The 144,179-nt window shown below is 39.9% G+C and overlaps 3 protein-coding genes, 1 non-coding gene and 1 pseudogene across 9 annotated transcripts in view; 4 read left to right on the plus strand and 1 right to left on the minus strand.

Moving 5' to 3' along the window:
• The window catches only part of LOC132692369 (putative speedy protein E7), a 6,164-nt gene extending 5,900 nt beyond the window's left edge, over positions 1–264 (plus strand). For both annotated transcript variants that reach the window (XM_060654783.3, XM_078444734.2), the window contains exon 9: positions 79–264. The gene's annotated coding sequence lies outside the window, so the exon portion shown is untranslated. The remainder of the gene's footprint in view (positions 1–78) is intronic.
• Positions 265–7,316: 7,052 nt separating this feature from the next.
• On the minus strand, positions 7,317–102,308 carry ANAPC1 (anaphase promoting complex subunit 1). Of its 4 annotated transcripts, none has more exons than XM_078444731.2 (48): positions 102,047–102,308; positions 100,069–100,305; positions 98,380–98,541; positions 92,323–92,374; positions 91,997–92,097; positions 91,242–91,324; positions 89,837–89,910; positions 87,399–87,544; positions 86,955–87,175; positions 86,048–86,257; positions 83,404–83,499; positions 81,891–81,981; positions 81,718–81,783; positions 77,593–77,727; positions 73,331–73,471; positions 71,604–71,664; positions 69,300–69,487; positions 68,581–68,655; positions 65,412–65,680; positions 64,093–64,184; positions 62,863–63,011; positions 59,381–59,459; positions 58,531–58,567; positions 58,363–58,433; positions 55,451–55,629; positions 52,082–52,296; positions 49,687–49,805; positions 46,607–46,878; positions 44,020–44,254; positions 42,626–42,717; positions 40,920–41,054; positions 40,649–40,731; positions 39,676–39,754; positions 38,888–38,962; positions 36,373–36,449; positions 35,790–35,880; positions 35,641–35,694; positions 34,546–34,739; positions 30,905–30,991; positions 28,476–28,593; positions 27,453–27,530; positions 27,037–27,104; positions 25,888–26,026; positions 23,671–23,757; positions 21,858–21,953; positions 19,726–19,924; positions 13,837–13,971; positions 7,317–7,685 (listed from the first exon to the last, which is right to left on the minus strand). In XM_078444731.2, the coding sequence occupies exons 2-48, from the start codon at positions 100,279–100,281 to the stop codon at positions 7,570–7,572; spliced, it is 5,835 nt and encodes a 1,944-aa protein (XP_078300857.1). In that variant the 5' UTR covers positions 100,282–100,305; positions 102,047–102,308; the 3' UTR covers positions 7,317–7,569. The 4 variants fall into 4 exon arrangements, with proteins under 4 accessions (XP_078300857.1, XP_081651352.1, XP_081651353.1 ...); XM_081795226.1 differs by having other exon boundaries at positions 34,546–34,763; XM_081795227.1 differs by lacking the exon at positions 102,047–102,308 and adding an exon at positions 101,302–102,005 and having other exon boundaries at positions 34,546–34,763.
• On the plus strand, positions 7,904–8,009 carry LOC132672988 (U6 spliceosomal RNA). The gene has a single exon (XR_009607817.2). It is a non-coding gene; the product is annotated as a U6 spliceosomal RNA (small nuclear RNA).
• Positions 14,727–16,236, plus strand: LOC144615788 (protein S100-A10 pseudogene; annotated as a pseudogene).
• Positions 102,309–123,708: 21,400 nt separating the features above from the next.
• The window catches only part of MERTK (MER proto-oncogene, tyrosine kinase), a 127,822-nt gene continuing 107,351 nt past the window's right edge, over positions 123,709–144,179 (plus strand). Inside the window, exon 1 of one of the 2 annotated variants that reach the window (XM_078444730.2) lies at positions 123,709–123,954. In XM_078444730.2, coding sequence (XP_078300856.2) covers positions 123,894–123,954 — 61 coding nt within the window. In that variant the 5' untranslated portion in view covers positions 123,709–123,893. The remainder of the gene's footprint in view (positions 123,955–144,179) is intronic. The other variant, XM_078444729.2, reaches the window with a different exon arrangement.

The raw sequence follows: 144,179 nt of genomic DNA on the forward strand, positions 1-144,179 counted from the left end.
ATCAGGAATCCTTTGCCTGGGGACACGGCTATACTAGAATAATCTTGTGAACTGAGCTCCCCCCTCCCCTCTTTGCAGGATGTGATGGAGCCTATTCTCATCCTACGAGAAAGAAGGTCAAATGTGCTTTGTGATAAACCAAGTTTAGGATAAAGTTTAATTCATCCACAGGCTTTTTCCTTGAAGACAAACAACTATTATATATGTCAGAACCTCAATATGCCAAAGAATGACTGCCACAATAAAAAGGAGACAAATAATGTGTACTGGGGCTGCTCTTGGGTCTGGTCACTTGTAAGAGCAATGAGGGTGGCAGTTGATTTTGCCTGAGCCCCTTTCCAACATGCACCTTGTGGTGAGCTGATGAGAACTTCCTCACTCGAGAGTTTGCCTCTTCCACTCCGATCTCGCTTTCTTTTCTTGTAGCTCCCGCCCAACCCCTGCCTCCCCCTGCCCCGACACCAAGCTGCTGCCTCCTTCGCAGCCTCTGGGAGCTACACAGGGATAGCATCGGGCCTCCAGCTTTCCTCAGACTTGCAGGAAAGAGGGTGCAGGGAGAGCCAGGACCACCGCAGCCTGAATAGCACAGTGACCCCCCAACCTTCCAGTGGGTGTCAGCCAGCAAAGGCCCTGACCCCTGGATAACCTGGAAGGGTACAGTAGTAACATGGAGGGGAGACCAAAAGAGTCAACATGCCAGAAAAGGAGCCTCTGCAGAGACTGAGGCCAGGCAGAGGGAGAAGGGACAGAAAGTCCAGGAAGAGACCTGGACCACTGAGGAGGAAGTGAAGGAAGAGGCCAAAGAAACTGCTAGAAGATGGTGAGGAAAAGAGGAGGAGACAGGAAGGGGAGAAACACATTGGGAGAGAGGATGCAGCGAGGCCGTTGTAGACAATCAGCATCTTGGGGACAGTTGTCCTTGGAGCCCTTCCTGACAATCTGCTAGAAAACAGCCTTACCCAATGAAGAGACGGTAGGGAACTCCAGAGAGCAGACCAGCAGAGGCACGGAGGGCATTGATGTGTGGATCTAAGGCTGAAACAAGATTGGGAGTAAGAGGGGGGAGTCCTATGCCGTCATACACTCTGACATTATAGAAATAACCCAACTTTCAAAATGAGATAAGGGAGAGAAGGGAGTGGGCTCATGAACAGCTGCCTGGGGGAGAGGTGGGGAAGTCCCAGGGTGCCATTGAGGCCAGAAACAAGGCAGTGGAAGCCGAGGTAAAAAAAAAAAAGACGGAGTCCTATGAAGATATTAGCGTTAAATGTATTCACAAAACAGAAGCCATCCTGAATGCCACATTAATGAATATGACAAATTTTAAGAGAGCAAAGAAAACAGATCAAATAATGATACACGATAAATATAAGAAATGCAGTAGAAATATAAAAAATGAGGATCAACTGAGATCAAATTATTTGTATTAATAAATCTGAATAAACCTGAAGAAAAAGGTTTTCAGATTGATTCGCAAAGCAAAACCCAGCTCTCTGAGATTATCCTTAAATCATTCAGAGGTGCTAACAACAAGGTGAGGGGCAGGGGTATAGCATGCAAACGCCCTCAAATGAGAGTAGGGATTGTGATCTTGATACCACGGGAAGGAACACTCAGGTGCAAAACCCTTCAGACACTAAGAAGAATACTTGGGATGGGGATGAGGGACAGGAACTGGGGGGTCGGTGCCCAGCATTACAGGCACTCCACAGGCCTTGGCTGGTCCACTGCAGCTCGATTTGCTCAGTGATGTTCACAGATTTTACAGTCCTCTCGATGGGTGGGTAGGTAGGTAGGTAGGTAGGTAGGCAGGTAGGTAGATAAACAGACACATATATTGATACATATATATGTATAGCTACTTTAGATAGGAAATCTAATTATTAGATAGTAATTATAATTACCAGAAACCGTCTACCTCTTTACTGTCTTTTTCCCATGGAAATGACTGATTTTGCCACAAAATTTCTGATAACTACAAGGTTCCCAGGAACCTCACAGTCAAGCCATAAGAAGCTAACTCCTTTCAGGAAGTAATATGGTGGCTGTTCAACCCTCTCTACCCCACGAGGGCTTAGCATTTTCTTCTTGCTAAGAAAAGAAGCATTTGCTAAGAAAAGCATTTTCTTCTTTCTTCTTGAGTCGTCTGGAACTATCCAGTCGCAAATAATCACAGTACTTACTGTCTGTGACACCCAGTCCTTGCAGCTCCAGAAGGCCAAGGTAGAAATAGTTGGGCTAAGAGGTGGTTTCTCTCCCAACTCATGCATCTAAGTGACTCAGTCCCAGGAAGTTTGGCGCAAAACTTGGTCAACGCAAATCATCTCAGTTACTCAGCTGAAAGACCATACATTCTTCCGTTAGTCCCCTCAGTGTGTTAGGGAGAAACTCAAGGCCCCTCGGGGGGGGGGGGGGGGGGGGGTCACTGACACTGTGGCCCCAAATGGGTACCGTCCAGATGAGTTGGTGCATGGATCATAGGATTGCCACGAAATCTTGGGGTTTCAGAGCACACCTGAGGGTTTGGTAATGGAAAAGGAAAGTGAACACCACTGGGAGAGAGCCAAGGGGCTGGAAATTCCATGAGCAAAACCAGGGGAGACCAAGTGGTAGTGAGTGGTTTTTATGGGACTCAGGGATGGGGCTGAGTTCACACCTAGGTCACTGTGTCCCACATAGCAGCACAGGGTTTGCTCAGGAACTAAGAAGAAAAGGTGTTGATAAAGGGAAGCAGACAGATGGTTTGGGGAGCAGAGGACTGAGAAGCCCCTGCAAAACCCCAGAAACTCAGGGGTGGGGGCCCCTGTCACAGCTGGGAGTGGCTTCCTACAGCCAGATGTGCACCATCTGCCCTCATGTCTGCCTGTGACAAGTGCAGAAGACTAAGGGCTTTGCCGCCTCTTCCTCCTCCAGGCTTCATGTGGGCATCCTGGCTCCTCACGGTGGCACCCGCTTACCTGGCCCCACGTGGAAACAGCTGGAGGCTGAGCAAAGAGGAGGTGGTGAGATGCTGAACTGACATCAGTCCACACAGAGGGCACAGTGAGATGACCCACAAATTGGAGCAGAGAGGGAGTTTGGAGCAAGATGACGCAAGACAGCACCCATGCCCCCCTGCCCTCTGGGGATCTGCAGAAATTTCAAGTGGGGGTTGGTGCTCATCTCCTCTAGATCTCACCGCACAGGGAGTCTGCAGCTAGAGAGGCTAATTACAATGGGTTTGCTAATGATTCTTCCATTGTTGAAGAGTTGTGGACACTTACCCACATTTCCAGTTGATGAGACTATCTTCTTGGTCTCTGGAATGGCACACAGTGAACAAAATATTCTTGCTTAAATGAAAAATAGGGACAAATGTGAACGCAAGACAAATGACAAACCACGAGTAACCCTAACTAGATTCCAAAAGCCTATGATATCTCTCCCCAGTGATGGGATTCCCCAGATCATGATCTAGCACGTCTAGGTTCTGGAAGCCCATGGACTACAGCCCCACAACACAGCATACCTGAATGTAAGACTAGAGATGGATCCATCAACTACAGAGACAAGGCAACAGACTTCACACCTCAGTATTGGAGTAAACACAGGAGGAAATTATGAACGTGCAGTTATTTATAGGCATTCACTGATTTTATTGAACTGAATATAAATTGTTTCTAAATTTCCCATTTCATATTATAATGTGCCACAGAATAGGAAGAAATATTTTCAGCTGAAAGAGAAATTTCAAATTTAAATGGTTGTTATATGAGCAAGAAAGCAACACGTAGACTAACTCAATCTAATTCCAAGAAATTACAAAGGCCTCTGTTCTTTGAAAGATGCAGAGAGAAAAGAAGGGTCCACAAACTGCCTGGTGCAATGTCCTTCTAACTCATGTTTAGTCTGCCTCTTTCTCAGCATGTACTAGGCTATGAAAAAAGGCAGTAATGAACCAGGTTCAGGGGTTAGAAGCAGTGTGAGCTGAAAGCCCAGGCTTGTTAGGGTTGTGATAGGGAGCAGTGCAGCCTTGGGCCAGCCACCTCCCTCCCTGAGCCTCAGGGGTCTCAGCTCTAGAAAGAGGGGCAGGACCAGAGGCCACCCGAGAGATCTTCCAATGTTGACATTTTATGTAACTGCCTATAGATTGAAGGTCCTGCCCTCTGAACAACCCCTACTCCCCATCCCAACAGCCCTTTCATTCAAGGACATAAGATGGAGCAAAGCAAGAAGATGGCGAACAGGCAAGTCCGACCTTACCCACAGGCAAGAAGTAACAACACGGTTTTAGGGGCTTTTCTTTCACTTTAGCAAAAAAGACTTTCCCACAGCTTGTGACTAATGAGAAGCGAGCAATGTATTTCTGAGTGGGGGAAACCTGGCTGGCCCTTGGAAGCAGGAAAAGACAGTCACCTGGGAAGTTCTGTAAACCACATGGGTATCTGCAGGGTGCTGCTAAGTGCTAACAGAGGCCTCTAGCCTGGGTAAACCCTTTTAGTAGCCGCCCCTCCAACTTCCCCTCTGCTTCCTTTCACTGCTGGTTGAAAACTGCAGATAGCTCGGGATACAGAGGTGACCTAATCCTGTCCTGTCTTCCATAGCTCATTTGGAGAGAGCTTCAATACAGCTAATTTTCTATAAAATATGCTATGAAGACGGAGGAACCCAGAAGACAAGCTTCCAGCCCTGTATGCAGGAGGCAACAAAGTCTTCTGCATTGGATCTCAAGTTGACCCATGGCCTTCCAACTTCACCCAGCTCCCAGCATCCTCTCCTGACGTTGGGCTTCTCCTGTCCCTCAGATTGAGCTTTGACATGGCTTTCATCAGAATCAACACGTCCATTCCTCTGACAATTCCTGCCTTGGCTCCAGACACTCTGGCTTCTATTCAGAATCCCAGCTTCCAAGCTCTGGCCTATCTGCCCAGCAGGCACACTGGCCTCCCACCAAGTGGGTCTGTACGCTGATTATCAAGCTGAGAGATGAGGCCAGCTTCTTCTGGCTTCCTCTGGGATGTCAGAAGATCCTGTGAGCCAGGATCCCTGTAAGCTATGAAGTCAGCTGGTTTCTGGACAAAGGGTGAGAAAGTGGCCTTACTCCAGTTAAGATTAGGCTCTGGAGGGCTGAACCCAATGGACGCTCCTGCTAGGGCCTGGCATCCATGCCTCAGAGCTGCACACAAGTTCGTGCCTTCACTTCTTCACAAGACACTCAAGGGAGAAGCACAGATGTCAGCACCCATCAGGGAGATGATAATCGGTGTGTGTGCATGTGTGCGTGCACGCATGTCCGTAACTACTGTTTCTTTAATTATGTCTAATTATGGAAGCATTTACATTTGTGTGAATAGAAAAAAATGAATGTGGGGAATTATGAGTAAGTTAGGAACCATACCGTGACAGATATTAAGTAACTAGTACTCACCAGCATCTGGTTCTCGTCCCCTTCATGGACATCCAGAAGAGCAGTCACACGAGGCAGATGGATTGGACTACTTCCTACCAACAAGCCGTAATTGGAATTGACATGTGCCATTCCTGGGCCAAAACCCTTAGGAGCCCAATGCATTTCTCCAGCTCTTCCCTTGACTTAACTCGGAGGAGGCTGAAATATTCTGGATGGTGAGAGCTACTCTCCACATTTTTCGAGAACCCATATATACATAGAATTCATTTCTTAGATGATCCTAGCATGCCTGCTCAAGAGAAGACTGCCGAGAATACGCTCTCTGCTCCCTCCCACCTATTAGTCCCGAACTATCAAGACAATGCTGTTCCCAGGCGATCTACAATCTTTGATTCTGCTCTTTCTCTGAGAAAGCCCGGTTTTTGTTTTTGTTGACAACATTCTAATGTCTGTTCCCCTCATATAGGAGAATCCATAGTGTGCAAATAAATGTCTCTCAAGTAATTCTTCAATCAGAGAAAAGCATACAAATTATAAACAATTGAGAATAAAGGTGGCAACAGTCGCTCAGATACTGAGTTCTTTAAATGTTGATTCAAATGGAATTTCTGTAATCTACCATTTTAATTTTTTTGTCTTTTATCTTTAATTATAAGAAAAACCAGCTAAGGCTGGCTCACTTGGTGGAGCGTGTGACTCTTGATCTAGGGGTCTGTGGGGTATGCTCCCCACATGGAGCATAGAGGTTGCTTAAAAAAATAAAATCTTTAAGAAAAGAAAAAAGAAAAACTAGCTAAATGTGAAGGGGAAGCACATTCCGCCCTCCTAGTCAGTCACATCTCGTCTATATTGTACATGCAGGAGCAAGTCCTTGGGCAAGCGTTGCAGATGAAATATTGAGAGTCTATAGAGGGAATTAGTCTGCTTCTAGATACGTGCCTTGTAAATGCAGAAGCAAATGCCACATGGGTTTTTGCCAAAATCTCAATGAAAACATTTCTATTTACTTTAATCTTTACATTTAAAGCTGAAGAGCAAAATTCAGGATGTGGAAATGTGAAATCACTGAATGGATCTTGCCAGTGTGGTCCCAATGGCCATTCAGGAAGCAGAGGGCACATGTCAGAATCCGGACAGCAGGGAGTTTTCTTCTTCCTGTATTGGAAACCTGAAGCTGGAGGCAGCTTTATGTGAATATCTTTCATCATTACTTAGTCCAGCAACTCTTGATACAGATGTACATTCTCCAAATGCTGGGTGGAAATGGACTTTTATTTCTAAATATAATTTCTGAAGCCCTCTCAATAGTGGAAATTTCATATTTTCTCTATTCAGAGCAGGCTTCGTGTTGGGCAATTCTTCATTAGGGCAGAAATGTCCTCCTGTACAAGGTGACTGCTCATACTGTGAGGATGCCTGGCACTGTCACACCAAGTACAAACTAATTTTAGACAGGAAAACTGTGACATCTTAGGAGATGCTAAAAACTATTTCCTTGCTGCACAGAGTAAAACTTGATGACAGAGCTTCTTTTAAAACCTTGCATTTTTGAGCACAATCACATCACCTGAATTGCCACAGGTGAAAGACTTGAAAAACTAATAGCCACTCTAGGGGCGCCTGGGTGGCTCAGTCGGTTAAGCGTCCGACTTCAGCTCAGGTCATGATCTCACAGTCTGTCGGTTTGAGTCCCATGTCGGACTCTGTGCTGACAGCTCAGAGCCTGGAGCCTGCTTCAGATTCCTTGTCTCCCTCTCTCTCTGCCCCTCCCCTGCTCATGCTTGGTCTCTGTCTCAAAAATAAATAAAAACATTAAAAATTTTTTTGAAAAAAAAAAAAAAAAAAAAACTAAACTAAACTAATAGCCATTCCAGCCTCCACTGCTCTTTTATTCTCTGAAACCCCAAACTAAAGTAAGCATCAAGAGTTAGGAAAACCAAAAAACTTTATTTACAAAAGTAAACTTTAACTCACTTTTATATATCATATAATGTTAATGCCAACAGCAACAGAGCCTCTGGAACACTGAAAACACTTGGATTTTAAAATACACTGAGGTTTGTGCAGCTCAATTCCCCCTAGTTATATTATAAAACTTATAAACATTTCATCAACTACGTTGTTTGGTCGTGTTTCTGTGCAGAAGTCACGTTTCAGGGTAGGTTTACCACCAGACACAATCACATAACCATTGGCTGTGGATTTCCAAGAAGCAAAGGAGCCAATCTTAGCAAAGCTCGCACTGGCATTTTCAGATGTTGAAACTTGAAGAGGAGTTCAGCAAAGCTTGTGCTCCCTAAAGAAATGGAAATGGGGGGAAAGTCACATCTCTAAATAAATTCAGCTGTACACCCTTTTGAAGAAGCTTCAGACACAATCACATTTAAAGCTGACATTCTTCCCTTTGAAAATAATTCCCTAAAGACACTATTTAAGTTCTGAATTTCCCATATCAAAATATAATTTGATGTAAGTTTGAATTTATCCATCCTGTACTTCAGAAAGTGACCTGTAGTGCTCGCTTCAGCAGCACATATACTAAAATTGGAACGATACAGAGAAGATTAGCATGGCCCCTGCGCAAGGATGACACGCAGAAAGTGACCTGTAGCTACATCTGAAACTATTACTATTATTTAATTATATATCACTTAAATATAATTAATAAATGTGCTTATCTACTTTCAACTACCATAATCAATGTCTTCAATACATACCTGAAAAAAGAACACAGGCTTAAAAGGAGTCACAGAGAAGTTTAATTTAATGCCTCAACCTCCAAGAAGCAATGGTTCTCAACCTTGGCCCCACAGAGATTCCAACATCATTCAGAAGTGGAATACAGCCTGGACACCTGGAGGTTTGAAAGCTGCCCAGGTGATTCTGATGCACAGCCAAGGTTAAGAACCACTGTTCTAAAGGAATTAGGAAGTGTATTACCTTAAAATCCTATTAAGCATCCTCTTCCTTTCTGCCTCTACCCCACCAAATGCAACTGTCCAGTACTCTTCTTCTAGCCCCACAACATACATATATATGATCCCTATGCGTCTAGGCCACAGCAAGCATCCTAGAAGACATGCAGACAGCAGAGGGAACAGGATCACAAGATCTCATGAAGATGGACAGAGAAAAGTCTCATGATACGATCAAGAGGCATTCTGATTAAAGGCATGACTAACACAAGAAAGAGTTCTGCTACACAGGATATGAGAAAGGCAACTACTTCTCCTAAGTATTTCCTTTTATTGATTGGCCTCTGCAATCAGCTGAATTAAATGTGTTTAATAAACCTCAACAGTAATTAAGACAAATTTCCTATTTAATTGTTACTCTGTGGTGCTCCCCAGACCTTGCTAAAACCCATGCACAGAGAATAAAAACATACAGGAAGATATGAAACAACCCCAAAATACTGATACACTATGGAATCGAACAGACCTTTTACGTTTAATGTGATACTGAAATGGTTAGGTTTAAACATATCATCTTGCTATTTGTTTTCTATTTACTCCATCTGCTCTCTGTTCCCCATCGTCCTCTTCTGGATGGAGTATTTTCTATGTTTTTTTTATGATTCCATTATAGCTCCTTTGTTGCAGTAAGTTCTGACTGTTTTCTTACTTCAGTAATTGCTTTGTGACTTAACAACATACACCTTTAAATTATCAAAGATTACCTTCAAGTGAGATTATACCACTTCACCCATCAGCATATGGGTCTTCCAACAGTACGTCCATTTCTCCCTTCCCAGCCTTTGAGCTACTGTTGTCATATTTTTCATGCTTTATAAACCCCATAGTACATTGTTATTATTTTTATTCTGTTGTCTTTAAAAAAGTATTTTTAAAAGAAATAAATCTTGCCTATTTACCCAGGTGGTTACCATTTCCAAAGTTCTGCATTCCTTTGTGTAGACCCCTATTTCCATCTGATATTATTTTCCCTCAGCCCAAAGGACTTACTAGACAACATGTCCAGTAGCGTGGGTCTGCTGGATTCTTTCAGCCTTTGTATGTCTGAAAAAGGCTTTATTTCATGGTCATTTTTTTTGAAAGACATTTTTGCTGGGTATAAAATTCTAACAAGACTTTTTTTTTCCCCAAGTCCTTTACTCCACTAAGTTATCACTTACACTGCTTCCTACAAGAAATACACAGTCACTCTTATTTTTATCTGTGTGCAACATGTCTTTTTCCTCTAGCTGTTGTTAAGGCTTTTTATCACCAGTCTTGGGCAATCTGGTTACAATGTGCTTTAGTGTAATTTTATTCATATTTCTCATGCTTGGGATTCACTGAATTTCTTGAATCTGTGGATTTACAGGTTTCACCAAATTTGGAAAATTTCCAGCCATTATTTCTTCAAATATTTTTTCTGTCACCCCACCCCCTCAATTTCTCCCTTCTTCAGGGACTCCAATCACATGTAAATTAGGTGTTTTAAGTTCCACAGCTTACTTCATATTTAATGCTCTGTTCCTTTGTTTTCCTTTTTTTCTTCTTTTACTTTTACATTTAATTTGGGACAGTTTCTAGTGCTATGTCTTCAGGCTTGCTAATTTATTATTATGGAATGTCTGATCTGCCCATTAAACCCATTCAATGTACTCTTCATCTCAAAAAGTTCAGTTACAGTCTTTTATATCTTCTATGTCTCTCAAGGTTCTGAAATACAGAATAGACTTATAAGAACGGTTCTAATGTCCTTGTTTGCCAATTAGAACATCTGTGTCAATTCCAGGTCAGTTGTAATTGACTTTTCATCTGATTATAGGTTCTATTTTCCTGTTTCTTTGTGTATCAGATATTGTGAACTTACCTTGTTGGGTACTGGATATTTTTGTATTTCTATATTCTTGAGCTTTGCTTTAGAATTACATTTCTTGAAAAACAGTTTGATGCTTTTGTGTCACGCTTTTAAGATTTGTTAGGTGGGACCAGAATACAATCAGGTCTATTTAGTCTAGGGCTTCCCATTACTAGAGCAAAACCCTTCTGAGAATCTATTGCCCCTTAAATTATGAAGTTGTGAGAACAGGCACTGTTCCTGAACCTGTGTAAACAACTGGTAATCCATGTAGACAATTCTCCCTCCAGTCTCAAATAATTTCTTCACATGCATGTGCTGACCAGTAAGTACTCTTCTGATAGTTGAGGGCGACCCTCTGCAGGTATCTGGCACTCTCTCTTTGGCATTCCATCTGGTAAACTCTAGCTCCTTGGGTCTTCCTGTACTCTTGGATCTGTCACCTCAAATCAAGAAGTCTTCTAGGCTCGGGGCACCTGGGTGGCTCAGTTGGTTAAGGGTGCAACTCTTGGTGTCAGCCCAGGTCATGATCTCATGATTTGTGACATCAAACCGTGTTGGGACACTGCACTGACAGCATGAAGACTGCTTGCGATTCTCTCTCTCTCTCTCTCTCTCTCTCTCTCTCTCTGCCCCTCCCCTACTTGCTTGCTCTCTCTCCCTCTCTCAAAATAAACACTAAAAAAATTTTTTTTAAAAAGAAGGCTTCTAGGCTCCACCTGGGTTCTTGCTCCCTCCCCACAGTCTGAGACCTCTCAAGGCTGTAAGCTGGGACAATCATAGGGCTTATTTCATTGTTTCTCATCTCGCAGGGATCACTGTTCTTCATTGCCTCATGTACAATGTACCAAAAGCCATTGCTTCATATGCATTGTCCAGGTTTTTGGTTCTAGACAGGAGAGTAAATCAGATTCCTGTTATCCCATCCTGGCTGGGAATGAAAGTCTATGCTTTAAATTTTTTTCCTATTTTTAGTATTTTGACTATTCTGTGACTAGGTGTGGTCTTCTTCATATTTATCCTGCCACTGTAAGTTGATGTCCATTACCCATTTTTCAGAACCCTTTGCCTTAGTCTCTGCAAACACTGCATCTCTCTCACCTTCTCTTTCCATTTATTCTGGGGTCCCAACTACATGCATATTTGACTTTTTCACCATGTTCCACATGTCTCATACACTTTTCTGTATTTTCAATCCATTTTCTCTGTGTACTTTAATCTGCTTACTTTTTTAAAAATGTATTTACTTAATAAGAGGGAGAGAGAAGGAACAGGGAGGGGCACAGAAAGAAGAAGAGAGAGAATCCCAAACAGGCTCTGCACTGGCAGCACAGAGCCTGATGCAGGACTTGAACCCACAAACCATGAGATCATGACCTGAGCCAAAACCTAGAGTCAGAGGCTTAACCGACTGAGCCACCCGGGTGCCCCTAATCTGTTTACTTTCTACACACCTGCCTTCCGGTTCACTTATCTGCTGTGTCTGATACACTACTTAATCAATCCACTGAATTCTTAATTTGTTATACTTTTCAGTTCCAGAATTTCCATTTAACTCTTTCTTATTGATTCCAGATTTCTGGTGAAGTTCTCTATCTTTTCATTTATTTTCTTGGAAATAATATCATAGTTAAATTTTAAGTCCAAGTCTAATAACTACAATAATCTAGATCATATATAAGTCAGTTTCCCTTACCTTTTTTGTTATATCTTGTAATTTTTAATTCAACACTAGATACTGTGTATTAAAAATTTAAAGGTTCAAGACATATTTTGTTCTTCCTAAGATTAAGGTGATGCTTTCTTCCATAAGGCAGGTAGAATGCAAAGAGATCTCCATTCTGTTTGAGGCTAACATCAGGTCTTGTCTGTTTCAGTTTTCATCTTTATTCCTAGGGCTTGGCTCTGCTGCTGTTTCATCAGAATGGCTGGGATGCTTACGGAGCCACTTCACCTTGGCAGCCCAGGAGCTCTACCCTTTGTCTCCTCGGCACTACGCTGTTGCTGAAATCTCTGTTCACATTTTTAGCCTCCTGGCTTCTTCTAGATTTCTTAAAAGTCTTACCCTGTGCATGTGCAGGTTAAGATTTGGTTAAGTGTCTCAAGAGAAGAGTGTGTCCAGTTTTTGAATTATTGTTCCTATTGTTCCCTCCTACCTGGAATTTAGCTCCTCAAGTTCTAGGTTCTCATGCAATTGTTAACCCAACCTCTGTCCCCTGCCCAGCAGCACCACTGCCTTTTGCTGGGACTCTACTTCTTGTACCATGAAGTGGCAAATGCCTTTCAGAGAAAGCCAGAGTAAATATGGGGTTTCTTCATTATGCTTCCCTTCTCTCGCGTACTGTGGACCCTCAATCAAGTCTGGCCAGAATGGCTGCTACTAGTTCTTTTAAATAGCTATTTTAGGGGCACCTGGGTGGCTCAGTCCGTTAAGGATCAGGCCACAATCTCACAGTTCATGAGTTTGAGCCCTGCATCGGGCTCGTGCTGACAGCTCAGAGTCTGGAGCCTGCTTCAGATTCTGTGTCTCCTCTCTCTCTGCCCCTCCGCTGCTCACACTTTGTCTCTCTCTCTCTCTCAAAAATAAATAAACTTCAAAAAAAAATGTTTTTAATAAACAGCTATTTTATATAGTCTGTCAAAGTTTTATATTTGTTTTTGTGGGAAAATCAATCCAATATAAGCAATTCCCTCATGGCTTTAACTAATAGTCTCCAGATAGTACATTTCTATCTGAGGTTTTCAAAAACAGCAGTAAGCTAGTTATGCTATTAAATTTTAAATGATTAAATGGAGCACTCTTTGCTCTTCTTAAAAACAATTTTTGGGGTGCCTGGGTGGCTCAGTAGGTTAAGTGTCTAACTTCAGCTCAGGTCATGATCTCACAGTTGGTGAGTTCAGACCCCCCATCAGGCCCTGTGCTGACAGCTCAGAGCCTGAAGGCTACTTTGGATTCTGTGTCTCCCTCTCCCTCTCTGCCCCTCCCCTCCTCACACTCTGTCTCTCCCTTTCTCTCTCTCTTTCAAAAATAATAAATAAAACATTAAAAAAATGTTAACAATTTTGAATCCTCAATAAGCAAAATTTGAAAGTGATATAAATAAAGGTGCTTAGAATTAATTATATTTTATAATTCAGATTACTGGGCAAACTCTGTATCTGATTACATATTCTGAAAAATACAGTGAGATGCCAATATTTTAAAACTCTGTATTATAAAAACGTTCAAATTCATACAAAATCAGGTACCTGGTCATTTTAAAGCTTTATAATATTAGAAATTAAGATTATGTGATTAAAAAGAAACATCCAAACTAAAAACCCAACATATAAAGAAAAAGAAAAATAACTTTAATAAAAATTAAGAGAGAAAAATAATATATCCTTTTGATTCATTAGTATATAATGTGTTTGGGGCTCTCTGAAGAAGAATCCATCCTTCTCTAAATAGAAATAAAAGTTTATGCATGTGTAAAGTTCAGATGGTCTTTTTAGAAAAAGTTCTCAACACCTAAACATGAATGAAGACCAAAGCCTAACCAGAGAAAATAACTCATTAGAAATGCCTCCTACCAAGAAACTTAAAAACTAAGTGAGTCAATAATACAGGTACTGAAGGGATTTAGGTCTGCAATTACCTTCTAGTCCTACAGACGGCAGGTGCCATGGCGCTGGTACCGAGTGGTAGACGAGGAAACAGGCCAGCATGCTCAGCTGAGATTCCTCAAAGGGCTGCCCACTGAGGTAGGCGTGCACACACACATCACCCCCAGCTGTGAGAGAAACACAAATGGAACTGAAGCAACTGATGACAGAACTGAGAGGCAGAAGGAGTGCCTTCCTTCTATTATTTTGTCATCCAGAACTCATTAAGCACTTACCATACACTATGCTGGGCATTAAGGCTACAGTGGGAAAGCAGATAAGAGTGCATGCCAGCACGGAGTCTGGAGGGTTGTAAGGGACAGTGACGTTTACACAATGATACAAACAAATGTGTAATGAGAAATTGGGATGAGTGCTATAAAGATGTAGTGGTCACTGAAGTTGTCTCTCCAAACATCCATTTTACAACCTTTCCCTCCAGGATACAACATTTGAGGGGACTGACTTCAGCTCCAGAACCGGATCCTGATTAGTACTGGTCAGACTTTCTCAAACTCTAAGATGCATCAGAATCACGTGGAGGGCTGTTTAAAACACAGATAAGTGGGCCTCATCCCCAAAGTTTCTTGGATAGGGTCAGAAAAACCACATTTCTAAGAAGTTGTCAGGAGACGCTGCTGCTGCTCCAGAGACCACGCTTTGAGAACCACTGGCCTAGGTCAACCAAGGCAATCCTACTCTCGACACGCTGATTGGCTCAGGGACCAACAGACCTAGGCTTTCCAGCAAGACACATTCTTTTTCACAGTGACTGACTGAGGAATGTGCACGAGTTCCAATTCAAGCTGGAGACATGAGGAGATGCTTGACAACATTCTGCTAGAGGCTTTTGGGAAAGTAATTTCCTCATTGTTACAAGTAATTTCCTCATTGTTACGGCAAAGCTCCTAGAAGAACGCTATTCTTCCTCTGTGCAAAATGCTGACCTTGAGGCAAGGAGCAGCCATTTTATTACTCTAAGAAAAAGCACTCTGAGGATAAAGCCAAGGCACAGAGTGTAAATAATGGAACCTCAGAGAAATGGGGCTTAAGCACTAGCATTAGATGACCCTTAGCCCACCTTACCTGTAGACTTCCAATAATGTAAGCTTATGTGTGTCCTTATTGTTTAAGCCAGGTTGAGTTAGGCCCTCTGTTACTTGTAGACAAAGACATTTTGATATATAAAGAAAAGTCGAGGAGGAAGGGGGAGGGGAAGGGAGGAAGGAATAGGGTGTAGGAGGGAGGGAGGGAGGAAAGGAGAGAGAAAAAGAGAGAGAGAGAGAGAGAGAGAGATAAAGATGGCAGGAAGCTGCCTGAAGTAGTGTGATCTTAGAAGGCCTATGAGAAAGGGGCACTTATATTGAGGCTATAAGAATAAATATAAATTGAGTAGGCACAGAATAAAAGAAAAAGCAGCATATTTAACAGACCTATGCAAGATGGGAGAAAAGAAATTACAACTGCCACCAAAAAAAAAAAAAATCATAAGAGACTACTATGAACAACGACATGCCGACAAATTAGACAACCTAGAAGAAATGGATAAAGGGTAAAGTCATAGAAACATAGGTCTTCTAAGACTGAAACAGGAAGAAACAGAAAATCAGAATAGACTGATTACTAGTAAGGAGTATGAACAGGTAATCTAAAACCCCCCAACAAGCAAAAGTCCAGGACCAGATGGCTTCCCCGGTGAATTCTACCAAACATTGAAACAAAATTCAACACATATCGTACTCAAACTCTTCCAAAAAACTGGAGAAGGGAATGCTTCCAAACTCATTTTACAAGGCCAGAATTAAACTAACACCAAAACCAGACAAGGAAACCACAAAAAAAGAAATTTACAGACCAATTATTCCTGATGAATATAGATGCAAAAATCCTCAACAAAATATTAGTCAACTGAAGTCAACAATACATTAAAAGGGTTCCCACCACACCTATGGCCAAGGTTTCAACAGACCTCACCAAAATGCCATCTCAAATGGAACATGCCATGGAAACCATGATGTTCAGGTTTCACAGGTTTGCTGGGGACAAAGGCAAAGGAGGACCTGAAAGTACTCATGGAAAAGGAGTTCTGTGGATTTTTAGAAAATCAGAAAGACCCTATGGCCGTAGACAAAATAATGAAGGATGTGGACCAGTGGTGAGATGGCAAAGTAGGCTTCCAGGGCTTCTTTTCACTGACTGCTGGGCTCACCATTGCATGCAGTGAATATTTTGTGGTATACATGAAGCAGAAATGAAAGAAGCAGGCAGCACTGAGCAGCCTGATGAGAGTTCTCCTAAAGGATCTCTTAAGGAATCTGTCCCACAGCTTCCCCCTGTATAAAGGATTCCATGACCAGATCAGGACCCTCGGAAACTATACAAATAAAATCTAACCCCTATTTGACAAGCAGAGAAAGAAGTCAGTGAAAGCTAGATAAGCTTTTGATTTTTATATTTTTTGCATCCTTTTACCCTCAATAAACAAATTCCTTTTTTAGTTCCTCAAAAACACCACCACCACCAAAAACAAAATACAATACTTTTAGAAGGATCATATATACCACAATCAAGTGGGATTTATTCCAGGAATGCAAGGATGTCCAACATCTACAAATTAGAGTGATATACCACACTGACAAAATAAAGGATAAAAATCACGTGACCTCAATACAAAAAAAAGCATTTAACAAAATTCAGCATCCATTTATGATAAAAACACTAAACAAAGTGGATATAAAAGAAATGTACCCTCAACTTAATAAAGGCCACATATGACAAAACCATAGTTAACATCATATTCAACACAGAGAAAGTAACAGTTTTTCACTTAAAACAAGGAACAAGGCAAGGATGCCCACTCTTGCCACTTGTATTCAACACAGTAGTGGAAGTCCTAGCCATAGCAATTAAGCAAGAAGAAGAAATAAAAGGCATCCAAACTGGAAAGGAAGATTTCAAACTATACTACAAAACTATAGTAATCAAATATAGTTGGTATTAGATACATAAAAGCACATAGATCAACAGAACAGAGAGCCCAAAAATAAACACACACATATAAGGTTAATTAATTTACAACAAGGAGTCAAGAATATACAATGAGGAAAGGACAGTCTCTTCAATAAATGGTGATGGGGAAAATGGATAGCCACATGCAAAAGAATAAAAATGTACCATCTTACACTATAAACAAAAACTAACTCAAAATGGATTAAAGACCTGAATGTGAGGCCTGAAACTATAAAACTCCTAGAAGAAAACATGGTTAGTAAGATCCTTGACATCAGTCTTTGGTGTTGAATTTTTGGAAATGACTCCAAAAACAAAGGCAACAAAAGCAAAAATAAACAAGTGGGACTACCTCAGACTAAAAAACTTCTGCACAGCAAAGGCAACCATCAACAAAATGAAAAGGCAACTTACTAAATGGGAAAAAATATCTGCAAATCATATATCCAATAAGGGGCTAATACCCAAAATACACGAAAAAACTCAAAAAACTTAACAGCAAAAAAAAAAAAGAAAAGAAAAAAAATCCAATTAATGTGCAGGGGACATAAATAGACATTTTTTCCCAAGAACAATACAGATGGCTAACACACTCATGAAAGATGTTCAACCTCACTGTCAGAGATATGCAAATCAAAACCACAATGAGGTATCACCCCCCACCTGTTGGAATAGCTATTATCAAAAAGGCAGGAAATAATAAGTGTTGGAGAGAACGTGGAAAAAAGGAAACTCTCTTGTACTGTTGGTGGGAATGCAAACTGGCACAGCCACTATGGAAAACAGTATGGAGGTTCCTCAAAACATTAAAAATAGATCTATCATGTGATCCAGCAATCCCACTGCTGGGTATTTATCCAGAGAAAACAAGAACACTAAATCAAAAAGATATTCAGTTTGTTGCAGCATTATTTACCATAGCCAAGATATGGAAACAACCTAAGAGTCCATCAACAGATGAATGGGTACAGATGTGGTATATATACACAATAGAATACTACTCCACCATTCAAAAAAATGCAATCTTGCCATTTGCAACAACGTGGATGGACTATGATGGTATTACACTAAGTGAAATAAGTCGGTCAAAGAAGGACAAATGCATATGATTTCATGTATATGTGGAACCTAAAAAAAGAAAACAAAACTCATATATAAAGAGAACAGAGTGGTGGTTATCACAGGGGAAGGGGGTTGGGAGGTGGGTAAAAAGGATGAAGGGGGTCAACTAGTATGGTGATGGATGATAACTAGACTTACTATGGTGGTCACTTTGCTGTATATACATATATCAGATTATTATGCTGTACACCTGAAATTAATATAATGCATTCTATTGAAACCAATACAAAATTGGAATCAATTTTACCTCAATTTATAAAGTGATGGTTCTTCACTAAAAAATAAATGCACATTTTTGGCAATCATAGTGGCAAGTCAAATTTGGTAGAGAACAGTGTTGTAAACCACCAAATGCCCTAAAAGAGCAATAAGAAAAAAGCAATTCAGGGCACTATTATAGAAAGTGCTCTAGTCACTGCCAAAGTTTCATTACTGATACAAAATGTGCAAATCAGACAATCTGAAAAGGATTAAAGACATACTTCTTATCAAGAGCAAAGGTCTGCTATATATGATCAAATGCTGAACTGAATACAAAATATCAAAACCTATGTAATAATCTGTATTTTCCCCAAAAATGAGAACAAAAATGAGATTTTTAAAAAGTTTAAAACTACATGACCTTTTGAATTCAGAGAGAAAACGATAGAACAATGTAGGTATTAAACAAACACTTGGAGTTTGAAACAGTTGTTTTCCATGTATATCCTTCACAATCTGGTTGACAATTTTTTTTTTTCAGAAATGTATTTTCTAATATTACAGTAGATAATTTTTACTTTAATAATATTCAAGCACGGTCAATATAATAACTGTCAAGATAGTAATCTACTGCTTACCAACAGCTTTAACGCATCAAGAATTGTTACTACTTATGTTACCAGGGTCAGTATTTACCCAAAACTGGTTGCTGTCAGATATATATCAGAAGGTATTTGAATGAACTGAAAAGAGTAAAAAGACGAAGGAGTTGACTTAAAATCAATTTCAGACATATATCACACATCAGACAGATTTCCATAAATCAGAAGGCTCATCACTTGTCTCACATGAGGTATAATTACTTCCACACTATTAGGAGTAACTTTACAATTCCCCTGCAGTCACAAGTCTGTACTTCCAAACCACAGTCACCTGATGTCCCAGGTTCCCACTGACTGACTCACAAAGCTGGTAAAACAAACATTCACTCTAAGCACACATCAAGTTTTCAGTGTAAACAGAGTGGAGACACATGAAAGGGAAGAAAATAGCTACTGGCTTCACAAGTAGGTGGCAGGCTACACCCCTAAGAAATAGCCGATAAAGGTGCTAGAAAGGAAACAAGATCTGATGCTAGAAAAGCTAAAACAAGTTCCTAAGTGTCAAGTGGTATTTAAATACCATATATATATACGCGTATATATATACATTTAAAATGCCACATATATATATATATATACACACACACACACACACACACACACATACACGTGTGTGTGTACAATATATATGTGTGTGTGTATAACAGATATGCACATGCACGCACACGTGTGTGTGTGTATATATAGTTGTATTAAGCAGAGTTAAATATATTTTTAAAGAAGTTGAAGTAAATAATCAGAGTCCAATTCGTTACTGAAAACATTAAATCTATAGCCATTCTAGCTTATACTCAGATTTATCTTATTTACCAACAAAAGAAAATGTCACAACAGAAAAGCCTGAGTCCCAATGTATCTTAAAAGCACAGGGCACGATGCTATTATTACCTTGTAGCCACTGGTCCAGAGTATTATCAATAGTGCATTTGACAACAGGGAGGAACTCAGAGTTCATAAAGAGTCCCCGCTTAGGATGGTTTTGCAGCCGTTCCTGATGGCTCCTGGAGCTGAAAAACTCTAACACCAACTTTATCTGCCAAAGTTCAGATGTCTCAGACATTTCTCTTCTTCCTAGTCTTCTCATAGCCTTGAAGAAACAAAAGGAAAAGCAGTCCACTTCATGAAAGAGTGAAGGGGCCCTAACTGTCTCTTCCTCAGAGTTGTATTATCAATAGAGTATTTTTTAAATACGGCTCATAGGGGCGCCTGGGTGGCTCAGTCGGTTGAGCGTCCGACTTCAGCTCAGGTCTCGATCTCACGGTTCATGAGTTCGAGCCCCGCGTCAGGCTCTGGGCTGATGGCTCAGAGCCTGGAGCCTGCTTCCGATTCTGTGTCTCCCTCTCTCTCTGCCCCTCCCCCATTCATGCTCTGTCTCTCTCTGTTTCAAAAATAAATACACATTAAAAAAAAAATTTTTTTTTAAATAAATAAATAAATACGGCTCATAGATCAATAAAGGGCAGAGGAGAATCCATTCCATGTTTTGATGCCATCTGCCCCACAGAGGAGCTCTCCACTGGGTACAGATACACATCTACTCTTCAATACTCTCTTCAATACGATCCCCACATAAATAGCTTCCGGTAAAAGCAACAGTGGCAAATGAGCTCATTCTTGCCTCAATGGCTCTGAAAAATGAAAACCCACCAGGTCTCCTGCCAGTCAGTCACTTCTGGGAAACCCAAGTGGGGCACAACGATTTGGCTGGGATCAGGCCAGGGATCCCAGGGCTCAGAAGGCAAACACAATACTACTGATAATACTGCTCTTGGGGCCCATCTGCAAAGTCACCATGGCTACAACCAGCAGGAATGTTCTTCTGCAGACACCTGCCCACAACTGTGAAGGGATAATGGTTCAGAGCATAAAAAGGGAATACTTCCAGCTAACAAATGAAAAACACAACTCATTACTTGGCTGCTATATAGAGAGGTGTTGTGAGAAAGCAGTCTCAGAGTGGATATCATATAATCATACTTTCCAATTAAAAAACGTGGATGGATACCAGACAATAATGCCATTCTGGGCCATCTGGTTATATTAGAAGGTGCCTTTTAAGTAAGAATGCTACTTAACAGAATGTGATTTGCAGGTTTTTGGGAATTATGCCCTGCCTAAACATCATTTTCCCACTTTTCAAGAGAGATTATTTTGCCATTACAGATTATTTCCTTTGGCTTTAAACAATGAGTCCCAAATACTTATCTGTGAGCTCATCATATCATATTCACTTAAAGAATTGTTTAAAACCACAGACCTGGACCTCATCCCAGAAATTCTGATTCAGTAGATGATATAGAATAGGATTTGAAGATCTGTATTTTTAAGATTCCAAATATAAATTAAAGCCAAGTTAAAAACCTACTGGCTTAGCTTAATTTTGGGTCTGAAAGTCACATGACATAAGTCATATGTACTACTAATAACCAAAACTGAATAAATTGGTCTGATCCTTTAGAGAAGCTATTAAACATTATTTTCTACATTACAACTTTCAGGCTCTTTTAAAACAGCAACAACACAAAAATTTTAAAGTGATTTAGTTTCCTAAATCACTACATACTGATACCATAACCTCTTGCAAGCTTAATCACGCAGACATAATTTCACATTACTGCCATCACTAGGGCACTGTTTATTCATTTACTGCTCATTGGCAAAGCCTATCCCTGAAGAGGCTTTGTCAGGAAGGAGACAAGAGACCACCCAACGATGCTGGGGGAGAAAAGGGAGGGAATGTTCTTTTCCTCTGCTAATCAGGGGAAGAGAAAAAAAGGGAAGAATGGGGACCATAGAGTAAGACAATCCACTAAGAGGCATTCCTGTTATCATAAATTCTAAGCTTTTTTTGTCATATACAGAGTTTTCAAGTTTTATAGGGTTTCCTTTTTGTGAATTTCTAAAAGCAAATGAGAGACCAAAAAGATGGGACACAGAGGGAACCTTACCTCATGGTTCAGTATGTTACTTAAAACACAGTATAAATCTCATCAGAATTAGAATATGTTTTTTGACCATACCTGATCCATTGCTATGTATGCAGGCAACATCTCTGGGGTCTCCTGAGTGACACATTCATAGAGTACTGAAGAAAACAGATCCAGAATTTCCTGTTTCTGTGAAAAATCAGAAACATTTTGTAGCACATCAATGTATACTCCAAAATCAATTCAAGATTGTATAGCAACTACTATGGCCAATTCTTAAGCTCTGCAGTCAATGACATAATAGGGTAAAACAGCTATCTCTTTATAAATCATAGTGAATGCAACACTAAACATCAATAAAATATAACAAAGTCCCAAAGGACAGTTATGGATGTAAGTGCTGTGAGGAGAGGAAGGATCAGCAGGGGTAAATGAGCAAACAGGACACATAGAGATATGCCCTGGGTTAGGCTGGCAAGAGCAAGATCCAGAAAGATAACCCAGCATCCAGAAAGATGCAGCAGAAAACACTGAGCAGAAGAGGCATGGAGGAGGCAGCACAGCCAAATCCAGCTAGGCTTAAGGAAGGGCACGGACCTTCATCAGAGACCCGTGGCCCTGAGTGCATGCCCAGCCCTTACTAGCTGTGTGATCTTGGGCATGTGAGATCTCTGAGTAGGATTTCCTCATCTGTAAACCTGGAATGATAAAGTACCTACCCCCAGAGTCAGAAAAATGAGAAAATTACATAAAGTACTGAGCAAAGTATCTAGTAAATAGTAAAGATTCAATACGTTAAAGGGGTTAAAATTATTTCATTTAACCCTCAAATCAACAGTATAAGGTAGGTTCTACCATAATCCCACTTTTAGAAATGAGGAAACTGCATCGTGGAGGGTTAAAAATTTTCCCAAAGCTACATGCACTTATAGGCAACAGGTGACCAATCCCAGATAGCAAATTCCTACATCCAAGCTTTGCGATCTGCAATGATGGATTAAATAACATATCCACTGGGCACCCTTTGAATCCTGAAGAGAACAACAGTTTTACAACCAACAGAAAAAAGTGTTATAAAATACAGAGGAATAAGACTACGTAAAAGTAAGAGAAAGGTAAGAAACACTGAAAATAGCAATCAGTACAACAATGCACATTAATACCACCTATCGAAATTAATGTCTTAGAAGTTTTTTTGTTTTATACACACACACACACACACACACACACACACACACACACACACACACAGAGAGGAATATTACTCAGTCATCAAAAAGAATGAAATCTTCCCATTTGCAATGACATGGATGGAGCTACACTGCATTATGCTAAGCGATAGAAGTCCATCTGAGAAAGACAAATACCATAGGATTTCACTCATATGTGGACTTTAAGAAAGAAAACAGATGAACATATGGGAAGAGGGAGAAAAAAGAAGAAAGAGGAAACAAATCACAAGACACTCTTAACGATAGAGAATAAACTGATGGTTGACGGAGAGAGGTGGAAGATGGGCTGGGTGGGAGATGGATACTAAGGAGGGCACTTGTGATGAGCACTGGGTATTGTATGTAAGTGACGAATCACTGAATTCTACTCCTGAAACCAGTACTGCAGTGCATGTTAACTAAAAGTTAAATAAAAATTTTTTTAAATAAAAGAAAATTAAAAAAAAAAAACAACTTTAAGTCGTTTCTTGTATCAAGGTAGGGAGTTATCGAATTTAACAGTTTTTAGTCTATGAAATACGTGTATTTGCCAAGCAAAAATCATCCAACATACCTGAGGTGTATCGGCAATCTCAAAGACAGGTCCAGATGTTATAGAGGTTTATGGTGGTGTCCGCAGGTAGAAATAATAGCAAATTGTAGTCTAACAGCTAAGCAAAACATATGACACATACCTGACCCATGTTCACGGTCGGTTTGCAGAAATATTCAGCAAATGACAGAAGTGCTGGATCAGAAGTGAATGCTGAAATTGTTTCTGGCTGAAAAAAATAAAAAGAAGCAACAAATAGAAGTGAGATATTAGAGGTTATTTTCCTTACTACTCAAATTGTAATATATGCAGTTGTAGGAAATCAACCTCACTGTTTTCACACAATGTTCCCATAAAGCCCAAGGTTGTACAAACTTGCTAGCGCTTCACCAACCTGTTCTGCTAAGAAGTTACAAGAAGCTTTTCTGCACAAGCCAAATATGAGCAACTGATTTATTAGAGGCCAATAATAAATAAGTCTTTCTTATACAGCTTGCCCCCAAAAGGCTCTCCCCTCTTCTTCATGAACTAACTGAAAAACAAGTAAGAAAGCAGAACTGGGGCGCCTGGGTGGCTCAGTCGGTTGAGCGTCCAACTTCGGCTCAGGTCATGATCTCACGGTTTGTGGGTTTGAGCCCCGCATCGGGCTCTGTGCTGACAGCTCAGAGCCTGGAGCGTGCTTCGGATTCTGTGTCTCCCTCTCTCTGTGCCCCGTCCCTGCTCATGCTCTCTCTCTCCCTCAAGAATAAATAAAACATTAAAAAATAAATAAAAAAATAAAAATAAAAAAGAAAGTAGAACTGTTACTGAAAAGATAAGGACAAAAGCCTATGTACCACTCAAGCCACTCACAAATAGGTAAAGACCGGATGATTCCACTTATATGAGGATCCTAGAGTAATCAAATTCAGAAACAGAAAGCAGAATGGCAGGTGCCTGGGGCTGGGAGGAAGAAGGAACAGGGAGCTGCTGTTCAATGGGTACGTAGGTTCAGTTCTACACGATCAAAGAGTCCTGCAGATGGATGGTGGTGGAGACTGCACAACAGAGTGAATGGACCGAATACTACTGAACTGTACACTTAAAAAAAGGGCTATGATAGCAAATTTTATGTATTTAGCCACAAAAAAAAAAAAATCACTCACAGTTCAAGACCGAAAATGGAATATAAAAGTATTAAAAAGTATTACCATTTTCCACTGAGGTTTATATTTTACTTCTGAATTCTCAACAAGCAGGAAATTGAGATGTCTTTCAATCTTTATGTAATTTTCCAATTCAAAATCAAGTGTAAACTTACCTATTTTCTTTACAAATTAGATTAGGGTGTTTAAGATGGGCTCTAACTTATATAAACAATAGTGTTTAAGTTAAGCAGTATCCAAAAGTCCTTCAAGACTATTTCATAGACAACCTATCAAATACTGCCGAACCAATACGCTGATGCCAACTACGTCTATTTAAACCCTGGGAACTATCATAAAGGCTCGGTCATAAGTAACTGACTCAAAATGAAATGTGTGTTCAATTAAAATAAACACTATCTCCTTATGAGGGAACACAAAGAATGCTAATCCAGTCCTCGGGCCACCACTCAGCCAGTCCGCCAGCCACATTTCTGCCTCCACAACTACCCTCCAGGGGTCCTGACTGCTTTAAACAGCCACTCAATATATCTTCTGCAGAACACATTTGCTCGGGGAATTCCTGAAAACTGCAGTTAAGCTGAGACTTTTCACTGTTAGACTGAGGAACACATTTCTAGCATGGGGAACTTATTTGAGTTCTGGAATGTAGAGTAAAATACATACTGACCACAGTGGGCACCACTGCGTCTCACACACTCTTACTTCCAACTACTTTTTCATTCTAAATACTCTCGCATTAGCAGTCAAGTACTATGAGAATCATAAAGCAAACTGATAAAGCTGTCCTCACTTTATCCTCACCAAGATTAGAGCAACAAACAGGGAATGGGGGTTAAGAATGAAACTAATTAGTGCTACCTTACAAAAAATTTTCTCTATTTCTGCCATGAATTAGGCAAATCTTAACGTGAAGATTAATAAGTAAAACTATTAAACTATACATTTTTATAGTGTTAAAATACATTGTCCCTGCTGCTAAATGTAAAGCATCCTTAGACGCCGGGTAGGTGGCCCACACTGTATTGTGGTTGCTACATGAAACAACAAACAGACCCACGGCCATTCAGCCTTTACAGTTTGCAGCAACGGGACAGAGCGGATTCGCCTAAACGGTACCGTACCTGTCAACACACAAGTACATGCTTTGGGTGGGACAGTGGGATTTGTAATCATTCCCTCTCATCCTTGAGTTTTTAGCCAATCAATACTACCTTGAAAGCCCGAGCTTCAGAGTTCCTGTTAGCAACAGTCTGGGCCAACAAACTTTGCCACCCCATCGGATCTTCCTTGTAGGAGAGCTGACCCGCTCTGAGCTTCACATATAGAACCCCATCCTTAGAAAGGATTGATCTGAAAGAAAACAAGAATGATTTTATAGGAGGTATTATTTGCAGTTCTCAGCTGGAAACAGAGTGTCTCTGCACACCATGTTCACGTGAAATGACGTCTTTATTATTTTCCAGTAAGGCATATGATTATTTACTGAGTCTAAAATTAAATCAGTCCCTATGAGAAAGCCAAAATGAAGTTCTACTTTTCGTTGGTGTCTGGGTTCATGGAACTTGTTCAGTAAGAAGGGGCTCTGCTCAAGTGTGAGCTTCAAAGGCAGTATCTCATCTGACACTTCTTCATATTCCCTTTATCCTCTAGCACTATGAGTGGGACACTGGAAATACTAAATACCTGCTGATTGGTTTGCAGCAGAAAAAAAAATGCTGCAAATCTAAAAAGAACAATACAGAAAATAGCTAACATATACTTTAAGGGAAAAATAAATTGGGACCAAACCATAACAATTCTTATGGGCTTGTTAAACCTTTTGGAAATTTAAACACTTACACACTACTTGATGCATAAAATTAACACTCTGTTCATTAAAGCAACTACTTGCATATGACTATTTCCACCCAAAAGCAATCTATCATGATTTTAATTTTATGACAACAATCCAACAAAAGAATGACAAAAAGATGCAAAAGATGCGGTCTGACAAACATCAATGGTTATAAAGTTCCTTTTGTAGACGGACACATATGCTAGCCTTACTTTTTTTTTTTTTCCAGCCTTACTTTCTTACACTGATTACCTCTCATTACTGCTACAACGGACAATTCCATTATTGTACCAACTTATGTCACTTCAAGTTTCTCATTGAATAAATGTAACTGTTTTCTAAACTGAATCTCATAATTCAAACTGTGTTTCAGTTATAAACCACTTTATTCAAAATACACTCTACATATTGTCCTGAATGAGATCAAAGGGTGACAAGGACCATTCCAGTGAAGAATCTGCAATTTCTACCTTCCCATATACTTTATTCACTTCACAGATACATCTAAGAAATTCAATATACTTACTTCAAGTGTTGTGTTCCCTTGCTTAAATCTATGAGCAGTTCCCAGTATCGTGGCCCTTTTACTTTAATCTGCCAAGATAAATGTGAACACAGTCAATCCAATGCTAAAAAGCGCCGGTTTGAAAAATGAAACCCACGTTTCTCAGAGGAAATAAAAACAACGGGGCTAGAAAGAGACACTGAAAAGTTAACAAGCCCCATTTCCAGACACATATGTCTGTGAATCAAGTTCTGAGGCCATCTAACCTATCAGTAAAGACTTTCTCTGTTCCTCCTGACAACTCCTCCTGGGGCTGCTTTCTGATTTCCTACAGAACACCGAGAAAGCAGAGGCTTTTACTTACCTATCTCTGATGCTATACTGTTCTAGTTGAACTGATCCCTTGTGTACATCTCCCTAAATCACATCCCACTTACCTGCTTTAAAAGGTGGAGTTCTGGAAGAAGGGTAGGGGCCATCAATTCTTCTTTGGTTTGTTCATACCATTGAGTACCCTTCACAAATGTAAAAGAACAGCCACAATTCACTATGTAGTTAGGGGAAGCTACGAAGAAGAAACAGCATTCTGTACTTCTTCCCCACACTTTCTACACAGATTGTCAAATGGCATAAAATGCTCTCTGACATCAAGTCTTAAAGGGCTAAGTCTACAATCCTTTGCTGGACCTGTATCATCTTACACCAACCACTTCGAGCCTTGCACTTCACATGCTAGCAGTGCACTTCTGAGGCCTCTGGGTTTTTGTACACGTTGTCTTCGCTACTGGAAACGTGCCCCTGCTCAGCTGGCAAATCTCAGCCCCAACACTGTGTCCACCGCGACAACCTCCCCGATCCTCAACAGCTAGATGGAGCATTTCCCCTCTACGTCCCCTGCATTCTACACATACTCCCAATTACCACTCTATTCTTACTGCACCCATGCCTGACCACCCAGTGGACAGAAGTCCCTTAAGGAATACAACAGTTTAATTTTTGTACCCCAGAGCCTAGCATAGTTTTGATACACAGAAAGTACTTAATAATATTCTGAATGAAGGAAGGATAGACACATGACTTTATATAATCTGCACATCTAAATCAAAGATCTCTCATCAAATACATGATCTTGGGCTTTAAAGCAACCTGCAAACAAATCTAAGAATAGTTCTAATTTAACTCTTCTTTAGAACACGGGCATTTTCAAACATGGATATTTTCAAACTATAGGCTCCACGGACAAAAGAGCAGCTGATGACCTCTAAAATATTGCTCTCATAGACTATAAACGAGCCCAAATGGCCTGGCAGGATGTACACAAATTTTAGAAGCTTCAATTTTTATAAGAGGTTAATTCACCACTGCCATCTTTTAAAGGACAACATTTCTTAAATATTTGAGCTGCAAACAGGTATGAGTGGTAACAAAATTACAAATAAATGGAAGGAGGAAAGAATTACCTTATAGGTAACTTCTAAAAGGGCATAGCAGGGCATGTTTGTATCCACATCCACAGGCACCAGGAGCCTCGGTTCTGCAGCCAGCACATATAGGTGCCGCAGAGCCTGGAGATGATACCTATCCACAGAAAACACAGGGAGGAGGTAACAAACAGGGGACAACAGTGTGAGCTCTACAACCTGCTGCTGCTGACACCCTGAACCACAACAGAAGCGGGGGTTGCTATCTTCCCATGACAGCAATCCTAACGGAGGACGACAAGATTCAGTTAAAAAGCAATGGACAGATTCTCTTTAAAAAATTACAGGGACGCCTCAGTGGCTCAGTTGGTTAAGACACTGACTTCGGCTCAGGTCATGATCTCACAGTTCGTGAGTTCGAGCCCTGCGTCAGGCTCTGTGCTGACAGCTTGGAGCCTGGAGCCTGCTTCAGATTCTGTGTCTCCCTCTCTCTCTCTACCCCTCCCCTGCTCACACTCTGTGTCTCTCTCTCAATAATAAATAAACATTAAAAAATAATAAAATAAATAAAATAAAACAAAATACAGACACACGATCCTCGACCCAAGAATTCCTTACATGCATTTCACAGTTAAGAGGTTTTAAAGGAGGTAAAAATTATCTTAACGTGAAAATAATTCATCCCTTATAAAATTTCTCAAATAATCCTTTTCTGCCCCACACACGCATTTTTTACCTTCCTAGGGACTTATTTCTAGTTATTTGGTTTTTGGCTTCAGGGTTGATAGTAGAGGGAGAAGGAAAGCTCTTCTACATACACACACTTCTCTACACAAATGCATACACACACCTGGAATCTAGGACACCAAAAACTAATGGGTAAGATTACAGTAATATTTTTCTTTCTGTGTGCTTTTCTGAGTTTTCCAAAAAAATTTTTAAACTTTAAAATTTGTATTTCAGCATTTCGACACAAAAAAATTTTTAAGATGGCATTTTAAGATGTCATAAAAGGATAAAAATGAGACTTAAAATTTTTCTTTTTAAACTTTAGTTACAGCAATAGCCTCCCTCTTCTCACCCAAACCTACCCTTTCCTATAAATTGATTAGAACTGAAAGCAACTCAAAGCCAGAAAAAAAATGATATTTATCAGTTACATAAAAGTTCCTGGTGCTAACTTGCTTTGTTCAAAATAGCTACACCAAATGATTCTCTGACCAGCAATATAGGAGTGTGGCTCTTTGTTGTACCCTAACCAATAATTGGCTTTAACAGTTCAAAAAGTCTTTCCTAAGTTGACCAGACACCACTTGTCAGAGTTGTATTATTTTAACAAGAATATTCTTGTGCTCCACCTATCATCAGAGTTTGGACATCAGATTAGGCAGCTTTTACAAAACAGCTTACTTTCATTTATCACTTTAAACTACATTATGCTATAGTTTGACAGCTTAGTTACTACAATTAATGCTCCATCTCTTGAGGCTTTTCTTAGCAGATGAGCTGAATGCACTGGTCACTGCAGATGTCTCTGGAATATAAGGAGCTATTTTCTTCCCTTCCTCTGGATCCAGTGGAAACCAGCGATGCCTGAAACTTCTTGGGAAAACTGAAGAGCTGCTGATGGTTCTTTGTGCTCTAAAATGCAGAACTTCTGTATTATCAGACCTTTTCTACATGTGTGAGGTCTTATGGCTCAATGCCACTTCTAATTTGTCTCTGATTCTTTGCTGCATTTTGCTTTTCATGTCCCTTCCATTTCATTTATACAAAACTTCTCAGCATGCAGGATGCCTAGACAGACCAGTCAGTTAAGTGTCTGACCCCTGATTTCAGCTCAGGCCATGATCTCACATTTCATGAGAATGAGCCCTGAGTCAGGCTCTGCACTGACAGCACAGAGCTTGCTTGGGATTCTCATTCTCTCTCTCTCTCTCTCTCTCTCTCTCTCTCTCTCTATCTCTCTCTCTGCCCTTCCCCTGTTCCCACTCTTTCTCTCTCTCTCAAAACAAATAAACTTTAAAAAAAAAGTTCTTGGCATTCATGTAAAAGACGGAAAAAAGGAATTCATATAGACAGTGGATAGTGCCACTAAATCAGACCAATTTCTCTCTTGGAATTAAACAATTATAGTACAAAACATATCATCTGCAGCTTCTGTTGGCTACTATCTTTTGCTTAATGAATTTTTCCCTAAAGTTAACTTTGTTTGGCCCACATCTGGGGTTTACAGCAGTTCTAACGACTGAAGAATGGTGGAAGACTGATGGATCAGTCCAACAGCTATCCGAAGTTATCTTTAGGTCTAATATTTAGAGAAACTTTTTAAAAGATTTAGCCAGGAAGGTAACTAAGTTCAAGAAGAGAATAAACTAGTTTGGAAATGAGTCCATGGAACCAAAGCACAAATCATCCCTTGGAGAACTTAGGAAAGATCACATTGAGGACAGAATCACTAGACTCACCGGTTGTCAGTGCTGTGAGCTGGGAAGTGTGGGTAAAGGGCACAGAGGAGAGCAGCAATGGAAGAGTTTGATGTACTCAAAGAGTACCTGCAAAACAAAGGCCGGAGTGAAAGAGGTTATTAATTATACTGTGCAAACTCCCAAGGCCTTCTTGAGAATCAGTTCAGTGGAGTACCATGGCAAGGCATACTGACAACATGCCTCGATGAATGCAAGTGTGTCAATGCTGTGAATGTCACACTTTTCAGTTAGTCTTTAAGCCATTTCTTTTTTTTTTTTTTTAACGTTTATTTTACTTTTGAGACAGAAACAGAGCATGAATGGGGGAGGGTCAGATAGAGAGGGAGACAGAGAATTGGAAGCAGGCTCCAGGCTCTGAGCATCAGCCCAGAGCCCGACGCGGGGCTCGAACCCACAGACCGTGAGATCGTGACCTGGGCCGAAGTCGGACGCTCAACCGACTGAGCCACCCAGGCGCCCCTCTTTAAGCCATTTCAAGACCATCTACTATTGAAAGCAAAAGCAACAACTCACAAATATTAAATCCAAATCCTGGATTAATAAGCATGGTTTTTGAACCTAAAATATCACCATACTGAGGACCATTAATGCAATCCAAGAGATTATAGACACTGAAAAAGACACGGATGAAGGACACCACTTCTTCTCTGGTTCTACATACACCTACTTACAGAATAATAAACTTGACTTCTAAGAATACAGGGTTTTTAACTGGGTATTCTCAAACTATTTTTTCTGTTTCTGTAAAGTCTGAGCATCTCCTTAGAATGAAAGACAAAATGAAAAAGGCAAAAGTTATCAGGAGAAGTTACGATGAATGTATAAACAACAATTCCTCTACAAACAGCTTTTTTTCTTATCAATACTATAAACTTACTTTTATCAGGGCCACATAGTCTTCATAAAATCTTCTGAAATTTTCCTTATATTATTTTACTCTTGCTCAAACTCCGCATGGCAATCAGGCAGATCAGTCTAAAGTTCTAGAGTTTTTCTTACAAATATTTTGAAATAAAGATGGTTCACTGGGCATCATATAAAACCACTGCTGAGGCACCTGCATGGCTCAGTTGGCTGAGCATCAGACTTCAGCTCAGGTCATGATCTCGCAGTCCAAGAGTTCAAGCCCCACGTGAGGCTCCGTGATAACAGCTCAGAGCCTGAAGCCCACTTCAGATTTGTGTCTCCCTCTCTCTCTGCTCCTCCCCCAATCATGCTATGTCTCTCTCTCTCAAAAATAAACTTTAAAAAATAAAAACACTGTTGCAGATAATATACATATATATTTTATTATGTGGCTCAGTCGGTTAAGCATCCAACTTCAGCTCAGATCATGATCTCACAGTTTGCGAGTCTGAGTCCCGCACTGGGCTCTGCACTGTCGGCACAGAGTCTGCTTAGAGCTTACGTAAGATGCTCTGTCTCCCTCTCTCTCTGCCCCTCCCCTGGTAGTACACGCACGTGTGTGTGCGCGTGCGCGCTACCTCTCACACTCTCTCTCTCAAAAATAAACGTTAAAAAAAAAGAACAAGAGAGATGCAGGGGTTTACTTTGGAAGAAAAAGAAGTTTACAAAAATCATAAAATAAAAAGAATTTTCATAGTAATATGGGGGAAGGAGGAAACAAGGAGCTGTTGTTTAAAGGGGACAGAGCTTCAGTTCTGCAAGGTGAAAAAGTTCTGGAGATTGGCTATACAACAATGTGAATACGCTGACTACTACTAAACTGCCCATTCAGAAATGGTTAAGAAGATAAATTTTATGTTATGTGTATTTTACCACAAATAAAAATTTTTAAATAAATATATAACCCAATATGAAAATGGGTAGAGGAGACTTGGACATCACAAAAGATTTCCAGTTAGGCCATTAAAGATATAAAGGGGGCTAAATATCATTATTCAGAGAAACAGAAATTAAAACCACAACTACTACCAGATGGCTAAAATTAAAAAGACTAACATTACCCAAGTGTTGGAAAGGATGGGGAGCTGGAACATCACACAACACTGATGGGTATATAAAATGGTACAACCACTTTGGAGCACTGATGGCATTACCTACCAAAGTTAAGCACACACATACACTCGTAGATCTACTCATAGATCTATATACAACAAAATCAAAGACATGTAAAACAATATTCATAACAGCCCCAAGCCAGAAACAACACATCCATCAAGAGCAGAGTAGATCAATAACCATGGAATAATCATACAATGGAATTCAACAGCACAGAAACAGGAATAAACCATTGCTACATACAACATGGATTAATCTCACAATGTTGAGCTAAAGAAATACAGTTGATCCTTGAACGATGTGAGGATTAGGGGTACCAACCCCCCCACATAGTCAAAAATCCGTGAATAACTTATAACTTCCCCAAAGCTTAACTAACTGCCTACTGTTGACTAGAAACCTTACGGATAACATAAACAGGTGATTAACACATTTTATATGTTACGTGTACTGTATGCTGTAATCTTATAATAAAATAAGCTACAGAAAAGAAAACATTAGGAAAACCATAAGAGAAAATACATCTATAGTACTGTACTATATTTATCCAATAAATTTTGAATTTAAAAATTTTGCATTTCAAAAACAGGCAAAGCCAGTCTAAGGTGTTATAAGACTAAATAGTGATTATCTTTGGATAGAAGTAAAGTAATAATTAACATAAAAGGGGGATGCCTGGGTGGCTCAGTCGGTTAAGCGTTCAACTTCGGCTCAGGTCATGATCTCGCTGTCTAGCCCCGCATCGGGCTCTGTGCTGACAGCTCAGAGCCTGGAGCCTGTTTCAGATTCTGTGTCTCCCTCTCTCTGACCCTCCCCCGTTCATGCTCTGTCTCTCTCTGTCTCAAAAATAAAAAATAAGTGTTAAAAAAAAAATAAACAGAAAAGGGATAGCAGGATAGAAACAGGTATTCTGAGTTATATCTTGATCTACATGGTAGTCTACAGGGAGAAGTCTTATAAAAAGATGAGGAGGTCAGGAATGACAGATGCTGGAAAGAGAGCAAGGAAGGTAGAAACTAAGAAAAAGAAACTCTCATAGGACTTGGTGACTGAAGTGTTCCTGAACTTTCAGTTCAGTAGAAGGGTAAAGTCATTAAACAGTGGGGAACGGGAGGTGGCGCACTGAAGAACTGAGTACCAACTCCTCTGAGAATGTAGAGTGACCATGGTCACTACTAAGTAGGGCATAAATTGATGGTTAAACTACAGAAGGGCCCTTTTAAAGTGTAATTATACCCCAGGATAAGCTAACAGCTACTCAGGATCAAAACTTTCATGGATCTTCAAATCCAAAATAAGTCACTCCAATAGATCTTGCTCAAGAGATCTTTTCATTACGGGGCGCCTGGGTGGCTCAGTCAGTTAAGCGTCCAACTCTTGGTTTCAGCTCAGGTCATGATCTCACAGTTTCATGAGTTCGAGCCCCACATCGGGCTCCAAGCTGACAGTGCGGAGCCTGCTTAGGATTCTCTGTCTCCCTCTCTCTGCCCCTCCCCCGCTCGTGCTATATCTCTGTCAAAATAAACAAACTTTAAAAAAAGTTAAAAAAAAAAAAAAGAGAGATCTTCTCACTGAGGAAAAAATACATATTCATTTACCTTCCTCCTCCCAGAAAGAGAAGTCCAAGGGCCATGTGATGGGCTAAGTGGAAGCCATAGTTCATTTCACCACCTGTTTTCATGTGCAAGAAGCGACAGAGCTGCAAAACCTTTAGGTTCCCCGAGCCAGCCATCACCATGGCGAGAGACAGAAGCACCACACTCAGGCAGGTCTCCAGGTTGTACGGCCCTGTCTGGAAATGCAAAAAGACAGCATACTACAATTGTTGTGTTACAGTTCTTTATTATCAAACTAAATTGGCCATCGTTAGACTACAGATATTTATTAGTTTAAAAAATCTGCAAAAAAACAAATATTTTCTCTACAAAATTCAAGTTCGGTGTAGAAAATTCAAAAAATAAAGTATCAAAAAGGAAATAATAATCCCTTGGAATACTAATACCCAATGACAACAGCCATAAATATTTTGGCCTTTTCCCCAAATCTTTTTCTATACCCGTGGTTTTTTTCTTTTTTTCAAATGATACTGAGGTACTATACATGGTATTTTTATCTCTTTAAATCTATGACATATGAGCAATCTTCACTCATAAAAAATTCTTAGAGAACATGAGTTTGATAGCTCCACGGTACAACAATGTACAGATACACTACAGTGAAATTTACCTAATTACTTTTAGACTATTTGACTTTCAAGTTTTCTCATATTATACATAAGGTTGTATAAATCTGTGTGGTGTTTATCAGAATAAAATCTTACTCTCTCCTGTCACTAGAGGGGCAATGTCTCAAAACTGAATTTTTACTAAGTGCTAATTTTTTTAAAAACCAGTTAACAATATTCAGTCCCAAGACAGGATGGCGTTAAGGTACAATAATCCACGAAGGATACGGTTTTTGCTCTCACAAGAATTCAATGCCATGTACATCCTTCAAGGATCATACTTGCCCTTAATTAATATCCCAAAACACAAATATAAAGATGGGCCAAAACTTCAAATCCTCCATTCTAAACTCAAACAAATTGCAGAGATACTTGACAACACACAGGTAACTGAATTATCAGTGAATTTTCTTCAAATTCAATTTAATTCCCAAGAAGAATAATCATTTATGATAAAAAAAAGACTTACTACAGAAGCATTAGGTGCAGACAAATATGTCATAAAATCTTTTGCAAATTTATGCTGGAAAACAAAAGAAAAAATCTAAAGTTAAAAGAAGTGTATCAACGCGTTGTTAAAAAAGAAAACAGAACAAAGTAAACTAAGTTATTTCTTACCAAACAGTTAAACGCTGATAAGTTTTCTGAGCCCGCAAATCGAAAACCCAGAGACAAGCAGGCTCCTGCAATTATGTAGACATGTGCCTGCCTGAAAACACATTACAAGAAATTTAATACTACCTTTATTTTGCTTTAAAATTCATTATAAGTATTATCTTGGGGTAAAAACAATAAATATTCCTGCTCTCTAAACTAGTTTTTATACTCCTGGGAATGCTCAATTGTGCCTCTACTCAATCAGCATGATTGATAAAGTGTGCCTCTTGCCTACGTGCTTCACACACAGCAAAGAAGATCATTTTTGAGAACTGCCAATTTTTTTTTAATGGAAAGGATAAAAGGAATACGTACAAGTTAAATCTCTGATATTGTTTTTTGAGGGCAAGAGCTCTATACTTGAGAGAGCTAAACAAATAACTAAGAAAAAATCAGCTCTGAACATCTGATAAGTGATGGTTGGAAACACGGGGGATTCGGAATTACTCAAGTCAAGGAGAGCACTTCTCCTACACAGTGTATTTCTATTTATTTATGAGAGATGCTAGGGCAGCTCGTTTGATTTACACATTTCATGACTTACGATAAAGTTTCCAAATTCAAATCCTCTGAGCAAGGCAATTCAATTTCACTGAGAGAGATGCTATTTTCTCTTATAATCTGTCAAAATAAAAAGCAAGAATACCTGGACATTAATATTCAAGTTACAAATATTAAATGATTTGAAAAATAACATACTGGCACCTAGGTGGCTTAGTCGGTTAAGCGTCCAACTTCGGCTTAGGTCATGATCTCACAATTTGTGAGTTCAAGCCCCACATCAGGCTCTGTGGTGACAGCTCAGAGCCTGAAGCCTGCTTCAGATTGTATGTCTCCCTCTATCTCTGCCCCTCCCCTGCTGACACTGTGTGTCTCTCTCTCAAAAATGAACATTAAAAAAATTTTTTTAATCTTCTGCTTATCAAAAGTAACTAAGAAAATGAATAGACCGCCACAGACTGGGAGGAATATTTGGAAAACGTAAATCTGGGAAAAAAAGAAAGAAAGAAAGGTTTGCAGAAAAAAATTCTAGCTGCTCAAAAAGACCAGCATCACAAATTTTAAACGGGCAAAAGATACGAAAAGACACTTCACAAAAAAAAGATACATGAAGGAGCAATAAACAAATGAAAAGGTCCTATTCTTATTAGCCAGGAGGGAAATGCAAAATGAGACAACAATAAGATATCACATACTTATCAACACACCTAAAATTAAGAAAACTAATACCACCAAATACTGACAAGATACACAGCACCTAGATTTTTATAAATTGTTGGACAAAGTGTAAAATGGTATACTCTCTAGAAAAAAGATTTATCAGTTATCAAACTAAATATATAATCTACTCCATATCTCAATAATTCCAAAAGAAATTAAACCATAAACCCACAAAAATATCTGTGTACGAATATTTACAGTAGTTTGATTCATAATAGCTAAAACCAGAACCCAACCCAGGTATCCAACAAAAGAGAACAGAAAAAGAAACAAAGGACTACTCAGAGAATGCAACACTTACTAACTATAGAAAGGATGAGCTACTGATATACTTAACATCTCAAAATCAGGCTGAGTGAAAGAAGTCTTATATGAAAGGATATATACTGTATGTGATTCCATTAACACAAAGTTCTACATCAGGCAACCTAATTTATTTTGGGAAAATGTCAGAAAATTATCTGCCTTGGGGGTAGGAGGTGAGTATAGATTGAAGGGGCAGGGAATGAGGGCACTTCTGGTCATTTTGACAGAGGTTTGTTTCCATGAGCTTATGCGTGGTCAAACCTAGAATATTTGAGATCTGTGGATTTCATCATATAAAATTTTATCTTAAAAGGAAGAAAATGTAAACAAATACTGAATTCTAGTTAATGATACATAAGCTGCAATATGTAAGGAAAAGTAACTACTGTCTGCAACTAACTTTGAAATTCACCAAAAAATGATGGATTGGATAAACGATAAATGGGATAGGTGATTAAACAAGTTTATAAAGTAAAATACTAACTGTAATATCCAACTAGTGATATGGATGTTGTACAAAGTTTTCAACCCATTATTTTGAAATTTTTCTTATTAAAATACTGCAAGAAATACTATAATGTTCTCAAAGATAAACAGATTTACTTTATAAGTAAAAAAAAAACCGGGGCACCTGCATGGCTCAGTCAGTTAAGCATCCAACTTTGACCCACAGTTCATGAGTTAGAGCCCCCCGTCGGGCTCTGTGCTGACAGCTCAGAGCCTCAAGCCTACTTCGGATTCTGGGTCTCCCTCTCTCTCTACCCCTCCCTCGCTCGTGCTCTGTCTCTCACAAAAAAATAAACAAACAGTAAAAAATTTTGAATTAAAAAAAAAAAAAAGGAACAGAGACTATCAGACATGGACAGTTGATTAAAGGGCAATATTTAGTTTACCATATTTGGCTTACAATTTTTTTTCTAACTTAATGTTTATTTTTGAGAGAGAGAGAGAACGTGAGTGGGGGAGCGACAGAGAGAGACACACAGAATCGGAAGCAGGCTCCAGGCTCTGAGCTGTCAGCCCAGAGTCTGACGTGGAGCTCAAACTCAAACTGTGAGATCATGACCTGAACCGAAATAGGACCTTCAACCGACTAAGCCACGCAGGCACCCCTGATTTGGAATTCAAAAAAGAGTCTGCTTATTTCTAACTATTTGGCTTATTAAATAAATATGCTATAAAGTAATTAAAACAAGTTATTATATAGGAGATCTAAACTTGCCACAAAGTAAAATAGCATCTTAAATCAATGTGTGCTTAATTAGGCTAAAGATGTCAAAAATACTTTTTGAGGGTTCTTTGGTGTATTTCATTTTTAATACCATAATTTCTTGGAATCTGGGGCCACAGCTGCAGTCTAGGGTCAGCACACAATCTTAAACTGAAAAGTTCCTATGTTTTCAAAAGATACTATAAATAATCATCAATATTGCTTTTATTCTAAAAAGTATTTTATAGGGTTTTGGAAAATCCCACAAGAAATCGTAATTTATGCTATTAACAATCTAACAATATTTATTATACATACTTACTTGAGGAACATTGCTATCAACCCACTTGGAATTTGGTAAAATATCATCCCACAGAATCAGGCATCGAGCAAGTGTCTTAAAAATGTAAAGATAAAACTAATCAGAGTAGGCAAAGTTCATACATTAAATAACAATGATAATATTAAATAATGTAAAAATCAGTTCCCAACTGATGGCAATTTTGAAAAAGACAGTACATAATATCAACCTGAGGCTAATCTCGTTAAAATAAATTGAAGATTTAGATTTTAACACAGAAAAAACTAAAATTGAGTTGATTATTATCAAAGTTTAGAGGACTTTTTTTAAAAGCAAGTTTTAACTTGCTTCATTAAAGAAAAATCAGAATCTTAGCACTGTCTATAGAACTTAAAGGCTTTCATATGCTAAAAACATACATGTTTAAACACTAAAGAATCAAGGGAAAAATGTAGGCAATTATGTCAAACAGTTACAGTCATCAGTTATACTCTTAATAGTAATGCTGCATCTTAATAATTAAAGAATATAAAATAAAGCAGTAATGAAGCCCCAGACACTTACTGCTTGTTGAATAATGTAATAAGTTGAAATGTCAACTCCTAGTATTACATATCAACATGGCTGTGTTTCCTGGCATTCCTACAAGTTACATTTGGGAAAATTTCAAAAGAATACTACCAATTACATACAGGATGGATTAACAGTAAAAGGTCTCCCTTGTAGAAACATCTATAGTCACAAGCTAAACTCGAGAACCCCAAAGACTCCTCATGTTAGCAGAAACAACAAACTACAAAGTACCATACCCTAAGCAAGAGAAATTCCGGTTTCACAAAGTCCAGCAAATACATGGTGTCAGGAGCTCGAAGCCAATCTGCGATAGATCTGGTGGTGGTGGAGATCAGTAGGCATTACTGCTCAAGTAGAGGGCAAAATAATGGGAATCCCAAGACGGATTTCAAACCCTTCTCCCCACTCCATCCCCACCCTGTTTTCCACAGTACTTGATACTTTCTAACACAGTATTTGTTATGTATGACTGTCTGTCCCACTATGACATAAGCTTTATGAGCACATATTTTTAGTTTTGTTTTGTTCGTATCTTCAGTACCAAGAAAGCACTGACATACATTATTCATCCAAACAGATGAGTAAGTATCTGTTTTTAGCCACTTTGTTAATTCTGCATACATTCACTTTTTCTAACAGGAGAAATTTATAGCATTGAAAATTCTCTTGAATCTTAGAATATTTTTTAACTTTATTAAAAGACTTAAAATTTAAACTATGGTTTATGTCTCCTACCCACCTTTTCTATGTAAAATGTAAAAGAATAAATGCCAACCATACACTTTTCAAGTGTCAGCACTAATTATTGGGCTTGGAAAGGTAGATGGTGTGATTATTACAAAAGTTCTTGAAATAAACAAATCAGTTTTACAAATGGTAACCAAGAATAGAATAATGCTAAATTTTTCTGATTTGACCAATCCTCAAACAACATGCAAAATTAATGAAAAGGAATTTGGGCATCTTTTACTGTCACTGATATCAACTATAAAACAGAAATAAAAATTGGGAATTAAATAAAAATTAAAAAAAACTGTCCCAAAATTATATTGTTTCTAGATAAAAATCTATGCAACTTATAGTACTGGAGAGAATTAAAATCAGGCTAATCTATACAAGGAAAATAAACTCATTAATCTGGTTTTACTACTGAGGTCAGAAAGGAAGCCACACTATCATGGCAAGGGGTGGAGTCAGGGAATGCGATACCTGTTATTGGTTTTTAAGTAGATCATGGCCAAAGCTAGAGTGGCACCTGGACAAGTTACATCAACATTTATGGTATCTCCTTCCTATCAAAAACAAAAAAAATATTCATGTAAAAGAGTTCTGAAATATTACAAATTCTTCTGAATATAAATTCTTCTTCTGGCCTATGCTTAAAATTAACAGATATACAAATGTCATTAAGAAACATACTATTTGCAAATTCACTTCTTAGCTTCCAAAATTTTGATCTGTTGCTTTACTATGGACTTACTTTGATTTGATAACTTGGGGATTTATGCTTCTCCCTGTGCATTCCTGCTTGAAAGCGCCTATGACCTCCAACCATGTACTGATACAGCTGCTCAGGCACATTGAGATCAGACATACCTATCAAATTACTGCCATGCTGGAAAAGGAAATAACAAACACGTGAAAGGAAATCTTATGGAATAAGATCCATAACACATACAAATTGACAAATAAAAGAATGAACTAACTTGAAAGCAGTGTATTTTGTGGGGTTTTTTTAATTAAAATAACGACTACTCATAACTACTACTTAATATTCAAACAAGCTCTTAATTATTCACATTAAGAATTATAACACTTAATATATTTAAGTTAATACTTTCATTTCACAAAATAAAGGCTTTATAATACAGTTAATGATACTAACAAAAGAAATTACTAGATATATAAATGAGACTTGAACTATGAGCACCTGAGTCCTTTCATTACTGTGCCTATGACCTCTTTCAGCAACAATAACTATAAATTTTTTTTATGTTTATTTTTGACAGAGACAGAGACAGAGCATGAGCGGGGAAGGGGTAGAGAGAGAGGGAGACACAGAATCCGAAACAGGCTCCAGGCTCTGAGCTGTCAGCACAGAACCCGACGCAGGGCTCGAACTCACAGACCACGAGATCACGACCTGAGCCGAAGTCGGATGCTCAACTGACTGAGTCACCCAGGCGCCCCATCAGCAACGATAACTATAATAATAAACTTACTGAACACTTTCTCTGTTCCAGGTACTATTCTATATGTTTAACATGGATTAACTTACTTAATATAACAATTCTACCAAATAGCTACCATTTTATAGATGAGGAAAGTGAGGCACCAAGATATTAAGCCCAAGGCTACATAGCTAGTAACTGGCAGGGGTGGATATAAACAAGGATATAAAACAATCCATGGAGTTGCTTAATCAACCGACAATACCGTAGTTAAATGACATAACTCACTCGTCAGGACCAAATCAAGATCCCAATTTCCAGTATGCTGCTTTTCCATTGCACCATCTGCCTCTTTAATTCACGTGTCAAATGTGAAGAATCAAAAACCTAATAGACAGTGAACTTTCCTTATATAATTTAGTTTCAGTATAACACTGTACTAGTGGTTAAGGAACCCACATTCTAGGTGACAGTCATTTAATGAAACGTTTCTGATAATTCTACACTATGTATCATGGATGTGGTTAAAGATGGATCAAAGTGATACTACATTGCCACAAAGCAAATACTACGGTGGCAACATTCTGAGATCCCAGTGAATACCAGGGTGCCAAACAAAGGTCATGGTTTATCTCTAGCAACTACTATAGACTCTTAAAGCTCCCCATCATATACACATTTCCACAATTTTCTTTTTTTTTTTTTTTTTTGTCTGAGGGGGTTACCACTTCATCTTATGTCCTAGATTCTTGGAGATATTTTATTCCCTTAGTTCATTCATGAGCATTTACATCTAAGCCAGGGGGATATAAACCTTAAAGCCCACTTTTTCAATACAATTTCTCTCCCATTTCCAAATCTAGCGCTTTGAAAAATATGCAGAAAGAAAAAAGAGCTGAGAATCAGGTTAAGTCAGAGTAAGACAGAGTGGTATTCAGAGTTAAGTACCAAGATCATTTGTCTCAACATGCAGATAATTATTACTGAGGCATGTGAAGGCACAGAGAGGGCTTACCCCCAAGCAAACCATGCCCAGGGCCAACCCAGCAGCTAAGGAGTAGGACTCTCTGTCAGTGCAGTATTCCATTTCAGGACCTGGGGGCCGTCCTGTAAAAGAAAATAACACAGTTCAAGCTGGCCTCTTAAAATTCTATCATAAGTCTTAGAATTAACTTTCTAGTAAGTTGCGTAAGAACCATGAATTCAATATAACCTCACTCAGAAAGATACATTACTACAAATGGTATCCACAATTGTCAGTTTACTACAAAATAACGCCCAAAACGGTTCTTTTCATGTACCAATTTGAAAGCAATGACATTCAGACACTGTGAAACATTGGGTTTTATTAAGAAAAAAAAAAAAAGTTATCAAGAAGTAGAAAAAAATTCTTGAAGGGTGCTCATAAACATTTTAATTTTTAATCTCTTGCATTTTGTTTTTTTGTTTTGCTATTTCCAATCCACTCATTAGAGGGGGTAAAAAACATGTTCAAATGATAATGATGGACAAGAAGGATGCTATGTTTTTAAGCTAAATACGGGTGGCTAAATAAACGAGGGTGGCTCAGTTGGTTGACTTAGGCTCAGGTCATGATCAAGCAGTATGTGAGTTCGAGCCCCATATCGGGCTCTGTGCTGACAGCTCAAAGCCTGGAGTCTGCTTCAGATTCTGTGTCTCCCTCTCTCTGCCCCTCCCCAGCACATGCACACATGCTCGCACTTTCTCAAAAATAAACATTAAAAAAAATTTCTTAATGTTTTTAAGCTAAATGTTGTATTTTAGGCACTTATTTTGAATCTACATAATAGTGAGCCCTACTGTGCCAGAAGTTCTGTGTATGGATCCTAAAAGTTTGGCTGGATACTAAATTTATACATTTAGGGGCACCTGGGTGGCTCAGTTGGTTAAGCATCCAGCTCTTGATTTCCGCCCAGGTCACGATCTTGTGATTCGTCGGTTTGAGCCCCACATCAGGCTCTGCACTGACAGTGTAGAGCCTGCTTGGGATTCTCTCTCCCACTCTCTCTGCCCCTCACTGACTCATGCGAGCACATGCATGCACACTCTCTCTCTCTCAAAATAACTAAAACTTAAAAAAAAAAAAAAAAAAAAAAAAAAAAAAAAAAAAAAAAAGGTACTGAGAGAAAAAAAAAAGACCAAAGGTTACCTCATTAAATATGATCCGGAGCTCAACAATGGGCTCACCAAATAAACATGCAAATTAATAATCTGCACACTAATATCAGTCTCAGAAAATATTACTTTTTTTTTAATTAGCACAAGAATAGTCTAACAAAAGCTACTATTTTTCCCTTAATTTTTATGATTTTTACTATCATTTTTACTTTGGCTCCTGCAGAGTGGAAAATGTATGCTTATGAAGACACAGCACTATTAACACCGTACCTATCTCAGCCAACAGGACTTCCGCAGTGTGCCTGTGAGCTGTCCCCTGATATACAAGGCCAATGCCAACCACTGCAGCCACCTGGACATTATGAGGAACATCAAGCTCTGTGGACGTTGGGGGTAAGAGGGCAGGAATGTGAATGCTAAGAAGCCGAGTAATTGACATATCCATGGTGCCCAGTTTAGCAGCAGAAACACCAAGGAGCAGTCCAATGCTTGTCATTTCATGACCCTAAGGTAGAAAGTAGAATGAGATGTAAATCACTACCAAAACAAATATGTAGTCTTAAATACAGTACTGCCTGCCGGTACTTTCAGTAAGCAATTTTACTGACAGGCAGAGTGAGAAGTGACAATACAACAGCAAACTAAACAGACGTAGTTCTTTTCTCTCACAATGCTAGTGCCCTAATGGAGGAAAAAAGCGTTGGATTAAAATATACAAATACATTATTTAAAAGGCAGTATACTGAGAAAGCACAAAATAATATGAAATAGTATTTTTAAAAAGCCTAATTTAGATTAGGAGGAGCTGGAGAATTATTAAGAATCTCTGAAGAAGTAAAATTTACAATAGGACCAGAAGGATTAGTACAAATTAGCCAGGAAAAGTAGTGGAAAGGGAGGAAATTAGCTTTAGAAAGTAAGAGAAAATGAGGTCAGGTGAGAGAACAACATGTAAATGGCTCTGATGTGATTCAGAAAATAAACCTTCACATTAACGGTTAAGTGACCACAAGATGCCATGACAACTCAATGAGAAACAAATAGTCTTCAGAAAATGGTGCTGTGATCATTGTAGACCACATGCAAAAGAATAAAGTTGGACCCCTTCCTCACATCATTCACAAAAATTAACTCTAAAATGGATCACAGAACTAAATGTAAGAGCTAAAACTATAAAACTCCTGGAAGAAAGCACAAGTATAAATGCAACAGGACCATGGGTTAGGCAATGAAATATGATACCAAAGCACAGCAATTAAAAAAATAGATGAGGCGCGCCTGGATGGCTCAGTCGGTTGGGTGTCTGACTTCAGCTCAGGTCATGATCTCATAGTGTGTGAGTTCGAGCCTTGGGTTGGGCTCTGTGCCGACAGCTCAGAGCCTGGAGCCTGCTTTGGATTCTGTGTCTCCCTCTCTCTCTGCCCCTCCCCTGCTCACACGCTGTCTCTCTCTCTCTCTCTCTCTCTCTCTCTCTCTCAAAAATAAATTTAAAAAAAAATTTTAATAAAAAAATTAAAAAGTAGATGAACTGGACTTCATTAAAATTAAAAACTTTTGTGCTTCAAGGATACCATCAGAAAGTGAAAAGTCTGCCCACAGAATAGGAGAAAATTTTTGCAAATCACTTATCTGTTAATTAACTTAGTATCTAGAATATATAAAAAAATACAACTTGGTTAAGGCAACCCAATTTTAAAATAAAGGATCTGAACAGACATTTCTCCAAAGAAGACTTACAAATGGTGTATGAACACATGAAAAGATGCTCAACATCATTAGCCATCAGGGAAATGCAAACCAAAACAAGGAGATATTACTTCACACCTACTAGGATGACTACAATTAAAAAGACAGACAAGTGTTGGCAAGAATGCGGAGAAACTAGAATCCTGATGTATTGCCGGTGGGATCGTAAAAAGGTACAGCCACTCTGGGAACAGTTTGGTAGTTCCTCAAATTTAAACAAACATTTACCACATGACCCAGCAATTCTACTCCTAGGAATATATCCAAGAGAAATGAAAACGTACGTCCACACAAAAACATGCATGTGTTTACAGCATCACTAATCATAACACTTAGAAAGTAGAAATAACCCAAATATCCACTAACTGATGAATGGATAAATACAGTATATCCATACAATGGAGTATCTACTGAGCAATAAAAAAGAATGAAGTGCTAATACATGATACAACATGAACAAACCTTGAAAACATTATGGTAAGACAAAGAAGCCAGTCATAAAAGACCACCTATTTTATGATTCCATTTATATGAAAGGTCCAGAATCAGTAAATCCATAGAGACAGAAAGTAGACCTGTGGTTGCCAGAGGCTAGAGGGAAAAGGGAATGGAGTTACTGCTATTGGCTATGAGATTCCTTTATGGACTGATGAACATGTTCCAAAATTAACAACAGTAATGGATATACAATTCTTTGAATACACTAAAAACCACTGAATTGTAGACTTTAAATGGGTGAATTTTTATGACATAAAAATGGAAGAGTTCACACCAAGAGAAAGAGTTTGGTTTGCCAAGCTCTGATGTGAAAAAATGTGGTTTACCAAGAAGCTCAAATGGCCAGTCCCTATGGTTGGAATGTGGAGAGCAAGGGGATGAGAGATACAAAGCCAAGTTGGACGAGTGGGATCACATAGACTCCTGGAATGTGTATCAAGAGCAATGCAAAATCTTTAAAAAGTTTTGACACGGGAAGTCTTTAGAAAGATCACTCTGCCTGCTGTGAGAACAATGGATTTAGAGGAACAAAAATAAAGAAGAGCAAACAGAACGATTAGGAGCTACTGCAGTGGCCCAGGTGAGGCACAATGCCAGGAGCTGAGAGTCTCACCTTGGTCAAGTAGTCATGGATATTGAGAGTAGCCAGCTTGGTAAGGTGCCCATTCAGACCCAGGGCCATGAGAAAGCCAGCATATTCATTGGCTAACTCAGCATGCTTAGGCTTATTATAAACAATCCAAGCTGAGTCGATCTGGGAGGCAGGGGCTATCTTCAGGCCAGCAGCCACACCATTGTGGAAGCTGGCCCAGCTTGTCATGTTGGGAGGCACATCGATGTTTCCACTGTTAAGGTCTACTGTTGTGTTCCGAGGAGGGGCCCGTCCTATTCAGGCAAACGAATTTAAAATTGAGAGAGTAATAATTCATAAATCCGTAATTATTCAATTTAGATTTTTGAAAACGAGATTACCTTTTCTACATTTGAAACCCTTAACCCCATAATAGTTGGAATGATATTAGGTTACTGTGAGTACTTAAACTTTTATACATGTACGTCAAACCTGATTCAAGGTGGAAAAATACTACTTGTTTAAAATAATTCATTATCTGAAACTGGACCACTTTTTTACATCATATATAAAAATAGACTCCAAAGGATTAAAGACCTAAATGCAAGAAGTGAAACCAAAAAACTCCTAGAAGAGAACATAGGCAGTAATTTCTTTGATATCAGCCAAAGCAACATTATTCTAACTATGTCACCTAAAGCAAGGGAAACAAAAGCAAAAATAAACTAGTGGGATGACATCAAAATAAAATGCTTTGGTACAGCAAAGGAAACCATCAACAAAACAAAAAGGCAACCTACTGAATGGGAGAAGATCTTTGAAAATGATATATCTAATAAGGGGTTAATATTCAACTTCTACAAGTCAACATCAAAAAAAAAAAATCTAATTAAAAATGGGCAGAGATTCTGAATAGACATCTTTCCAAAGAAGACATACAGATGGCTAACATATATGAGAAGACATTCAACATCACCAATCATCTGGGAAATGCAAATCAAACCCACAGTGAAATATCACTTTACACCTATCAGAATGGTTAGAATCAAAAAGACAAGAATTAACAAATGTTAACAAGGATGTGGAGAAAAAGGAACCCTTGTGCATTGTTAGTGAGAATATAAATGTGGAAAACACTATGGAAGTTCCTCAAAAATTTAAAAACAGAAATACCATTTAATCCAGTAATTCCACTACTGGGTATTCACTACCCCTCAAAAACAAAAGCATTAATTTGAAAAGATACATTCACCCCTATGCTTACTATAGTATTATGTACAATAGCCAAAATATGAAAGCAGCCCAAGCATCCATCAACAAATGAATAAAGATGTAGCATGGGCACGCACATATACACATACACACACAAAGACGCACGCACGCACGCACACACAAACACACACACACAAACACACACACACACACACAGAGGAATTTTGCTCAGCCATTAAAAGGTATGAGATCTTGCCGTTTACAACAACATGAATGAACCTAGAAAGTATTACGCTAAGTGAAGTAAGTCAAACAGCTAAAGACAAATACTATATAATCTCACTTATATGTGGAATCTAAAAAACAAAAGAAATGAATAAACAAAGAGCAGAATCAGACCTATAAATACAGAGAATAAAGTGATGATTACTAGAAAGGAGGGGAATAGGGCAATGGCCAAAATGGGTGAAGGAGAGTGGGAAGGAGATACAGGCTTCCAGTTATATAATGAGTAAGCCACAGAAATAAAAGGTGCAGCATTGGGAATATAGTCAATGGCATTATAACAACATTCTATGGTGACAGATGGTACCTATACTTGTGGTGAGGATAACACACAGTTACTGAATCACTACGCTGTACACCTGAAACTAATTTAACATTATGTGTCAACTCTACCCCCAAAAAATAATAATAATTATTTTAAAAACAAAATAATTCATCATCCTTTTGCTAAAATACATGGGGCTAGAATCAGATAACTGATGCCAATTTAACTTTAATCAGACTGGGGCGCCTGGGTGGCTCAGTTGGTTAAGCGGCCGACTTCGGCTCAGGTCATGATCTCACGGTCTGTGGGTTCGAGCCCCGCGTCGGGCTCTGTGCTGACAGCTCAGAGCCTGGAGCCTGTTTCAGATTCTGTGTCTCCCTCTCTCTGACCCTCCCCCATTCATGCTCTGTCTCTCTCTGTCTCAAAAATAAATAAATGTTAAAAAAAAAAAAAAATTAACTTTAATCAGACTAGCATTAGGTGAGCATGCACTATAAAACCCACTGTAACCCATAATATTGAGAAATGAACACACTTCCATCTCACAGAAGTAAAAATCCACACAACCAATCAGAAAGGTAATTTAACAATATGTTATATCAAAGCCTTAAAATCTTGCTGTCCTAGGAATTCCACTTTTAAAGCAATTAAACTAAATGACTACACCCTCCTGACAACATGTTTATAATAGCAAAAAAAAATGATAACTTCCAACAAAACCAGGTTGTTTACATAAACTATATTCCATTAAATAAAATACTCTGGAGCAAACAAAAAATCAAGTTGTTGATTAAAAACGTGTATACAAATACCCACCTACCTACACATATACACAATATAATTGTACACCTATGTTTGGTAGGTATGAAAGGATTCTCCCTCTACAGTAAATTTTAAAACAATTTCTAAAACAGATTCAAATTTGCTGATAATTAAGCACATATAAAATTATAAAATAGAAAAAACTGAGAACGATACATACCAAAATGTTAACACCAGTGAACCCTACCAAGTGAGACTACTGTACTTGAGCATTTACATATTCTACTTTAAGATTATTTAAAGTTCAATAACCTCACCATTATCAGTATCTTTCTAAACTTTCCCAAGTGCCTTTTTATATCATGAAATGGTTTCATTAAAAGCAAAACTTAGTAACAGGCTCCATGCTACGTCCCTCAATGTTTACTGTGCTTTGCTATTTGAGCTTTGACAACCACTAGAGTAGCTATTAATAATATATGAAATCACTGGGGATAGAAAGAACACTTCTTTGGTTTTAACTAAAACAATTCAACAACGCCACTAAAAATAATACTTAATCATTTTCCTTTCTTGCTGAGCACAGAATTTAACATACCAGTCAAATTCAATTTAGGAATAGGCAGTGGTTCCGTTGGAACAGGATGGTATGAAAACAAGGTAAACATTCCTCGTCCTACGGGAAGGGCCATAGTTCGCTGACACAACTGGAGCAATCTATAATTAAAATCAAAACCAACATGTGAAAAACCTTTAAGCAAGAAGAAACTGGAATGTAATCTGTAGGAAAGTATTCCAAAAGAAGAAGTGTTGGTAAGATGAAATCACATCAAAGTAAATCCAAACAAAGATGTGATCCAAACGTGGTTATTCTCATTTTAATACTCTGTTCCCCTTAGAAATTCTAAGAGAGAGATACATTTCCTTTCTTTTCATATTTGCTTTAAGTGAAAACCAGATGGGCTATAAATCAAGCCAACCCTCCCTGGACATCCACAAAGAGAAATGTAAAATTCCACTCTGATGCTAACCTGCTCAAAGGAAAATGTTGTATGTTTTGGGTTTCCTCGTTTTGTTATTTTCAGACTAACTGCATCCACTACATCTCTGGGATCCTCCTCCCATCCTTTCTGCCACCAAAGCCTGAGTAGTGCTACCTCTGTGGCCTGTACACAGGAAAGAAACTCCCTATATTGGAAGCCAGTGGATTGCATAGTGTCTCCAGGGAAAAAATAATTAGTTTCACTTACATGATGGCCAAGATTTATAGGATTAATAGCATTATAAATCAGTTATATTCAAGGTTAAAATGGCTTCAGTGGGCTCTAGTTTGAAACTAATACACCACTCTTGTTTCTATATTAAATCCTGTTCCATGTAGCCCCTTAAAAAGAAAAATCAAACAGAAATTGTGGAAGTAGGGGCATTTATAATCAGGAAACAAACACTTAACACAAGTTATATCTGAAGAAACAAAAAAATCCCTTCAAAGGCTTTTTCTCTGCAGACAAAGCTATTCATAAGCACGTTCTCTAACTGTATACACATACAGCTTTTCTAATTTTTTGGTGAGGAAAATTTGCTGTCCTAAGATTCTTTAGGAACAATGCCCCACGTTAATTTAGAATCAGAAAAATTCAAGGCAATCCCATAGAATGTTTTTAGCAGAAACCTTAAATATAATCCACAAAACTGTGATAACGGAAACAATACTGTAATCCTTTCTATTTAAGATGTCACTGATTACAAGACGCATCACTATTTCATGAAGCACTAAAAAAATATTGCCAATTAAACTATAATACCTATTGACTGAAAAACATATTCTGATTTCAGAGATATTAAAAGGTTAAAAAAAAAAAAACTAGCATCGTATCAATGAACTCAGTTAATAATCATGGCTAACTGCATTCAGCTTTACTACATACGGGACAGTGTTCTAACCACTATGTAGAAATAACTCACTGTACACACAGAGCAACCTTGTGATGTACGAATGCTACAATTATGCCTATTCTTATAGTTGAGGCAACAAGAAGTTAAGTAATTCATCCAAAGATACCCAGCGGATAGTGGCCAACCTAGGCTTTCACACAACTTCTCTGTCACTCAATCTCCTCTATTACCTAGGTATATATGGAGAGGAAAGTGTGAGAGGAAGGTTATGACTAATTCAGATCTTCAGCACCCTGAGGCTAAGTGTGGATGGTCCTTCTCCTTAAAGCAGTACCACAGTAAGCAAAGTTAAGGAGAACCAGAAAATCAGAGTGGAAAAATTACAGAGGATAGATACAAGGCAGGTTAACAGGACAGGAAAGAATTTTAAAATATAAGTGGAATTGTCCCAAGGCAACAACCCTGAAATGTCACAGAATGGGTACTACTGAGTCTTACAATTATCAACAGAAATAATGTATGTTAGAGAATGGCAGCAGAGAAGTTTCAGAGAGTATTACTGATCAGATCAGAAAAAAAACTTACTGGTATAAGTTTAAACTACACTAAAAACTTTATATTAAGCAAAATGGTCTTAGAGTCGCCTTTTCTAAATAGCACATAGCTATATTTCGAGAGGAGGGTCACATGTCATCAGATACTCTTACGTTTCAAATACTTTGAAAAAATGTTATGGTTTACCAAGTTTGAACAAAAACTTAAAATACATGGTACTTTTAACTCCGAAGTATCTTTTTAGGGTTTTAAAGCACAAAAAAACATTGACAAGAGGGGCGCCTGGGTGGTTTAGTCCATTAAGTGTCTGACTCTTGATCTCAGCTCAGGTCATGATTTCATGATTCGTGGGATTGAGCATGATTCGTGGGATTGTCAGATTCATGCTCTGCTCTGACAGTGCAACCCCTGCTTGGGATTCTCTCTCTGCCTCTCCCCCATGTGCACACTTTCTCTCTCTCAAAATAAATACATAAACATTAAAAAAAAAAAAAAAAAAAAAAAAAAAACACCGACAAGTGATAATGACATGTTTCCTTTACCTGTTTTCTTTTTCCTCAATAAACTCATGGTCACTGAGTTCTGGATACTGTACTACATTGACACGGACAGGATGCGCACTTTGAAGAAGTCTTCGCACGTCCTGCACCCTTAAATCTTCACTCCATATTAATGACATAACTTCCTGATTCATGTCATTCATGCCATCATCTTCCTCCTCAGTTTCTGTTCCTGAAGGAACATCTGATGAGAGCACCTGAGTAACAGACTTGGTTGTAATAATTTAAAAACCAACCACCATGCACTCACTGAACACAAAGATATATAGGATGATGCACTATGACTCTATCAGTACAGAGAACAAAGCTGGTTTGGGTACCCAGTGTATACTGGGACTTCAATCTAGAAATCTTTTTTAAAAGTACAATCATATTGCTCACTTGGGAAAATTCTTTATTGAGCTAAGGGAAAAAACATTAGATTTAGGACAATAGTCAGCTGACTCCATTAGAGAAACATTCTAAATAAATAATAAAAATATAACTATATCCTAAATGTTCTAAAAAGGAAACAAATTACTAGAAGTGGAATATGAAACCCACTCACTATTACTGAAGAACCCAGGCTAACTTAAATAATATCTTTGATTAATATAAGCAGAAGAAAACAACCTGGAAGGGTATATACCAAAGACTGGAGAAAGTTAACAGTACTTTCTTACTTTAGTACTTTAAAATGGATCATAATTGATTTTCACTTTTTTATAAGGATGTTTCTTAATTGGATTTCTTAATCAGACTGCAGCAAAACAAGCGAGAAGGGTTAATCCCTTGATTATCATTCTTTCTCAGAAGCTCAGCATGTGCTTTCATATGAGCCTTCCCCATCCAAATAATTCAATCACACTTCAACCTAGGTATGAATAGCACGAAATCTTCTCATTTTCTCTCAAGGATTTTATACTCCTTTAACAAAAAATTAATTCCATTTAAAATGCTAATGTTTTATGACATTTAATGTGGAAGCAACATTAGCTGGAAAAAAAAATAATAGATATGATTAACCAATCCTTCTTACTTAGTTCATAAATATTCATTATGGTTCCTATGGAATATCTAATTTTGAAAAAAACTATATTCTAATGGATGAGTTTGCTATAAAGTATAGACTCAAATACCCAATGCACTGAAAATAGAAGAGTTATAAAAGGTAGCCTCAAATAACTGAACAAATTGAATTTAGAATTACTTAAAATCACACCTAAATACAAATCAAAGATTATCAATATCATTTGGTTTTAGTGCTAATGATGTTAAACTGCTCTCATAATAGTAACAAAACAAGTCTAAATACTAAAATTTATCTTGGTAAATAAAAGGATCATCATATTATTAGCAAAAAAAAAAAAAAATGGTTTTCTGTTTAGAACAAGACAAATAGTAATTCAACTAAGAGCTGTTATACAAGTATAGATAAAAAGCAAGGTATGCTGGGCCAACGCTGCTGGAGATGGGATCCACAGCAACAGCTTCTGTCACAGACCCAGCAGGCAAATTGTGATACAGACTCAGAAGGTCTGAAGAAGCATTAATAGCCTAAGACCTAATGTGGATTATAAATAGTTACATTTTGATTAATATGTTCAAAAGCTAGTAAGTGATGAGGCAAATGTGTGCTATTCTCTTAGGGATATAAACAAAGTTGAAGAGTCACCTGGAGTGGAAAAACCATCCCAAAATCCTCTCTGATCCTCAGGGTAATGCAATACTACCATTTTTTTTTTTTTTTAAGCTAAATAGAGTTCTAAAAGAAGTACCAGAAATTCCATTTTTAAGTTTTAAAAACGACTGATTTTAAAAGAGAGATCATTAGAGAGTAATGATGTATTTGATTTTCTATTGGTAGTCTTCTCAGAACCCATTCTTTATAAAAGCAGACTGGGGGGTGGGTGCCTGGGTGGCTCAGCTGGTTAAGCATCCAACTCGGTTTTGGCTCAGGTCATGATCTCACAGTTAAGTTGGTGAGTTTGAGCCCCACGTTGGGATCCACACTAACAGCACGGAGCCTGCTTAGGATTCTTTGTCTCTCCCTCTCTCTCTGCCCCTCCCCCATGTGCAGGCACACGTGCGCACACTTTCTCTCTAAAAATAAATAAATAAACTTTTAAAAAACGAAGTAAAAGCGTAGGAATGCAAACTGGTGCTGCCACTCTGGAAAATAGTATGGCAGTTCCTCAAAAAATTAAAAATAGAACTACCCTATGACCCAGAAACTGAACTAACCAGGTTTTTATCCAAGGGATACAGGTATGCTGTTTCAAAGGGGTACATGCACCCCAATGTTTACAGCAGCACTATCAACAATAGCCAAAGTATGGAAAGAGCCCAATGTCCACTGATGGATGAATGGATAAAGAAGATGTGACACACACACACACACACACACACACACACACACACACAAATGGAGTATTACACGGCAATCAAAAAGAATGAAATCTTGCCATTTGCAACTATGTGGATGGAACTAGAGGGTACTATGCTAAGCGAAATTAGAGAAAGACAAATGTCATATGACTTCACTCATATGAGGACTTTAAGACACAGAACAGATGAACATAAGGGAAGGGAAGCAAAAATAATATTGAAACAGGGAGGGGGACAAAACATAAGAGACTCTTAAATATGGAGAACAAAGAGGGTTGCTGGAGGGGTTGTGGGAGGGGGAATGGGCTAAATGGATAAGGGCCATTAAGGAATCTACTCCTGAAATCACTGTTGCACCATATGCTGACTTGGATGTAAGTTAAAAAATAATTAAAAATAATAATAGTAATAATAATAATAATAATAATAATAATAAAAAGAGTAAAAGCATATTGGAAGACTGACAAAGGAAAGAATTTCAGGAGGGATAATCTAAGACATCTTCTAAACAACTTTAGTGTCTCTTATCCCAGCTCCCAAAGAACTTTTTCCTGCAACTTCAGTTTTATGTGATTAAACAGATGTATTTACATCTATTTCAAAGGTTAAAATCGAGAAATTCACATCAAAAAAAGTAGGAAAGAGAAAATAGTTACATATTCAACATGAGGCTATTAACTACGAAAGTAGTTACTTACCAATTTCACTACCAACAAGTAGAGAAAGAGTCATGGTACTGGATGTATACACTCAGCACTTGTCCTAACTCAAAGCAAAGTCTAGGCAAAACAGAGCCTTCACAAAATCTCTGTTCCCATGTCAATTCATAAATAAGAGTATCTGCCCAATTATAAACCCCATGGCATAAAACATAAAAGACAAACTGAAATATACACTTGGAAAAAGACTTAAGAGAAAAATGAAGATTTCTACTTCGATTTTGACACTAAACCTGAACCTTGAACTTTCAGTGTTAATACTCACAGATTTCCCTTTGGGCAAGTTTCCTTCGCAGGCCTGTTTGGACAGATCCTGCCGTCCGATCAGGAGACAGACAGCTTCTGGCCAGTCTGAAGCAGGCTGTTCACGACAGTGGTAAATTGCATCTCTGATGGGAAGAGCAATTCCAAAGGGAAGAGTTTCCAAGTCTCTTAAAGTGAAACCTTGTGATGAAAGGAAAGGAGAACATTTTTCATTCAGACCTGCTATTGTCCCAATTATCCTGTCTGAAATTAATCAATATCTATCCTGACAAATAAAAAGAGAAATTGATTCCGTTCACCTTACTACCAGACAAATGTCTTAACATCAGGGATTAGTACAAAAGGTCTCTTTAAAAGAACTAAAAACCGGGGCGCCTGGGTGGCTCAGTCGGTTAAGCGTCCGACTTCAGCTCAGGTCACGATCTCGCGATCCGTGAGTTCGAGCCCCGCGTCGGGCTCTGGGCTGATGGCTCAGAGCCTGGAGCCTGCTTCTGATTCTGTGTCTCCCTCTCTCTCTGCCCCTCCCCCGTTCATGCTCTGTCTCTCTCTGTCTCAAAAATAAATAAACGTTAAAAAATTAAAAAAAAAAAAAAAAAAAAAAAAAAAAAAGAACTAAAAACCTTCAGAAAAAGAGAAACAACCCAACAGGAAAGACAGGAAGGACAAAAAGACATTTCCCAAAAAAGAAACACAAATGGTCAATAAACATATGAAATGATGGTTTATTTCCTGAGTGATCAGGAAAGATCAAATTAAAAACTACTAAATATATAATTTCATTCATTTGACAAATATTAAATAAAGTAAATCAACACCAAGTGTTGGCAACTATGTAGAAAAATAGTAATTCTCATCCACAGTTGGTAGTGGTACAATCACTTTGGAAAACACACAGCATGTACACATAGGTCCATCCCTTATGGTCCATTAACAGCCATACAGAAATTTGTGTACATGTGCACCAGTCACAAGTATTAACATACTGATTAGCAACGCTATTCACTCACTATGACAAAAAAAGGGTAGGGAGGAAACAGCCCAACTGCTATCATCAACAGAATAAACTGGAATATATTCAAACCATAGAGTATAGAGCAGTGAAAATGAATGATCTACTGCTACATGAGTTAATACAGATGAATTGAGTGAAAAAAACAATTTATATCTACATTCATTTATATGAAGTTCAAAGACCTACAACACCAAGCAACAGATAAAGATGATAAAACTATGGGGGCGCCTGGGTGGCTCAGTTGGTTAATGATCCAACTTCGGCTCAGGTCATGATCTCACAGTTTGTGAGTTCAAGCCCCATGTCCGGCTCTGTGCTGACGGCTCAGAGCCTAGAGCCTGCTTCAGATTCTGTGTCTCCCTCTTTCTCTGCCCTTCCCCCGCTCATGCTCTATCTCTCCCTCTCTCTTAAAAATAAATACACATTTAAAAAAAAAAAAGATGATAGAACTATGAAAGTAATGAGGGAACGGGGCGCCTGGTGGCTCAGTTAAGCGAACAACTGGCTTGGGTCATGATCTTGCAGTTCGTGGGTTCCAGCCCCACATCAGGCTTGTGCGGACAGCTCAGGGCCTGGAGCCTGCTTCAGTTGCTGTGTCTCCCTCTCTCTCTGCCCCTCCCTTGCTCACTCTCTCTCTCTGTCTCTCTGAAAAATAAGCATTTAAAAAAAGAAAAAAGAAAAAAGAAAAAAGAATGAGGGAAGGTAATAAAAAACCTCGGTTTAGCCTGCAGCAGTAGGCTGTGTGAGAGGAAGATATCACATGGAATGGACATGCAAGGGCCTTCTAGTACACTAGCAATGTTCTACTTACAATGGTAGGTGACCTCTAAACATACACATTTTATGCATTCTTTTATATTATACCATACTTCATATTTAAAATTTTCAAGACCTTAGGTAAATTAAAATTTATTTTTCCTGTAACGAATTTCTCAATTTTATACTATTATATATTATTTATTAATATTGGAAGTTGATTAATTATTGAGGTAAAAATGTTCCCTTCTACAAGAATAACACTTTTATTAAATATCATATGACATACAAATGGACAGAACTAACTCATCTAATGTTTTTCAGCACAGGTATCTTATCTGTAATACTATACAATAATATTGTAATTTTCATGAGAGCATATTTAAAACAACAGTGAAAAACTAAGTCGTTTAGAATATTCTTTAAATAAGAACTCAGACATCCTGTAATATTCATTACACCATTATTTTATAACAGACTATACGATAACATTGTCATTTTTTATATCTTCATATCCATAATTTAAAATTTTTAGTTCTTTATTTTAAAAAAAAAAAAAAAAGGTCTTTAGTATTTTATTCCATTTAAATCCTAAGAGCACTGGCTTCGAGAAAAGAGTACAGGGAACTCCTTTCCTCCCTTTCCCTCTTTCCAGCTCTATCCTCATCTTGGAGCCGAAACCACTAGCCTATATTCTTCAAAAACACACCCTGAAGTGTTTGTACAATTACTTTTACAATTAGCCAGAAATACTTTCTGATATCTGAGTATTACAACTGCTTCAAGTCTGTATGTGTAGTGATTACAGTTCTCCATTCTAAGGCCAGTCCACATAGCTACAGCTTTAATTGGCCTAAGGTGAAGCAAATAAACATTTCTGACCCATCGAGAGATAAAAGCTGGTATACTAGGTATTATAATCCGGAAGGTATGACATGGTCAGGGAAAGGAAGTGAGGCTTGAAGCGCCTTAACACTGGTCCTGCAGGATCCTTTCATAGAACGAGAGTCCCTCTCTTCTCCTGCTTCCCAGTTCTAGCTCGCTGTGAAGAAGCACGGCCTACTGAACAAGGAGGTGTCCAGGGAAAGCAGGGGGTTCTCACCAGTATCTCAAAGACACATGAAAAGTAACAAAGACTACCTTACCTACATCAGTCATCCAGACGACTAATCGTTCAGCTAGACTAGAAACTGATGTAGAATGCCTGAAACTAAACCTGTAAGAGAAGAAAACACAAAAATATTAAAAAGAATAGTAAAATGCAATAATGTTTTATATTTTTAATATAAAAGCATTATCTGAATAAAAATCACCTGTTTTCTTCTTGTTCTGCTTGTGACTTCTGGGGGGCTAAAAGGCAATGAAAAGGAAATTTTATTTTGATAGTTATCCTGATAAAGAGAACATATAACAGAAGACACTTGGAAATGAAAATTCAAACAACTCCTAAAAAAAAAGTAAGCAGTCCTCTGGCAGGCTGGAAAGTATAATAATTTCCCTGAGGCCAAAATAGTCCTTTTTTGATAGCCATCTGCACACCAGGAATCTGTGTTCTCACCAGAAAATGACCGCGCTGGCACTCTGATCTTGGGTTTCATTACCTCCAGAACTGTGAGAAATAGTTTGTTGTTTAAGCCACTTAATTTATGGTACATTTAGTACAGAGGCTCACACCGACTAAAACAGAACCTGAATAGAGAAACTTATAAAAATAATTGACTTAAACTCAATTATGTCAATAATTTCATTAAATGTAAATTAATACTCTGTGGTAGGCCAAATAATAGTCCTCAGAGATGTCTATGCCTGGTTGCTGGAATCTTTGAATATGTTACCGTACTTTGCAAAGGGGATACTGAAGACAGTAAGATTAAGATTATGGACAAAAAATAAAATTAAAATAAAATAAAATAAGTCCTTTTTACATACATTGAAAAAATGTAAAATTTGTTAGATCTGAAGTACTCCTGGTCTCTGAAAATTAGCTATAAACCACGGACAAGAACAGTGCAAAAGGCCACCACTAAAATGAGGCAAGACATGGCCTCTAGAACACTTAGGAAATCTTTAATTTTTTAATCTCAATTCTGATATTAACATTTGTAAAACTGTGTTTTGGGGGAAAAAATTCATTTTGGGAAGTCTAACATTACACTGACTTACCTATAGTTATCCTGGATAAATACTGTGAAGATTCATCAGAAACAGAGCTCTCATTACCAAGTATGTAGAGTGCAATACTCTGCATAAGGAGAAAATTTACATTATTTTTCAAACGAATGACGTATAATTACACAGAGGAAAATTCATCTATTTTAGGTGTACAGCTTTGAGTGTTGACAACATACAATAATACAATCACTACTACAATCATGATGTGGAACACTTCTATCACACCAAAACGCTCCCTGCACCCTTTGTAATCAATCTACTCCTCCTACACCCAGCACAGGAAACAACTCCTGTTTTCTTTCCCTATGGTTTTGCCTATTCAACAATATCACATAAATGGAATCTTAGATTATATAAGCTTCTGTGTCCTACTTCTTCAACTTAGCATCCCTCTGAGATTCATTCACATTACTGCGTGCGTCTGTAGTTGGTTTCTTTTTATTGCTAAGTAGTATTCCATTACACAGATGTACCAAACTTTCTCCATTCATAAACTGACAAACACTTGGGTTGTTTCTGGTTAGGTGAACCCTAACCCACACCCTTCACTTTGGCCTTCAAAGGTCTCATTTGAATATTTGCTACCACCAATATCTGCACCTGCACTAAGCTTTTTTTTCTTTTCAAAGAAAGCAGCACGATTCCATTAAAATTTTACTATAACGCAGGAGAATCTTAAAAACTCTATATTCTAAACCAATACAAGCACTGCAAATGACATAGTCCTGAACCTAACTGACATCATATCTCACAACGAAAAGTTGTAATACAAGTATCTACAAGTTGACTAACATAATTTAAGTTGGAGGCTGACCAACTTGGTATATTCTTATTTCTCTGGCTCCCCTTTGTGGCTAGATACACATCAAGTCTCCCCCCATCCAGCAGAGTTGGACAGTACCAACATATTTGGTGGTTTCACTTAAATGTTTCTACATAAGCATTAAGGATGTATAAGTTCTGGAATTAACCTGCTCTTAATATTTTAGAAGGTTTTTTTTCACGTATGTATTTTGAGAGGAGGGGGAGGCGAGAGAGAGAGAGAGGGAGAGAATCCCAAATAGGCCATGCTGCCAGCATGGACTCCAATGTGGAGCTCGATCTTATGAACTGTGAGATCATGACCTGAGCTGAAATCAAGAGTCAGACGCTTTATGTATTGAACCACCCTGGTGCCCCTAAATCTGCTCTTAATATTTTATAAATATATTTAATGCCACTGAATTAACTGTACACTTAAGAATAGTTAAAATATTATAAATACATATATAAATATGTTATGTATATTTGACTACCATTTTTTTTAAAAAAAGCAAAATTACTCTCCTGCATGTCTGTTTCAGAGTCATGGGGGCTCTGAAGCCTTTCTCAACATGAAGAAAAGCAGGATGTGGAATAAAAGAAAAGACGAGCAGGGTACATAGACATTTATAGTGCAGTGATATCTGTGGAGGAAACAAAAGCATGAAATTCTCCAATAAGCCTGGGAAGGCCCCGTCTCTGGGAAGGTCCACAAAGGACCCAGGCTGCTCCAGCGAGAAGGGGATGGGAACGTGAAGGAACTCACCTTTACCAAAGTCTTTTGTTTGTATCTGAAGGTTTGAACTCAGACATGAACTAACTGAATAAGGGATGCTGGATGGGAGGTGGGCAGGGGAATGAGTTAAATGGGTGATCGGTATTAAGGAGGGCACTTGTTATGATGAGCACTGGGTGTTGTATGTAAGTGTTAAATCACTGACTTCTCCTGAAACCAGTATTATACTATATGTTAACTAGAATTTAAATAAAAACTTGAAACATACATACATGCATATAATAAAACAATTCTGAAAAAGAAGAATAATGAAAAGAGGAATCACAGGGGCGCCTGGGTGGCTCAGTCGGTTAGGCGGCCGACTTCGGCTCGGGTCATGATCTCGCGGTCTGTGGGTTCGAGCCCCGCGTCGGGCTCTGTGCTGACGGCTCGGAGCCTGGAGCCTGATTCAGATTCTGTGCCTCCCTCTCTCTGACCCTCCCCTGTTCATGCTCTGTCTCTCCCTGTCTCAAAAATAAATAAAACGTTAAAAAAAAAAAAAAAAAAAAGAAAAGAGGAATCACACAAAGCAATTTTAAGACTTACTATACAGCTACGGTAACCAAGACAGTGTGGACAGCAACACAGATCAACAAACTACTACAGACAGCCCAGAAACAGACCCACAAAAATGCGGCAAACTAATTTTTCATAAAAGTGCTAAAGCAATACAGAAAGGATAGTCTTCTCAATAAATGGTGTTAAAAATAACTGGACATCCAAATGGAATAAAAACCTCAACCTAAATCTCACATCTTATTAAAAAAAAATTATCAGAATGGATTCTAGATCTAAGTGTAAAGCAGAAAACTATAAAACTTCTGGGAGAAATTAATTGTGAACTGAAGTTAAACAATGAAATCTTAGACACCAAAAGTACTCTCCATAAAAGAAAAACTGGGTAAACTGGATGCAACAAAATTAAACATTTTGCTCTGCAAAAGAACCATTAAGAAAATGATGAGACAGGACAGCTGCAAACCAGACAACATTTATAATCCATATAGCTGACAAAACCTCCCATCTAGAACTCTCAAAACATCATTAGCCATCAGGGAAATACAAATTAAAACTAAAATGAGATACTCCTACACATCTGTCAGAATGGCAAAAATTAAAAATCATGACCGGGGCGCCTGGGCAGTTCAGTCAGTTAAGCATCCAACTCTGGATTTCAACTCAGGTCATGATCTCATCGTTCGTGAGTTCGAGCCCCACATCAGCATCTGCACCGACAGTGTGGATGGAGCCTGTTTGGGATTCCCTTTCTCTCTCTCTTTCTCTGCCCCTTCCCTGTTCGCATGCATGCTCACGCTCACGATTTCTCAAAAAAAAAAATGCACAAACTCAAAAAAAACTAAAATAAAATAAATAAAAATCATGACCATACCAATCACTGACATGTAGAGAAAATGAAACCCTCACAATTGATGGTGAGAATGGAAAATGGTACGGCTGCTCTGAAAACTACTATATGATCATTGATCTCACCGCTGGATATCTACCCTTAAGAAATGAAAATTTATGTTCACACTAAAACCTAGACATGAATGTTTACTGGAGCTGTATTCATAACTGCCAAAGACTGGAACCAATTCAAATATCTTCAACGGGTGAATGGGTAACCCATGTGAAACATTCACACAATGGACTAGTACTTAGCAATTAAATGCAATGAACTGCTGACACTGGCAACACCTTGGATGAATCTCAAAAGCATGTGGGAATTTTGCAGGGTGATGAAACTATTCTGTGTCCTAATTATGGTGGTGATTACATGAATCTATACATTTGCTGAAGTTCACAGAAATGTACACAAAATGAAAAAGTTAAATTTTTTGTGTAATTTTAAAAATTAAGTTTAAAAAAAAAAATAAACACGTTAGGCAATACATACCAAGACTACAAGTCTACTTCTTTCACAGATTCCGGGGAGGTAAGGATAGGGCGGCATTCCTTCACCCTTCAGACAAGAACTCACCCACTGATAAATGCTTGGTGGCTCAGAAGTAAAAAATGATGGATGATGCATAAATCCTGTTTGACCTTTAGAATTAAACAAATGTTTATAAAGACACAAGACTACATGAAGACAATACCATTTTATTCCACAGGGAAACTGATCAACAGAATCTATCATTTGGAAACAATGAGAATAATGTTTTCCCATATTCTCCAAAATGCTTCATGTTTTCTGCCACAGTAAATAACGGACTATATTATAATATGTAGAATCTAAATGACTACTATTTTATCCCATCCCGCATTGAAATTTAGCAAATCCTTGTTTAAATGATAAATGCTTGGTGGCTCAGAAGTAAAAAATGACGGATGATGCATAAATCCTGTTTGACCTTTAGAATTAAACAAATGTTTATATAGACACAAGACTACATGAAGACAATACCATTTTATTCTACAGGGAAACTGATCAACAGAATCTATCATTTGGAAACAATCAGAATAACGTTTTCCCATATTCTCCAAAATGCTTCATGTTTTCTGCCACAGTAAATAACAGACTATATTATAATATGTAGAATCTAAATGACTACTATTTTATCCCATCCCGCATTGAAATTTAGCAAATCCTTGTACTCAAGGCATATAAAGAATCTAACTAAAATTTTCTGCCCTAATCCTTATGGTGAGAAAACAAGAGATACCGAGGAGTCCACTCTAACAAGTGGGCCCCAATCTTGAGTCTCTATAACTCAAGGTTTAGGATAAAAGAGCGGTAATGGAAATGTTCTATACTTACACTATCCAATATGGCAGCCACTAGTCTGATGTAGCTACTGAAATGTGGCTAGTGCAACTGAGGAACTGAGTTTTCAGTATGAATTAATTTAAATAACATGGTTGGTGGCTACTAATTGGACAGATCTAGGGCAAAGCCTCCTTAGCACTTAGGGATGGGTAAAATTTTTCCCACACACGAAAATTAATGTTATCTCTTACTACCAGTCAGAGATCAAACAGTACAAACTGAAACCTACTTAGTGGAAAGATACCACATCTCACTTAAGAGACTAATGGTAAAAAATATATCTTCGGCTATTCCCCCAGAAAGATACAAGCAAAGTCACTCACTGTTTAGAAAAACTTTAATGGCACAAACACTTACCTTGATCAATTGTGCACACTTGTCCAGTAGTTCTGACAAGTGTTGGGTAATCTCTATAGTAATGATCTACATAAGGCTCCAATTTTAAATCCCTAAAATAGTAACACCATATAAAAAAGAAATCACAAGAAAGGTATTAAAGTATTTTCCCCCATAGAGTTAGGATTCACCAGTTCAACCTTTCAGTTTAAAAACTTATGACAAAGAAGATCATCAAATCTAGAGTCTTTTTATTCTATTTCTGGACCTGAAAGTGTCCAGTATGATATATGCAACCCAAACTCCCTTTTGCTAGATACATTTTATGGGGGTAAAACTAGTTTCTCCTCTATTATTCATTAGTTTTGTAATCTTCGGCAAGTTATCTCTATGAACCTCAGTATTTTCTTCTAGAAAGTAGGGAAATTCCCACTCAGAAGTTTTAAAGATCAAATAATATATATATGTAAAAAACACCTTTTATAAAATGTAAGACACTATAAAACATTATTTCAGAAAGTCATGATTATGGTTTGGAAATCATTTCATTACAAAAAGAATTTCCCATGACAGTCATGATTTGTCATAAGAGAAAGCGACCATCAATTAAAACTGCCACATCTCAGAAAACAATCTCGGAATCTTGAGGAAGATCAGAGAAATTAGAAAATGTACTATAATCTTAACTCAGAGGTTGACATTTCAATTAAAATTCAACTTTCTATATCACCAAGGGTTACAAAGGCTGAAACAACACCTAAATGTGACCTTTAGAATCCAGTGCCAAAAACAATCTTATGGATACACTACAAGAGTCTCAAAGACAGGGATGATGACAGACTGAGACAACAAAAACACAGCAAAAAGAGCCCACACCAGCAAACAACATTCTTGTTCTTAGAGACAATTCTGGACGAGTTTCCTTATCAAATCATAACACCTACAATTTACATATGTTAACTGTGATCGTGTTAACTGTATCTCCAATTTGATTGTCGGTATTATTACAAAACAGCCAGGTGTTATTATAGAACTTCCACCACAGTGTAGCCAGTCATCTTGTCAAAACGAAGAGCTGAGCACATCACATCTGCTGTTTAACATAACTTTTGTGACCTCCCACTAATCTTAGGACAAAGACGAGGAACCCCATTAACGGCCCACAAGGTTTTTTCACAGCCAGTACCTTCAAACGTTTCTGCGGTCTATAGAAAAAGCTCTGGTTTCCCAAAAAGGTGGACTTCAGAAATTTATTTTCAAGGTTCCTCTATGATATTCATGGCTGAGATCAAATCCTCTAAGGACCTCTTGGCATTTTCTAAGCTACAAACGATATTTACCTTGCCAACTGAACAAGAAGGCCAACAAGTGAACGGATTCCTTCTCCCATTAGAGTATTCAACTTCAGCTCCTCGTAAACAAGGTGAAGAACAAAAAAAATTGCAGGTATATGAGTAAACAGAAGTGTAGAGGAATCCAGAATGAGATTCTGTGAAAAATCTTCATCCTTCATCTGTGAAACTTCCAAAGGATTCAAACATAAAGATCTATTCAAAAGATGAGACTCAACATTCTGGTGGTAGTCTGAATTCAGTAAATACTCCCAGTCCTGAGAAAAATGAAGAAGATGTTAATTTTTAAATAACACCTCCTCGTAAGGCCATCATTAAAACAATTCAAGTTCCAATTTTACATTAAGTTGAAAAAAAACTCAGAATACTTAAAAATTAGGATCCATATCAAAATAAGCTAAGCAACTTCCAGATGCCAGTAACAGACATTAAGACAAGCCACTTCAAAACCCATTTGAAAAAATTTAGTCGTGCCCTTTGAGGAAAGGGACTATGGAGGAAGAATCCCACTACTTATATAGAGACTGACAAAGATCAGGTGATTAGGTGATTTCCTATGAAGCAAAAAGTAAAGAATGAAAGGCAGGAAGTGCAGACAGGCAAGTTTAGTGACCACTACACTTATCTGTGTTTTGAGGGGAGAAGTCTACTTACATCCAGTTAGTGTATTTTTCTATGTTTATAAAATGCTGGGGCTAGGGGCGCCTGGGTGGCGCAGTCGGTTAAGCGGCCGACTTCAGCCAGGTCACGATCTCGCGGTCCGTGAGTTCAAGCCCCGCGTCGGGCTCTGTGCTGATAGCTCAGAGCCTGGAGCCTGTTTCCGATTCTGTGTCTCCCTCTCTCTCTGCCCCTCCCCCGTTCATGCTCTGTCTCTCTCTGTCCCAAAAATAAATAAAAAACGTTGAAAAAAAAATTTAAAAAAAAAAAAAAATAAATAAAAAAAATGCTGGGGCTAGCATTACAACCTAATAAACTTAATCTTATACTCAGACTGATTGTGCTACATTTTCCAAGTACTGAGTCTGTTTTGGTTTCTACTTTGATTTATTGTATTGCATTGACAGAATATAGTTTATGCTATTTTCAGGTCTTAGAATTTCCTGATGCTTTTCCAAGGCTTAATACAGTGTGTTATTCTAATTTAAAAACTCTTGAACCAGGGTACCTGGGTGGTTTAGTCATCAAGCATCTGACTTCAGCTCAAGTCATGATCTCAACAGTTCACGAGTTTAAGCCCCACATCAGGTGAGCTCAAGTCCCACTTTGGTGAGTACAAGCCCTGCTTTGGGTAAAAGCACAAGCCCCAGATGAGCCCCACTTCCCTCTCTCTCTCTGCCCCTCACACACTTGTACCCTCTCTCAAAAAACAAAACTAAACGCTTGGACCAGATAGAGAAAGAACAAACCATAAAAGTAAAACATGGAGGGGCGCCTAGGTGGCTCAGTTAAGCGGCTGACTTCGGCTCAGTTCATGATCTTGCGGCTTGCGGTTCGAGCCCCACATCAGGCTCTGTGCTGACAGCCTGGAGCCTGAAGCCTGCTTTGGATTCTGCATCTCTCTCTCTCTCTCTCTCTCTCTGCCCGCCCCCCCCCCCCACTCAAGCTCTTTCAAAAATAAACAAACATTAAAGAAAAAACATTTTTTTTTAAAAGTAAAAAAAATTGATAAAATGAGTAACTAAAATTTTTTTAAATCTGCTCATCCAAAGACATTATTAAGCCACAAATTCAGAGAAAATATTCCCCAAACGTACACAAAAAATAACTCATATCCAGAATATATAAAGAACTTCTATAACTCAATAAATATTTTTAAAAATCCAATTAAAAATATATAATAGATTTGAGCAGAAACTTGGCAAAGACATGTTTTGGTCACTAATAAGCACATAAAGAAGTGTTTAAGGGGCGCCTGGGTGGCTCAGTCAGTTGAGCGTCCGACTTCGGCTCAGGTCATGATTTCACGGTCTGTTGAGTTCGAGCCCTGCGTCAGGCTCTGTGCTGACAGCTCAGAGCCTGGAGCCTGCTTCAGATTCTGTGTCCCCCTCTCTCTCTGCCCCTCCCCCACTCATGCTCTGTCTCTGTCTCAGAAATAAATATTTTTTTAAAAAAATTAAAAAGAAGTGTTTAACATCATTGGTCATCAAGAAAAGGCAAAAATTAAAACCTAAGAGAAACAACTTTATACACAATCAAATGGTTAAAATTAAAAAGACAGCTACAAATGCTGGCCAAGATAAAAAACAAGAGGAACTCTCATATGTAGGAATGTAGGAACGTAGGACAACGAATTTGGGAACCAGCAATGACCCAACAATTTCACTATGGTATTCATCCATAAGAAATGAAAATATGTGTCCACAAACACTTGTCACTGAATGCTGGTGGCAGCTTTATTCGTAATAGTCAAATCACGGAAATAGCCTAGGTACCCATCGGCAGGAGAACAGATAAACAAGCTACAGTATGTGCATGCTATTCAGCAATAAAAAGGCACAAACTGCTGAGCTCTGCAACAACAGGAACGAATCTCAAAAACACCATGCTGAATGAAAGAAACCTTATACCAAAGATTATGTACCACATTATTTCACTTATATCAAGTTCTAGAACAGGCAAAAATAGCATATACTGGAATTCAAATCAGTGGTTGTTTCTAGAGTAAGGGAATGATTAAAAATGGCCCATGGAAACTTTATGGAATAATGGAAATGTTTTAAGTTTTAAAAGGGGAGTGGGTTACATGAGTACGCATTTGTCAAAGTTGATCAAACTGTAATAAGATCTGAGCATTTCATTTATGTAAATTATACCTCAATTAAAAAAATTTTTTTGAACCACTAAGAATAAATGGAATCTAATATGACTGAGAACCTAAACTAGAGGATTAATTAGCAGTAAAACATCTACAAATGCAAACTCAAATCATGGACCATTATGCATGCTCAGTAATTTTTAGATGATCATTAATGACAAAAGTAAATGAATAACCACAGAAAACAGAACATATCCTGCCCTTCAAAATAAATGTTATTCAGTATTAAAATAAAGCAAAAGGTGTGAGAAATGTAAATCAATAAGAATACCACTTCTACAGACTATAGTACAAATACCCACAAATTAATTTTTATTAGCAAATAATAATAATGATGCTTACATCATCAGATCCTGTCTCAGAAGGCCTTGCTTTTTTGGGTGCAATGACTGGGGAAAGTGATCCTTCAAAGTCAAACTGAAAGATAACCCCAAAAGAGAAGCAAATTCATATAAATGTATCATTGTCAACTGGTCAACTTAAAGAATTTAGAAATCAGTTTCACCAACTATGGAAACTAATTGTGCATAATGAAAGAGAATAGATACTTGGGGTAAAGCCCTCTAACTCGCCCTCAAATCAAACCTTCCTCCCCACAGACCAAGCAATTTGTGTGTGAAAACAATCTGGGCTACAGAGAACAAAAATAAGCCACGAATCAGAAGACACAGTCTAGACCCAGTTTTGAGCAAATCACAAGTCTGTGATTTCTCTGTGATTCAGTTTCTACATTAATAAAACCAAGATGATTACTACTAATCCTAGCATAACTTGTAGTCGTTTTATAAAGATGAAATGAGAAATTATAGTCAAACATGCTTTACCACGTTATAAAAACTCAGTAATTATAATTACTAGTAAAATGTTATCATTAAATATTAAATGACATTTGATTTACCATATAGTAGACACGATAAGCGTTAGTAGTATTCCGTTTTGTTAAAGTATACCTATTAGTAAATTGATCTATGTACTCTAAATATTGTATTACCAATTATGCAAAAATTACATTAGTAATAACAGAATAACTCAGAAAAAAAAAACCAATTATGTATACTTACGTTTCGGGTCCATGCTAAGCGGTCTGTGTTATAACCCATCATGTTCATGAGACAAGTCACAAATAAATTCCACTCAGAGTGATAACTGGGTCCTCCCGGAGCACTGTGGACACTGTACCACTTGACAAGCATCTGAACAGCTATTTCTTTTGGCAGGATGAACTTAATTGCTTGCAAACATGTTTGCACTATTAAAAGTAAAGAATAATTTTAGTATGCTTCCCATGCGGGCATTTCTTTTTCCCTTTGAGTAAGAAAGTTTTCTAACTACTTCTGTGTAAGGGCCAATTACTCTGAAAAGGGAACTGTCACTAAAGACCAAGAGGGAGCAAACATTACCTTGTCGATCATCTGAAATTTAAAACAACTACTAAATTCAACAGGACTTCCAAGAGGTCTCAGGGCACCTTTCCGCGTGCTAATTGTGGACCAGAAACAGAAAACCAACAGTCCAGCCTACCTGAGACAAACTGATTTATATTCACTGCCCGGGCAATTATTAATAGCTCCCCATTTTGATCTCAAAAGATTCCAGTTTGGGGCACCTTGGTGGCTCAATCAGTTAAGCGTCCCAAATTTTGCCCAGGTCATGATCTTAGGGTTCATGAGTTCGAGCCCTGCATCAAGCTCTCGGCTGTCAGCACAGAGCTCTCTTTGGATCCTCAATCTCCCCCTCTCTCTGCCCCTCCCCCACTCGTGCTCACTCGTGCTGTCTCTCTCTCTCTCTCAAAAATAATGAATTTTTAAAAAAATATATTCTAGTTTGGACAATAAAGATCATTCTATCAAAAACACAATTTCTACATGAATGAGTTCATATAAAATACTGCTTAAATACTTCAATAAATATGTAATATTCAATATATGCCACCTCAAATAGCAATGCTTACCTACCGTTAAACAGTGTTCTGCATGAGTTAACATTCCTGTTAACCAAAACTTTGTAACTTTTAATTATTTCTGACACCATTCAATTTATAAACATTCTACATGTTTTTGTCTTAAATAGATCGGTTAATACTACATAATTTCTACCTTTCTTATGGACTCCACACCATTGGATAAATATCAGTTACAGTGCTCTGCTGTCCTACTACTGCTGTGAAGAGACCTGGGTCTGCTTTTCGTATCAAGTGCCCCCAAACTACAATGTTTTTGCATTCTCACATCAAAAGAGGATCATTTTCTTCCTTTCCCATTGTCACCAGGCCCATCCTCAGCAGCATATCCTTTTTCTCATCAATTTACTATGTGTGTATACATACAGCAAAAATTAGAGTCAAATAGAATAAATGTTAGAAAACCAAATAACCACGTTTGTCATGGTTGAATGCAAAGTAAGTGTAAACCAGATACTGCCTGAGGAGCTGAGGACACTTAAAAGCACAGAAACTTACTGACTTCTGCTTGGCTATAAGAGTAAGATTTTACTCTGTTTTCATTTATTTTATTTAATCTGTTATTTGTTTTTATATGCTTTGTTTAGGCTTATACTTCCAAGGCACATAACCTTGAAATTACTGGCTAAATACCTGAAAAGCAAGGTATCTCTACACCTATTCATAGTATCATTTTACCACACCAATGACAGATATTTCCTAAAATGAAAAAGTCATTCTAACCTACTTACCAAATTCCAGAAATCACACACAATCTGCCAATGCTTTGCTTTGGCACTTAGATTTTGGAACCAATAGATGTTGTGAATTTTCTTATACATTCTTTTCTTAACTTACAATTATTGACAAATCCTTTCAATCCTGAGGTTTTCTTTACTATTGTATCTTCAGAAATATTCTCCACCTAGTATTTTCCAAATTGTATTTCAGTAATAATTTAAGCAGACTCCAATTTTATTAAAATATGTCTGACTGTATTTTGACAATATTAAGTCTTATTCAATTAAGGCAATTACGTTAATTTCTCAATTTATGTAACAACTGAGAGATTTATTTTATGATTAAAAGCCATCACATAGGACAAAAACTATTTTAGTTGCTTAGGTTTCCCTGTTTCTCAGATTTTCTTGCAAGAGGCACGTCCATATATTATAATCTCACCGCATGGCATTCTTCCACCTAAAAATCTCAAGAGAAAAAGAACCAGTGTACCCCACACAGAGTGGACACTGAAAAATGCTCCCCAGCTCTTCACAGCTTCTCTGCAAAGTGAAAAATTCAATCCCATAATTTCAAAAACAGCAAAATTTTTTAAATCCCAATTACTATTACAAATCAGCAAATACTACAAATCTCACCAATCAAACTGAGAATACATGGAAGTGAGGTCTGACCTCAAACATACCTAATTCAGAGGTGGCAATTTCAGGAATAGTAATCCTAACCATGGAGCCGTTACTCAATTCCTAAGGGGAAAAATGGAAATAAACAGGAGCAAGTAAATAGAATTTGTGCATTCTAAGTCTTTGAATCTCTTAAAAATGCTATGCTTTGTAAGACTGTTTGCCTATCAAAACAAAATTCAAAAAATAAATGAAAAACAAATATTTTTCAAAAAAAAAGAAAAACAAATATTTTTAAACAGAACTGAATACTTCCAAATTTCAGAAACTATAAATGTGCTTATTTAAAAAATATTTCCAGGGCTCCTGGGTGGCTCAGTTGGTTGAGCTTCTGACTTCAGCTCAGGTCACAATCTCTCAGTTCATGAGTTTGAGCCCTATTACATAGGGCTCGCTGCTGTCAGCGCAGAGCCCACTTCAGATCCTCTGTCCCCCTCTCTCTCCCTCCCCCCACCTCTCTCTCTCTCAAAAAAAAAAAAAAAAAAAAAAAAAAAACTTAAAAAACATTTCCAAAAGTTCTTGTTTTAATGAAATGTCTAATTTTTTTTTTTAATTTTTTTTTCCACGTTTTTTATTTATTTTTGGGACAGAGAGAGACAGAGCATGAACGGGGGAGGGGCAGAGAGAGAGGGAGACACAGAATCGGAAACAGGCTCCAGGCTCCGAGCCATCAGCCCAGAGCCTGACGCGGGGCTCGAACTCATGGACAGCGAGATCGTGACCTGGCTGAAGTCGGACGCTTAACCGACTGCGCCACCCAGGCGCCCTGAAATGTCTAATTTTTATATGTTAAGAGTCACTATCACTGCAAATTAATTTTTAATGAAAAGACAAAAGTCAATAGAAAATTCAACTGTTTGAACAAGATCCATTTTCAATAATTTTTTAATGAAACTTTAGAAAAACTGAGAATTACTTTAAAGTAAAAAGGTACAAAAAATAACACACTGCAAGAGGTTTTAAAAATCATGAAAAAAGGCTTTCATTTTTCAGATAAAATTCTGCATTCTGAAAAATTTGAAAGAAAAGTCATATTTTTTAATTTTTTAAATATAATTTGTCAAATTGGCTGACATACAACACCCAGTCCTCATCCCAACAAGTGCCCTCTTCAATGCCCATCACCCATTTTCCCCTCTCCCTCACGCCCCATCCACCCTCTTTAAGAGTCTCTTGTGGTTTGCCTCTCTCCGTTTGTTAACTATTTTTTTCCCCTTCCCTTCCCCCATGGACTGTTAAGTTTCTCAAGATCCACATATGAGTGAAAACATAGGATATCTGTCTTTCTTTGACAGACTTATTTCACTTAGCATAATACTCTCCAGTTTGATCCACGCTGTTGCAAATGGCAGGATTTCATTCTTTCTCATTGTCAAGTAGTATTCCATTGTATATATAAACCACGTCTTCTTTATCCATTCCTCAGTTGATGGACATTTAGGCTCTTTCCATGATTTGGCTATTGTTGAAAGCACTGCTATAAACATTGGGTACGTATGCCCCTTCGAAACAGCATACCTGTATCCCTTGGATAAATACCTAGTAGTGCAACTGCTGGGTCGTAGGGTAGTTCTATTTTTAATTTTTTGAGGAACCTCCACACTGTTTTCCAGAGCGGCTGCACCAGTTTGCATTCCCACCAAAAGTGCAAGAGGGTTCCCTTTTCTCCACAAGGGATAGTCATATTTCTTAAACAGCTACCTAATCTTTTTAATACAAATATACTTACCAGAGTTACTCTGTTACGGACAGGGTCTCTTATAGAATGAATGTAAGTTCCAAGCTGCTGGAAAGTACAATCCTCATTATAGAGAGAGTCATGAAGTTTGGAAGAATCCCTCAGTTCTGCAACTGGGGAGAATAGAACAACCTGTAAAAAGTCATAAATACAACACATATGAAGTATTTTTGCAGGAATTAAGGATAAAGAAACCTTTTTTTACACGTGGTCTACCCAACAATTTTACATAATGATTTAAAATCATTCTGCTCTAGATACGATGAAGTGCCTCTCAGCTGGCAAAGATCCTCACCCAAAGCAACTAGAAAAAGTCAGTAAAATAGCAAAACATCTGATCAACAGGACTGGAGAGCTATGGAGACAACCCAGACCTGAGGGGCCAAGATGTAGGAGAGAAAGAAGCGAGTCACAGGGAGGTAGCCCGAAATTCTTACACTGCTCTTATATATACACTGCTCTTTCCGGTCTTGGCATTTGCAGCATCTAGCGAGGATTTGGTAGGGAGTATGGATATGTTGAGTGTGCACTGAAGGGCACCGCTAAGAGGAAGAGGAGGCAGCAGCACTTGTGGCAATCTTACAGGGCTAGACACGTAGACTGTAACTTGGGAAGCCAAGACAGAGAGGACTTGAGGATCTAAGACCCCAGAGAGAAAGGAGAACAATGAGAAAGCAAAGAAACAAGGCAGGTACAAAGTGTTATTTCCTCTACAGACAAATATTTGTTCTGAAAATATGAGAACATTTACTTGCTCGATTGTAGATATTCAAACAAAAAACGTAATTGATCTTAGTTACTCATTACATGCAGTCCTAACTACTGACCCTTTCTATGTCCCTATAATTCAAATTACAGGATATCTCTAAGTGAATACCTTGTCAACACTGACAGCCAATCAAGTATATTTATTAAATACAAGCTTCTACTCCCACAGCTGCCACAAAAACTGAGTTCCGTTGGTCCTGAATCTAAGTCTGGTGCACAGTCAACCAGAGATGTGGAAAGCCATTGGCCAATGTGTAATACTGTGATCTTGTCACCTCATGGCTACCACAAAGACACTAACCATCACAGCTTAATGGAATTCTAAGAAAACTGGGAACAATTTTACATTATAAAAGACAAAAATTCTTCCAAATCACACAAAACTCTGACACTTCTCCTGCTCCCTTTTGAATGTTCCACAAATGTCCTGGCTTAAAGGGAAAAAGCTCCACACTACACATATTTAGAAAATAAAACCAGGACCTAAACATTAACTGACACAATTAACTGCTGGTACCACACTTCATTTTGAACTTCCCCTACACATCTGCACCCAAATGTCTCTCAAATACAGACCTCCTTTCTCCAGGCTTCTAGGTAAGCATGGGTATCCACCTAGCTTGCTCAGAGAACTCTGACCCTTGTTCCCCAGCACGTCTCCCCAGCACAGCACAAAAGCAATCTCTGACAGACTCTGCCATTTCCACTTCTCCAGATCTCTATGTCACTCCCCTCCTTTCCAATATGCTGCCATAACTCCAACCCTCTTCCCACCTCCTGAATGAACACAGAAAACACTCAGAATTTCACCGGTCTATCTTCAGTTCAAAGACAAACATCTAAAACACAGATCCTGGGGTGCCTGGGTGACTCAGTCAGTTGAGCGTCCAACTTCAGCACAGGTCATGATCTCATGGTTTGTGAGTTCGAGCCCCACACTGGCACTCTGCAGTCAGCACAGAGCCCGCTTTGGATCCTCTGTCCCCCCGGAACTCTCTTGAGCACGCTCTCTCCCAAAAATAAACAAACATCTAATTAATTAATTAACTAAATTAAATTAAACACAGATCCTAACATTTATAATTCCATCCTCAAAAACCTCAAAAAATCTTCTGGCGACAGCATTCAGAATAAAAACCTTTTCATCCTCTCTGCCTTTAAGAGCGTGTTAGTAAGAGTATAAATCAAGCTCTAACATTTACTAGCTATATGAGTTTGGACATGTAACCTTCTTATCCCTCTATGTACCCATTTGTCAAATGGGGACCAGTATCTTCCCAACAAACCCATTCTGAGGGATTAAAAGAGTTTATACATAAAAAACACTTAGAACAGTGCCTAGCACATAGACTCAAAAACAAGTTATTATTGCCCACTCCCTACCCTACCCCACCCAACAGGCTACTTGTATGTTTTTGGTTTTTTGTTTTATAAATGAACTGTTTATGGGGTGCCTGGGTGGCTCAGTCGGTTAAGTGTCCAACTTCGGCTCAGGTCATGATCTCACAATTCGTGGGTTCGAGCCCCACATCAGGCTATCTGCTGTCAGCACAGAGCCTGCTTCGGCTCTTCTCTCTCTCTCTCAAAAATAAACATTAAAAAAATAATCATAATAAAATAAACTATTTTTCAGAGAGGGAGAGTGAGAGTGGGGGAGGGGCAGGGACAGAGGGAGACAAGGGAGCCAAAGCAAGCTCTGCACTGACAACACAGAGCCCAATGCAGCGCTCAAACTCACAAAATCAAGAGTCAGATGCTTAACCAACTGAGCCACCCAGGCTACTTGTACTTTTATAAGCATTCATTCATTCCACAGACTTGAGTCTTGCATGCTACTAGATAGAAATATGAATATGAAAAAAAAAAGAAATATGAATATGCATAAAAAATCTTCAGCACTTACCTGCCTCCACACCCATGCCTATATGATTCCTCTTTACCCCAAATACACCTTTCCATCTACAGATATCCTACTTATCCTCAAGGTCCAAACCAAGTCAGACACCCCTCTCAGATAGAAGCCTCTGGTTCTGCCACATCAACCCATCAGGATATAACTCCCTATAGGCAAACCTGCTGTGCTACTCTCTCTTCCTCATTTGTAAGTCTCAATACTCTGCCTTAAATTATCATTTTTCATGCAGACAGCACGTCTGTTCCACCCAAATCAATTTATGAGGTTCCTAGATGAAAAAGAATGTATTATTTTCATCTCTGTAGTACCTTCCACATCACAAAGGAGGTCAATATGTGTATTGAACCATCTGTGTTTGAAAACATATATATTCTACAAGTATTAGCTAAACTTCCAATTCTGTCATTTTTAAAACAGAAAAAAACCATGGGAAGAACTAATATTTTTGACCAAACTTCTTTAACATTTCTTTTCTTTAAACATTTATTTAGTAAATAGACCTACCCTATAACCCAGCAGTAGCACTGCTAGGAATTTACCCAAGGGATACAGGAGTACTGATGCATAGGGGCACTTGTACCCCAATGTTTATAGCAGCACTCTCAACAATAGCCAAATTGTGGAAAGAGCCTAAATGTCCATCAACTGATGAATGGATAAAGAAATTATGGTTTATATACATAATGGAGTACTACGAGGCAATGAGAAAGAACAAAATATGGCCCTTTGTAGCAACGTGGATGGAACTGGAGAGTGTGATGCTAAGTGAAATAAGCCATACAGAGAAAGACAGATACCATATGTTTTCACTCTTATGTGGATCCTGAGAAACTTAACAGAAACCCATGGGGGAGGGGAAGGGAAAAAAAAAAAAGAGGTTAGAGTGGAAGAGAGCCAAAGCATAAGAGACTCTTAAAAACTGAGAACAAACTGAGGGTTGATGGGGGGTGGGAGGGAGGGGAGGGTGGGTGATGGGCACTGAAGAGGGCATCTGTTGGGATGAGCACTGGGTGTTGTATGGAAACTAATTTGACAATAAATTTCATATAATAAAAAAAATTTTTTAAAAATAAACATTTATTTAGTTTTGAGAGACAGCAAGACAGAGCATGAGTGGGGGAGGGGCAGAGACAGGGGGAGACATAAAATCTAAAGCAGGCTCCAGGCTCTGAGCTGTCAGTACAGAGCCCGACGCGGGGCTCAAACTCACAGACTGTGAGATCATGACCCGAGCCGAAGTTGGACACTTAACCGACTGAGCCACCCAGGCACCCCTGACCAAACTTCCTTAAGGAAGGCACCCCTTCCTTAATTTGGGGGGGGCGCCTCGACAGCTCAGTCAGTTAAGCATCTGACATCAGCTCCGTTCATGATCTGGCGATTTGTGAGTTTGATCCGTGCTGACAGCTCAGAGCCTGGAGCCTGCTTCAGACTCTGTCTCCCTCTCTCTGCTCCTCCCCTGCTCACTCCCTGTCTCTTGAAAATTAATAAAAACATTAAAAATAAATTAAAAATAATAAAATAAAATAAAACACTATTAATTTTTGACGATACCTAGTTCATTACTTACCTCATCCAAGGATCCAAGTAGTTTACTGAGAGGCTTAGGAGTACTGACACTGTCAAGTGGAGTGCTAGGCCGAGGCATTGTGTTAGACATTGTCAGGGAAGGAGCTGGCAGCCCCGGAATGAAAACCTTTCCCACCTGTAAGCAATGAAAAGATGTGGACAAAAATACTGGCTTTAAGGTATCATACCCTTAAACAAACTGTTATGGCACACAAGCATATATTTCTTTTGACATACCAAATTTTACACACCAAACACGACTAAAAAACAAAAAGTATTAAAATTTTAGTAATGTATTAAATTCCACCATCCAACTACAAATATCTTGGTATCATTTCTCTTGGTCTGATTCCTTCTCTTCATTACTGATGACTTCCTTCTGGCAGGAAGGAAGATGAATGCTAATATAGTCACAACGTTGTACAAAATTCCATATACTATGCATTTTCCTACCATATTGGTGGTAGAGACAGCAGGGACAGTAAGCTTTCAGAGACTATAAGCAGTAATCTTGTTAACTAAATCTCCAGGCAGAGAATGGACATCAATTACTTTCAAGGGGCTAAAAAAGTGGGCTGAGTGTTGCTCCAGAAATTAAATCCAACATAATCCAAACTGTGCTCTCGAGCTCATAATGTGCCTTCCTTCATAAACTCTCAAATATTTCTTCTTCAAAAAACTTTATCTTAGCTATCCATGGGGTTCTCAGGAAAAACACAACAGAAATTCACATCCATACAGGCTGAAAATTCCCAACAAGCCTCAAAGGAAATATTCAGAATTTAAGTGAAATTCTAACAATATCCATATATGTCAATATACTACTCAAAAGCTAATAAAATTATAAACGTCACCCAAGCAAAATCTTCAGGATTAAAAACCAAAATGAGAGAACCAGTATATATAAAGTTTTTAAAAAGCTATGGGGTCGGGGTGGGGGTGGGGGGGGGCACGCCTGGGTGGCTCAGTCAGTTGAGCCTACAGCTCTTGATTTTGGCTCAGGTCATGATCTCATGGTTTGTGGGTTTGAACCCCACTTTGGGCTCCAAGCTGACAGTGCAGAGCCTGCTTGGGATTCTCACTCTCTCTCCCTCTCTGCCCCTCCCCTGCTCACGCTCTCTCTCTCTTAAAATAAATAAACATTTTTAAGAAAACTTTTAAAATGTTATAAGAGACCTCACGTTAATGAAAATATGGAGTAAGCACGTTCCATGCTATTCCTCCCAGTAGTTACAACAGAATCTGCACAAAATTGTTAATACAATGGAATACATTGGCTAGGGGCCAAAGAAACAGGAAAAACCTAGGATGATTCCCTAGGCATTTTTGTTTCTTTCACTCTTTCCATAAGCAGGTCTTAAGCTCTCAAGGGGCCTGCAACCCAGAAATGGCCACAGGTGCAAACCAAGAGGCCCCAGGTAAACCTTGCTCTTTTTAGACAAAGTGTCAAGAAAACAGTGACCAAGCAAGACAGAAACATCTTCACCATGCCTGCCCCACTCCAGGAAAACACTAGGAAAAAAAACCATGGCCCTCAGGCTCCTCCTTTTCAGCAGCTGTGGTCTGGAGACTAAGAGCAGAGTTCTACTGTTCCCTCTGCAGGTGGCGTCCCTCCCCCAGCATAGGGACAGTGAGCCAAGCCTATCTTGCACGGCTGCCCTGCATAACTAGGTGGTATCTCCTCCCCTCCTCATCAGGCACTGTAGGGGCAGAGACTGTGGACAGAGTGCTGCTTTCACTGCCAAGAGGCAGCCCGTCTGCACCTCCCCAAGGTGTGCAAAAGCTATGAAGGGGGAGGAGCACTGGCTTTCATCCTTATTCTACAATAATAAGGCAGCATACCTCTCCCCTTCCACCATCCACAGAATTGTGGGTGAGGCACTGTGTTCCATCCCCACCCTGCAATAACACGGCAGTAACTCCTCTCTGTCCCAACTAGGAAGTGAGAGGAAAAATGGAAAGGAAAGAATCAGAGAAAAGGATTTCTTAAATATGTGTATGAAATCCTGTGCAGGCCTCTGAGTGAGCCATGTGTGAAACTGGCCAACAATGACACCGTAAAAGATATGATAACTAAACACTGATCTGTAACACCATTCAGTTCTCAGGCTGTCCTCTGGGTAGCACAGAAGTTGGTGCTGACCACAATCTCATTAAGACAACTGACAAAAGAAAAAAATACAGGCCCCAGAAATACTGCTCTCCCTGGCCCAAGAATCAGGAAAGAAGTAGCCTAACAAGATCAAAAACTTTTAGACAAACACCATGGGAAAAACTGTGCCCCACCTCTCAACCCCGTCAACAATGGCCAAGAAGGATACCTAGACTTCCATTCTAACCAGCTGTAACAAGGCACAAATTTGGAGACAAATTTAAAAAAAGAAGAAGAAAAAATACAAACAGAACTACAGATTCACAAGAATGTAAAGCAGCGTTCAGAACACTCACACACCACTGGAGGCAAGGAGTAAAGGGAGACGTTGTAGACCAGTACAACCGGTACAACTTAAGCCTTGGATGACAATTTGGCACCACATGGCCAAGATGAATACGCATAGACTCAGAAGGTTAAGAGATGTGTGTAAGAATTTTTTTAAAGTATTATTAGAGGAAACAACCAAAGTAACACAAATACTAGTGCCGGTAAAATGGTAAAAGTTTTGGTAAAACCAAAGGACTACTATGTAACAGTGAATGAGTAAACAGCTACACATTGACATAGATAAACCTAAAAATTATATAATGTTGAACAAAAGAATGAAGTCATATATGGTATGATTTCCTTTATATAAAAATTCCAACTTAAGGAAAACTAAACAACTTACTCCTTAGTGGCATGTAGATAATTGCAAAAAACCTAGTTAATAAAAATAAGGAACTGATTTATTACAAAAGCCAGGATGGTATCTGTCCAGAGGGAGGCAGGGAACACCCTGCAGACTATAAAGATACTGGCACCATTCTAGTTCTTAACCCGGTAGTGGTTACATGAAGGGTCACTTCATTATTCTTCAAATTATATACACATATTTAAATTTCATAATTTAAATTTGTGAAATTTATATTATTCTGTATGTAAATGTCACAACTGTTAAAAAATATATATATGGCCAACATATTATACATTTAATGAAACTTTACAAAAACTTTGAGACTTAACAAAGCTACCCATACATCAGTTTCAAAACTACATTCTTTTAACATTTATTCATTTTTTTTTCTTTCAATATATGAAATTTATCGTCAAACTGGTTTCCATACAACACCCAGTGCTCATCCCAAAAGGTGCCCTCCTCAATACCCATCACCCACCCTCCCCTCCGTCCCACCCCCCATCAACCCTTAGTTTGTTCTCAGTTTTTAAGAGTCTCTTATAACATTTATTCATTTTTGAGAGTGAGAGAGACAGAGCATGAGCAGGGGACGGGCAGAGAGAGAGGGAAACACAGAATCCGAAGCGGGCTTCAGGCTCCGAGCTGTCAGCACAGGGCCCGATGCAGGGCTCGAACTCACTGACTGCAAGATCATGACCTGAGCTGAAGTCGGACGCTTAACCGAATGAGCTACCCAGGCGCTCCTCAGAACTACATCCTTTATAAAACTTCAGGTTAACTTTTCTTTTTAATAATCCATCTATACTCATTAAAGGTTCCCCATCTTGGGGCGCCTGGGTGGCGCAGTCGGTTAAGCGTCCGACTTCAGCCAGGTCACGATCTCGCGGTCCGTGAGTTCGAGCCCCGCGTCAGGCTCTGGGCTGATGGCTCGGAGCCTGGAGCCTGTTTCCGATTCTGTGTCTCCCTCTCTCTCTGCCCCTCCCCCGTTCATGCTCTGTCTCTCTCTGTCCCAAAAATAAATAAAAAACGTTGAAAAAAAAAATTAAAAAAAAAAAAAAAAAGGTTCCCCATCTGTGCCAGGTTCATAGCACCAATCCATCTAATGGCAGTGAGTCCCAGGCCTCCAAACTGGAACCAACCTAAACGGGAGACCATGTTTTCAACTCTTAGAAAAATCTTCTGCCAAACCCTACAGCCGGGGGTAACTCATATTAAATATTAAACAAATTAACATTAAAAAATAATAACCAAGGAGGTTGTCGTACAAAAGGATGAAATGCTATATTACTTACCCGAACCACTCCTGTGTACAGCACCAGGTTTCCGCTGCCTTCAAGGACCAGCATGGTATCTATCTTCTGCAAAAAAAAAAAAAAAAAAAAAAAGACAAAAATTTTATTTTCCAATCTGGGCAATTATAAAACATAAAGATTTTCAACTTCTCAAGAAATGTGCCTGCATTTACCTCCACTGGAGCTGCATCCTTCGCGTGTATGTTGGTGATGGAGCCAAAGATGAGCTGAGTTTTATCATTACTCTCTTGAAACTTTACACAGCTAAATATTAAAATAAAAAGAGAAACAAACTACTGATATGTGCAATAAGCTGTACCAAGCTCAAAGGTATTCTAATGACTGGAAAAAGCCAATTTCTAATGGTTACATATTGTATGATTCCATTTATGTAACATTTTCAAATGACAAAATTATAGAGGTGGAGAACAGATTAGTGGTCACCAGGGGTCAGGGACGGGGGTGGGTGGGTATGTTGTATGGGACTATAAAAGAGCAGCATGAGGGACATCTTTAAAGTAATAAAAAAGCTCTGTATTTTCACTATGGTGTTTGCACAAACCAACATGTGGGAAAACTTCATGGAATCATACAAACACACACAAATGAGTACATGTAAAACTGACAAGGTTTACAATAAGGTCTGCGGATTGTACTAATGTCAATTTCCTTGTTTTGATATCGTACTATAGTTATAGAAGAGGTTACCTTTGGCGAATAGAGTGCAGGGTATGCAGGATCCCCCCTACTATTTTACAACTGCCTAAGTTTTATAATTATTTCAAAATAAAAAGGTAAATAAGTGGACAAAAGATCTGAATACACATTTTACCTAAGAAGATAAATGAATGGCTAATAAGCACATGAGAAATGCTCAACATCATAAGTCATTAGGGAAATACAAATTAAAAACACTCACACCCACTAGAATGGCTACAAAGAGACTGACAATATCTGATGTTGTCCACAATAAAGAGACTGGGACTCTTATAGATTGCCGGTGGGAATACAAAAGGGCACAGCCTATTTGGAAAGCAGTTTGGCAGTATCTTAAAAAGTTAACATGAATTTACTATTCAACCCAACAATTTCACTCTTTTTTCAAGAAAAAAGAAATCATAGATGTCCACACAAAGATTTCTGCTCCAATGTTCATCGGGGCATAATTCACAATGGTCAAAAAGTGGAAACAAACCAAATGTCCATCAACCAATGAATGGATAAACATAATGTGGTGTATCTACACAAAGGACTACTACACAGCAAGGGGAATAAAGAACCCATACATGTTACAACATGGTAGATCTTAAAAATCATTATGCTAAGTGAAAAAAGTCAGCCACAAAAAAAAACAGTTTGTATGATTCTATAAAATCTCCAGAAAAGGCAGATCTACTAGACAGAAAGCCTATAAAGTGGTTATTTGAGGTTGGGAGTGAGCAGACTGCAAATCAAACACAAGGGATATTTTTAAGGGGACAGAAATGTTATAAAACTGGATTACAGTGATGGCTACGTTAGCCCTGTACGTTTACTAAAAATCACTGAACTGTACACTTAAAACATGTTAATTCTTTTGGTATGTAAAATATTTCCGTAAAGCTACTTAAGTCAAAAAAAAAGAAAAGAAGAAAAAGCAGCCCTAAGTTTACTTACACAGAATCAATGGGAAATCTACGCACTTACCGTAACTGGAGCTCGGACTCCACTAAAAAGCACAAGAACTTCTGCCCACATAGGTCAGACGTAATAAACACTTTTGAGGCCTGTGAATTTTTCTCTCTGTAGTAGATATGGTAATAAAGTGACTGTCAACGCTGGTTCCAAAATCTACCATGGTAACTATTAATGAAAATATTCTGCAAGAAATCTTAAAACCACTTGGGCCAAGCAGTTACAGTGAAGACCCAAAAAACACTTCTAAGATTAGAACCTCATGATCTCTAGGATTCTTTTCAGCTCTCTGAGTCCATTCCACAGCTTTTTTGGGGAATAAATTATAATAAATTTAATCATTATCAGTGACCTTTTTAATTCCATATTATTAAAGTTATCTACTGCTAAGCAATGCAAACTTGAATTCCTATCCCTTGTAAGGTATAAGGGGTCAGACTTCTTATAACATGACCTCTCCTATCTATCCTTTCTTCCTCTCAGATTAGGCTCTACTTCATCCCTCTTTTTAAAACCATACCTCTAATTCCCAATGATTTCTTTCTGGAGTGGTACAGAAAACCATAATTCTGTAAAATAAGGATCTGCAATATTTTCAATTTGCCAATAGATATTTAAAGACAATGATTTTTAAATGTAGGAAATTTTTATTTGTAAGAAACAAAAACAGAGAAGCTACTTCAACATTGTATTCACAGCCTTACCTTTCTCCAGCTATACCCATTCCCTAACCCCTAAGAAAATGCATTTGCCTTCTGTTTCACAGAGAAGATGCGGCTGTAAGGCTTGAGCCCAATCTCCTGCCCTATGTATCTGATAACCATCCCCATCTTTCATCTCTACCTGCCCACCTCCCTCCAATACCCCCCCCAAAGCCTAATCTCTCCACTTGTGCTCCTTTCTGGTTCCTCGTTCCATTCATCATTTCCTCTCTCCTGTATTTTTTTAATGCTTTCCCTACTTTGGATATATTCCTTACAGCCTACTCTTTCACATTAAGATAAAAATCTTGAAACATGAGGATGGACTGAATATTAAATCATATAAAGGACTTACTGTTAATTGGCTGGGTATAAAAATGGCACTGTGGTTAGGTAAGATGTCCTTACATTTTAGGGATATGCATTTAGTCACGAAGACTAATTTTCTCTAATGTAATTCAGCAACAACAAAATTCTCCCTTGACCCTGACACTCCCTCTTTTGCTTCCTCATCCCCAAAGGCAATCCTTAAAATAATCTGTATGTCAACGTTCACTCCCCCAGTCCATATTTACTTCTTCCACTGCATTCCACTCCACAATCCCTCTCCAAGGGCTCTGGCCAAAGTCACCAGTGAACTCTCTGCCATCCAGGTACCTCCTCTCTGAGCTCATCTCTTAGTGCCACACCTCACCAGCACCTGACAATACTGGCAGCTTTCTTTCTGAAAGGCTCTCTCTTCTTATTTCCCGTGACAACTCTGCTGCTTCTCCCACCTGCGCTCTCCCACTTTGTCTCTCTGTAGCGGTTTTGTCTCTTTTCTCTTTTCACTTCCAAAAACTTAAGTTTCCAACATTTCAGTCCCTAGCCCTCTGACTCTATACCACCTGATCAACTATTTGGAAGTCTGAGACCCCTTATGAGCATATACTGAGTATTTAAACCTTCTCCTTAGGAAGAGGCCTATACACATGTGCACAGGATTACTGCATGATGCCAGCTTCCAGAACCTCTGCAACTGCAAGCTCATCCACAGGCCCTCCAGGAACCCAACTTCCACACACTCCTTAACTTCCAACCCACCTCCTTGCCTCAGTCATCACTTATAAGCCAACAACTTCCTTCCACATTTATTGCTCTGCTCTTTCCCCTGAGTTTATGACCCACACACAAAGCACCTCCTTAACAGCCCTCATTAAACAGACCATCTGTAAAGGGTAATCTCTCTCTCTCTCTCAAGCCGCCCCTTTCTCAGCACTTGCCCTTCCTTCCTGCACAAGCAAAGCGAGAGTATTTACACATACCACACACTCATACTTCTGAACTTCTGATCCCCCTGCCTATGTGCCCTTCTTCCCTTTCCCACCCGGCAAATACCTATTCATCTTCCCAAAGCCCTACCAAAGAGTAGGCACTTGCCTCTGTGTCACCATCCTTTAGCTGTCTCTTTTTGAACAGGGACAGTGACCAATTTGCCTATGAACCCACAGCCAGTAGCACACACACTGGAGTGGGCTGAATTAATAAATGATCAAAGAGAACATAAAAGGAGACCACACAGAACAGAGGTCTGAGTTGTGTTTCCCAAAAACAACAGCTGACACTCAACCAACATAAAGAGAAAACTTAAAAAAAAAAGTGCTATAAAATCCCAGGTTTCTTAATCTACAGAAACATCATTAATCTCTCTAAAACATCAAACACCTCAAATCTGAGAGATTATTACTACTAAGGAAGAAATAGGAAATGATAAAAGAATATTTTTATAATCATTTTAATATCACTAATATCCTCTATTGGAACCGATGTAGCCTTAACATTTATCTCTGTATTTTTATAAATATTAACAACTGATTATATTAAAAAATTAAAAGGAAACTTCAGGCAAAATACCAAGTAATTTCTAAGACTTATATCAACATTTTTCTTTGGATATAAAAATATATACTCCAAACCTTATATTAGTAATCGTTTCTGTCCACAAATGGTCAATACAAAGTTCAGGAACAATTGGCTCTGTTTCTGGTGCAAGGAAGGAGCCATTAGAATTACTATTTGGAGAATGAGAAATACTATGTCTCTTTGGAGACTGATTATGGCTTGAAAGGTTGAACCTCTGCACCCCTGAAAAAGAGTGCACTCCTAAGGCAGGAGAATGAGCACGACTGCAAAATAAACAGAGAGAGGGCATCACAGTTAATAAGGCAGGCTGACAGAACACGCTTTCCAATCATACTTTCCAAAACTATGTACCGAGTGCATTCATGGCTTAATCCCAATCAGAAAAACATTTTTTTAAGGGAATAATTAAATGGTTCACATTAACATATTCTAAAGATTTAAAATTCTTGTTAGAATTCATCCTTTTAAAAACTGAAGCTTGAGTTCATTTTCTGTCTTAGAAAATGAACTGTTTATATTATTCAAAAAAGGTCCAAACTACATTCCTATATATTCAGACATGTACATACCAACAAAACTATGCCCCTCTATTACCAGATAGATATTAACAAAAACAAAAATGCTAATGCAAATTAAGACCAAAAAAATACACACATATATTTATTTGCAACTAATATTCATCAAATTGCTGTCACTCAGTGGAAGAAATGAGGCAACCAATCTGATGACAACAGGCAGCTTCTAAATAGGACTTCTTTTATAAAACTGCCAGGAGACCTAGATGTCTTAGCAAAAGTAAAACAACTGGGATAATAGCTATTTTCCCTAAAAAATACCCCAAGAGTTGTCAACAGAAATTTTAAATCCTTCAAAACATTAAGAGAAAGTTTGAGAAGAAAGTATCTCTTTCTTGGGATATCTTGTTTAAAACAAGGAAACACTTCCACACTTAATTCCCACCTTAGAGCTGCCATGTTGGAAATAGAAGGTGAACGAGAGTGGAGACTGGGTGAGGAGGTCGAGCGACTCTGACTGTGAATGGAGGAGTAATTCTGGAAAGGTGAAGCCACGGGGGAATCTCCTTTGGAGAGGCTTCTGAGGTGTGCTGTGAGGGAGCTACTAGTGGCCACATTCTGTGGGGTTCCCCCCTGTTCAGAGAACTTTAAGACAACATTCTCTTCCTTAAGTCAAAATGATGAGAAGGGGGGGAAAAAAAAGGCAATAATTAGATCAAAAGGGTTATTTCCTGGTGAGAATTCAGGGTAGAAGCCAGTTATTAAAGACACAATATTTTTTTTTCCTAAGAAGCTCAATCCATTTCACAAATGATTCTTCCAAATACATGTGAAAGTCCTCAGTGTTAAAATCCTTTTATATTAACAAGTGACTTGCCTCTATCCTTACCTCTGTTTTGACTCTCCGGAGAGCCCACACAGAATGCAAACTTTGAACAGTGTCATAGGTCATTATAATGGAAGGGTCAGTGTTGAGAAAAACAATTTTCATGGCATGATCTACAACATATTGCACTCTTGATGAACCAAAAAGACCTTAAAGATAAAACAGAAATGACCAATGAATTTCATAAGACAGTTCTTTATGAAGAAACTTCATGCAACTCCTAAAGAGAAACCAAGCCAATTAAGACACAAAATCCATGATTATAATTATATGTATTTTACATATAATATATATTTATATGTATTTATTACATATAATTATATGTTTTGTATATAATTATATATAATTATATAACCACCCTGAATTTTTAATAAATTCACTTTGGGTATCAACTCCCTCAAAATACATTAAAGATAAGAGTGTTACCAGTTTCAATTCCACATACATGCAATCCAATGATGAAAATTTGTGCCTACTCACCATTAAATCAGCCACAGGTAGAAGGTCTGTGACTACTCAACAGCTGACTGATTTGAAAATTGCAATCAAATATTCTGCAAAGTTTCACTGCTTTACTGTTCTTCTGTATGAAATCTGTCCTTTATAATAACTATTCTAACAGAGTTGAACAGTACACTACTATTTACTGAGTATATATGCAAAAAAAATATATATATATATACACACACATATATATATACACACACACACTGAGTATATATGCAAAATAAGTTTTTCCTAGTGAGTTTAGCTTTTACTTCTATAGTAGCCTGAATTGATTTCTATAACCTTATTAGCCAGCTTCCTCAACGCTTCCCTCTCAAAATATTTTTTAAGTTTTAAATAATTATTTTATAAAAATAAGAAGTATTTCATAAAGAAATGAATAAAATCACTCATAATTTCACCATCTCAAAATATCTACTATTAACATATTAGGGAGTATTCCTCCTAGTGTTTTCTCCTATATATGTAACAACTTTTTATGCTTTTACAAAATTAGAATCATACTGTATTCAGTTTTATATTCTATTTAACATTATGAGTAATTCCTAGTATCATTAAATATTATTCAAGAATATGATCAATAATGGCTTCACACCATTCAGTCACAGGCTCTAACATATTTATTTAGGTTGTAACTGTTACCAATATAATATAGAATTACTAACATGCTTTTCTGTAAAAAAAAAAAAAACAAAAAACAGAGAATAAATAGCTTAGGCTTTGTGGACCCATACTGATTTCTGTATGTTTTCTTCTACAACCCTTCAAAAACATAAAAACATAAAAACTTTAAAAACATAAAAACATAAGCCTTACAAAAACAAGCTATTGGCTGGATTTAGCCCATGTGTTGTAGTCTGCCAAGCCCTGATACAAAAGATTAAAACTTCAATGAAATTTCATATTGTGTGCTTTGGATAAAGTCCCAAATTGGTCAAAAAATATAAACATTTTGGGGTGCCTGAGTGGCTTAGTCAGTTAAGCATTGACTTCAGCTCAGGTCATGATCTCACGGCTCGTGAGTTCGAGGCCCATGTCAGGCTCCGTGCTGACAGCTCAGAGCCTGGAGCCTCCTTCAGATTTGTGCCTTCCTCTCTCTCTGCCCCTCCCCCGCTTGTGCTCTGTCTCTCGAAAATGAAAAATGTTTAAAAAAAAATTTTTTTAATATACCTATATAAACATTTTTTCAGTTTTCAAGTCCTCATTATTTACAATTACTTATCACACTTGGTCACATTTAAATTATTAAAATAAGCATCTAGAAATACCTGTAAGAAGTATTAAAAGTTCTGCATCTCAGCAAATTATTTCATTATGCACAGAGAAAGTGAATCACTAAAATTATATAGTACATACAGGCTGAAGAAACTACAATTTTTTCCTCAACAACAACAACAAAAAACTTAAGTTTATCAAAGTATTATTTATTTACTTATTAATTACTGAGGAACAGAGTCCAGAGCCATCTACAGGTAGGTTAGCAAGTATATCAATATTCCTGATTGATTACAGGTCCTATTTTTTTTCTTAACATTTATTTATTTTTGAGACAGAGAGAGAGCACGAATGGGGGAGGGTCAGAAAGAAAGGGAGACACAGAATCTGAAACAGGCTCCAGGCTCTGAACTGTCAGCACAGAGCCCAACACGAGACTTGAACCCACAAACATGAGATCATGACCTGTGCCAAAGTCAGACGCTTAACCAACTGAGCCACTCACGTGCCCCATACAGGTCCTATTTTTAATAAAAGAATAACTGTTAAAACATGGTATTCAAGAAGATCTTGCTTTAGTATAAATTTCATAATAAAAATGTTTAAACTATATTATTTCTATAAAACAAGCCCAATTTTCATATAAAGTTCCTTCAATTTCCTATCCCCCAAACTCAAAAAAAAAGCTTATATGAAAGAACTTATAAAAATACACTTACTTCCAGATTTACAAACAAGTGGAGTTATTTCATCTAGTGGATGCAGCATGCTGAACATAGTGGGTAAAGGTTCTCTAGTAATAAACAGATATAAATCAATCACCAACACAAAATGATTCCATTTGTATGCAAATTTTACACTTTGCCTGCAAAAAAGTACCTTCTCCAGATTCCACAAGCAACTAGAAACCTGTCACCTCAAAAAGCAACCCTCTAAACTTTTCCCAGTATCTTCTATTTCATTCCTAGAAATCCCTCCTCTTATACATGGTAATTCTGTGCATACACACACACATACACACACACACACACACACTCCCTCCCTCCCTCCCTTTCTCTCTCTCTCTCTCTCTCTCTCTCATGGAAATCAGTACAGCCCAGGGAATATCTCCAAACAGCAGTCATCACATTACAGAACAGAGTAATGAATAAGCATAAGGCGCTCTTTTTTTTTTTTAACCTCTCTTAGTGGCAGTGTGTCTTTGACAACTAAGAAAGAAATTTAGTGTCTTATACCAATTTACAAAGAAGTACAAACAAAACAAAAAGGGAAGGAAAACTTCAAGTAAATAAAAAGGTGGCATTGTTTTAAGGAGTGACTTTTAAGAAGAGAAAAAAAACAGACCTTCTATCTAAACACAGCAAGATTAAAATCTTTAAGCAATTTTTTAAAAACTGTCAATAAACTTTTAAAAAAGGGTTGGGGGGGGGCCTGGGTGGCTCAGTCAGGTAAGCGTCCGACTTCCGCTCAGTTCATAATCATCTCACAGTTGGTGGGTTCAAGCCCCATGTCAGGCTCTGCACTGTAAGGATTAAAGCTGTTAGCACAGAGCTTACTTCAGATCCTCTGTCCATCTCTCTCTCAAAAATACACATTTAAAAATACATACATACAAACATACATGCAAGTGTCCACTACTTGTACCAGGCTATGACAGGTACTATATGCTCATGCCCTTCAGTAAGCTCAAAATTTATTAGGGAGACAAGGTAAAGATGCTACTAATAAGCACCTACCATTTACTGCACACCTAATATGTACTAAGTCCTATTTCAAAGATTACATACATTAGCTCATTTAATCTTTGCATCAATCCTAAGAGTAAATGATCGTACTTCTGTAACAGGTAAGGAAACTAAAGCTAAGAAAGCTCTAATGACCTGCCCAAAGTAACACAATGAAAAAATGATAGCGCTAAGAACTGAGTCTTTTTATCTACAGTATGTGGTTGTTTAATTTTACTATGGGGTGAGGTGGATGGGAGGAAGCAGAAATAATTCAGTGCCAAGTCAGAAATAGAGCTCATGGAAACTATCATCATCCCAAACTTTTAGGTGAAAAATTTTACCTCAAAACATCAAAAAAGTCTGAACAATAATATACTGAACTGAGTAAGCTGAATACCTGGGTGGACCTGGAGGTAACTCATGTGTAGAACTGCTTCGTTCAAACAACAACCCATATTTGGTGGGCCAAACATTTGCAACCTATCAGGTAAAAGGATAGGAAAAAACAGAAGTAAAAGAAACGACTCTTCATAACATGTGCTTAAGAAACTATAGTGCATTAGATTTTCTTCCAATTTAATAAAAGCTTTTCCAAACATGATCATTAACTATACATATGTGTATATGTATATATGTGTACATATATATGTGTACACACACACACACACACATATATATATATATATATATATATTTTTTTTTTTTTTTTTTTTTTTTAAGTCCAAGACAAAATCAAATCTAAGCAAGAGCTCAGTCAGAAATCCCTGCCACTGGCTAATACTAGTACCAAAATGACAATGTGATAAAATTTTAACAATAGCACTAGGTATGAAAAAGATGATGAGAAACAGGAAAAAGACTACTATTGCTTATGTGCTTTAATATTCCAAAATGATTTCTTTTTAAAATTTAAACTGAAAAAAATCTCTCAGGAGAAAAAACCCATAATTCAATTTACTTCATTAAATAATTTATTTTTTGTGCAAAGGATGGAAAAATAGTATATTAAAGCAATTAAAATTTGGTTACTTTAAATTAATAAAAATAACATTCTTGATTACTACAAGATATAAGAACAGCAATACTTCTACAACCAATTAATTCAAGAATATTCTCCAACAAAATACAAAAACAGTGAAACACTCAACTTACCTGGAAAGGTAAAGAAGCTATATAATCCTTTCCTTCTATGCTATGCATGTTAATACATGAGCTTTGCAATATACATATGCATTTTTCTACTTCATCACTACCTGAAAAAAAAGGGTACAACAAGATTTATTCATTAAAAAAAAAAATCCCAACAATCAGAAACTGCCAATTCCCAACAGCACAAATTCTTTAATGTACCATATAAAAATGCATAGGTTGAACCACTATTATTAGTGACTACATATTTTGAACAGCAACAGCAACAAAAAAAACAAGCAGAGAAACATTTAGAGTAAGATGAAATGAAATTTCAAAAAGAAACTTACTGTAGGCCTTCTCAGATTTATCCTGTGATATGATGAAGTCACACCACAATGCCTAAAATCAAAACAAAATGCTTACCTGAGAAAACTGTATCTAAATGATAACCTATTCACTAATGGCATCTGACTAATAGCAATGACACCTACATCATACCTGTCCCTCCTCATCAGCTCAATATAATACACCATGGGAACAAAAAAGATGATAAAATTAGACTTAATTAATGACAAATATTATAAGGAAAGACAAACTATGTTTGCAAATAAGTTTTAGGAAAAGAGAAGGGAAGACGAAAATCCAAAAACCTACTGGACAGAAGCCCTGCAGCAAAAGTCAATTCAAATAATGGCCCACCCTCTATTATAGGTGATTATATTAGTAAAGCTTACTATACAAAGCTAAAAGGTTATCATAAGAGTTCAAAATTGCCAGCTATTTTATAATCTCCAGACTTACATAATGATCTCATCATTCTTAGACTGTCCTAGACTCACTTTAGAAAAAATCTTTAGGGGCACCTGGGTGGCTCAGTTGGTTATGCGTCCGACTTCAGCTCAGGTCATGATCTCATGCTTGTGGGTTCAAGCCCTGTGTCAGGCTCTGTGCCGACAGTTCAGAGACTGGAGCCTACTTCAGATTCTGTGTCTCCCTCTCTCCGCCCCTGCCCACTCTCATTCTGTCTCTCTCTCAAGAATAAATAATAAACATTAAAAAAAAAAAAAAAAAAGAAAAAAGAAAAAATCTTTAGAAAAATTAACATTTTGGGGCGCCTGGGTGGCGCAGTCGGTTAAGCGTCCGACTTCAGCCAGGTCACGATCTCACGGTCCGTGAGTTCGAGCCCCGCGTCAGGCTCTGGGCTGATGGCTCAGAGCCTGGAGCCTGTTTCCGATTCTGTGTCTCCCTCTCTCTCTGTCCCTCCCCCGTTCATGCTCTGTCTCTCTCTGTCCCAAAAATAAATAAACGTTGAAAAAAAAAAAAAAAAAAGAAAAATTAACATTTTCCTTAAAGGCCCCACTTGTAAAATTCAAACTAGGAAAAGCCATTAGACTTCAACTAGCATGCTTAACAATCACTTATTGAAATTGTTTAACGGCATTTTGTACGTTTTTGTAATTATAGTAAGATATAAATTTACCACTTTAACCATCTGTAAGTGTACAAATTCAGTGGCATTAAACACATTCACAATGTTGTACAACCTCATCACTATCTACTTCTGGAACTTTCTCATCACCCCACTCAGAAACTGTACCCATTAAACACTGACTCCCCATTTCTCCCTCCTCCCTGCCCCTAGTAACCTTTATACTACTTTCTGTCTCTATGAATTTGCCTCTTCTAAGAGCCTCATGAAACTGGAATCACACAGGACTTGTCCTTTTGTGTCTACCTTACCATACTTTCGATGTTTTGCCATGTTGTAGTATCAGAATTTCCTGCATTTTTTAAGGCTGAATAATAATCCTCTGTATGTATACAGCACACATTGCTTATCCATTCATCTGTGTTTGGACACCTGGACTGGTTCTACCTACCGGCTACTGTAAAGGGCACTGCCATGAATACTGGTATACAAGCATTGGTCTGAGTCCCTGCTTTCAATTCTTTTTAGTTTACTTATTTATTTTGAGAGAGAGAGAGAGAGAGAGAGAGAGAGAATGAATATCCCAAGCAGGGTCTTCACTGTCAGCACAGAATCCGACACAGGGCTCGAACCCATGAACCACGAGATGACCTGAACCGAATCAAGAGTCAGACAAACAACTGAGCCACCCAGGCGCCCCTCCCGGCTTTCAGCTCTTTTGAGGATATACCTACAAGTGGAATTCCTACATCATATGGTAATCCTATATTTACCTTTTGGAGGAACCACCAAACTGTTTTCCACAGTGGTTACTTTCCATTCCCACCAGCAATGCACAGCGTTCCAATTTCTCAACATTCTCACCAACACTTGTTATCTTTGTTTTTTTTTAATAATCATCATCCTAGTAGGTGTGAAGTGGTATCTCACCGTGGTTTTGATTTGCATTTGCCTGATAACTAATGATGTTGAGCGTCTTTTCATGCGCTTATTGGCCATTTGTAGATCTTTAGAGAAATGTCTACTTAAGTCCTGTGCCCATTTTTTAATTGGACTGCTTGCTCTGCTGTTGTTGAGTTGTAGGGGTTTTTAATGACATTTTAGCAAATACAAGTTCGGAGAAAAACAGGCACCAGAGCTGCACTCCAATCTGAAATGTCCAAAGTCTGCACTGCACCTCAGTCTCAACTTCCTCTTATGAAACTCTACCCTCCCAGGCTGTAAAACTAGATACTTCAGTCTCCTTTACCCCTAATATCTAAGAAGTCGCTTGCCCCCTCTCTACCTATTTCCCTCAGCCTTGTCTCTCGCCTCCATCTCCCCATTGTCTTCAGGCGCCGATCTCTTTCGCCTGAACCACCACCAAACAGTATTCCAGGCAACAGTCTCTCCAGTCAGTCCTATATGCTCCCACCAAACTAATCACTTCTCAAAATACAAAACTGATCCTGTACTTTCCATTTGCAACGTAGGGGATAAGCTGCCTTCTGCATACAGTTTAAAATACAAATTCCTTGGTTCACATACGAGTGTAAGTTCGGATCTATCCAATACCTGCCAGCATCTACCCATAGCCACACCCTGCATACAGCCATTCTGAACTTAGACAAAGTCATGTTTTTCCATCACTCTCTTTACACTGAACACCTGTCTCACCTAAATCTAAGTTACTAATAGTTTGCCATATCTGTTTATATACATACATTTGCATTCACGTGGGATTGAGGGGACACTATTTGAATTACACATTATGACACTTTACCCCTAAACACTTCATCATGCACTTCCTATAAATAAACATGGTTTCCTATATAGCCACAAAACCTGCCTAAGAAAAAAATGATTTTTGAACATCACTTAATATCCATTCCATTTGCAACTTTTTCAAATTTTCAAATTTTCCCAAAACTGTCTTTTTTAGCTCATTTTCTAGAACCAGGATTCAAAGTTCACTTAACAAGTTTCAAAAAATATTGCATTTGGCGATGCCCCTTTAGTCTCTTTTTAATCTAGACAGGTCTCCACCTTCTTTTCTTTCTCCCCGACTTTCTAAAGAGACCAGAATCTAGACTGTGCCCCCAATTGTTTTCTCATGGTGTTTTTTCTTTAAATTTTCTATTATGGGAAATTTTAAACATATATCAAGTAAACAGAGTAACATAAGTCCCATCAGCCAGCTTCAATAATTACCAACCTTTGGCCATTCTTGTTTCGTGTACACCTCCAACCCACTTCTCATCTCATGATAGTTTACAAATTGATCCTCTAGTCCCCATTATTTCCTATAATTGAAAATTAGGTCTAGATATTCAAGTTAAGTATTTGAGAAGAAAAGGTAGTAGGTTGACATCACCATACCTCGTGCTGCATTACAGCTGGAGGCGCTCCCTTGTCCCACTATCATTGATGATAAACTCAATCAATCTGGTTGAGGTGGAGAATAACAGATACCTCCAAAGTAGAGATACAGTGTCTCTCCACATTACAAACAATCCAGAGGGCAACACTTTGGTGCCATGATCATATCCTTTTACCCAAAAGTGTTAGTGTCCATTTACAATCTTTGTCTGAATCAGTTATTACCTTGGATGCTAAAAAATGGTGATTTTCGGATGAATGGATAAAGAAGAGGTGGTGTGTATATATATATATACACGTGTATATATATACACATATATATATATACATGTATATACATATGTATATGTATATACGTGTATATATATATACATATATATAAATACACGTGTATATATATACAACGGAGTATTACTTGGCAATCAAAAAGAATGATTTGCAACTACGTGGATGGAACTGGAGGGTAATATGCTAAACGAAATTAGTCAGAGAAAGACAAATATCATATGACTTCCTTCATATGAGGACTTTAAGAGACAAAACAGATGAACATAAGGGAAGGGAAACAAAAATAATATAAAAACAGGGAGGGGGACAAAACAGAAGAGACTCTTAAATATGGAGAACAAACAGAGGGTTACTGGAGGAGGTGTGGGAAGGGGGATGGGCTAAATGGGTAAGGGGCATTAAGGAATCTACTCCCGAAATCATTGTTGCACTATATGCTAACTAATTGGGATGTCAATTAAAAGAAAAGAAAAAAAAGAGTAGACCCATGTTCCAAGTGTGATCAGGCCAGCCAATATCAATGGATTTGTTTGCTGCTTTTATGTCTGTCCAGCAAAGGCCACAGTTCATAGCGACATGCAGTCAACTAAAACTTTTTCAGAGAATTTCTATGTGAGAAACTATTAAAGGCCATCTTCTCCAATTTGAATTAATTCAATTAATTCTTTGAATTCAAAACAGGATCTCTACAGCTATAACAATCTCTGATTCAGCTTCCGACCTTTCTATTAATCCTAACCATATCTAAGCCTTATTTCATTTGTTTTAGTCTATATCCAAGTCTGTCAAACTCATTTTGAATCTTGATTCTGTCCAGGAATATATTCAGGTTTTTTTTTTCCATTTATTTCCTTCCCATATTGATAAGTAAGCCTTCTCTATCTTTACCTACCTCTGAAAACCATCTTTGAGGGTAAGGACTAGAAAACGTCTTAAGGTTGGGGTGCCTGTATGGCTCAGTTGGTTGAGCATCCGACTTCGGCCCAGGTCATGATCTCACAGTTTGTGAGTTCGAGCCCCACGTCGGTCTCTGTGCTGACAGCTCAGAGCCTGGAGCCTGCTTCAGATTCTGTGTCTCCCTCTCTCTCTGCCCCTCCCCCACTCATGCTCTGTCTCTCTGTCTCTGTCAAAAATAAACATTAAAAAAATTGTTTAAAAAAAAAAAAAAGAAAACATCTTAAGGCATTAAGGAATCTACTCCTGAAATCATTGTTCCACTATATGCTAACTAACTTGGATATAAATTAAAAAACAAATTAAATAAATTCTTATTTTAAAAAAATGGGGATTTTCTAATTCCACCACTCCCTTATTTATTCACTGGTCTACTATAAATATGGGTTTTCCTTCATTAATTGGAGATGAATTGCATGTCTTCCAAAAAGGCAGGGCAAATGTTTAATTCTTTCTTTTTTTTTTTTTTATTTTTTTTTCAACGTTTTTTATTTATTTTTGGGACAGAGAGAGACAGAGCATAAACGGGGGAGGGGCAGAGAGAGAGGGAGACACAGAATCGGAAACAGGCTCCAGGCTCCGAGCCATCAGCCCAGAGCCTGACGCGGGGCTCGAACTCACGGACCGCGAGATCGTGACCTGGCTGAAGTCGGACGCTTAACCGACTGCGCCACCCAGGCGCCCCTAATTCTTTCCTTTTAATTACCAATTTCAGGATAGAATTAGTTTTAATAGCCAACTACAATGATAGCAAACTAGGGATTTCCTTTCCCTTACTCTTTTAGTATTACTATGAGCCCAATCTTTTTTATTAGATATTCTGCAATCATAGTGATCATGTGTTAAAATATTTTTGTACCCTGAATGTCTTATAAGTTTTTACTTACAATAAATCAAATTAATCAAGGACAATGTTTAAAGATTATCCTTAAACCGACAAAAGATAGCATAAAAAAGGTGATGATATAGAAAACAAATGAAATTTTATTTTCCTATCATCTTCACTACACGTTAAAATATACATCCAGTTGCTGGGATCGTTATGCTATGTTTTTATCATTTCTGTTAAATTAAAAAAAAATTTTTTTTTAATGTTTATTTTTGAGAGACAGAGAGAGACAGCATGAGCAGGGGAGGGGCAGAGAGAGAGGGAGACATAGAACATGAAGCAGGCTCCAGGCTCTGGGCTGTCAGCACAGAGCCCAACGCGGGGCTCGAACTCACGAACCGTGAGATCATGACCTAAGCTGAAGTTGGACGCTTAACCGACTGAGCCACCCAGGCACCCCATCATTTCTGTTACATTTTAATACAAAAGTTTGTTGTATTTAAGTGTTAAGTAATCAACCAAATGCTAAAATTCAAATCAACTCACCTGCTGAACAGGACTGTCAACTGTAAATGCTTTATAAACAGCTAATGCCTGGCTTTTACTTCCTTTGCTCCAGATCACCATATTTCCAGCCACGTAGAGTTCCTCATCATAATCCACTTCTTCTCCAATTTCGCTGACACCTTTCCTTAACTGCCAGCTTTCCTTAAAAATTAATAAATGTAAGACAGGTTAATAAAGCACTTTCTCAATTGTATGGGACAAGACATTAAATCAAACGGTCATCCAAATATAAGTCTCTTTCTCTCTGGAGTAAGACACAATCCAAACCCAGCTCTTAGAAGGTTTGATGCCACCGATTAACATGGTGGGTGTGTAAATCTTACAGGATTTTATGAATAAGAATTTACTCAAAAATTCTATTAACTGCCTTATACTAATATATTATTCTGCCAAAAATATTACACCTTATCAACAAACCTCATACCTTATCTATAGATCCAAAAATGAAACCAACATACTCGGGACACAAAAAAGGTATATTAAGCATATACGGGGGTGATGCAAGGGAGCAGTGAAGTACACGTGGGAATCACTGGTGGAGTTTATACACAATGCTTATTTCCCAGTTTCACAACAACATATACACTCACCTTCTTCCCCTTGTCCTACCCATCAAAATGAAAGGGAGCGAAAAAGGTTTAGATTTCTAACTACATAAGCCTCCCCTCCCTGAGATTTTGTTATCCCAAAGGGATAAGGAAATGGAAGGCAGGAAAGACTGATTTTCTGACACACACTTGTATCTCACTCCCCTATGTAAGAATTACTACACTATCTATTTGTATGGCATTTGTTTCCTCCTCTAGAAACGTTCAGGTTTTGGGGTGCCTGGGTGGCTCAGCGAGTTGAGCGTCCGACCCTGGATTTCGCCTCAGGTTGTGATCCCACGGTCATGGGATCTAGCCCCGTGTCAGGCTCCACACTGAACATGGAGCCTGCTTAAGATTCTCTCCCACTCTCCCTCTGCCCCTCTCCCCGACTCAAGTGCACACTCTCTCGCTCACTCTCTCTAATTAAATTTAATTTAATTTAATTTAATTTAATTTAATTTAATTTAATTTAAAAAAAAGAAGAAACACCCAGGTCTTTTGTGGCAGGGACCATTTCTAACTCTACCATCTACTCATCAAATAACATGAAATCTGGTCTCCACATACTAAGCAAAGAGAAAGAGGTTCAAAATAGACCATAATCAAGCCTGGTGGCTCAGTCGGTTGAGCATCCAACTCTTGATTTCAGCTCAGGTCATGATCTCATGGTTTGTGAGTCCGAGCCCTGCATTGAGCATCAGGCTCCGCACAGCACAGGATTTCCACTTGGGATTCTCTTTCTCTCTTTCTCTCCCTCTCCTCTGCCACCCCCACCCCTACCCCGCTGGCAGGCACAGTCTCCCAAAATAAATAAACTTTATAAAAAATAAAAACAAAATAGACCATAACCATACTACTGAATTTGACTTCCATTATGAAATCATGAGTTATACATGTCTAAACAGCTATGACACCATAATACAATAATGTAATTATTCTAGCTTTTACTGTAATTACCAAATCTGAATCTCTACCCCCCAAGTAGCATTACATTCCTCAGTTGCATCTGAGTAACCTTAAATTATAAATAGATCACATCTCTCTAATTTCAAAAATATAATGGGAAACTTAATGGAACCTTCTGTTTCTCGTGGATTGTAACCTCCTGAAGGGATCCCACCAAGCCAGCAGCACCATCAGAAGACCATAACTCAGAGGCTGGCTGCAGCTGGCGAAGCTGAAGGTTCAAAGCATTAGGGTGGTGCTTGCAGTGGTCTCGACCAAAAGGAACAAATTCCTGCAAATCCCCGGCTGCAATCATTGTTGCCCTTTCTTCATAGAAGTTCGACATGGGTTCCAAATATCAACATTATTTCTGCATGAATTCAAACACATTCTGGTCAGCTTCTAGAGTCAAAACCAGAATATAAAGATCATAAAAGTAAACAAAAGAGTCATTAATCCTATCATATTATATAGATGTACGTGTAATCATAATATCAAAGGGCGTTCCAGATTCCATGAAAGGCATACCTAAAGGATCACTGGCATATTGGAATGAAACAAACAAAAACACATTACCGCTAACTCATCAGAAGTTGAAATACGGCTTTTAGTAGACCAGTCCACAAAAGACCTAACAAACTATCAAATCAAATGTCATCACCAGTTTTGACATGCCAATTCACTTAAACATATAACTACAACCAATTCCAATTTTTGGTGAAACCAGAACCAAGGCATGAATAACCCTGGCCATGGAAAAGTCATGCTTATAGCAAATTTAAGAGTGCTAGCTTTTAATTAACACAATCTATTACACTACAGCTCATTACTGCAAAGACGTAGATGAGCTCTAGATGGAAAAACGCTCCTTTACCTCCAAAACACTGCTACATACAGTAATTGACAACTAATAAAATTCCCATATTCTATAAGGTGGTATATCTGGTGGATGCCAGTTCTGTCTCTGAGACAACACCTACATTAGAAATAGGTTTTGCAGCATCACATTTAAACTGCAATCCTTGAACACAGAAATCAGAACAAACATATAGATAACCTTTAGCGTCTGAAAACCACTACAGATAACCTTTAGCGTCTGAAAAACACTCACAATTAAGAATGCAATTAAATTTGACACAGATTTCTCATCTGAGGTTTTTTTTGGCATCAGTAGTTTTCATTGCTGCACTATCTCAAAGCCTCTGTAGTTTCTATGCAGCAGAGTTGCAAAGCTATTTTGCTGTGAATCAACATTCCTTAGATAACTGTATGTCACAATCGTGGCACTTATTTCCTCCTGCTGAAATTCAGAATTGAGAACACTTGAACTTAGGACATAACTAATAGAGTGCCTTGCAAAACTTACAAGAAAACAACAAAACTCAGCTGGTCTTCCTATTTCCTAGTCAACAGGATGGCCAGCATTAACCTTGTGACTTTGTCCAACTTCAGTTGTGCAATTTCAAAATGTTATTCTATCAAATCTTCAAGAAAATTACATTATTACAGAATTAATTTAACAGTACAATATCTTTTTGTACGATTAGAACATCTTTAATACTTTTAAAGTACCCCAAATTTTTACGTTTACTCATTAGAGCAACAAAGAAAGCTACAAATAAAAGTACTATGTTACATTAATAAGATAAATCAAGATATGAACATTGGTTACTAGGAACAAAAACTACCCTGCCAAAGGTAACCACAAAACTGCCTTAAGAGGAGACCCAAATGCACAGGAAACGCATCTCGCGTAGAGTCTCCGCAAAAAGGCAACGCTTCCTCGGCCTCCTTAGGGTTAGGTGAAACCAAAAAGCTAAGCCCCTGGGCCTCAGAAAATTCTGTCCGAGAAGCAAGGAGCCGTAGAGAAGCTGAGGCCCACATGGGACACCGCGTCCAGCTCAGGAAGGAAGTCAACGAGGAGTGGAGCGGGGAGGTGCACCCCGGAAAGCCCAGCCCGCAGGCCGAGGACCCCTTGGCGCAAACGGGCGCCTAGGGCCTGCCCCTGGACTCCCAGCCCTCCGGTCACCGGATGCAGGTCAACCTCGGGGCGGGTGCGAGGTCGTAAGACATGTGGTGAGTCACCGGACGCTGCGGGCCCGAGCCCGCACCTGTGTAACTCGGGACGCGTCAGGCGCGGCGAGCCCCGGCTGCTCCCCGGAGGCGCGGGGGCCGAGGGGGCCCGAGGGCAGCGGTGGGGTCGGTCACGGTGACTCCTCGGCCGCTGCCACTTCTCATTCCCTCTCCCTCCCCTATTCCGGAGGAAGAATGGGCAGCAGCTACGGACGCGACTGCGAACGACAAGCAGGCGTGCAGGGAAGCCACTCAGGCGAGATGTTCAAATGGACGCTTCCATCTTTGCTTTCCCGTCCTGCCTCGCGCAGGGGCGGGGCGGGGTGGGGCGTCGCGGGAGGCGCGCGGCGGGACTTTGGTCCTAGCGCCTGCGCAGTTGCAGGAAGAAAGGAGTTGTGTTTTTCAACCTCTCTTGGGAGCGCAGCGAAGGTGTCGAAACCCTCGGCACCTTTGCCGGAACCTGTACCGTGATGGGCCCCCTCCTGGCGTCCAGATCTTCTCCAGGTTATGTCATTAGAAGCTTGAACTGCTCTTAACTCTGAATTAGGAAATACTCTGGCCAGTTTCACTCCAATCTCCAGACCCCCAAATGGGAGGTATTGTACTCCAGGCTTGGGGCAGAAAGGGAGGGACATGCGGATTTTCTCTCTTTGCCAGTGCACTTTAACTTTTTGGGGTCTGGACCCTTTAAAAAGTTGATGAACGCTATGGAGGCCCCGACAAAAACGTAGGGTGCAATTTCTGAGCTTCACAGACACTTCTATGCGATTCATAGACCCAGATTAAGAACCCTAGTTTTTATACCCCCGCCCCCCGTGTGGATTCAACTGTACAATACCACACTTACAGAAACTAGAAAACTTTCTTGAGCTCTGATCTCCCATTGCATGATATCTCTAGGTTAAAAGTATTGATAGGCGTCCTATTGCGTAAAAAATAGTTCAAGTTCTTTATCCAGAAATGTAAAGTTGGCTGAAACTTTATGTACACTAGGGTTTCCCCAGACACACTTTGCACTTCGTGGTCTGGTATCTCGTCTTTTTATTTAGAATGTTAGCCTTCAGGGTTTGGCTCAAATGCCTTTTCTCAGAAGCCTTCACTCCAACAGGAAAGCGGCTACTGAGGACTGAATGTTTGTCCTGCCAAAATTCGTACGTTCAAACCTAATGCCCCATGTGATGGCATTAGGAAATGAGACCTTTAGGAGGTGCCTAGATCATAAGGATGGAGCCCTCATGAATGGGATTAGTGTACTTTTTTTTTAAATTTTTTTTAATGTTTATTTATTTTTGAGAAAGAGAGCACAAGTGGGGGAGGGAGAGAGAGAGGGAGACACAGAATCCAAAGCAGGCTCCAGGCTCTGAGCTGTCAGCACAGAGCCTGACACGGGGCTCAAACTCACAAACCATGAGATCATGACCTGAGCTGAAAAAAGGCACCCCAGTGTGCTTTTTTATGAGACTTCACAGAACTCCCTGTCTCCTGCCACCCACCAAGCGAAGTCACAGTAAAAGACAGCTATCAATGAAACAGACAGCAGGTGTCACCAGACACTCAATCTACCAGTGCCCTGATCTCAGACATCCCAGACTCCAGAACTGTGAGAAATAAATGTTTGCTGTTTGTAAAGCCAGGCAGTTTATGGTATTTTGGTTATGGCAGCCCAAATGGACTCAGACAGAGACTCTCTTAGAAGTTTGAGGAGATCTGCCTTTCACTGTAGTCATTTACTTGAAAACAAAATATCCCCAGACTTCCCTGGCCTGATACAGGGATCAGATTTTGATCAAGGCAAATTGGTCAGTAGGAACGAGGCAGGAAGGAGCCACACAAATAATTCCCTTTTCCTCTCCCTCAAACGACTGTAAGGAATGGTTTCTCTGCATCACCTGTCAAGACTTGTCTGTGGCTGAGTGGGCCACCTGCCAAGGAGACTACTGATGTGTAGGCAGCCCGTTGTGAAGCAGCATCCATGCAGGACTTCTTAGCCTTCCCTGCTCCTTCCCTTCATTCTCTCCAGCTTGGAGGAAAGCATCAGCACTCATCACCCTTGCCTCTGGCTCTATCTTTTAGGGAACACAAGCAGCACAATCCATAAAAGAGTTTCTCATGCTGCTAATGATCCAATCTGTAAACCAAGTCACTGAAAGCATTCACTCAGCTCTCCCTCCTGGGTGTTCCCCTGCTGCTCGCAAATTCTCAAGATGTTTCTCTGTGGCCTCAGCGGATGTCCTCTGTGAGGACACCAAGGTCAATGTGGACATTTCCCCTCCAGTACTCCCAAAGACCATCCTTCCTCAGGTGCACCCCTGTAGCACTGCAGTGTCAATGACAGCATGGCTTGGACTCATGGTCTGACAAAGTCTCCTAAGAGAGGAAATCTTCTAGCTTCTGCCATTAACCTCTGCTCATAGGGGTCCAAACCACAAATCCAGGAGTTTTAGAAAATGGTCATCTGTTACCTCCATCATCCTCCCATTTTCTTCTGGCGTTTGAGGCATCCACTTGGCTCAGAACACAGAGCCCTGGTGTAGACTCCTACAGGCAACCAACTCACCACACTTCTGTCATGTCCTCCAAATGAACATGGATTATCTGTAGGGCTCCTGAGATTGCATTTTGGATACAGATACAGATGTATCCAGTATTATAAAGTAGACCTCTTCTGTTGGTGTACTTACCCAGTAATTAGCAAAATTCCCCATATATAATTGGCATGCCAAAAAAATTGAATAAAATCCCCATTTCTCACTTTTAATCTTTGTGACACACAAAAAAATGCAAGTCTCTGCATTAGTAGCTATTGCTACATAATAATATTACCACAAAATGTATGGGTTAAAATAACATGTATTTATTATGTCACAATTTCTATGAGTCGGGCGTCCAGGCCTAGATGGGTCTTCCACTTGGGGTCTAACAAGGCTGCAATAAAGGTGTTGCTTGGAGTATGGTCTCATCCAAGGCTCTACTGGGGAAAGCTTTGCTTCTAGGCTCACTCAGAATTCAGTTTCTTGTAGTTCTAGGACTAATGGCTTCAGCATTTTGCTGGCTGTCAGCAAGAGGCTGTCCTCGGCAACTAGAAGCCACCCACAATCCCTGTGGTATTCCCCAATATCATCAAAGCATGCAAGCCAAGAAGGCAATAGCATTTACTAGCAAGAAATCACAACTTTAGTCACAAAAGTGACATCACCTTTGAGGGTTAAAAGGAATCACACTCAGGGCTGGGGAAGGATTACATAAGGAAGCAGGGATCACTGGGAGCCTTCTCAGAAGCAGCCCACTACAGTCTCCAATATCTATCTGGTAAGTATAAGGCTTTAGACTACCCATTTTGGCAGAGAATGAAATGTATGCCAGGTTCTCCCTCTCTTCTGAGCCCTTACAGCAGCCCCCTCTCTGCCCTTCCTTTCTGGGCCTGCACAGGGCCCTATATCTGCCTCTCTACCAGACCCACCCTGGGCCCACAGCTGACTCTGTCTCACCCTGTAGTTCTCCACAACCTCATAGTCTCAGAAACCACAGAAGGACTTTGGTTAAAGCCAAGTTTTCTGTGTTTTAACTATTGCAGAGGAGACACAGGAAAAACAAGCTGCTTCTCAGACACCTGAAATCATACTTGATTTTTATACAGGTGAAGAAGAAGGACCCAGAAGGTCAGGGGACAGTTAACCAGTTCATTTACATGGTTAAGTGAATAACAAGAGGTATAATTAATGAGCTATCACGTAATATTTTCTGAATGTATTCAATTTTCCAATACATGGTTCACAAACTTGAAGATAATCCAAGCATAGGGGTTAGGATTTATATTTGAAGTAGGGTAACCAATCATCCCAATTTTCCCAGAACTGGGGTTTCCCAGGATACAAGACTCAGTTTTAAAACCAGACAGCCCATGCCAACCGAGACTACTGGTCAACCTAATTTGAAATGACAAAAGGCAGGCTTTATACACATGTGAGTAAACCCTTACCTTCTGGGGTTTGGGGACAATTCAGGGAAATGAACCCCTCAGCACATAAAACACAATGTCTTCTCCATTTCAAACGTATGGCTAGCCTGGCTGGTCCAACTTAAGTCTCACAATGTAGTATGTCCCATCTTAAAGAGAAAGTTCTTATTTCTGATCTAAAATTTTTCTCTATCAAACGGAATGTTTACAATATTTTGATTTCACAATTTAAATGCAACCTTTTCAAAAAATAACCCATGTTCCCCAAGAAAAACACAACAATTTTAGAGAACTGTAATTAGAGATTAAGTTGAGAGTAGGTAGGGACACTGGGATGGCTCAGTTGATTAAGCGTCTGACTTCAGCTCAGCTCATGGTCTCGTGGTTCATGGGTTCGAGCCCCATGTCAGGCTCTGCTGACAGTATCAGGCTCTGTGCTGACAGCTCAGAGCCTGCTTTAGATTCTGTGTCTCCCTCTCTCTCTTCCCCTTCTCCACTCACACTCTCTCTCTCTCTTAAAGATAAATAAACATTTAAAAAAATTGAGAGTAGGTGGCATGTGGAAACTAAATTGTAAAAGATTGGGTTAGACAATCTTTTTTTTTTTTTCAAAGGCAATTCAGGGTAGTTTGATTAGTACATTTTATATCAAGCCCTTCCTTCCCAATTTTGATTTTAATCAGCAGTACTTTCCTATTTTAAGCCTCTGGGTCTTATAATTGCTAAATTAGTAGGCCACAAACCTTGAAATGATGACAGTAATAAATTTCCTCATAGTACAGTGAATATGTTATTGTGTGGTACTGAATGGGGACCTAAAATACAAATAGCACCAAGCTATCTGTGGATGGGATGACGGCCCCAGTAACGTAACAAGCAACAATTAAGGTAGTGTTTTCTAAAATCCCTCCATGATTGGGGCGCCTGGGTGGCTCAGTCGGTTGAGCGTCCGACTTCGGCTCAGGTCACGATCTTGCAGTCCGTGAGTTCGAGCCCTGCGTCAGGCTCTGTGCTGAGTGCTCAGAGCCTGGAGCCTGTTTCAGATTCTGTGTCTCCCTCTCTCTCTGACCCTCCCCCGTTCATGCTCTGTCTCTCTCTGTCTCAAAAATAAATAAATGTTAAAAAAAAAATTTTTTTAATAAAAAATGAAATAAAATAAAATCCCTCCACGATAAAGGTATTCTTAGCCATTGTTCATGCCTAATTGATCTCACGTATGGAGAATTTACCAAGTGAGGGTGAGTGGTTGAGATTAGTAAAGAAGGAATGACACCATATGCTGAGAATGAAGAACTACAAGGCTTGAATTCTCACTTGCCTCCTTAATAGGTTCAGGGGTAATTTTGTATAGTATTTACATTTGCACCTCTGGAAAAAAAAAAAAATATATATATATATATGTATGTATGTATATGTGTATGTATATACATACATATACATATATATGCTTTTCGATTTCCACAGGCAAATGTGTGTTCTGCATCATTCTCTGTAACTTTTTTGTCTTTTTTTTTTTAATGTTTATTTTATTTTTGAGAGAGCGGGGGAAGGGGCACAGAGAAAGGGGACAGAGGATCTGAAGCAGACTCTGCTGGCAGCAGGGAGCCCCATGTGGAGCTTGGACCCATGAACCGTGAGATTATGACCCAAGCCGAAGTCAGACACTTAACCAACTGAGCTATCCAGGGGCCCCTTCTGTAGCTTTTCAAGAACTCTGAGGGGCCTGCAGTTTTACTCTATCTGCCTGCCAGTTCCATAAATGTTGGTAGAAGCCAGAAAACCACTGGGTCAGAGATGAAGGATAATTTCTTATAGCAGCAGCAGAGTATGAGCATTATTGTGCCTGTGCCCTGAACCCCAGTTTCCACCGAGTGACATGAAGAAGGCCAGATGACATCTGCATACACCTTGGATTGCAGCAGAGGAAAGGCACGGTGAGGTTAGGAAAATCTTTAGTAATAGGCAGAAGAGACATGATCTCTGTCTTCAAAGGCTATAAACAAACCTGCCCTTTGCTCCAGGGACAGACACTATCTCTATCTTCCAATGTTTCCTAACAAAGGAACAAGGACAGGGTGCCCCCGTGTAAGATAAGAGGAACTGTCTCCCAGCATGGCAAAGTGTAACTCTCTCCAATATCAAAGTTTCTTCCATACCAGTAAATTGTGTACAGAATCTGGGTCACCTGGGTGGCTTAGTCAGTTAAACATCCGACTCTTGATTTTGGCTCAGGTCATGATCTCACAGTCATGGGATTAAGCCCCACATTGGGGTCTATGCCCGGCTCTATGCTGGGTGCGGAGCCTGCTTGAGATTTTCTCTCTCTTTCTCTTTATCTCTCAAAAAAAAAAAAAAAAAAAAAAAAAAAAGACAATCTAATTGCACAATGGTTACATGTTAGTCGCTTCTCGCTGAGTAACCACATTACTACAAACCTAGTGGCAATCCACATTATTATCTCACAGTTTCTCTAGTCAGAAATCTGAGTGTGGCTTAAGTAGCTCCTCTGGTTACGATTGCATGCAAAACCACACTCAAGATTTGGCCAAGATTGTGGTCTCATCCCAGATTCTACTGCAGAAGGATATGCTTCCAATTTCACTCGGGTTGTTGGCAGAATTCAATTGCTTACAGTTGTAGGATTGAGAGATTTGGTCTCTTGCTGGCTGTGGGTTGGAGATGCCCTCAGCTCCAAGAGGCCTTACCAGATAGGGTTCCCCAACAGGGCCCCTTGGTCCCTCAAAGCCAGCAAGAGAGAGAGCAAACAATTCCAGCAAAATGGGCACTAGAGTCTGTAAGAATCACACAATTACGTATATCCCATCACATTTGACTTACTCTGTTGGCTTGTGTCTTCAGATGTGTTTGTGGAGGGGACTGGCTGTTGGCTACTTCAGATCATTTATCTGACAGAGTGAGGAAAACTCTTTCTGAGGAGAGGACCTTTTGGTTGAGAACTCAAATGATGAGGAGTCAACAGTGCAAAGATGAGGTGTGAGGAGCATTCTGGGAAGAAGGAACAGAAAATGGAAAATGTAGCTACACCCACAGACAAAAAATTACCATGCCCTTATAACATTGTGGTTTATTTGTTTCTGTGTCTGTTTTCTCCAGGACCCAGTGAACTGTACAAATGATCTCAGAAACACCATTACCTATTACACAGTAGACAGCAAATCTGTTTAATAAATGGATGGACTCATTCATTTAGGAATTATTTTATTATGCTTCCATGTACTTGAGAAATACAAAATGACTATGTGGGAGCACCTGGGTGGCTCAGTCAGTTAAGCGCCCGACTTCGGCTCAGGTCATGATCACACGGTTCATGGGTTCAAGCCCCACATAGGGCTCTGTGCCGACAGCTCAGAGCCTGGAGCCTGCTTTGGATTCTGTGTCTCCCTCTCTCTCTGACCCGCCCTGCTGGCACTCTGTCTCTCTTGCAAAAAGAAATAAACATTAAAAAGTTTTAGAAAAAACAAAAAACAAAATGGCTATGTGAAGGCCTGTGCCATCAGTGAACTCACGGTTGTGGGGAGCAGAGTTACAAACAGTTATCAATAGAAGGTGGTCAGTGCTGTTGGGCCTACTACAGCATTGGAAGAAAGAATGGAGTTTCAAGTCTAGGGGGATTTAGGGAAACTACATAAAGGCGGCGACATTGGCCCTGAGTCTTGAAGGATACCTAAATTAGTTGGGGGGCATAAGTAGGAAAAAGCATTTTATTTAATTTTAAAAAAAAAATTTTAATGTTTATTTTTAAGAGACAGAGCATGAGTGGGGGAGGGGCAGAGAGAGAGGGAGACACAGAATCTGAAGCAGGCTCGAGGCTCTGAGCTGTCAGCACAGAGCCCCATGCAGGGCTAGAACCCACAAACCATGAGATCATGACCTGAGCCGAAGTCAGAGGCTTAACTGACTGAGCCACCCAGGCGCCCCAGGAGAAGGCATTTTAGCCAAAGGCATCAGCTTGAGCAAAGGCTTGGAGATGACAAACTGAATGGCTGGTTTGCAAAAGCCTCAAGAAGCTTAGGAGTAGAGAAAATAAAATCAGGAGTCTGTGTGGAAGGAGGAATAGCCCCAGGCTGCTCATTCAAGAAGCCTCAATATACCAGAAAAAAAATAAGGAAGCTCACTCTAAGGTATGCCCCTAGCCCAGTGGGATAATCTGGATAATGATCATAACAGACTAAAACACATCAGAGACGTAAAAATGTGTGTATTTGTAATGATGCTAAACAAACAAAACCTTCCTGGTTGACACTGGAGATTGCCTAGTCCATCAACTCACTTCTCTGAAATTTGATAAAGTGAAAGAATCCAGCATGTATCCAGTCCTTCCTCTGTGATCTCTGTTTCAGAAGAATTAATGGATTGGTGAAAGAAAGTTCTTTTTATAGAAGAATCCCAGGTAATAAAGAGAATTCCTGAAAGTATTAGAAATGCACTGTTCTAGGATAAAAAACTTAAGAGACAAACCAAAATACAGTGTGACAACTTTTCTAAAATTAATTTTATTTCTTTTTTTAACATTTATTTATTTTTGAGAGAGTGGGGGAGGGGCAGACAGAGAGTGGGACAGAGGATCCAAAGTGGGCTCTGTGCTGACAGTAGAGAACTCGGTGAACCCTGCGATCATGACCTAAGCCAAAGTCAGACACTTAACTGACTGAGCCACCCAGGCGCCCCGAAGACTTGTTGATCTTTTGACCCCAAAAACCAACTATTAAATGACATCTTGGATTCGACTAGGGAAATTTGAGTATGTACTGAGTATTAGATGATTTGAAAGAATTATTAACTTTGTTAGATGTGATAATGGTGATTAAGCTTAAAAAATCCTATCAGTTTAAGATGCAGATTAAGGGTAAAATAATATGTCTGGGACTTGTTTTAAAGTACTCAAACAAGAAGTGGGGGGGAGGAGATAGATGAAACCAGATTGGCAAAATGTTGGTAATAGTGGATTCTTTTTTTTTTTTTAATGTTTATTAATTTTTGAAAGAGAAGAGACAGAGTACAAGCATGGAAGGGGCAGAGAGAGGGGGACACAGAATCCCGAGCAGGATCCAGGCTCTGAGCTGTCAGCACAAAGCCCAATGTAGGCCTGAAACTCACAAACTGTGAGATCATGACCTGAGCCAAAGTCAGACACTTAACAGACTGAGCCACCCCTGGCGCCTGATAATAGCAGATTCTTAATGATGGGCACATAAAGGTTCATTATTAAAAGTGGAATCTCTCTTGCCAATGTTTAATATTTTCCATAATAAATAGTTTTAAAAAGCAAAGTAAATAAATAAACAAATGCTCCCTTTTCAAAGAAAACTTCTCTGTCCACCGTATCTAAACTTGGTACCCCAAGTCCTCCTCTGTGATCCAGTTTACTCCTTTTATAAAACTTTTCACAAACTTTTAAACTGTTCTTCTTAAAAATGTATTTACTTGTCTGTTAACCCCCCTCCAGAATATAAACTCCATCTTATTTAGGACAGCGGTACAGCACCTAACCATTCAGCCTGGTACATAGTGGATGAGAAATATGTATTTCTTAAATGAATGAGTGAATGAATGGATGAATGAATGACTGAATGAATGAATAACAAAAGCAAATTTTGGTGAAGGTGGGAGCAATGAGCATTGTTAGAGTGTAAACATGCATGCTTCTCTGGAAGACAGAAAGGAGAGCAGACAGAAATGGACTAGGCTATTTATATCACAGGGGGAAATGGAAACAACCTACATATTCAACAAGAGGGGATTTCTATGTAAAATTAACGTTGAATAAGTGCCCAAAATGGCACTTAAATACAACAAAGGATTTTTGTTTTAACCCAGAAATTTAGGAGGATTGGATACATGGGAAAAGACAATAGCTCCAATATTTTGGAAGCTGTAAAGCAGCAGAGTGATTAAGTCATTTAAGAAAACTAAATATTAACAATGGGGGAGAGGTAAGAATTAAGCCAGATTTTATCATAAAACCTCAAAAGTCTCAGGAATTGGTGGCATCAGATACCCCTAGATGTGGGTATGAACATAGAGATGACAGAGTGAGAAGGTTGGGCTGAGGATCCATTTTTGTAGCCCTTTTCTACTCTGATTGTGGCCTTGACCATATGACTTACATTGGTCAAAGGGACAGTGGTGGTAAGAACACTTAAAAAAAAAAAAAAAAAAGGAAAATCATTGAGTTGATAGATGTGTTAATTAACTTGATGGAAGAATCCTTTCACAATGTATACATACATCAGATCATCATGTTGTACACTTCAAATATATTACGTTTGTAGTTGTCAACTCTGACTCTCAATAAAGCTGGAAAAAAAAAAAAGAGAGAGTGGGTTATAGGAGAAAGGATAAACACCCAGATCCATGGGGCGTGTAGAGTTGAGAAACAGATACATACAAATAGAGGCAATTGATATTTTTAAATCAACTTTATTTTTTCGAACAGTTTAACAGAAAAATTGCAAAGCTAGTTCAGAGAGTTCCCATAGTTCCCACACAGTTTTCTCTATTAATATTTTACATTTATAAAATGTAAGGTGGGTACATTTAGTAAAATTGATGAAGCAATATCAGTACCTTATTAATATAAAACCATGCCTTATTCAAATTTCAGTAGTTTTTACCTGAAGTCCTTTTTCTGTTAAAGAATCCAATTCAGGATACGCTGTGTTTCCGTAAGCTTCTTTTGTTGTTTTTAAAAACCTTGATAGTTTTGAGGAATGCTGGTCAGGTATTTTGTAGCATATTCTTTACCTGGAATTTCTCTGATGTTTTTCTCCTGATTAGACTGGGGATATGGATTTGGTGGAGGAAGCTTATAGAGATAAAGTGCCGTTTCATCCCATCATGTGTATACCAACCACATGACTTACCATTAGCTGTGTCACCTGGCTAAGGTAGTGTTTGTAACTCATCTACTTTATATACCTGAAATTACTGTTCCCCCTTTCCATATTGTACTCTTTGGAAGGAAGACAATATGTGCAGCCCTCATTTAAGGAGTGGGGCCAATTGATTTTTTTTTTCAAAGTTGCAAAATAATTCAGCAGAGGAAAGATAGTCTTGTTGACAATTAGTGCTGGAAGAATTGGATATCCATATGCAAAGAAAGAAAGAAAGAAAAGAAAGAAAGAAAGAAAGAAAGAAAGAAAAGAAAGAGGGAGGTGGGGAGGGAGGGAAGGAGAAAGAAAAAAAAAGAGGAAGAAAGGGAGGAACTTGATCCATACCTCATACTAGTTACTCAAAATGGATCAAAGATATAAATCTAAGAGTAAAATGATAAAACATTTAGAAGAAAGCAATGTAGGTGTGCATTCTTGTGACCCTGGATTTGACAATGATTTCTTAGGTATGGCACCAAAAGCTTAAGGAATCAAAAAAAAAAAAAAAAAAAAAGGCAAATTTGACTTCATAAAAATTTTATGATTTTGTGTTTCAAATGACACTATCAAGAAAGTGCAGAGGCGCCTGGGTGGCTCAGTCGATTAAGCATTGGACTTCAGCTCAGGTCATGATCTCATGATTCAAGGGTTCGGGCCCCGTTTGTGGGTTTGGGCCCCACATCAGGGTCTGTGCTGACAACTCAGAGCCAGAGCCTGCTTCGGACTCTGTGTCTCCCTCTTTGTCTGCCCCTCCCCTGCTCACACTCTGTCTCAGTCTCTCAAAAATAAATAAACGTTAAAAAAATTTTTTTAATTAAAAAAGAAAGTGCAAAGACAAGCCATAAAATGGGAGGAAATATTTGAAGTCATATATCTGTATTTATTATCTAGGATATATAATGAACTCTTATAACTCAACACAAAAAGACGACCCAATTTAAAACTGGGCAAAGGATTTGTTTTTTGTTTTTTTTTTAATGTTTATGTATTTTTGAGAGAGAGAGTGAGACAGAGTGTGAGCGGAGGAGGGCCAGAGAGAGGGAGACACAGCATCGGAAGCAGGCTCCAGGCTCTGAGCTGTCAGCACAGAGCCCGACGCGGGGCTCGAACTCACGGACCGTGAGATCATGACCTGAGCTGAAGTCAGACGCCCAACCGACTGAGCCACCCAGGCACCCCTGGGCAAAGGATTTGAATAGACATTTCTCCAAAGAAGATAAACAAATGGGCAAAAAAAAAAAAAAAAAAAAAAAAAAAAAAAGATGTGAAAAAATGATCAGTATCATTAGTTATCAGGGAAATGCAAATCAAAACCACAGTGAGATACCACTTCACACCCACTAGGATGGCCATAATCCAAAAGTTGTACAGTAACAAATGTTGATGAAAATGTGGAAATATTGGAACCCTCCCACATTGCTGGTGGGAGTGCAAAATGGTGCAGCCACTTGGTAAAACAGTTGGACAGATTCTCAAAAAATTTAAACCTAGAGCTACCATATGACCCAGCAATTGTTCTTCTAGGTATATACCCAAGAGAACTGAAAGTGTATGTTTACACAAACACTTCTATATGACCATCCGTAGCAGCATTGTGCATAATAGCCAAGAAGTGAAAGTAACCCATAATGCCCTTCAACTGATGACTGGGTAAACAGAATGTGATAAATGCATACAATGGAATATTATTCAGCTATAAAAGGGAATTAAGTATTGATATGTGCTACAACATGAATGAACCTTGAAAATATTATGCCTAATGAAAGAATGCAGTCACAAAAGGCCACATATTTTATAATTCCATTTATACGAAACGCCCAGAATAGGCAAATCTATAGAGACAGAAGTAAATTAGTGATTGCCGGGGGGTTGGAGGTTGGGGTAGAGGGTGGGATGGGGGAACAGAAAATGACAGCTAATAGGTATGTGGTTTCTTTTTGAGGCAATGAAATGCTCTAAAATAATGGTGCTGGTTGCACAAGTCTATGAATATAGAAAAATGGCTCCCTTATATACTTTAAAAGGGTGAATCTTGGGCTATGTGAATTATATCTGAATAAAGCTGTTTTTTAAAGTTCTTAGATAAGACACCAAAACCACAATCCAAAAAAGAAAAAAAAAAAAAAAACAATAATGAATTGAATCTCATCAAAACTAACATTTTTTGCTCTGCTAAGGACATTGTCAAGAAAAAGAAAAGCCAAGCTGTAGACTGGAAAAAATATATATATTGCAAACCACATTACTGACCAATGACTTTTTTTTTCTTTTTTTTCTTTTTAATTGACATCCAAATTAGTTAGCATATAGTGAAACAATGATTTCAGGAGTAGATTCCTTAATGCCCTTCCCCATGTAGCCCATCCCCTGTCCCACAACCCCTCCAGTAACCCTCTGTTTGTTCTCCATATTTAAGAGTCTCTTATGTTTTGCTCCCCTCCCTGTTTTTTGTATTATTTTTGTTTCCCTTCCCTGTGTTCATCTGTTCTGTGTCTTAAAGTCCTCATATGAGTGAAGTCATATGATATTTGTCTTTCTCTGACTAATTTCACTTAGCATAATACTCTCCAGTTCCATCCACGTTGTTGCAAATGGCAAGATTTCATTCTTTTTGATTGCTGAGTAATACTCCATTGTGTGCGTGCGTGTGTGTGTGTATACAATATACCAGCATGTATATATAAGTATATAATATATAATTATATATATAGTATATAATATACATATGTATATATATACCACATCTTCTTTATCCATTCATCCATCAATGGACATTTGGGCTCTTTCCATACTTTGGCTATTGTTGATAGTGCTGCTATAAACATGGGGGTGCATGTGTCCCTTCAAAACAGCACACCTATATCTCTTGGATAAATGCCTAGTAGTGCAATTCCTGGGTAGTAAGGTAGTTCTATTTTTAGTTTTTTGAGGAACCTCCATACTGTTTTCCAGAGTGGCTGCACCAGTTTGCATTCCCACCAGCAGTGCAAAAGTGTTCCTCTTTCTCCGCAACCTCACCAGCATCTGTTGTTGCCTGAGTTGTTAATGTTAGCCATTCTGACAGGTGTCAGGTGGTATCTCATTGTGGTTTTGATTTGTATTTCCCGGATGATGAGTGATGCTGAGCATTTTTTCATGTGTCAGTTGGCCATCTGGATGTCTTCTTTGGAGAAGTGTCTATTCATGTCTTTTGCCCATTTCTTCACTGGATTATTTGTTTTTTGGGTGTTGAGTTTGTGACCAATGGCTTTTATCCAGAATATATAAAGAATTCTGAAAACTCAAAAAAAAAAGAAAAAAAGAAAAAAAAAGAAACCTACAGCTTTGTTCCTTGATAAAGCTCTTATCACACTTAAGTGAGATCTTCATCATGATCATGGTTACTAATTGATTTATCCAATTGTAACCTGGTGAAAAGGAAGACAGATTCATATTGAAACAATGCGAAAAATATATATGTATATGGCTATGAAAGAAAAGAACTGGGTAAAGATACTTTATATAATATTTCACCAATACTACCACTATTCTGAGTGGTTTTGTAGATAACACTAATCGATATATATCATTAATCATAACATAATCCTTACTGGGTGTTTTTTTTTACTTGTTAGCTTATGATCTATGTTACACTCTTTTATGGGATTGCTTATTCTGAATTCCAAGGGGTCAGTTGGAATAAGATCCTATTTAAAGGATGTCTTATTCCAGTTTGAACAAATATGGCAATAAGATTGATGGCTAGCGATAAAGAAAAAGCTTTTTAATATGCTTATTAAAAGAAGGATATTACCTATAATTAGATCTAAAGTAGGTTTTGTGGCTCCTGGGTTAAGCAGTGCGCTTATGCATTTGCCTCCTTCTGGACTAAAGAGTCTGCAAACCCTACCCCAGTCCTTTAGTGCAGATTGACAGCAGTCTATGTTGACAATGCCAGTCCATTCTGTATCTATGGTACAGTTCTCAACTGTGGTTCTTTTGATGTTTCTTCCGGAAGACCAATTACTCTCAGGCAAGCGGGGACTCTCAAAAGGAGCTAATAGCTGGATTAACTCCAGCTATTTTGCTATGTGCACTTAGCTGTAGCATTTGTCTAGGTAAATTGTGGCTGAGGTTAGGGGCACAGCTTTTAAGACTTAATAACACTTTATTGTTGTACATGGAGCTTTCCCCTCAAGTTAGGAGACAGAGAGATGCAGAAAGAGGAAAGAGTCATTGACAAACAAGACATTGTAAAAGATTAGCACACTTCGCTTTTGGGAAGAAAAGACTTATTTTCTCTCTTGTGTCCCTTTTTCAGTTTTCATTCCTACAAAAAGAACTACCAGCTTAGATTTAACAACTTCAGCCAAGGGTCAAAAGGAAACATGGAACTCAAAAACACCAACCCAGAAGCTCCAGCACACATACACACACATGCGCTCACACATGCACACATACACCATTTTTGCACTCCCAGTGCCAACCAAACCCCTCAAAGAGCACAGAGAATGCAAGGAGGTAACAGAAGTACAAGTGTCCAAACAGGCAACCAAAAACTATTATCAATCAGATTTCTGTTGTCTGCTACCTTGCAGATCAACCAGTCATCCGTTCCCAAGGAACTACCAGAACGAGCCCCCTGTGATTTCAGTACATTGTTCAGCAAATGGAATCTCATCTACTTACCATCGCCCATCCCGCCAACAAACTGCAAGAACTAGAAACTTCTTATTTCCAGAATGGTTTTGGCAAGCAAAATGGAGTCTTTTACATGCACTATCTCAATTACCCTGCAACTACAAAGGCAAAACTCTTAGACTACTAGTATTTTGTTGAAGGAGCTAAATGGAGTTGCTTACCAGCATCAGTTCAGTTTCTCATTGAACTACAAAATCTAGATCTCTATGCTTACAATATGTTCTGAAGCATGCTGAACAAACCCCTACATCCACCATCTCAATTTCTTCTAATCTTCAAGTGTCAGACACTTGTACTTCCAGAACAGTTTTCAGTGCCTCGGTGAACTCTAGTGTCTGGATATTTGCACATCCCCAATGTTGTTCAGCATGGTGAAAGAATATCTTATCAATGTCATCTCAGGTTTCCAAAAGCGTCAAGGGCTAGACACTGGTCCGTCCAGTTTGTCATTCACCCTTTGAAATGCCAGTCACTTACATGCTCCAATACTTGAGCTTCCCAAATGTTGTTGACCTTGGTGATTTGAGCCTTTTAAACACACAGTCTGAATTTGCCTTCCCTGCCCCCACCACACAAATGCCAGCACATGCGAATACGTGAACTGGATAATTTCCAATCTGTTGTTCAGCACATGGAATGAGGCATTTTGTATGCTCCGTTATCATACCCCAGCAAATTCAAGAACTGGGCACTTGGCATTCTGTTACATAGTTCAGCTTGCTGGCTGAATGAAGTGTCGTGCCAGAATTCTCTCGGTCCCATAACAAATAACAAATACCAGATAATACTACTTCCATTTCTTTCCACCGCGGCGAAAACATACACCATCCCATTTTTATAACAAATTGTAACACTTAAATACTTGCACTTCTACTCTTTCCAGGACACCCAATGGGTTCTCCTAACATGCACAACATCACTTCCCCCAACCAACTACAAAAGCCCAACAATCATTTTATACAATGTTCAGTACACTGAGGGGCATCTTTAAACAATACTATCCCTTTTTTGAGCTAGACAGTTTTGCTTCCAGTAAGTTTTTGGGGCCTGGCAAATGGATTTTCTTGCAAAAGAGTCCCCAAAAACCACAAAAAGAAATGCCTTTATTTCACGATGATAATCACTATGCTGAATGTAAACTTTTATGTACCATTTCATTTTGCAACAACTACAAAAGCTATTGTGCTGTGAGGGTCTGGAATTAGCCTGAGCTATTTTGTTAAAGTTCCTGCATGGCACTGACTCCTGGTCAGGGCATGAAGCATACCGATTAATAATGTTCCTTTGTAATCCTGGGTTTGTGGAGGTTTAAGGAGATTTGTACCAACTTGTCAGCATTGCTTATTGAAAACAGTGAGGGGGATAATTTGCACCTGGTCTCAGCAAGACCCCAGAGGGCCCTGCTATGGAGGCTGATTATGCCTCACCAATATGCCTAGGTGACCAGCAAAATTTAAAAATCCCCAGCTGAGCCACTATTTTGTGCTCCCTGTCTCCAAGGTGTCCCAAGTGGTTCCTGACCCAAGAGAGAAAGTGTATCTGGCCACATGCTTTGCGGAGGGAGGACGAAGGACCCCGTACCTGGCCTCTCTGGACCCTTTACCATGAAACAACCTTTAACTGTGATGCATATTCTTACTTTATTGTTGTTCCTATATCGTATTCTCTTTTTGTAACAAACTTTAGGATTTTGATCTGGTGAGTTTTCTTTAGCAATGGATTTCTGTGTACCTGCTACTTAGCAGTTATACAAGTGCAGCGGTAGGCTTGTGTTAGAGTCAGTATTCCTAGTGAATTACCTTCCCTACAACATAGTCACCCGAGAGGTATACACCTGTTGAGCTCACTGAATGGAGACCCTTCCATGCACCATCTATGTTGCCCAAAAAACTACAAGATGTTGTGTTTTCCTTAAGATTTGGAGTATTCTGAGTTGCCTTTTTTTTTTTTTTAACTTTATTTTTGAGAGAGAGACAGAGTGTGAGCAGGGGAGGGGCAGAGAGAGAGGGAGACACAGAATCTGAAGCAGGCTCCAGGCTCCGCGCTGTCAGCACAGAGCCCTACGTAGGGCTCAAACTCACGAACCGTGAGATCATGTCCTGAGCGGAAGTCAGATGCTTAACCAGCTGAGCCACCCAGGCGCCCCTGAGTTGCCTGTCTTATTGGCACCATCCCAGTCCCCCTGCAAATTTCAAGAGCTTGGCATTTCTATTTACAACATGTTGCTCAGCACACTGAATGGAGGACAAGAGATCAAGGGGCTTAGAATACTAGTGTTGGAATGTCATTATGTGGTACTGAAAGCACCAAGAATTATGACAGGGATAGTGTGAAGGAGTGACTGTGGAGCAAGTACTAAAATCTTCAAGGAGGGGCCCCTCGGTGGCTCAGCTGGTTAAGTGTTTGACCGGCTCAGGTCATGATGGTCTCGAGGTTGATGAAAATTCAAGCCCTGCATCCGGCTCTGTACTGACAACGCAGAGCCTACTTTGGATCCTCTGTCTCCCTCTCTCACTGCCCCTCCTCTGCATTCTCTCTCTCTCTTTCTCAAAAATAAACATTAAAAATAAAATACAATAAAATCTTCAAGGAATATGAGAGAGAGAGAGAGAGCGAGAGCGCCCTAGGGGTCTGTAGATACCTGCAGCAAACAGGGCTGGTAACATAACATTCAAGCCACAGACTTTAGAGGGGAGGGACAGGAAATGGTCTTAGGGCAGCAAGAAGAACCCCACCTCCGGGCTCAGGGGCACGAGGGGACGTGAGTGTGGGAGCCATGGTTCTGCAAAGGAAAACCAGGGTGCTGGGACTGGAAGAGCATGGAATGGCTGCCGGGTGGGTGAGTCCAGGCTGTAACAAGCACGAGGGGCCATGGGATGGCTCCCTCATGGAGGTGCTGTGCATATGTCCCAGGTATTGGTATTACACTTGGAATGGAGCATGAGCTCAGCTGATTTCTGTGGAATAGTGAATGAATGAATGGCTCTCTGGCACTGAAAGAGGGATGGGGCCATTTCCCAGCACACCCTCATTCAGAGCATGCTGAGGCCAAGCCAGCTGTGTAAATACTTTATCGGGTGGTCTGCACTACGTTAAAGTGGACAGGGGGAGGCCTGCCCTGAATGAGGGGGCCACATGCTAGACTGGAGGGGGGAGGGGGGAGTAAATTACAAGCCACGTCTGGGGACAAGGCTGAAAGGGTAAGAGGGGGGATAGCAGAAGGACAAAGAGAAATAAGACGGCTTTCCAATGGGCTGGTTGAGAACTGAGTCTCTACACAGTTCATGTGGGGAGTTCAACTGGAAGTCTTAAACCTTCTCGTTGTTATGTTGAACATGATCAATTTACCGACTGGGATCACAATGCCACTACATTTGGGGCGCAGCCCTTCTACACTCAAGTCATTGGGGGTAGTCTTCCCCAACCCCTGAATGGATGCTACTGGAGGCCCTTGATACTCCTTCTTTTTCTTAGGGAATAAACAATAGGGTTCCTCCCTGTAACACACCAAGTCTTAGGAAATGCACAATACGTTGTGGGCATTCAAGTATGGGTTCCAGGATGGTGTTGCCCTGTTGAAGTTGCACAAATGTGTATAGGCAGAGGTCCTATAAACATGGAAATAGTTGTTTAATTTGGGAGTCTGATTTTTTTCTTTTTGGCTCACATTTCCCTTCACATATCTTGATCCTGTGAGGAACACGTTACATGACAATGTCATTTAGGGGCATGGCATGTATGAAACTAATACGATAGAACTGATATCCCACATTTTCACCAAGTTTTCCTATTTGTGGAAGTTAAAAAACATAGCTGCAAATTCTTTGACACTTCCATTATCAGGAGTTGTGGGGGGGGGGTGTCTCTGGTTCTTCCCTGGGACAGTGGGGTTGTGACTGCTTCCACGGAGAGAGTCTGGTGAAGTGGAGCTAGGTGACCTCCGAAGCTAGGTTACAAAAGGCCAGACAGCTTCTCCCTCGTTCACTAGAATGAATGCCTGCTTTTGCCAGCCCAGGTCACCATGCAAGACTTCCAAAAGCACTGAAGCCACCATGGAGAAGCCTCATTAAGTGCTCTGGTCTGCGGCCCTAGTCTTCAGGTCATCCCAGGGCAAGTGCCAGCTATGTGAGGGCACAAGCCTTTAGATCAGGGGTTGGCCAACTTTTTTCTCAAAGGGCCATATGATCTCTGTCACAGCTCCTCAGCTGTGCTGTTACAGCACCAAAACAGCCATAGATAACATACACACAAATGACTGTATTCCAGTAACATTTACTTGCAAAAACAGGTGATGGGCCGGGAGACTGTTGTTTGCTGACCCCTGTTCTAGATGATTCTAATCCCCAGCCATTTGAGCCTAAGATCCCAGCAGAAATGGGAGAGCAGAGACAAACTATCTCCCTTGCACTGGTCCAAATCTCTGACCCACAGATTCCATGACTCTAATACAGTGGCTTTTGTTTTATCCCCATATGTCATATGTCACACAGAAATGGATAACTGGAACAGTTTCATGCAAGGTAGAGAAAGAGATTTGAGCAAACTTGAAGGAGTAGAGTTAACCAAGAGGGTGTGAGTCTGGGGGAAGAACATTGTGCACAGTGGGAACAGTCGGTACAATACCCCAGGGTGGCAGAGTGTCTAGGATACGTGAGCCATAGCAAGAAAATTGTAGAACGGCCCCACTGAGGTGTCCTGCCACCTTGCACATCTCCGCATAGGCATGTAGGCAGGACTTGACTGTCGTCTTACCCCCGTCTAGACAGACTGTGTACGGTTCCTCCTGGAGCACGAGGAGGTAAGCCTGATGAGCAGCTGTTTGAAGGCAGCTTCATATCCCTTTCTTGCAGGAGACTGCAGGAACGTGTTTTTCTTCCTCCTCCATAGTTGTAGTTGAACCCAGAACTTTCCATCTCCTTGCCTCCATGCCGCCTCCTCCCCTGAAGGATACAACTGCAGGCTCAGTATCAGTCTGTAAAACTGCCTTGGGAGTATGGGAGTAGTTTAGAGTTGGCTGCTCAGCGAGTGACCCGCTGTTCCCTCTGGCTTGGTGTCCTCCCACGGGGCTGGGGATGCAAGGAGCTGGCATGGTGCTGATCTTGCTTTTGCTGTCAGTGTAAGTCATAACCTGTCTAAATCCATTCCATTTGGGTTGGTTCTCTCTGTACAGCCAAATCTACCCAAAGAGGCCAGCCAGCCTCAGGGTCAGGGACTATTTGACGGGAAACCAGCATAAATGGAAGCAGAGTAAGGAGATGAGGTCAGAGAGGATAGGGGACCAGGTCCCATAGGACCTTGTAGGCCTTTGGCTTTTTGCAGCAAGAAAGCAGGAAACATTGGAGAGTTTTGAGAGTTCTGGGCAGAGAAACGACAATGATCTGGCTCATGTGGTCAAAAAGGATCACATTAAAATAAATTAACCCCAAAAATGTTTCCTTTAAGAAGTTATGTAAGTTACTGTTGTAATTATTAGTAAAAGTGGCTTTGATTTCTTTTATGATTAACTTTCTCTGCTGCTTACCTCTGGGCCCCTCCACACTTCAGAGCTACGGAGCTCCCTTCCCTGAGCTTTGCCTCTCTCGGACTTGCCGCGGGCGGGCGCAGCAAACAATTCCTGTCATCACCAGGAACCGCTCCCCTGGAGGCAGTGCGCTCCCCGCCACCAAGGCTGGTCTCACACCTTTGGCCAGGTACCCAGGGAGCGCTCAGTAGGGAGCGGTGCCACGATGGCCTTGGCCTCTGGGAGCGTTGCTGCCAGGGTTTTCTGTGTCTTGCACGTCTGGATTGCGGAATCGCCGCGGACCCTCCTTTTGGGTCTGCCTCGGGAGCCCTCCACGCGTCTCCAACTTTTTCCCTGTCTCAGTCTCCCTCCCACCCACACGTGTTGAACTCCTGGCCAGCCCAGAGGCCAGGGCTGCTCTCTCCTCCACACCTCCAGCCGCCCCTCCCCTCTACTGGTTTCTAATTCCCTCCCTTTCTTGCAGTCCCCTCCCTTTCTCTCCACCCCCGTCCCCCATCCCTGGCCGCCCAGCTCGGCCCATGGCCCGCCCCTCCGCACCCGTGCTGTCCAGCTCGGTCCCCTTCCTTCCCCTCGGCGGCCCGCCTCTCTGCCCTCCTTCCCGCCCCCTCCCCACCCTAACTGGCCCGGGTCCGCTCGGACTCGGCCCCCGGCCCGCCCCTTCCAGCACTAGGCGCCTCCTGCCCGCGGCGCGGCCCCGCCACTTCGGCGCTAGCTGCCCCGCCGCCGGGACTGGGCTGGCTGCTTAGCTGGCGTGCTCGACCGGGGACTGGGCAGGTTTGGGACGTCCGTCTGTCCGTGGATCGGGAGAGAATTTCCAGACGCGCTGCCCCGGGATGGGGTGGGCCGTGCTACCGCTGCTGCCGTGGTTCTTCCTCCCCGCGCTCTGGAGCAGAGGTGAGTGCGCGGGGCCCAGAGCCAGGCGCGGGGGGCCGGGGGCTCGCGGCCGGAGCTCGGTGAAGGGGGCGCGCCGACGGGGACGCGCCCGCCTGCTGGGCAAGTTTGCAAACACCTCCGCACGCCCCGGCGGTGCCAGGGCGTGGAGCGCGGGGGTCGACACCAACTCACTGATAGAGCGCCAAGGTCGGGTCGTGGGCGCGTGTCCGGGTGGAGCCAGCTAGGGGGTGGGCGCCGAGGGGTTCCCCTATACTGCAGAGGAGGAAATGGAGCTTGGCCCGGCCCGCTGCAGGTCGCCAAGTTTTCAGCCCCCGGGAACGTTGGTCGCAGATCTGGTCGGGAACGCTCTGAAAACTTTCCCCTAGACAGCGCTGCGTGGTTGGACCCCTGCTCTGTCAGTAGTCCTGGGAGCCGCGGGCTCCATCTCCCAAGGGACCGGTGCCGGGGACGAGCCGCCTGGGGAGTTGGAGTCACATTCTTGGTGCTGCGATCGACCCGGGACGGGAGTCCTCCAGGGAGGGACTGCCTGCCGTCCAGGCTGCTCCCACTGGGCCCTTATGGGCAATGTTAGCACCCCTTTACAGGGACACCCTGTGAGTGTGGGGGCCCTGGACAAAGGGGAAGCATTCTTTTAACCCCTGTTATTGCTGAACAGAATCTAATGTGCTCGGACAGCGTCTGAGTTTGTCCTGAAAATGTCGCATTCTAATGTAAGATAGTGGATTGATAAGTAGAGGCCAAGTAAGGCAGGTTCCAGTCTTCATCAACTGTTTGGAGAATACGTTTTTAACAAGCTAGAAGTTTGATTGCTGATGGCATTTTTTGACTGAGCTGGGAGAGAGTAACCAGGCTTTACCCAAAAGAAAAAGAAATGGTGGGGGATGCCACATCCCTGGCATTTTTCCTTAAGCTAAAAGTTTTCTATTTCAATTCAGCATGTGGTTTTTGTCTCTTTTGCCCATGAACATGACTGAATAGCTTTTACCTAATCACAAAGAACTTTTTTAAAGAATACCTGGAAAGTTCGATTAGAGTTAGGCAATTTACTTAAAATTTTTTCCTTTGAGGTTTTCCTTTGAAAGGTCAGTTGCTCAACTAAAAAATTTTTAAGCAGTGAACATTCTTGTTTTATACATTAAATTACATATGCAATTTATAATTTGGGACCACATAGTAGTTTGAAGCAAACATCAAAAGCCAAACCAATCAAAGAACTAAAACAATTCTGCTCTACATCCCCACCAAAACCCTTCAAAATATGTCAGCATTTCTGTCAGATCCTGCTTTTCATAATCTGCCGCAAATCTCTATTTTGCTACTACTAGTGAGGATAGCCATACATAGTCTTGGAGGTAGTGAACGTGGTGACAATTATGGGAAAAGTAACAGAAATGATAGTTTTGGTGCTTATAAGGTATTTAAAAATGAAGCGTTTCTCTAAATTTTTTAAAAACCATAATCAAAAAACTCTTGTAGCTGACAATCAGCTTTAGTCAGATAATCATAAAACGTCTGCTAAAACCCACCCAGAAGGAAGAATGAAAAATTTCTGTTTTTCTTCTGCCTTTTGCTTTTTATCTTGAATTTACCTGTGAGATGTGTGACAGTGTTGTATATCATTTTGCAAAAGCTTAAGCGATGGAATTAGAACAGAAGTAAAAATGCTATGGGAAGAGAGAAATTAGACTCTGTCCAGTTATAAGATTTCAGAGAGGGAGAGAGAGAGACAAGGTGAGGGATGTGTGTGTCTACAATGGAGAAGAATTGGTAAATAATTAAAATTCACATAGCACTTTAACCCAGGACTGCCCGCCCCCATGCACACACATAAACACCATCCCACAAAGAATTACCCACATGTAGAACTGAAACTGCTGAACCAGAGGCATCAGGCTTTCCAATCTTTCCTTTCCGCTCAGTCTCTGATGGGGGAGCCAGTGAGCAGCAAAACCAGGCAAAGGGTGGCTCTCTAGAGGGCCAGGGAGAGGATAGAAGAGGAAAAATATAAAAGTGGATTAAAGTGAGCGAATCAGCCCATGATAAAACTGTACATGCAGCTGAACACAGTCCTTAGAACAAATTGGGCTTTTAAAACCCTTCAACATTAGCATTTTTACCCCAAACTGATGCCATAACAGATATTACAATATATTGTAAACGTTTTCCTGGGGAGAACTTGAAGTTGTCCTGTTGCTGACAGGCTTTTTGACAATGGCCTTGAATGCTTTTTGGAAGTAAGCAGGGCACATTTTAAAGATAATTTTTTAAAAGGGGCGCCTGGATGGCTCAGTCAGTTGAGCAACCGATTTCAGCTCAGGTCACAGCCTTACGGTCTGTGAGTTCGAGCCCCGCGTCGGGCTCTGTGCTGACAGCTCAGAGCCTCGAGCCTGCTTTGGATCCTGTGTCTCCCTCTCTCTCTGCCGCTCCCCCACTCATGCTCTCTCTCTGTCTCAGAAATAAATAAACATTAAAAAAAATAAAAATTTTTTAAAAGTCATTCTGGGGGCACCTGGGTGGCTCAGTCAGTTGAGTCTCAGACTCTTAATTTTGGCTCAGGTCATGATCCCAGGGTTGTGGGATCAAGCCCTGCATCGGGCTCCATGCTGAGTGTGGAGCCTGCTTGGAATTCTCTCTCTCTCTCTCTCTCTCTCTCTCTCTCTCTCTCCCCCTCTCCCCCTCCCCCTCCCTCTTTCTCTCTTTCTTCCTTCTCTCCCCCACTCCTCTTTATCTCTCTCTCTCTCTCTTAAATGAAAAAGCAAAGAAATAAAGTCATTCTGATCTACTTTCTTTTTAAAAAGAATTTTTTTAATGTTTATTTATTTTTGAGAGAGAGACAGAGCACAAGTGGGGGAGGGACAGAGAGAGAGGGAGAAACAGAATCTGAAGCAGGCTCCAGGCTCCAAGCTGTCAGCACAGAGCCTGATGCGGGTTTGAACCCACAAACTGTGACATCATGACCTGAGCTGAAGTTGGACGCTTAACTGACTGAGCCTCCAGGTGCCCCCTGATCTACTTTCTTTTTTTTTTTTTTTTTTTAAGTATTTTTTTTTTAATGTTTGTTTTTGAGACAGAGAGAGACAGAGCATGAATGGGGGAGGGGCAGAGAGAGAGGGGGACACAGAATCGGAAGCAGGCTCCAGGCTCCGAGCCATCAGCCCAGAGCCCGACGCGGGGCTCGAACTCACGGACCGCGAGATCGTGACCTGAGCTGAAGTCGGACGCCCAACCGACTGAGCCACCCAGGCGCCCCATACTTTCTTAAAGTGATGACTGAAACACAGATATGTTTAAAATTTAACAGTAACTATGTTTTTCAATTTTAATTTTAGAAATAATTTCCAGATTGGGGTGCCTGGGTGACTCAGTCGATTAAGCATTCAACTTCAGCTCGGTCATGATCTCACTGTCCGTGAGTTCAAGCCCCGCATCAGGCTCTGTGCTGACAGTTCAGAGCCTGGACCCTGCTTCAGATTCTGTGTCTCCCTCTCTCTCTGCCCCTCCCCCACTCACACTCTGTTTCTGTCTCTCAAAATAAAAATAAACATTGAAAAAAATTAAAAAAAAAAAAAGAATTTCCAGATAATCTGAAGAGCAGGGCCAGTGAGTTGCCAGTCAGAGCTGGTTACGAACAGGTTGAATCTTAAGATGCCTGTGAATTGGGAACATGCTACCAGGTAGAAAAGCTGAGCCAGGATGTTGGTTCCCTCCCCAACCTGCAAATGGACACATATTTGTAACTGCTGCTTCCTATGTAATAGCCAGGATGAGCTTTTGAAGATGAACTGGATTGTGTTGTCCCCTGGTTTAAAATCCTCCAGTGGCTTCCCATTCCTGACCAGGGTTTGCAAAGTTGCCAGGAGCCCCCTCCCCACTCCCCCTGCCTCATTTCTAGTTCTGATGTTCACTCTGCTCCAGCTATAAGCGTCTGTCTAGCATTTTTGCATTGGCTGTTCCCTCTAGCTGGACTCTAACCCAAGATCTCTCTATGCCAGCTCCTTCTTATAGTTTGGGTTTCAGCTCAGATGTCCCCCTTGAAGAGGCCTTCCCTCACTCCCACCCCAGCCAGAGCTGCGCGCGCGCCATTGGGTTTAATTTCCTGATAACACTTTTCACGAGGTGATGGTGAGATGGTGCCCTGCTCCACCCATTTCAGATGCTCTGTGAGTGTGTGTGAATGGTATTGGAGAACCAGGACCCTGTGGGTCTCACCATGTGCTCCTCCCCCTCTGTCTTTCTGCTGGCTCACCCAGAAACAGAATTGCTGCAGCTCTCATGCCCTTGTGCTTGGGGCTTGGTTGACAAAAAACAGCCTTATATTTTGCTGTGGTGTCAAAGAATGATTTCATTACAAGGACACTTAAGACATTGAAAGAAGATAGATTTTTGGACTATATTAACCCAATATAGCACTATTAACATTTTATATTCTCTTTACTGTTCCAACTAGAGGGGAAAAAAAGTCCAAATCTGATTTTTCAGTTTAAAAACACAGTGTTAGCAGCTCCTTGTTGGGGGCAGCTTGCCTGATCTCTAGTTAGCTGTGATCCTGAGTGCCTTGACTTTGACCGGTTGTCACTAGTTTAATCTTAACCCAAGCATCTGGGTTGGTATGCATCTCAGCGGGAGGTTAATGAGTAAAAAAACTGAAAAAAGCTGGTTCACCACCTGAGCTTCTTTGGACTGGGATGAAAATGTTAACGGGGTGCTGGGTGGGCAGTGAGCTGGGCTTCATGTCCCACCTACCTGGCCTCTGTGGAGCCCTGGGGGCTGTGGGTAACTGTCAGGACCTCAGTTTCCACTCTGATATTCACAGAACTGGCGGAAGGATGAAATGAGCTAAGGGGACACCGGGAATGCTCCAAAAATGTTCGCGATCACTGCTGATGGTTCCCTTCTGTTCTTTTGAACTCAGGTTTTGTAGAACTGTTTTTCCTAGACAAAAGGCATTGGGGGAAAGGTTCTTGTTTTCTAGCTGAAATGAAGCCTAAATTACAGCCTGAAATATGAGAACGGAGCCGTGGATCACCCTCCACCATTCAGAGCACTTTCGTGAAGGGGCTGTCCGTATCATCCTAGAGCCCTATAACAGCCAGCTCCCTGCTACCGCTCTTGAGGGCTTTGTCCCCAGTAGTCCTGCCAGCAGAACCCAGGCTTGTCACTTGTCACCTGAGGCAGGGCCTGCCTGCTGCCACCCCCTCCTGCCTCCCCCCTCCCCTTACCTTCACTTGTGGAGTTCAGACTTAACAAAGTACAGGAATAGCTTCCTGTCCTGTGCCTCTCAGGAAGGTATAAAAATGAAGTCCAATTCCAGCTCAACTTTTCCCACAAAACTCTACTCACAAGTGGGTATGGTTTGTTTTCATTTTTGCATTTGTCTTAGTTTTGTTGTTTTTGAATCTGAACATCCAGGTAATCCCTTTCCTTTCTATCCCCGAAAACTAGGTCTCCCAATTGATACAACATGGATGCAACATGAGGCTCAGTTTCTTAGATTAAACTGTGTGCGCGTCTGAGCCTGTGTGTGTGCAGGTGGTCTTCAAGCAAATGGAACGGGCAGGGAGCCCCAGATGCACTCCTGCTCCCAGACGCTTCCTGTTTGGTGGTGGCAGGTGTGAGCCATCCCCCAGGCACCCTGAGGGAAGCCCTGACTCCTCTCTGCCTCCTACACTCTGGGCATTTGCTAACCCCTGATGGGGAAGTAACCTGTTCTGTCTCTTCTACACCCTTTCCCTGTTCTACTCCCTCTGCCTCCAGCTGAAGGCTGAACGTGCAGCCTGGCAGGGGGTGAGAATTCCATCAGGGTCTGTGGGCCCCTCTTGGACAGCAAAAGTATTGCAAGTACCTGGCCACCCTGGCACTTCCTCCCTGGGAGGCCTTTGCCTGACTTGCAGCCGTTGAACCGTATACAAGATTCTTTTTTTATTTTTTTAATTTGATATCTTTTTTAAAAAAATATTTATTCATTTTGAGAGAGAGAGACACGCACAGAGCACGAGTCGGGGAGGGGCAGAGAGAAAGGGAGACACAGAATCCAAAGCAGGCTCCAGGCTCTGAGCTGTCAGCACAGAGCCCAACACGGGGCTCAAACTCACGAACTATGAGATCATGACCTGAGCCGAAGTCAGATGCTTAACCGACGGAGCCACCCAGGCACCCCAAACTGTGTAGAAGATTTTTAACTGCAGCAAGGTCCAGGCTTTCCCCAGTTTTGTGAGACCTCTCGACTCGGCTGCAGCAGCACTTGGAATAGCTGGGCATCCCTCTCTTCTTGGCAACACTGCTGTTTACATTCTCTGGTCCTCTGCAGTCTGCAGGATCCAGCAGGCATGACCTGTGACCTGCTGGGGAAGCCCTAGGCTGCCACGTCCAGGTCACCTCCTCAGTTTCTGGTGTGTAGTTTTTTTTTTGTTTTTTTTTTTTAATGTTTATTTATTTTTGAGAGAGAGAGAGAGAGAGAGAGAGAGAGCACTCACAAGCAGGGGAGGATAGAGAGAGAGGGAGACACAGAATCCAAAGCAGGCTCCAGGCTCCGAGCAGTCAGCACAGAGCCTGATGCGGGGCTCGAACTCATGAACCTTGGGATCCTGACCTGAGCCAAAGTTGGACGTTTAACCAACTGAGCCACCCAAGCATCTCCCCCCCCACTTTTTTTTTAAATTTAATTTTACTTATTTTGAGAAAGATACAGAGAGCAAGCGGGAAGGGATGAGAGAGAAGGAGACAGAATCCCAAGCAGGCTTCATGTTGTCAGGGCAGAGCCCGATGAGGAGCTCGAACTCATGAACCATGAGATCATGACCTGAACTGCAATCAAGAGTCATATGCTCAACCGACTGAGCCATCCAGGCGCCAGTCAGTTCCTGGTGTTTTAAGGTGATAAATGAAGAAAGGGCAGTGTTTTAAAAATGTTTATTTCCTTTTGAGGGGAGGGGGAGGGGGACAGAGGATCCAAAGCAGGTTCTGTGCTGACAGCAGAGAGCCAGAGGGGCTGGAACCCACCAAACATGAGATCATGACCTGAGCTGAAGTCGGACCCTTAACTGACTGAACCACCCAGGCATCCCAGGGTGATTCTGTCTTATACATTTCATAGAGAAACCTATACTTAATTCTTTCACTTAATGGCAAAATGGATTTTCCGTGAGTTTTGGGGGTGATGGGGGAGGAGCAGAAGGGGAGGAAGAAAAAGAGAGGAGGCAGATGTTGACTTTAGGTTTGAATCAAGATCATATAGGAGAAGTTTTACGCCCCAGACTTAGAATGTTTGAGAGACTTCTGCTTGGAGAAAACCCGTTTCATTACATATCTCAATGTATGTATAGGTTTTTGTGGCAGGAAATTTTGTGCTCCTATATGTCCCCTTGTACCCATTCGCTAGTGGTGTCTTCTGGGTACTTCTCAGTCGGTTCCTGCAAAGGTGCTGTCTGGCGTCTGCAGAGTAAGCCAAGGCCCCAGCCAGAGCTGATCATTGCAGCATTCGTGCACTGCCCTGGCTCACTTGGGGTCTCAGGTTGTCGTTTGACGATCAGGCAAATGCTCTCAGACAGATCTCTTTTTGTGTAATCTGCTGTTTTGGGAGGGGTGGGGGAGCTCCAGTTACCTCAGCATTTAGGGACAACAAACAGCTTAGAATGTGCCTTAGCTGTGGTCTTGCCTCTCATTAGACACACAAAGGAAAGCCTTGTTTATCTTGGAGAAGCGATTGTTTTGCTATTTTAAGCTTCAGGGCGTATTAAAGCTATTAAGAGTAGACTGGCCTCATTATGGTGTTTGAAAATGACCTTTTTTTTTTTTTTTTTACAAGTCAGAACAGGCTGTCTTGGTGGAGAATATTAGAACATGGACTCAAACTTGCTGAAAGTTGTTTTCTGTCCCGGCACTACTTGGTGAATGCACAGTGAGGTGATAAATATTCATGGGCTCCCTAGTGCTGCCTGTTTCTGCAGGGCTGGTGTTCCACTGCATTACATGGCAGGCTGCCTCCACACAGGAAGTGAAACCCGCTTTTAAGCCTTTTTTTACCATTCTGGCTCATGATTTGAGGATTTGTTGATGGAAACAATGTTCTTTGAAAGTTTTGTAGCAAAGCAAAAAGGAAGTTCATTGGATTTAGTATTACATCTAAAGCATGAGTTAAAAAACATAACCACTTTGGGAGTCCAGAGGTGTAAATTCTCATCTCCGTTTTGATATTAACTTGTAGGGACACCTTTCTGAAACTCCCAAATCCCCACTGATCAAATGGAAGGGCAGATAAGGGATTCTGGGCCCTTTCTGGGCAGAAAACAGATTCCATCTGAAGGGCAGAGGTGGGATGGGACCCTTGCTCACTGTGGTTCTAGATACAGTGCCTTAACATGAGTGTCAACCTCTCAACCCGGTGCCAGACTCTGGCTGTGAGTGTCCTCAGGCCCCAGCCCAGAAATGGGGCCAGAGGCAATACAGAGTATTTCTTAAAAATGAGTCATGGCAGTGGGTTCTTTTCTGTGGGCAGATGCCATTCCCTGCGGCCTGAGGTGTCTGTGCTCCCGTGAAATTCCCCCTCCAGCCCTGTCTGGGTTAATAGAATAGTTTAGAAACGTGGATGTATATTTCTGAGAATACTGGACCTGTCCAAACAGATTATGGCTTCTTCCTGTCAAATCTGCAGGCAGTGTGGACTCTTGGGTTCTGGAAGGCATGGGGATAATTAGGGAGTCTTTCTGGGCTGGGCAGAGTAGAGCATGTCTCCTCAGGGTGCACAGCAGAATCCCTAGGGTCCAGGGGGAGTTCTGTATCATTTTAAAAAATTCTGTTCATTTAATATCATGATGTCATTTTATATCTGGAAATTAAATAAGTATTTTATAATATGAATTGTAGGATGTAAACCTCCCAAGCATTTTGGCTGGGAGGATAAGGAGAAAGTCAACTAGGAAGCTTTTTCTTTTTTTTTAAAATTTTTTTTTTTCAACGTTTTTTATTTATTTTTGGGACAGAGAGAGACAGAGCATGTACGGGGGAGGGGCAGAGAGAGAGGGAGACACAGAATCGGAAACAGGCTCCAGGCTCCGAGCCATCGGCCCAGAGCCTGACGCGGGGCTCGAACTCACGGACCGCGAGATCGTGACCTGGCTGAAGTCGGAGGCTTAACCGACTGCGCCACCCAGGCGCCCCTAGGAAGCTTTTTCAAAATACAGAAGCCCAGGCCCCACCTAGGACCTATGGACTCAATCTTTAGGGTGCAACCCTACTCAGTAGAAGGCTGAGCCATTCTTTTTTTTTTTTTTTTTTTAATTTTTTTTTTTAACGTTTATTTATTTTTGAGACAGAGAGAGACAGAGCATGAACAGGAGAGGGGCAGAGAGAGAGGGAGACACAGAATCTGAAACAGGCTCCAGGCTCTGAGCTGTCAGCACAGAGCCCGACGTGGGGCTCGAACTCACGGACCGTGAGATCATGACCTGAGCCGAAGTCAGACGCTTAACCGACTGAGCCACCCAGGCGCCCCGAAGGCTGAGCCATTCTGTACACATCTCTTGTTCCACTCCACCAATGCGGTGCATCTGATCCTCAAGGAGGAGCGGGGAGCCTCGCACCTTCCCTCCACTGGAATCCCCCATTGCTCCCCACTCCAGTCTCCTCCCCTCGCCTCACCTCCCCCAGAGAAGACCACTCCCCCACACCGGGTGATTTAATCCCCATGCACCTCTTTACCCTTTGACCACTCATAATTGAATTGGTAACACTTTGCAGTGTTGTTTGACACCATGTCAGGTAGGGTCTCCTTCTGGTTGCATGTAACAGAGAACTTCTCTTCAGTGGCTCAACCAAAAGGAAAGTGTTTCTCTCTTGCCATGAGCAGTCTGAGGATGGCCAGGCTGGGGTTGGGACGGAGGCTCCACGATGTGGTCAGGAACCTGGCTCTTCTGGGCTCTTTATTCTGCCTTCTTTAGTGGCTGGTTTTCGTGCTCATTGTCTCCATGTGGATGGTGCCTCCCTGGGCCTTCCATTTGCATTCCAAGAAGAAAGAATCGGGGAGGACAAAAATGCAACCTGTTTCATACCAGCCCAGTCTGCCCTTTTCAGGCCATAAGAAGATGATGGCTTTATGCGAAGCCCCAAGCGGTGGACTTCAGCTTGGCTTTCCCTGGCTGGGCCAAGCTGTAAGGAATAGCGACATATTTATTATGTGTGTGCTTTCTTTCAGCTTGCTTTCTCACTTTGTGTTAAGTTTGCTAGTCTCCTCTGGGTTGAACAGTGCTGCCCCAGTTTATTTACCTTCATAGGCAACTATGCGGATAACGGTAGTTTATTTATCCACTCTCCTTTTTTTGGGCACTGAAGAGTTTTGTTGTTGTTGTTGTTGTTGTTGTTGTTTTCTGTTACAAGCAGTGTTGCTATAACTATGCCTGTTTTTAATCTTGTGTTTATAGAGGTTTAATTCGCGATAGTAAAGTGTCCAGTTTGATGAATTTTAGCAAACATGTATCAAAACCACTACCCCAGTTAAGTTAGCCAGGAACTTGGGTGCGTGTCTCACTGTGGACATGCGTGAGTCTCTAGGGGTGGAAATGTTGAATTGTAGGATAGATACATTTCAGCCTCAAAGTATACTGCCAAATGATTAGAGCAGAGAAAAGCCTTCTTTCTGCACGTCTTACAGGTATGTTATTGCCGTGGAAGATCTCGGTTGAGGCGTTTCTCCAATATCTTGAGAATTCTCTAGATAGGTCAGGTAATGCTGCTCAGGGCTGGTAGTAGTCAGGTTGCAAAGCAGGCTGAGACCATCTTGGCATCACCCACTGGCCCTCCAGGCTCACCACCCAGCGCCCCATCCCCAGCCTTGCCTCTGGCACACTGGAGCCCTGTTCTGCCCAGCCCTGAGAAACAACCACAAGCAGGGGCTCAGGATCTGGGCTCTGAATGTGGCCGGTGAGGTGAGGATAGGTGGCACCGGGAGAAGTCCCTTCATTTCTTCCTGTGTGTGAAGATCTGCGTGAGTTGTTTAGCACCTATGAGCCTCAGTCTGCTGCTCTGAACTGGGAACAGCAATACTCCCTGCCCAGGATCAGAGAAGATTGTGTAAGTGGAAAGGCTGGCAGAGAGTGAACGTTAAGGAGATAATAATCAAGTGCTTGCCTCTTACCCAATAGAAGATGCTAAACATAGTTGGATTTTTAAAATTAAACTTTTAATTTTGAGATCAGTTTAGATTCTCATGCTACGTCTAAGAAGAAGTAATACAGAGAAGCCCCCATGTACCCATTACCTAGTTTCCCCCAAAGAGTAGCATCTTAGAAAACTGTGGAACAAGCTCACAAGCGAGATATTGACGTCGTGTACTCCACCGCCCCAGGACCCCTCGTTGGTGCCCATGTCCCTCTGCCCGCTCACCTCCCTCACTCCTGGCAATCACTAACCGGTTCTCCATTTCTGTAGTTTTGTCGTTTCAAAAATGCTCTACAAATGGATTCGTACTGTATTCATTTTCCATTTGCTGCTATGACAAACTACCACCAACTTAGTTACGCAAAACGACAAAATACTGTATCATGTTGCATTTCGGTAAGTCAGAACTGTGACATGGGCCTCCCTGGGGCTAAAATCAGGGGGGCCGCAGGGCTTCCTCCCTTTCTGGAGTCTGTAGGGAGAGTCTGTTCCCTTGCTTTTTCTCACTTCTAGAGGCCGCTCACAGTCCTTGGCTCCTGGCCCTTTGCTCCAGCCTCAGAGCCAGCAAGCGTGGGCTGGATCCTTCTCGCACAGCACCACTGATGTGAACTCTTCTGCCTCCCTTGGAGGCCCTGGAGATGGCACGTTCTCCACAGCATCTGGTGATGTCACTGTTTTTAATTTTTGCCATCCTGACAGGTATGAGGTGATATCACACTGTGGTCTTAATTTGCATTTCCTTAATGATTTACGACGGTGAACACTTTTTCATGAGCGATCTGTCATCCATGTATGCTCTTTGGTGAAGCAATTTTTCATGTCCTTGCCCATTTTCTAGTCGGGTTATTTGTTTTTTATTGAGTTTTTGAGGGTTAATTATGTAGATACTAGTGCTCTGTCAGATACATGGTTTGCAAATAATTTCTCCTAGTCTGTAGTCGTGTTTTTTTATGCTTTTAACAGTGTCCTGTGCAGAGTGGACATTTTTAATTTTGATGAAATTCAATTTATCCGTTTTTCTTGTTATGAATTACATTCTTGGTGTCAAGCGTGAGACTGTTTGCCTAACCCTAGATCCTGAAATTTTTCTCCTCTTTTTTCTAAAAGTTTTACAGGCTTATGTTTGACATTTAAATCTGTGGCCCGTTTTTAGTTCATTTTTGAATAAAGTGTAAGACTTGGGTCAAGTTAAAATTTTTTTGCCTATACATATCCACTTGTTCCAGCATCATTTGTTTAAAATGCTATCTTTCCTCCATTGAATTGCTTTTGACCTTTGCCAAAAACCAGTTGGGTATATTTGTGTGAATCTATTTCTGGTTCTCTTCTGTTCCATTGAGCTGTGTGTCTATATCTCTGCCAGTACTATCCAGTTTGATTATTGTAGCTATGTAATAAGGTTTGAAATTGGAGAGACTGATTCCTCCCATTTCATTCTTCGTTTTCAAAATTGTTTTAGCTATTCTAGATCCTTTGCCTTTCCACACAAATTTTAGAAATATATTAGTTTTATCTACAAAAAATCTATCTGGGAGTATGTGCTTTTTGTGACTGACATCAAATATGTTGTTTTGACAACAACAAATTCTCCAATTCTTGACATCAACTGGGTGCCCTACAATTCAATTCAGTTCTGACACTAACTGCCTGGAGTTAGTGTAGACCTTACAGGTTAAGGACTCAATCTCATAAGACCACCCCCACTGCAGACACCAACTCAAATGAAATATGTGGGCTGCCCACATTTCTGCCCAGCTGACTACAAATTCAGTGGTTCCCATGCCACTCTTTCCCCTTCAGGTTTCATAGTTCACTAGAATGACTCAGGAAAGCACTCTTCTTATGATTACAGCTTTATTATAAATGATACAACTCAGGAAAAAACAAATGGAAGAGATACATAGGGCAAGGTCGAGGGGAAGAGGTTCAGAACTTCAATACTTTCTCTGGGTGTACCACCCTCCCAGCATATAGACGTGTTCACTAACTCAGAAGCTCCCTAAACCTTGTTGCTTAGGAATTTTATATGGGGTTTCATTACATGAGCATGACTGTTTAAATCATTGGTCATTAGTGACTAAACTCAATTTCTAGCCCCCGTCTCCTACCCTGAGGTTGAGCATGGGGCAGAATATTCTAACCCTCTAATCCCATGTTCTTCTAATGACCAGCTTCCATCCTGAAGCAATCTAAGGGTCCCACCCTAAGTCACCTCATTAGCATGAACTCAGATGTGTTCCAAAGGTGCTCATTATGAATAACAAGAGACATTCCTATCATCCAGGAAATTCTAAGCATTTTAGGCTGTGAGGAACTGGGGACAAGGACCAGATATATGTATTTTTATTATACTGCAGTCTGTGTATCACTTTGAGGAGAATTTATATCTTTACAATGTTGAGATTTCCAATTTATGAACACAGTATGTCTCTCCATTTATCTAGATGTCTTATTTCTCCTATCAGTGCTTTATACTTTTCAGGATATGTGTTCTGTATGTGCTTTGTTAGATTTATACCTAAGTATTTCATCATTTGTGAGTGATTGTAAAAGGTACTGTATTTTTCATTTTGATGTCTATGTGTTCTTACTTAGTATTTAGAAGTAAAATAACTTTTGTATATTTATCTTGTATCCTGTGACATTGATGAAATTGGTTTAGTCTCAAGGACCTTTTTTTGCAGATTCTGTGGGATTTTCTATGTAGATAATCATACCTGCAAATGTGACTGTTTTATTTCTTCCTTTCTGGTCTTTCCTTTCCTATACTTTTTATTTCTTTTTCTTGCTCTACTGCATTGGCTAGAACTTTCAGCACTATGTTGACTAAGAATAGAGAAAGCAGACACCTTGCTTTGTTTCCCCCAAGAGGGGAAGTAAAATGATAGCTATTGGTTTTTTGTAGATGTTCTTTATCAAGTTAAGCAAATTCTCATCTCCTATTTTCTTAAAAATCATGAATGGGTGTTGAATGGCTGCTGGACTTTATTAAATGGTTGATATGATTATGTTGTTTTTCTTCTTTAGCCTGTTAATATGGTGGATGACACAGATTGATTTTCATATATTGAACGAACTTCCTATCCATGGAATAAATTCCACTTGGTCTTGGTACATAATTCTTTCTATAAATTGTTGAATTCCATTTGCTGATATTTTGTTAAGGAATTTTTGCACCTATATTCACAAAGAATGTTGATCTGTACATTTTCTGTACTGTATTTGTCTAATTTTGATATCAGGGCAACAGGACTAATATATTGGCAGTTGTCCTCTCCTCTTCTAGTTTCTGGAAGATAGTGTGTGGAATTTGTGCTAATTCTTCTTTAAGCATTTGGTGTCATTTTCCAGTGAAACCGTGTGAGCCTGGAAATTTGTTTTTGGGGGAGTGTTTTAGATTATGAATGTAATGTCCTTAATTAGTTATAGTGCTATTCAAATTATCAGTTTCATGTTGGGTGAGTTATAGTAGTTTGTTTTTGGTGGAATTAGTCCATTTCCTCTATGCTGTCAAATTCATGTGTAGAGCTGTTCATAGTATTTAGTTACTTTCCTTTTGATGTCTGTATGGTCAATAGTAATATTCCTTATTTCATTCTTGATATTAGTAATTTGTGTCTTTATTTTTCTTTGTAAGTCTTACTAGAGATTTATCAACTTTACTGATCTTTTCAAACAACCAGCTCTTTGTTTCACTAATTTTCTCCATTGCTTTTCTTTTTTCAATTTCATTTCTCATATTTATTACTTTTTGTTTTGCTCTTCCTTGTCGGTGTTCTGAGCTTAGATTACTGAATAAATTTTCCCCTCAGCATTGTGCTGTGTTTCATAAATTTTGATATGTTGCATCTTCATGTTCATTCAGTTCAGTATATATTTGTTTACTTCCCTTGAGACATCCTCTTTGATTCATAGATTATTTAGAAGTTTCATTTGCAAGTATTTGGAGAATTTCCTCTTACCTTTCTGTTATTTGTAATTATTTCTGTTGTGGTCAGAAAGCACAGAGATTTTAAATCTTTTAAGTTTGGTGAGATTTGCTTTACGGCCCAAGATATGGTTTATCTTGGTTTATATTCCAACATCATTTGGAAAGAATGTGGATTCTGCTGTTGTTGGGTGGAATGTTCTATAAATGTAGACTAGATTCTTTTCATTGGCAATGTCATCAAGTTCTTCTGTATCCTGGCTTATTTTCTGCCAGTTATTTGATCAGTTCTTGAGAGATGGTGACGTCTCCAAATACAATTCTTGATTTGTTTATTTCTCCTTTCAATTATATCAGTTTTTGCTTCACATATTTTTCAGCTCTTTGGTTTGGTATATATTTATTTAAGACTGCTATGTCTTCTTGGTAGATTGAGTCTTTTATCATTATATAATGTGCCTTTGTGTCTGTGGTAATCTTCTTTGCTTTGAAATCTACTTTATGTGATATCATGTAGCTATCCTGCTTTCTTTTAATTAATGGTTGAATGATATATCTTCTTATGAGTTCAACTTACCTACGTCATTATATTTGGCATGAATTTCTTATAAACAGCAGATAGCTGGGTAATGTTTTCTAATCTACTGTGTTAATCTTGGTCTTTAAATGTATTTAAATCATTTACATTTAATGTAATTGTTGATATATTATGTGTTGAAGTTTTACCAGTTCAAGGGAATTATAGAATCCCTACCTCCTTTTAAATTCCTTTGCTTCCCCATTTAAACCATAATTATCTTGGGGCGCCTGGGTGGCTCAGTCGGTTGAGCGTCCAACTTCAGCTCAGGTCATGATCTCACAGTTCGTGGGTTCGAGCCCTGCATCGGGCTCTGTGCTGACAGCTCAGAGCATGGAGCCTGCTTCAGATTCTGTGTCTCCCTCTCTCTCTGCCCCTCTCCTGCTCACACTCTGTCTCTCTCTCCTTCAAAAATAAATAAACATTAAAAAAAAATTTTTTTAAACCATAATTATCTTAAATATCTCTTCCTCATTTGTAGAACTATATCAGATAGTGTTACAATTTTTCTTCAACCATCAAGCATAATTTAGAAAATTCAAGAGGAGGAAGGTCTGTCGCATTGACAAATATTTTTGCTTTGTGTGTTTTTTTCCTCTCTTCTGATGATTCAAATTTCCTTCTTTTATTGTTTTCTTTCTGCTTAGAGAATTTCCTTTAGCTATTTTTTTTTTAATTTTTAAAAATGTTTTGTTTATTTTTGAGTGTGAGAGTATGAGCGGGGAGGCGGAGGGAGAGATAGAAAGAGAGGCCAACAGAAGATCTGAAGCAGGCTCTGCGCTGACAGCAGCAAGCCCGATGCAGGGCTCCAACTAACAAACTGAGTTCATGACCTGAGCCAATGTCGGACGCTCAACCAAATGAGCCGCCCAGGCGTCCCTACTTTAGCTGTTTTTTAAGAGTAGGTCTGCTGTTGACAAATGCTTAGGTTTCCCTCATCTGAGAATATTTTGGTTTCCTTTTCATTTCTGAAGAATTCTGAGTTGACAGTTCTTTTAGTACTTACAACATTATGCCATTTCCTTCTGTCTTCCATGGTTTTTGATGTGAAATACACTACCATTTGAGTTGTTTTTTTCCTCTATTGGTCAGGCATCATCACCCTCTCTCATTTCTTTCAAAATGTTTTCTTTGTCTTTACTATTCAGAAGTTTTGACTATGATGTATCTTGGTGTGGATATTTTGGGGGGGGGGCTATCTTATGTTCACTCAGATGTTTGCCTTTGTAGGTTTATAGTTTGTGTCAGGTTTAGGTAACTTTCAGCATTATTTCTTCGAGTCCTTTTTCATTCTTACTCTCTTCTTTTTCCTCTCCTTCCAGGACTCTGATAATATTAATGTTAGATTTTTAGTAATAGTCCTACAGATTTGAGAATCTCTGTTTGTTTTTTCTCAGTCTCTTTTCTCTCTGTTCTTCACATTGGATAATTTTCTATTGTTCTGTCTTCCAGTTCACCGATTCTTTCCTCTGCCCCTCTCTTCTGCTATTGAGCCCATACACTGAGTTTTTTATTTGGGTTATTGTATTTTTTAGTTGAAAGTTTACATTTTTTAAATATGCATCTTTGATTTCTTTGCTGTGACTTTATATTTCTTTGCTGAGGCTTTCTATTTTCTCATGTGTTTCATGTTCATACTTGCTCATTGGAGTCTTTTTATTATTCTTTCTTTAAAACCTTTTTCAGAGGTGCCTGGAAGGCTCAGTTGGTTGAGTGTCCTACTCCTGATTTCGGCTCAGGTCATGATCTCATGGTCATGGGATAGAGCCCCATGTAGGGCTCTGCTGAACATGGAGTCTGCTTAGTATTCTCCCTCTTCCTCTCTCTCTGCCCCCCCCCCCCCACCAAAAAGTCTTTTTCAGACAATTCTCTGTCACTTTGGTATTAGTATCTCATTGAGTTTGAGATTGAATTTTTTATTGAAACCTAAAAATTTCCAGTATTATATTATGAGACTCTGGCTCTTGTTTTTATCTTTTATTCTTTTGTTATACCTGGTTTCCTCTCAACTGTTCTGGCTGGGAAGAGGTATGCTGCTTCTGTACTGCCTGGTGAGGGTAGAATTCTGGGTTCTCCATTCAGCCTCCATTGGCATCTGAATGTGAGTAACTGCTGGTCAGAGGTGGGTGGGAGTTCTGGCTGTCCATTAGGTTTCTACTGATACCTTCTGTCTGGGAAGGGATGGAGTGCCTTATTACTTCCCAACTGTCCCCCACCTTACCCGCACTGACAGTAGGGGGAGGGGAGGGATGGCCTCACTGGGCAGCAGTGAAAGCCCTGACTCTCTATTAGGCCTTCTCTGAAACTATCCCAGTGAGGACCGGGAGGCATGCCTCATTACTGGCAGGTGGGAGTAGAAGTCCAGGCTCCCCACAAGCCAGTGAGGATGAAAGACCCAGCTTTCTACTTGGCCCTTTCTGATACCACCCAGTGGAATAGTTGTGGCACCGCCTTTCAACCTGATAAGGGTGCAAGTCCTGGCTCCTCATTTGACCTGTGCTGGCATGAGTGGAGATGGGACCATAGTTTTTTCTGGGTGGTTTGCCTGAAGGAGAGCAGTTTGTGGTCTGTCTTCTGTCTTGATGGGCTGCCCCTTTCCTGGTCTTTTGACTCTGGAGAACTGGCTTTTGTTTTTGATTTTGTGTTTTTGTTTGTGTGTTTTGTTGGTGGTGGTGGTCTTTGCCTGTGACCATTTCCAACTTGAGACACGTGGAGCCGAAGGAAAACCCAGGGAAATCGTCATCACAGTGTTCTAGCACCCTGAAGTCCTTAGTCAGTCTGCCTTCTCTCCACTTTTCAGGGTTGTTGGTAGTGGCTTTGTTTGTTTAATGTTTGTTTCCATTGTTTTTATGTGTACTTAGTGGGAAGAGTAAGGAAAAGTATATCTGTTTTTGGACAGAATTCTGTGCCCTCTGTCATTTGGGAAAGAGATTAACAAACTATTCTTGTTAGCTGTTTGCTGTTCCAGAAATAGTCACATTTTATTTATTCTTTTTTTTTAAGTTTATTTACTTATTTCGAGAGCGAGATAGTGCAAGTGGGGGTGGGTGAGGGAGGGCAGAGAGAGGGGGAGGCAGAGAATCGCAAGCAGGCTCCACACTGTCAGCACGGAGCCCGATGTGGGGCTCAAACTCACGAAACGGTGAGATCATAGGCTGAGCCGAAACCAAGAGTCGGATGCTTAAATGACTGAGCCACCCAGCCGCTCCTAGAAATAGTCACATTTTTAAAGGAAATAATTGTTTCTTTAAAATAATGCCTTTTCATTAATAGGCATTCAGGTATTGGTGGGCCGGAGCATAGTGTCAGGGGTGGCATGATGGAGGAATTAAACTTGGAGACTGAGAGTCTCTCCTATATGTTGTGAAAGCCACATCTGGTCCTTGGGGAGAATCAGCCCCAAACCCCCAGGGGACAACTGCTTCACCACTCTGGCCAGAAAGCGTTCCTTCAGCCTTTCCGTGATACTTGGTGTCCTGCCAAAGGGGGAAGAGAAGGAAAACCCTTAGTTAAGTAAACATATATTCATATTTCACTGCAGGAGGCTGCATGGTCTAAGTCAGCATAACTGGTCCCATATGTTCAGCACTGATGGTCCAGACATGACTAGTTGCACCTTCAAAACAAGACGGATCAGATGTTTCATGTTATGAAAATCTTAACTGCCATTCATTGCATGTCTGTGCATGCCAGGCATTGCACAGAGCTTTACGTGTAGTGTTCTGCTATTATCTCTGACAGAAGGAGGTGTTATGTGTCTTGCTTTCCAGATGAGGAGACTGACTCTCACATGGACAAGTGACTTGCACAGGTCATTTGGCCTCTGCGCGGGGCTAAATCTTGCTTCTTTGACTTCAGCGTTCTTTTTTTTTTTTTTGAGAGAGAGAGAGAAAGAAAGACAGAACATGGGAGGGGAGGGGTGGGGGGGGGACAGAGGATCCAAAGCTGACAGCAGAGAGCCCAATTCAGGGCTTGAACCCATGAACCTGAGCGGAAGTCAGACGCTTAACACACTGAGCCACCCGGGGCCCCCCAGGGTAAAGGGTTTACATTTTTCTCTTATTAAGTATTGTTGTTCCTCTTTATCAATTGAGAAACCTTCATGTTTACATAAAGTGACACAAAACTAAGTAGCAAGGTTCTGTTTGTTCTTGGTTTGGCCTCAGCCGGCCATGGGGGTGGGGAAGGAGCCCTTAAACTAGATGACAGGGAAGCTGCCGAGGGACATGATTCAAATAGCAGCCAGAAGGACGGGGGTGAGGCTGGGGCGGTGGGGGTCCAGGTATGGCCCTTTCTCTTAGAGGCGGACACAGGGCGCTGCAGGGGAAGGGACGGGGTGTGGCCTCCAAAAGCCTTTTTGTAAACTGCAAACGCACTCCTGAAGGAGGCCTTTCTCCCAACTACAAGGGGGCTGCTTGATAGCAAAGCCCACACGCAGCAGACAGCCAGGCCAGAATGGAGGCCTTAGCTCTCGGGCAAAGGGCATCCTCCCCTCTGTCTGTTGCTGCCCCCCTGGGCCACGTAGGTGGCAGGTGAGAAGCAAAGAACCCCCAGGAGTTCAGGAATAAG

Source organism: Panthera onca, chromosome A3 (genome assembly GCF_046562875.1).
Source record: "Panthera onca isolate mPanOnc1 chromosome A3, mPanOnc1 haplotype 2, whole genome shotgun sequence".
Taxonomy (NCBI): domain Eukaryota; kingdom Metazoa; phylum Chordata; class Mammalia; order Carnivora; family Felidae; genus Panthera; species Panthera onca.

Excerpts from the sequence above, each read along its gene's own strand:
- ANAPC1 (XM_081795226.1), bottom strand. The coding sequence starts at position 100,281 with ATGTCGAACTTCTATGAAGAAAGGGCAACAATGATTGCAGCCGGGGAT. Across the intron at positions 87,545-89,836 it reads ACTTGTTTGTAAATCTGGAA|GTCTTTTTGGTTCATCAAGA; the intron begins GTAAGTGTATTT and ends TTTATCTTTAAG. Across the intron at positions 64,185-65,411 it reads CTTCTTGTTCAGTTGGCAAG|GGATTTAAAATTGGAGCCTT; the intron begins GTAAATATCGTT and ends TTACTATTTTAG.